General features: G+C 41.7%; 3 protein-coding genes and 1 pseudogene across 4 annotated transcripts; 1 reads left to right on the top strand and 3 right to left on the bottom strand.

The window, feature by feature from the left end:
• Nucleotides 1-11,208: 11,208 nt before the first annotated feature.
• Supv3l1 (Suv3 like RNA helicase) lies at nt 11,209-35,856 on the bottom strand. Its single transcript, XM_048338914.1, has 15 exons — nt 35,548-35,856; nt 30,486-30,563; nt 30,029-30,136; nt 27,788-27,902; nt 26,309-26,477; nt 24,573-24,684; nt 22,962-23,039; nt 20,019-20,110; nt 18,793-18,973; nt 18,034-18,127; nt 16,686-16,905; nt 15,512-15,592; nt 14,220-14,396; nt 12,254-12,402; nt 11,209-11,666 (listed from the first exon to the last, which is right to left on the bottom strand). The coding sequence occupies exons 1-15, from the start codon at nt 35,813-35,815 to the stop codon at nt 11,255-11,257; spliced, it is 2,334 nt and encodes a 777-aa protein (XP_048194871.1). The 5' UTR covers nt 35,816-35,856; the 3' UTR covers nt 11,209-11,254.
• An 841-nt stretch (nt 35,857-36,697) lies between these two features.
• On the top strand, nt 36,698-37,288 carry LOC125343305 (annotated as a pseudogene).
• A 3,260-nt stretch (nt 37,289-40,548) lies between these two features.
• On the bottom strand, nt 40,549-69,198 carry Vps26a (VPS26, retromer complex component A). Of its 2 annotated transcripts, none has more exons than XM_048338910.1 (9): nt 69,091-69,198; nt 61,651-61,800; nt 51,276-51,351; nt 50,045-50,201; nt 48,922-49,086; nt 47,128-47,234; nt 45,030-45,098; nt 44,166-44,308; nt 40,549-42,186 (listed from the first exon to the last, which is right to left on the bottom strand). In XM_048338910.1, the coding sequence occupies exons 1-9, from the start codon at nt 69,091-69,093 to the stop codon at nt 42,073-42,075; spliced, it is 984 nt and encodes a 327-aa protein (XP_048194867.1). In that variant the 5' UTR covers nt 69,094-69,198; the 3' UTR covers nt 40,549-42,072. The 2 variants fall into 2 exon arrangements, with proteins under 2 accessions (XP_048194867.1, XP_048194868.1); XM_048338911.1 differs by lacking the exon at nt 69,091-69,198 and adding an exon at nt 68,763-69,061.
• Nucleotides 69,199-80,784: 11,586 nt separating this feature from the next.
• Srgn (serglycin) lies at nt 80,785-92,074 on the bottom strand. Its single transcript, XM_048335624.1, has 3 exons — nt 91,919-92,074; nt 83,640-83,787; nt 80,785-81,071 (listed from the first exon to the last, which is right to left on the bottom strand). The coding sequence occupies exons 1-3, from the start codon at nt 91,992-91,994 to the stop codon at nt 80,813-80,815; spliced, it is 483 nt and encodes a 160-aa protein (XP_048191581.1). The 5' UTR covers nt 91,995-92,074; the 3' UTR covers nt 80,785-80,812.
• Between the last annotated feature and the right edge of the window lie 21,040 nt (nt 92,075-113,114).

The raw sequence follows: 113,114 nt of genomic DNA, 5'->3' as shown, positions 1-113,114 counted from the left end.
GCACCACTTCCAGCTTTTTTCTGTATATGTGGTGCTGAGGAATCAAACCCAAGACTTCATGCATGCAAGGCAAGCACTTTACCACTAAGCCACCTTCCCAGCCCAGCCTTTGGCATTTTAATCAGCCCGGTGACACCATAAGCTTGTCATCTGGCTTTTTTTTTTTTTTTGCCAGTCCTGGGGCTTGAACTCAGGGCCTGAGTGCTGTCCCTGGCTTCTTTTTGCTCAAGGCTAGCACTCTACCACTTGAGCCACAGCGCCACTTCTGGCTTTTTCTGTTCATGTGGTGCTGAGGAATTTAACTCAGGGCTTCGAGCATGCTAGGCAAGCCCTCTACTGCTAAGCCACATTCCCAGCCCCTATCAGGCCATTTTTAATCTAAGCTCACAACATCTACATTCCAGGTGTGAGTTAGCAGGCTAAACCAAGAAGCTTAATGATTATAAAAGATTACATGCATTTAGACTCATCTAGCCCAGACCCCTCATTTTATAAAATCAAGATAAAATACTTAGGTCACTTTACCATTCCTTATCTGATTATTTCCAATTCAACTCTTGCAACATTTTTTTGCCAGACCTGGGGCTTGAATTCGGGGCCCAAGCACTGTCCCTGGCTTCTTTTTGCTCAAGGCTAGCACTCTGCCACTTGAGCCACAGTGCTACTTCCGGCTTTTTCTGTTTATGTGGTGCTGAGGAATTGAACCCAGGGCTTCATACATGTTAGGCAAGCACTCTACTACTAGGCCACATTCCCAGTCCTTGCAATATTTTTTTAGTAAGTTTTACCAACTCAGGTTTCACTTAAGAACATACATCAGAGTTATTGCTGGGCAAGTGGTTTCAACTAAAGCAGATTATCCATCTGGCTCAGATCTCTCTCTGCCCCCACCTCTCTGTTTTGGTGCCAGTCCTTGGGCTTGAACTCAGAGCCTGCTGGCTTCAAACCATAATCCTTAGATCTCAGCTTCCTGAGTAGCTAGGACTACAGGTATGAGCCAACAATGTCTGGCTTTGCTTTTTTAATTTTTCCTTTGTCAGTACTGGAGTTTGAACTCAGGGCTTCTTACTTGCAGGGCAGGCATTCTGCTTGAGTTATGTCTCCCTATCTGTATCTGCTTGAACAGGGTAGGAGATCCACGAAGTCCAATAGAGTTTTCTGCTGACTCAGCAAACACATGTGCCTCCTTGGTGCTTTACAGTATTAATTCCCCAAATAACTATCATTCTTCCCATTTTAGAGACAGAGCGGTTTAGTCTCAAAGCCCTACGGGTACACGGCAGGATACAGACACCTGGCTCCAGAGTCATGCTGTGCTAGCTCTGACTGCCCTGAAGGAAAGACATGAGGAAGTCAGAGGCTTGAGGTAGAAAAAGCAGCCCAAAGCCCTGGAAATCACATGAACCCTGGGTTCTCACTTTAGCCCTCTGTCCTCTCAGGGATAGGTCAAGTTCACATCTGTAAGGGGTTCATAGCCACCTCAGTGGTCACTCTGACAATGAAGGCAAATGAATGAGGACACACAAGGGAAGGCAGGTGCCACACTGGACATACTAGCCGCAGCTCCTGAATCTAATCACCAGTCCAGGGACCTTTCATCAAACTCCTCTGGCATCTCAGACCATTTGGTCCCTCAGAACAAGAACATGTGCATAGCCCTTTTGGTCCAATCCATCCAACATAACCATAAATCTATTTGGGAGATGATAGGAACATCTAGGAATTTTATAAAAATCCTGCTTCCATTTCTAAACAAAGTAGATCTTGAATTGTGCACAGCATTCTTTTGAATGGGAAGTCCGAAGTTAAGTTGTCCATAAATCAGTGTGACCTATTGGTATTTCACTTGCCACAAAAGAATGAGTGTGTGAGAACCAATGTCCATTAAAAAAAATCAATGTAGAAACTTCCAAACTCTGCCAGTACTTAGTTACTATGGTGTCTCCACGGGAACAGGCACAAATGCAACAGAAATGTTAACTTCAGCAAGTTTCAAAGAAATGCCACTATCCATTTTTTATACATTTATTACCAACCCAGAGAAGGTCACGAATTTACAACACAACCTTTTTTTCCCCAACTGTTTATTAAGAGTTATATTGGCAACATATACATGTCAAGAAAAACAAGCCATACAAGGAAATGCATTTTGTATGGCTTTTAAATATTTCTCAGCAAAATTATAATCTGAAATACACAAAAATAACCACCTTCTAAGAGCAAATGTGATTTCTGGTTAAATATGACATACAACCAAGAGGATGAAGAACCAGGAAATAGTGACCAGTAAAATGGTCTTAATACAACTTTGGAAACAGAAAGCTGATGGAAAAGTTAAGAGCAGTGAATCATCTAAGTGCTTGGCCACTTCCAAGAAGCCTGTCTTGTAAGCCTCTCTTATTTTGAATTGATACCTATAGTTAGTAATAATGTCAAAAGAAATTTCCCAAACAGTTAAACTATGCAGCCTAGTTGATACAGGGTGTTCATTTCTGCAGTGTGGTCAGTTGTGTCTATATCATTGTTGTAATCCATCATATGTTTCCTTGCTCTTAATTTTATGAAAATATACTATGGCCCCCAAAAAGCAAAAAACAAAAAAACAAAAAACGCACATGATGTACTTAAATTATGAAGTGGCAATTTTGGATTTGTTGAAAGGCAGCATGTCTTTAGCAGGAGCCAGACAGGGCTAGGGGAGACTGGATCAAACATCCATAATATTGGAGATAAAGAACAAGAAGAAAGATCTGGTTTTGGGTGAGCAGTATTCATGTAAATAGCAGTGATTTTTGTGACAGTCATGTAGCCCACTCCATGTTGTTTCAAGTTTCGGGTATTCAGACTTACTGTTACACATGGTACTGGTAAATTGAGTAATTGTTAGAAAGCTGAACTCCACATCCTGAGCATTACGGTTTTTCATGCATTAGTCTCCTTGCAAATATAAAACCACAGATTCCAAGAGTCTAGTATACACAAAGAAGCAATTAATCTCCAGGGCCAGCCCCGTTTTACCCCTCCAGGAGACTAGATATTTATTCTCTGAAGACACTGGATCCAGTAGCTCCTGGCATGGGGTCATCAGACACCAGGGAAAGTAGGAGTGAGGCCACAGAATGAAATATGGCAATGAAATGAAACCCTCACATCAAACAATGAGCGCTGAACCAAGCTTTTCCATCCAGCCTCCTCCAGACACCTATCCAAGAGCATCCCTTTCTGTCCTTACTGAGATTTTCACTTTTCCCCTGGTGAAACTTAATGGCCTCCAATAGAAAATGTAGTCTGCTTGTGTGAATAAGGCAAAACTATAGGGACAGCAAGCAGGTCGGTGGTAGCCAGGGGTCTGGAGAGAGCAGAAGGTTAGATAAGCTGGGAAGGTTAGAACCCTGAAATGATTCTGTATACTGGGAAGATGAACACATGCTACACTATAACTGTCAAAAACCACAGAACTTTACAGCACATAGAACACACACATATACACACACAGAAGGAAGGAAGGAAGGAAGGAAGGAAGGAAGGAAGGAAGGAAGGAAGGAAGGAAGGAAGGAAGGAAAGAAGGAAGGAAGGAAGGAAGGGAGAAAAGAAAAAGAATCCACTGGTATTACCAACATATAAAGTAGCCTCACTAATGGGGAAGGGAGAACAGGTGCTGACTTAGCTAACATTTGTGTGGGGTCAGTAAGTCAGAAAGCAAAAGGAGCAATATGTAGCACCATACTTTGGTAAAGTTATTGCAGTTTTTTGTTTTTATTTTTGTTTTATGTGTCTGTGTTAGTACTGGGGCTTGAACTCGGGGCCTCGAACTCTTGCTCAGCCGAGAAAGAGTTGAGCCATGATGAAGCTGTTTGCCACAAGAGTATGACCTACCAGTTCTGAAACCACTAGCTGTGTACACTGACACCGAGTAATCGAGCAAATGGATGATGGTAGGAGGTAGGTTTCGCACTAATGGAATGAGGGAATTCAGACAAGCAAGAGAGAAGGCTGGAATGGGCTGTGTTACTGGATATCAATATAAACTCAGGTTTAGCTTCATATAATATATATAGATGGCTAAGTAGTTGGACCTATATACATAGGTTAATGTATATATTTCCTCAAAGCAAGAAGCACATGCAGTGGCCAGATCATGGCTTTTAATATTCTACAGAAAAACAAAAACCCAAACCATATACATATATGTGTATATGTATGTGTGTATACATGCATATATATACACATATATAATCACTTTGATGTGGAGTCAGGCACCCTGACCTGTTATCATTTTAAATTTAATTTAAATCTGGAAAGCAACATGTGCTGGAAAAAACTTTATTATGATATTCTTTATCTGCCTAAAGGCCAACACATCAAAGGAGCAAACAATTATCTTTTGTCCTTTCCCAGAGTTCTTATCAAGTGAACTCATCTCTGCAAGGAAGAAAGACTAAAGAATGTAACAATAGCTAGACAGATTTTGGTTATAAGCTACTGTCTATTTCCTCAGGCCATTCAATTCCCAGAGAGAATCATTTACTATCATCTGAGCACTTAGGACCACTCATCCACTAAAATCATTTACTACTCCCCCGAACTGTCCCATTCCCCATCTCTCCTCTCATTAAAAAGTGTATCCAAGGGCTGGGGATATGGCCTAGTGGCAAGAGTGCCTGCCTCATGTACATGAGGCCCTGAGTTCGATTCCCCAGCACCACATATACAGAAAATGGCCAGAAGTGGCGCTGTGGCTCAAGCGGCAGAGTGCTAGCCTTGAGCAAAAAGAAGCCAGGGACAGTGCTCAGGCCCTGAGTCCAAGCACCAGGACTGGCCAAAAAAAAAAAAAAAGTGTATCCAAGCATCTGAATATCACTGCATTATTAGATCACCATAGTCCTGTGTGTCCCCATGCACAATAGACATACATCTCCCTCTCCTATTAATCTGTCTACTGTCCCTTCATTCCAGTAAACCATGAGTTTTCCTTTGCTTCTACAGAAATAAGCAAGTGATGAAAGAAACAAAACCCAAAAACGATAGGGACGTCAAAACACAAGAACCAACTGAAAGAGTTCCTAAAAGTTCCTTGGTCAAAATAAAATGCTATTGGATTAGAACTCAAATTATAAACATAGACTTTCCTTAGCCTGCACTGACATAAACAATTGAATAAATTATAGAAACAGGGAGGAAAAGATAAATCTCCCATGTAGAAGAATTCCAAATAATTTAGGGAGAAACTTTAGCTCAAAGAGGTGGAATATAACTAGACGTCTGAGGAGAGGCACCAGGCTTGCTGGTACACATCTATTATCCCAGTTCTCAGGAAGCAGTGGTAGGAGGATCAAGGTTGAAGGCCTGCCTAAGCAAAAGTGTGAGACCCTATCAGAAAACAAACTAAAAGCAAAAAGAACTTGGCAGCATGGTTCAACTGGCAAGCACCTGCTTAGCAAATGCAAGACTCCAAGTCTAATCCCTAGTATTGCAAAAAATCAAAGCCACACTTCTGCACATTCATTTTTAACTTGCATATGTAACCCAAACTATTTTATTTTAGTGTTACAGATTGAATTTAGGGCCTATGCCCGCTATGCAAGCTCTCTACCTCTTCCCTACTGCCTTTGAAACATTTTTATTAAAGGAATACACAAAGAAACACTTTCAGCTGGGCTTTGAAACATTTTTATTAAAGGAATACACAAAGAAACACTTTCAGCTGGGCTTTGAAACATTTTTATTAAAGGAATACACAAAGAAACACTTTCAGCTGGGCTTTGAAACATTTTTATTAAAGGAATACACAAAGAAACACTTTCAGCTGGGCCTGGGTGGTTTATGCCTGTAATCCTAGCTACTCAGGAGGTTTAAGTCTGAGGGCCAGTTTCAAGCCAGCCAGTAGAAAAGACGCTGTAAGTCTCTTATCTCCAATTAACCACTCAAAATAAAACAAAACAAAACAACAACAACAAAAAAAAACAGAAGGGGCACTGTGGCTCAAATGGTAGAATGCTAGACTTGAACACAAAGAATCTCAGAAACACTGTCCAGGCCCTGAGTTCAAGCCCCACAACCTACACTTCAATTCTTACCTCATTGACACTACATAATTTGCATCTCCAATCTCCTAAATCATCATTTTAAGCATTATCTCCTACTATACAAAGTGGAATTTTTTATATTAAAAAAAATACCAGGGGCTTGGAATATGGCCTAGTGGCAAGAGTGCTTGCCTCCTACACATGAAGCTCTCAGTTCGATTCCCCAGCACCACATATATGGAAAATGGCCAGAAGGGGTGCTGTGGCTCAGGTGGCAGAGTGCTAGCTTTGAGCAAAAAGAAGCCAGGGACAGTGCTCAGGCCCTGAGTCCAAGGCCCAGGACTGGCCAAAAAAAATTTTAAAAAAATTACCATGTCTGGGCTGGGAATGTGGCTTAGCAGTAGAGTGCTTGCTTACTATGCATGAAGCCCTGGGTTTGATTCCTCAGCACCACATAAGTAGAAAAAGCTAGAAGTGGCGCTGTGGTTCAAGAGGTAGAGTGCTAGCCTTGAGCAAAAAGACAGGGACAGTGTTCAGGCCCTGGTTTCAAGCCCCAGGACTGGCCAAAAAATACCATGTCTCTATAGGCCAGGCTGGCCTTAAATATCCTTCTGTCTCATCCTCTCTTCAGATGGAATTGTTATGCCAGGCACCAGAGGTTATTTCTATAATCCTAGCTACTAGGAAGAATGAAATAGGAAGAATCAAGGTTCAAGATCAACCCAGGAAAAAAGTTCTCAAAATCCCCTTTTTACCAATAGCTGGATATGGCAGCATGAATCTATCACCCTAACATTATAGGAAATATAGATAGCGTTGTGGTCCAGGCGCATTCCCGTACAGGAAGACCCTATCTCAAAAGTAACTAGTGCAAAAAATGACTGGAGATATGTGGATACAATATTTGCTTTGCAAATGCTAAACTGAGTTCAAACTCCAGTACTGGCCAAAAAACAGAGAAATCCTCTTCTCCCTCCTTTTTTCTTTTGCAATACTAGGAATTGAACTTGGAGCCCTCTGTTTGCTAAGCAAGTACTTGAGCCATACAACCTCAGCTCTTTTTGATTTTTACTAATCCCAGATACTTGGGAGTAGGAAACAGGAGTATTTCAAGTTTGAGGCCAGCCTGGGCAAAGTTGCAAAACCCCGTTTAAAAAAAAAAACACATGGGAATACTATATATGTTCTTGATACATTGTATATTGTATATATGTCTACCTGACCTAGAGAAGGGATAGAAAAACAGGACGTAAGATATCACAAGAAATGTACACACTGCCCTACTATGTAACTGTACCCTTTTTGCACACCTTGTAAAAAAATTTGTGTTCAATTAATAAACAACAGGGCTGGGGATATAGCCTAGTGGCAAGAGTGCCTGCCTCGGATACACGAGGCCCTAGGTTCGATTCCCCAGCACCACATATACAGAAAACGGCCAGAAGCGGCGCTGTGGCTCAAGTGGCAGAGTGCTAGCCTTGAGCGGGAAGAAGCCAGGGACAGTGCTCAGGCCCTGAGTCCAAGGCCCAGGACTGGCCAAACAAAACAAAACAAAACAAAACAAAAACAATTAATAAACAACAACAAAAAAAAAAAACCACATGGGGCTGGGGATATGGCCTAGTGGCAAGAGAGCTTGCCTCGTATACATGAGGCCCTGGGTTCGATTCCCCAGCACCACATATACAGAAAACGGCCAGAAGTGGCGCTGTGGCTCAAGTGGCAGAGTGCTAGCCTTGAGCAAAAAGAAGCCAGGGACAGTGCTCAGGCCCTGAGTCCAAGGCCCAGGACTGGCCAAAAAAAAAAAAAAAAAAAAAAAAAAACACATGCCAAGCATTACTCAGGAGGCTGAGATCTGAGGGTCAAGGTTCAAAGCCAGCCTAGGCAGGAAAGTCCCCGAGACTCTTCTAATTAACCACCAGAAAACTGAAAGTGCACATGGCTCAAAGTGGTAGAATGCTGGCATTTAGCAAAAGAGCTCAGCTCAGGGACAGCACCCAGTCCCCAAGTTCAACTCCCATGACTGAAAAAAAAAAAAAGAACCAACCAAAAGAAAACAGTAGGGGATCCTGAGGTTGCTTTACCAAAAAAAAAAAAAAAAAAAAGCTTTTTTTCCTCTAGCATTATCTTGCCCATAAAGGCAGCTATTGTTTTTCAATTGTGTGTAAAAACTGCCCCACTGTCTTCAATGATGATGCTTAGAGAACAGAAATTTTTATAAACATTATAATCTCTGTTCAGGTTTATTATATTCTAAAGCTCTGAAAGAGGAAGGATATATCAGAATGACTCATCTGCCACTCGCAGGTAACTGCAACTTTGCATTTTATCCTAATAGCTTTGAGTTGGACACACATAGATTGCTGCATTATAATTACAAGTCCTGGTTCTGGGCATTAAACACTCTGATAGTTTGTGATGAGAATTCTGTCCATTGGTGACTCACAGTAAGTCATTTTTCCAAGATCCCAGTGCCAATTTGTAGATTTATACTCTTCCACAGATATAATGAATATACAAAAAATTAAAATCAGTGACTATCACTGCTGGCCAATTATGTTCTACCACATTTCTTTAAATGACCCAAGTCTGTAGTGACAGATCTGAGATGAGCATCCTCAGTCCCGCTTCACACTGAACGACATTCAGCTGATCCACACTCATCCATGAGCTTTCAGGCAGGCATTTCCAAACCTATTAGAAGACCACACTGGGGAGGGAGAAGAGCTGTGCTTCAGAAGAGATGAAAACATTAACTATAATGCAATGTATGCCTGGAAGCAAACCAGCAGAGCCCACCCAAAAGATGACATGTTAAACTTACGCAGATACAGAAGACAAAACTGCTTGCATGGTGACAATTTAAGCTCACTGCTGATATATCCAGGATGACTCCAGTTCCATTTTTCCTATTTGCCTCCCCTGAGGTTATCTTGTTTTTGTCTTTTCTGCTTAACCTCACTGCCCTCCTGCCCCAAAGGGTTAAAGAGCAAACTATTTATATGGCTCAACATTCTTTAGCTACGTGCTCAAGCAGCCTCCCTTTCCAGCTCCTCCATCACCTCCCTTACCAGAGGCTTTACAAAGTTTTAACTTGTCCAAGTTGGTAAGAGCCTTGCTTAAGTCTCTTCTCCCACTTCACCAACTCCTACTCCCAACTGAAGAAAACAGGAGAATTAACAATACTCTAAGTCATGTGTCTTACCACTGAGATATAATGGGACAAAATTTGCTTAGTTCAGTTCATGGGTATTTTATGAGACCACCTGGGCAAGAATGGCTGCCTGTTATTTTGTAAGTCAGAGAGAAAAGCAAGTCCTTTGCTAGGGATCAAACCTAGGTCCTTGCTCATACTAGACAAGCACTTTACCGACAAATCACAGCCTCAGTCTAGCAACTAATTCCAGAAGCCAGAATTGTCTAAATGCAGGGTATCAAAAGAAATACAGCCTCTTTGAACTTCACCATCCTGTTACCCATAACGAAGAGAAACTGTCAGTTCCACCTGTCTAGGCTTTATGCCCACAAAAACAAGGTCTAAAGAATGAAGATTCATCATAGTTAAATGAAATCCTGATTCTGAACTACCAAAGGAAAAATGTTTTAGCAAATCTGATTGTATACGCTGTTCAATTTGATCCAAATCAATTTAATCTCTACTTTGGAGGAGTCAGCCTCAATCTAGCAGTTGCTAGAATGAACTCACGTCTCAGAATGACCTAAGAGTTCATTTCACAGCCAGAATAGACCTAAACTTTCAGGTTCATTTACAAAAGTTTTTGTGGGCCAGGTCATAGATTAAACACAGGATCCTATTTCATCTCCAACAACTGAAGAGACACAAACTGTCTACCTCCAGAGGCAGAGACCAAGCCCAGTGAGGAAAGGGTCATAAGACAGTAGTGTTATAGAAAGGCTGAACCAGCTCTGTCCAACTCCAACGCTGACACCTTTTAACTCATTTCGTGTTTTCCTTAACCAGGGTTCAAACCCTGGTTGGACAAACAGGTCACTATTCATCAGGCTGGCCTTTGGACAGGGATGACTAGGCCATCTAAAATAGCTCACTGTACTACTTACCTCTCTCTCCTTAGTCTACTTCTTTCTACTATTTACCTCTACAATCCTATCCACTCATTCCACCAAGACTCTGTGCTTAGCTATACTCCAGACACTACAGATATAGCAATGAATAAGAGATACCATCCCAATCATTAAGGAGCCACAGTATTTAACTTGTTAACTAGTCTCCCCTACCAAAATATGCACCCCATGCAGGTATCTCTTCAGCTTAGAGCAGCCTGATACATGAGTACGATACACAGCAATGTTTGCTAAAGAATTGCAACCACAGAGCCAGAAATGGATCAAACAACTCACCAAATTGATTTCATTTATAGTACTACCCAGCCTACATGAATAAAATCTCTAAGACAATGCAGTATCTTTTAAAAATATATTTTTTAATTTATTTTTTCCTTGATGAGAAGAATGTCTGCTAGAGCACATTAGTATAATGGGTGATTTCTTCTGGTCTCTGGTCCTTAGATTCCTTTTTTCTTTTTGTGGTGCCAGTCCTAGAGCTTGAACTTAGGACCTGAGCACTGTTTCTGAGCTTTTTTTGCTTAAGGTTAGCATTCTACCAGTTGAGCCACAGCTCCACTTTCAGCCTTTTGATAGTTTATTGGAGATAACAGTCTTCTGGACTTTTCTTTGAAGCCTGCCTGGGCTGGCTTCAAACCACGATCTTCAGATCTCAGCTGGAGTAGCTTGGATTACAGGTATGAGCCACCAGTGCCTTTATCTTTTTCTTGCAGTATCTTTTAAATGTTAGAAGACTAGTTTAGTCACATTTTTCTGAATGTATACTGGGCTTGAACCCAGGGCCTTACGCTCATTTGGCTTTTTTGATACAACTGGAGCTGTACCACTTGAACCAAACCTCCATTTCCAGCTTTTTACTGGTTATTTAGAAATAAAAGTCTTACAGGTTTGTCTGCCCAGGCTAGCTTCAAGCCATGATCCTCACATCTTGGCCTTCAAAGTAGCTAGGATCATAGGTGAGAGCCACTGGTGTCCAGCTCAATTTAGTCATCCTTAAAGGTTCATTTTTCTGTGCAAAAAAAAAATCCAGCATAAAAAGATCACAATACTATAGCAGGCAGTGATTCATATGAGCAAAAAGATTTAAAAGTTTTTTTATTTGTAAAAACTAAAAGACAAAAAGCCTATTCAGAATTGGGTTCCTTCTTCTTCCTTCTTAACCCTTTGGAGATCAGTCCAGTCTCAGTTGTTTCTCTGTTCTGCTCAGTTTGCTGAGTCAGCCACTCTTTCTCAAGCTCCTTCAGTATGTCGGGAGTGATGAGTCCTTGCTGTACTAGTCTGGAAGCCAGGGAAAGCTTGCTGACATTGGGGCTGGGAGGCTCAGCATCTTTGCCTTCTGTGGTTTTGGCACTACGTAATCTTCTTGACTGGCTTCTCAAGGTTCCCGACAAGCCCTCCAAATTCAATAGCTTCCGGGACTCAGAGATTTTAATCAGTTTGGTGATGTTATGCACACCATCTTGGATAATCTCATCTAGTTCTTTCTGGAGGTTGCGAATAACGCTGGCATCTGGAAACATATCCATAAATCGGTAGCTGGGAAAAGTATACAATACATTGTAGTTAGAGCTTTGAATGAACGCAGCAATATGCCTACATTTTGACACTATTAAGATTCCAAATGTTCTCTTTCTGCAAACTCTGTGCAGTGCTTTTGGCTAACCTATATTTCTGCCCTAACACACCTGAGGATTAATTCATAGAGAGTGGGTGAGTGCTCTCTCGGGTAATTGTGATATTCTCTGCAAAGGGGTCATGCCCCTCCTTTAAGAAGCCTCTCCAAAGCACAGCTTCTCAAATTTTAAGGTACAAATGTATACCCTGAGGAGCTTGTTAATGCACAATCTAATTAAGTCTGGGAGGGCCCTTTGAGTCTTCCTTTCTATAAAGTCCCCAAGCGGCAGTGATCCTTTTGGTTTAAGGATCATGCTAAATAGCAAGAGTGGAACTCCTCACCTGGCTACCTGAAAAAGAATCTCAAAGACTCCTGAAGGCTTTTTTGGAATGAGCATAAGTTAGACATGAATACTTTACTTGCAAATATGTACCTAGTTGAAAGAACATAAAATCTTAAGTTTGCCCTACTAGAAAAACGAGGACATAGGAAGAAAAAAGTGTGGTACCTTAGCCACAGGTAAAGATCCAAGACATCATGGACAGCTTCAAGATCCATAAGGTCCTTAATATTTTTAGGTGGAAGTAAAGGCCATTTGATGTATCGACGTAACCATGCAAAGGTCAGTGGTTGATTTCTGCTAAACTGCCTGGCAAACTGAGAGAAAAGCTAGAACTCAGTAGAAGAATCAGAATTCCTTTAAGTCTATGATTAGAAAGGAAAGATGCAGAACATTAATGTTAACTGGGAGAGTATTTCAACAGAAAGGTTACTATCTTGCTTGACACATTTCTAGTTTTTGTTGTTGTGGTTGTTGTGCTACTGGGACTTAAATTCAGCCTCATGCTATCACTTGGCTTTTGCTCACCACTGGTACTTACTCGATCCATGCTTACACATCCAGCTTTTTGTTGGCTAACTGGAGACAATTATTCAATTAATACTTTATAAAGATATATATATATTTTTTTTTTTGGCCAGTCCTGGGGCTTGGACTCAGGGCCTGAGCACTGTCCCTGGCTTCTTTTTGCTCAAGGCTAGCACTCTGCCACTTGAGCCACAGCGCCACTTCTGGCCATTTTCTGTATATGTGGGTGCTGGGGAATCGAACCCAGGGCCTCATTTATATGAGGCAGGCACTCTTGCCACTAGGCCATATCCCCAGCCCCTATAAAGATATTTTTGTTTACAAATGAAAAAAGAATCGCCAGGCCTAGTTAAACATACCTATAATCCTAACATTTTGAAGTCTGAGGGAGGAGGATTCCAAATTTGAGGTCAGTCTGATTCACAGCAAGATCTCCATTTCAATAGAGGGGAAAAAAAACAAACAACTTTCTTCTCTTTACAAAGCCCAAGTAAATAATACGTACATCAGAGGAAGCAAAAAATGCCTGGGTATAATTCTAGCTTCTCAGAGGAAACTGAAAACTAGAGGATTGCAGATTGAGGGAGACTCAAGTAAAAAGTTCGCACGAGTCCATCTCAAGTAACAGCTCAGCACTGTGGCAGTTGCCTGTCATTTCAGCTACTCAGGAGGTCAAGACTGTGAGGACCATGGTTCTAGGCCACTACACAGGCAAAAAAGATTGCTAGACCCCCATCTTACACAATAAAAAATTGGGTGTTGGGGCTGGGAATATGGCTTAGTGGTAGAGTGCTTGCCTCGTATACATGAAGCCCTGGGTTTGATTCCTCAGCACCACATATATAGAAAAGGCCAGAAGTGGCGCTGTCGCTCAAGTGGTAGAGTGCTAGCCTTGAGCCTAAAAAGAAGCCAGGGACAGTGCTCAGGCCCTGAGTCCAAGGCCCAGGATTGGAAAATAAATAAATAAAAATTAAAAAACAATTGTACTCATTTCCTGACTCATGTAACTGTAACCCCTCTGTATATTACTTCCACTACAACAATAATTTTTTTAAATTGGTCATTGTGGTGTCCTCTTAACATCTCAGCTATGTGGAAAGTGCATCATAGTTCAGGAAAGAGCCATCATAGTCTAGGATGGTCAGACAAAAAGCAAGACCCTATTCAAAAAATAATGAAAGCAATAAGGTTACTACTGGTGGCTCATGACTATAAATCCTAGCTACTCAGGAGGCTGAGATCTGAGGATCATAGGTCAAATCCAGCTCAGGCAGAAAAGTCTAAGACTCTTATCTTCAAGTAGCCAGCAAAAAGCCAGAACTAGAGATGTGTATCATTCAAGTGGCAGAGTATCAGCCCTGAGCAAAACAGCTAAGGAACAGCACACAGGCCCTAAGTTCAAGCCTTAGTACTGGCAAAAAAAATCCTTACACACACACATACACACACAATTTCTGTAAGAGAAAGTCCCTTTATATTTAAGTTTTTATGAAGTCTCTCATATTATAGAGTACTCTCCCCAAGTGTTTAATTTTGAATAACAAACTAGTGTTTGGGAAAAATACATCAATCAGGAACCACTCAAAATCAGAAGATCAAGGCTTACCTGTAACAATGAAGAACAGACAAAAGGCTGCTTCTTGTTGATAGGAGCTGTGCAGAACACATACCTCACTCGCAGACTTAATGGAATATGCTGGATCAACTCTGCAGAAAATTTAAAATCATCCATATTGCAGACAAAGTAGTGTCCATCAACTTGTGAAAAGTCTACAAAAATATCCTGGGGGGAAAGGATATATGAGATTACTGGACTGCCTCACTACATGTGAGTAAAGGGCTGAAATCTACAGAAGACAATTTCTTTAATCCACAGTATTCTTCAAGAGGGGACTGCTTTAGTCACTGCCTTTTCAAGTTAAAGAGATTTTCTTCCCATAGTTTTCATGACCGAAACCTGAAATATTCAGATTCCTCAGGACAAAATTCTTAGATTGTATCTTGCTATGTAGCCAACAGTCAAGGCTGGCCTCAAACTCGATCTTGTCGCTACAATATTGAGATTATAACAGCAGATAAAAAAACATGGAAAGGTAATGAACTAAAATGTTAGTTCTAAATATATTATCTTTTATAATGGAAGTTACTGCTTAAGGTAGGCTGAAAATGGCAAATAGTAAATATAGTAATAAATCCCAGTTTTGACAACAGTTTATAAATACAATTTCCTGCTAATGAGAATGCAAATCAGAATGTTTGTAACTTTACAGTATATATCAAAAAGCATGAATTTGAATAATGGAATTAAAAATATTAAGATTATAGGCATGTACCATTATGACCATTATGACTGGCACTCACAGGAAATTCTTTTTTTTTCTTTTTGGCCAGTCCTGGGGCTTGAACTCAGGGCCTGGGCACTGTCCCTGGGCTTCTTTTGCTCAAGGCTAGAGCTCTACCACTGATGCCACAGCACCACCTCTGGTGTTTTCTGTGGTACTGAGGAAATGAACCCAGGGCATCAAGCATGCCAGCCAAGTACTCTACCACTAAGCCACATTCCCAGCCCTCTCAGAAGATTCTGAAAGAATACAAGATACATTTCCACTACAAGACACATTTCACAGGGGCTAGACATGACGTCTGAATCCTGTGTTCCTAACTTCTTGGGAAGCAAAGATCAAAGAGCATCAAAGTTCCAATGAAAACACAATGGCTAGACACAATGGCAAGTATCTGCCATCCCCATTAACATGGAGAAGCATACGTAGGAAGACTAGAGCCATGTCTGGCATGGGCAGAATAGAAAAAAAGGGCTGTGGGTATGGCTTAAGTGGTATTCGAAATGCAAGCCCTGAGTGCAAAACATGACGATTTAAAAAATCAGTTTCCACTTACAATGAGATTAGAAAGTGTTGTATCGGGGAGATGGTAGGCAAACATTTCAATCTGCTCAGCAGTTGGATGAAGACCGGCTGCCTTTAGTGAAAGTAAAGGAAAAAATAATTGTGAATTAATTCTTCTCCCTGTTTTTTGAAAGAAGTTCAGTGAAGTTCTCAGGAAATTAATTCCATGCCAAGAATTTAGATAAAACAGAGAAAAAGACATTACCACTTTACCATTTACTGTCCATTTTAAAAGCTGATGACTTAATAAAAATGACAGATTGTATTCTCTGAATGAAGTCTTTGGCTTATGTGTTAGTCATATTTCTAAAACCTGTTATAAGATGAAATAGGTAAGATATTTTCCAGAACAGAATGATTTTCTAAGTCTCACTTCTCTTTACTGAATAAAAATGAATGAGGAAAACCCAGCTGCTTTGACTAGGGTAATAAAACTTACATACACAGATGACCAAGTGTCTAAATTGGAGGTAACATCTCTTTGTACATATTGCACAGTTAAGAAACACCCACAGGTAACTGTAAGGAATACAGCAAGGGGAGAAAAGAGGAAGCAAGAGATCTCATTTCTAAGGAAAGGAAGATCAATTTAAATATAAGAAGTGAGGACACATGGGCAGGAAATGGTGTCAGTATCAAGTGTACTGTGGCTACTTGTGAAGCTAACCATACTCTTAACAAAAGCTTGTGCAAGTGATTCCCATCAGGGAGTATTTTTCTTATGTTGTCTTTAGTGTTACTGATGAATGAAGTGAATGGAAATAAATGGAAGTGAATGCCCAAGCAATTGTAAATTTAAGGTATTTTTTCAAGTTAGTTTAAAATATGTACACTTCTGATTCAGTAATATTAAGCAAAATATAATATTGTTCTTCCTGGCCCATGCAGGATTGTTCTCTAATCAAGCTCCTGGTTATTTGCTGGTCACAGGAAGAAACTGTATCTTACTCCCACCTGCTGCTACAATCCTAGGAAAAATAAAGGAAAATCAATCTGAACCTCTCACTGGAACACCAATGGGTCTCTATGCCTCTCGAAGACAATGATGAAGCAGGGCTTTATAGGTATGGTTTTTACTATACAAACTTGTGCTCACTTCTAGGTGTCTGACAGAGGAGTCTGGAAAGGAATAACATGGAAGCAGTCATGAATATGCTTCCTCTTACCTTTATTGGATCCACAGGCCTATTCAAAATTTCCTTTAATAAACTGAGGTCTTCTTGATTCATTGTTGTCACTTCTCCTTTTTTAAACTGCGAGCTGAACCTCCCAGCTCTGCCAGCAATCTGCAGAGCTTGTGAGGTAGTGATTGGTTCTATTTCTTTCTCTCCCTTTTCATTGATACTGGGCTTTATAAGGGAGTAAAATATGATTCTTCTTATGCTCCTGAAATAGAAATAAAAGTGACCCCACAGCTTACATTAACCTCTCCACCTGGATCACCACAGAAATGTTCACCCCAGCTTTAATTTAAGCTAACTTGAAACTTGTTGCCATTTAAAATGTAAGGAAAAGTTTGTTGATGATGGTTTTCTTCCCTTCGAACAATATTAACAAAATTATTTACTAAAAATCATGAAACTGTACTATGGGTAAACTGTATGGCATACAAATTATACCTTTAAGCCATATAGAAAATGACTTTTTATTATGAAACAGTGACCCTCTGTATATCACCTTGATGATAACAACTAAAAAATTTAATGATTTTAAAAAAAAAGAAAGAACAGAAAAGTATTTTTTAAAGTTGGGTGCTGGTAGTTCATGCCTGTAATCCTAGCTACTTAGAAGAGTGGCATCTGGGATTGTGTTGTGCTCGAAGCCAGCCCAGGCAGAGAAAGTCCCTGATACTCTTTATCTCCAATAAACTACTCAGACAAAGCCAGAAGTGGCGCTGTGGTTCAAGTGGTAAAGCACTAGCCTTGAGCACAAAGAGGTTCAAGGACAGCACCCAGGCCCAGAGTTAAAGCCCCAGGACCACCCCACCCCCCAAAAAGACTTTTTGAACAACGACCCAAATTAAGCATCTGGCTTTAAAAAATAAGCTTCACCTGGACCAGTTGTATACCACCATGGTCCCAGGTACTCAAGAGGCTGAGACAGGAGGATCTTTTGAGCCCTGAAGTTCAAGGCCAGCAAAAACAAAGTTAGTTAGTTGCTAAGCTGTAAATAATTATTTTGATTCATGAAGGTATAGCTCTTCCATCAGCTAAGGCAGAACATGCAGGCTTAACATTGCTATCACTAAAGAAATGACTACCATGCACGTATTATTGACAAAGAAACCAAAAACAAAGCCTGGTGATAACAGATTGCAGTAGGAAGAAGAACATTTAAAAGTCTTTCTACAATAGTTTTGTTTTTTTGTTTTTTTTGGTTTTTTACTTAATCTTAAGGTATAAGCAAGATCAAATCGCAGTGTTTGGTCATTAATGCCAACTAGAAAACTGAAAACAAAAACAACAGCTATCTAGCCCACTGAATGTCCATGCTTACCACAAACAAATTACTTACAGATTAAGCCCCATGCCAATTGCATCTGTGGCAACCAGGATTTTGCATGGATCATTAGGATCATTAAATTTTTTTGCTTGAGCAAGTTTGGTCCCTAAAATAGAAACAGATTTTTTTTGTTGTTGTTAATTAATGCTCTCCATCTTTTACCACACCATACTGAATGTACCTGTGCTCTTTTCATTTTTATGGGTAAACTTTTACTGTTTCAAACTGTATTTCTTTAATATTCATAGTCTCTTATCCCACTTCCACTGCTTTCAAAGGCCCTACCAGAAGCAGCAGTCCAAGATTCCACAGCATCAGACCCCAACCTTCATGTAAGAGGCCCTCAACACTGGTGTAATAGACCTCAACAACCATGTAGCAACAGTCCCCAACATGCATCTTAACGGTCCCTCAACATCTGCCTATCATTTCTAAGGCAGATTGGTAGATTTCAGGACTGTAACTTGAAAGACTTTACCAGGGCCATAGTTCAATGACATTTCATAAAACATAAATTCAACATTTAAAATGTAGTTTAATAGCAGCAAATGACACGAGCTACAAATTATTAAGATACTCCTATTTCCATTAGGTTAGGTAGAGAAATGTTTAGCTCATATAACCTATACCTAAGCTGTGTGATATATTGGTACTTTGTTATAGGTCACATGAAGTAAACATTTCTTTTACTACATTTTCTATGCATATTTCAACGTAAGTGGCAAACGTGAAGAGATGTCATATCTTTTCATGATGAAAACCAGTAATTACCAGGTGGGAGACTGCCATATATAACAGCTGATTCCAACCCTCGAATTTCAATCTGTCGACTCACAGAATAAATATCAGTTTTGCTAAAACAGACAATGCAGTCTCCAGGCCGAAGGTTATCTAAAGATTCCAGTGCATGGTCCAGAACAGAGATGGGAGTTAGCCTCTCATATCTTTGAACCTAAATAAAGACAGGAAATGGTAGAACAACACACTCAACTTTCTATGTCTACTCACTAAGAAGATTGGAAAAACAAATCAAGGGAAAAACAAAAAATCATTTATTTTGATACTGTATTACTACTATTAGTTCTCACTGGTATTTTTCTTTTTTAGCAAGTTTTAGCAAGGATCTACTTTACTATAATGTGTTCAAAGTAGAAAGAAATAGAAAAAGAGAGAAATACTGCCTGTTCCCTTGTTTAGAAAATATGAGTTAAAGACTCTCTCACTGGGGGCTGGGAATGTGGCTTAGCAGTAGAGTGCCTGCCTAGCATACATGAAGCCTTGGGTTCAATTCCTCAGCACCACATAAACAGAAAAAGCCAGAAGTAGCACTGTGGCTCAAGAAATATTGCTAGCCTTAAGCAAAAAGAAGCAAGGGACTGTGCTCAGGCCCTGAGTCCAAGCCCCAGGACTGGCAAAAAAAAAAAGATTCTCTCACTGGTATTTCTAAATGAGCAGAATGTCACACTATGTTTCAATCCAGAATTTCTTCCCCTGCATTCCTCTCACCCTAAAAGCTGAGCATAAACCTAAAGCAATGGGCCAAATTAAAATTATTTCATCTTAATACCTTTTGTTGTTCAAAGGAAACTAGTAACTTCCTAAATTAGGAATTTGTACATGTGAAACAAACTGTACCTGACACTAATGGACAGCAAAAGCTCCAACAGATAATACACCAGACTTCAGGCTGGATCTCATACTTGAACTGTCCTAATTGGTAAATTCAATTCTAAAGCAATCTGTTAAACCCCAGGTATATAAGGAAAGATGAAGACTCTTCCTTACCTTTGGAAGACCTAAGGGGTCACACATACATTTACTTACACACACACACACACAAACACACACACACACAAACACACACACACACACACACATGCATGTACATATATATGAGAGAGTGAAGTTACAGAGTTCTGATCTGCTGCAGTCTAGGGCCTGTGAAGGTACAGCACAGTGGGCCTGGGTTCTGGAGAATGAAGCACATGATCTAGTACCTCCACCTCCTCCCCGGTTGTATACAGCAGCTCAGTGACCAGGTCGATAGCAGCAGATTCCCCACACAAATGAACCTCTTCAGCACAGAGTCCTGAAAATGCAGTCATTATTATTTTTTTTTTACAATTTTAAAGATTTATAATTAGACATATAACACTTACATAGTAAATTTTCTTTTTACCTAATAATGTTTTGTCAGTCTACCAAATGTTTTCACAAATATTGTCTCTTGGATATAAACCTCAATCAACCACTATCTTCTAATGGTGCAAAAAAAAAACATCCTCATTTGAAAAAAAAAAAAAAGGGTCTGGGAATGTGGCATAGTGGTAGAGTGCTTGCTTAGCATGCATGAAGCCCTAGGTTTGATTCCTTGGCACCAAATAAACAGAAAAGGCCGGAAGTGGCTCTGTGGCTCAAGTGGCAGAGTGCTAGCCTTGAGCAAAAGGAAGCCAGGGATTGTGCTCAGGCTCTGAGTTCAAGCCCCAGGCCTGACCAAAAAAAAAAAAAAAAAAAAAAATCACAAGTCTCTTAAATTACTCAAAGCCAAAGTTCCAAGTCCATTACAGGCTAAAGCCAGCCAGGACTGGACTGTGGCCATCTTGTATTTTTCAAATTAGGCTCCACAGACTCACTGAGGTGTCATCTCAAATGCAATAGTTGGAAGATAAAAGTAACTCTGAGCTTCTTAACCCCTGAGCATATTCACTTTTTTCTAATTTGTAACAGGCTTCAATGTTAACTTGAAGAATGAATTTACGTGTTTTTAAATTTGAAAACATCTGCAGGAATCAATGGCTCATGCCTTTAATCCTAGCTACTCAGGAGGCTGAGAACTGAGGATCATGGTTCAAAGTCAGTCCAGGTGGTAGGAAAGTCTGTGAATTTTTTTTTTTTTTTGGTCAGTCCTAGGACTTGAACTCTGGGCCTGGGCTGGTTCCTGAGCTCTTTAGCTCAAGGCTAGTGCTCTACCACTTTGAACCATTGCGCCACTTCTGGTTTTCTAGTACTCTTTCTCATTTTCTATAGTCTCATGGACTTTCCTGCTCAGGCTGGTTTTGATATGTGATACTCAGATCTCAGCCTCCTAAGAGGCTAGGACTACAGGTATGAGCCACTAGTACCCAGCTATCTGTGAGATTCCTAATCTCCAATTAACCACCAAAAAGTCAGAAGTGGGGCTGTGGCTCAAGTGGGAGAGCACCAGCTTTGAGCAAAAAAGCTGAGGGACAGTACCCAGTCCCTGAATTCAAGTCCCAGTACTGGCACACACACACAAAATACCTGCCTTACAACACACTGGATCAAAATTTCACTCCAGCTGAAGTGACAGTACATTCCTGTAATCCTAGCATTCACAAAGCTAAGGCAAAAGGATCTCAAGTTTAAGGTCTATGAACTACACAGTGAAATTCTATCTCAAAGAAAAAAAAAGAAAAAAATCACTCCAAAAATCAAGCAGTAGACATGTTTATTCATGTTGGTGGATCTGAAGAATCCAATTCTCAAAATCCATCCTAAAGAAATAAACATGGGCTGGGAATGTGGATTAGTGGTAAAGTGCTTCCCTAGCAAACGTGAAGCCCTGGGTTCAATTCCTCAGTACCATACAAACAGATAAGGACAGAAGTGGCTCTGTGGCTCAAGTGGTAAGAGTGCTAGCCTTGAGCAAAAGAAGCTCAGGGACAGTGCTCAGGCCCTGAGTTCAAGTGCCAGGACTGGCAAAGAAAAAAAACACTATGGCCACAGAGATTTTTATTGAACCATTAATAATAAGGAAAACTGGAGCTTGGAATATGGCCTAGTGGCCTTGTATACATTCGATTCCTCAGCACCGCATGTATAGAAAATGGCCAGAAGTGGCAGAGTGCCACCCTTGAGCAAAAGGAAGCCAGGGACAGTTCTCAGGCCCTGAGTTCAAGCCCCAGAACTGGCAAAAGGAAAAAAAATAATAATAGTAATAATAGGGAAAACTATTTAATTCTATGGAACAAGTTTTGTACTGCTCTTCAATGTAGATTATGCAGTCACACTACTATGTAATATGAAAAATGTCTATGAAACTAGAGAACTGAAAAGAACAAAAAGCCAAAGGTAGATACAAATGCCATATTCTTAAAAAGTCAAATGGCTGGGAATATGACTTAGAGTAGAGTGCTCGCCTTGCATGCATGAAGCCCTGGGTTCAATTCCTCAGCACCACATAAACAGAAAAAACCAGAAGTGGCGCTGTGGCTCAAGTGGTAGAGTGCTAGCTTTGAGCAAAAAGGACAGTGCTCAGGCCCTGAGTCTAAGCCCTAGGACTGGCAAAAAATAAAACAAAAAGTCACATGTATAAGAAAAAAGATTGGCCCAAAGCATGCCAAAACAGTAGTAGCAATTGTATAAATACAGTACACTTTCTTTTCTTGAGGTGCTGGCAATTAAAACCAGGACGGGGGGCTGGGAATATAATATGGCCTAGTGGCAAGAGTGCTTGCCTCATATATATGAAGCCCTGGGTTCAATTCCTCAGCACCACATATATAGAAAAGGCCAGAAGGGGCGCTGTGGCTCAAGTGGCAGAGTGCTAGCCTTGAGAAAAAAGAAGCCAGGGACAGTGCTCAGGCCCTGAGTCCAAGCGCCACGACTGGCAAAACAAAAAAACAAAAAAACAAAAAAACAAGACATCTCACAAGCCTGGAGAATGCTCTACCACTAAGCGACATCCTCAGCCAAGAGACTGAACTCTATAACTTGAATTGCATGGTTATGCTAGCTTTATAACAACAAAAAAAAGAATTTACCATTATTAATCATGTAAAAAAAGTCACACTTAATTGGTGTTTTTGATTGACTTTTGTCAATAAGAGAATCTGGAGACTACTAACTCACAAGGGCAGCAGCTAAATCTCAATGGAGGCATCACAAAGCTCAGCTTTTATAAAATTAAAATGACCAACCTAGGAGCGCTCTGGTCCAGGCCCATCCTCTGGCTGGATCTCTAATCATCTGAATTTCATCTATTACAGCCACTTCATCTTAGAACAAAAAAAAATGTCATGAGCAATATACTCTACTTAAACAATTCTATAAACAAATTCCCACCAAAATTTAAGCTTCCATCACATCATCACCAATATCGCTTACTGAGTCTTCTGGCATGCTTATTGTAAGTGATTTATAATTGTATCTCACTAATTCTCACAACAGGGAGTTAAAATATAATCTCATTTTGACAGAAGAATCTGAGGAGACAGAAAACAATGGGAGGAGTGACACTGATCAAGATGTACTTTATTTATGAACTGGCTTGTTGGAGTAAAACCCCTTTGTACGAATACTTAAAAGATAACAAAAATTCTAAACAAATAGAGTAAACTGAGGATAAGAGAAGTTTCTAGCCCAAGGTTAGGCAATAACCATAGGAATAAAAACTGAAACCCAGGCCATGCAGTAATAAATACACTGTTAGCCAATCTACTACACTGTTTCGGAGCTGCGCAGCTCCACTTCTCCGGGTTTCTATAACCTCAGACCCAGGTTATTTCCACAGCAGCAAAGAAGGTAGCAAGGATTTACACTTCTAGGAAAAGGGCAGAGACAGCCCTTCATTCACTGAGGATGCTTCCTCACAAAGGAAAAGCAGGCAGCTCTTAGAACTGAAGTGGAAGGCATGATTGATTCCTCAGGACTCAGCTCTGCTCATTCTTAGGAACTGTAAGCCCACCATAGGAAAATCAGTGCCTCTCTTTATTTAAGAATCATGTGTCAGCACAGTCAATACAGCAAAATTAATAGCTATTCTATATAGGCTGAGCAATGACAGGAAAATAATCTTATTCAGAATAGCCTCCAAAACAATAAAATACCTAAAGAACCTAACCAAGGAAGTGAAAGACCTTTATAATGCAAATTGTAAAACTTTGAAGAAAAAAAATCTGGGGGCTGGGGATATGGCCTAGTGGCAAGAGTATGCATGAGGCCCTGGGTTCTATTCCCCAGCACCACATATACAGAAAATGGCCAGAAGTGGTGCTGTGGCTCAAGTGGTAGAGTGCTAGTCTTGAGCAAAAAGAAGCCAGGGACAGTGCTCAGGCCCTGGGCCAAATAAATAAATAAATAAATAAAAAATTTTTTAAAAAAAAGAAAAGAAAAAAAATCTGGAGATATCAGAAGATAAAAAGACATTCAATGATGGTGGATTGACAGAATTAATACTGTGAAAATAGCTAAACTGCCAAAAGCAATATAAAAATTCAATGCAATACTCATTAAAAAGTCACTTACACGGGCTGGGGATATGGCCTAGTGGCTAGAGTGCCTGCCTCGTATTCATGAGGCCCTGTGTTCAATTCCCCAGCACCACATATACAGAAAATGGCCAGAAGTGGCGCTGTGGCTCAAGTGGCAGAGTGCCAGCCTTGAGCAAAAAGAAGCCAGGGACAGTGCTCAGGCACTGAGTCCAAGCCCCAGGACTGGCCACAAAAAAAAAAAAAAAAAAAAAAAAGTCACTTACAGAATTACAGAAATCAATGCAAAAGTTCATATGGAGGCAAATAGCATATACATACAAGGTGTAGTAACGCTGCACATCTCAACAGTACAGGAAACATGGGCAGCTTGTCTGCCATCAGCCTCCACTGCCACACGCTCTTCACCTGTCACCAAGTCACATGGTATGCCCTAGAATGACAAAAGGGAACTTGGACTTAGCAAAAAGTACTGCTGGATGTTTAGCATAGTATTCTCTCCATTATTAACAGATCTGATAGTTGAAAGAGTATACTCAATGCCTTCTTTTTTATTAAAAAAAAAAAGTGATAGCTACTTCTCTACATAACTTAGGTAAAACTGGAACTATCTCAAATCAGCTAAATCCTCAGGTAAGAATATCATGCAAAACTGCAATATTTTCACTTTTTAAACTTTGTACATTTCTGTACTACTACAAGTTAATAAAATGAACACAAATTGTTTGTATATTAGTAGAACAATACAAATAAAATTTAAGATGTAGTCTGATGTACTTTGGAGCTACGGTATTGTAGGCTGAACAATCATCCCATCTTGCCAAGATGTAGTGAGTCATTTTTGTTTCAAGGAAAAACATTCTCAAAAATTTATGAACAGGGCTGGGAAAGTGGTTTGGTGGTAGAGTGCTAGCCTTGAGCAAAAGAAGCTCAGGGACAGTGCTCAGGCTGAGTTCAAGTCCCAGACTGACAAAAAAAAAAATTACTAATAAAGAGCTACTGTGTACACAAATTACTCAAATTATTCAAAGAAATACAGAATGCAAATTATCTGACCCAAGATGGATAATTATAAAGCCACAATGTAAATTATATCAATAATTTAACATTACATATATAACAATAAAATAATATAACTGGTTTATTATAATCATAATAAAATAGAACCAAATGCAGCTTATTTAGTAAAATTATACCACAGACAACAGGCTGAGTTTTGAAAAGTGTTTTTAGTCTTTTTTCGTTAGTTCCAGTTGACAACATCAAAACTTAATAAAGAGGGAAATAAACATTCCAACAGAGCACCAGTTAACTCTGAGGAGGTAAACAGATCAAGCGGACTTTCAACTCATCAGGAATATTTTCTTTTTTAAAAAGTAAATAAACTAGGTGCTAGTGGCTCAAGCCTGTAATCCTAGCTACTCAGGAGGCTGAGATCTGAGGATCAACGTTTGAAGCCAGCCCAGGCAGGAAAGTCTGTGAGACTTTCATCTCCAATTAACCACCAAAAAGCCACCAGAGAGCTGTAGCTCAAGTGATAAGAGCACAAACACTCAGGGACAGCACCTAAGCCCTGAATTCAAGCTCCTGGACCAGCACCAAAAAAAAAAAAAAAGTAAATAGTAAAAAAGCAAGCTGAGTATGATGGAATATGATCATAATTACTCATGTTATTCTCTGCATTTCTATCTATATGTAAAATATTCTTTGTCAATCATTGTATTGTGTACTTTTTTTGTTGTTTATCCATTTTTTTAAGACAAAGCTCACTATGTAACTCAGGCTGGCCCAACTCAGGACTGCGTCCACCAGCTAAGTGCTGGATATAGTCACATACCACCATGTTCTCCTTTATTTTTCCATGCATCTTAAGTACTGATGGCATGTTAGAGCTCAGCGGGCTTTCCCTTGATTACAACTGCAATAAATTTAGTGCAGTGAAATATGGTCATTTTCATTTAACAGTAACTAACTACTTATGTCTTCCCCCATTTTACCTTTATCACCCAAAGAAAAGTAACAAGAAAAAAAGGCCAAGTATCTCATAATACACTGACAGCAGTATTACTCTTTTCGAAGATCTCATGGGCCAGTAATTTTAAAGGGCCGCAATATACTCCAGACTTGGCTGACAAGTATTTCTGGATCGCATGGTAAGTCTTTCCACTGTTTGTGGGACCCGAATGAAATACTATCTTCCGACGTATGGCTCTGGCTTCTGGGTACCTAAACAATGAGCAAACAGACTAATTTCATTTATCTGAAAATATATTCTGGCAAATATTAACTAAGGGAAATTTAAAAAATAAAGCATGCTTTATCTAAAGTCCAAATGCAAATTAATTTCTTGAGTATTTTCCTTACTATACAACTCTCTTTTCCTCAGGAATTACTAAAAGTGTAACTGCTGTCAGTTAGACAAGTTCATATCATCTACATAGCTCTAAACATGAGACTCTAAAAGCAAGCACTGCTAGGCCTCTGAACTTCCATCTGTACAAACAAAACAAGTGCATCTTTTGCTTCTGGTCAGGAAGGACTAACTGGTGATGGGTAGACTTGCCCAAAAGCAAATACAAAGTCAGACAACTACCTGCATGGATAAAGGCAGTCTGAAATCTCTGGGAAGAAGGAACATGAGTCAAGTTTTTCTGCATTAAACAGGACATGGGGAGGTGGTATACAAAAATACCATGCTGCCACTCAACAAAGCAGCAGAGACCACACTGAGAGCAGCTGAAGCAGCTCGATTCTAAGGGACCATGCTGCCACTCAACAAAGCAGCAGAGGCCACATTGAGAGCAGTTGAAACAGCTCGACTCTAAGGGGCAGCTGTGGAAGAGCAACAGGGTGCAGGGAAGGGAAGCCCTGAAGTCTGTGTGGAGACCTCCTGGGAGTCCTTGAACAAGAGGCTGCACTACAGATGTGCCATGAGGGAACTAGCAAGACCTAGCAAGCAGGGGCTGGGGATATGGCCTAGTGGCTAGAGTGCCTGCCTTGTATTCATGAGGCCCTGGGTTCAATTCCCCAGCACAACATATATAGAAAATGGCCAGAAGTGGCACTGTGGCTCAAGTGGCAGAGTGCTAGCCTTGAGCAAAAAGAAGCCAGGGACAGTGCTCAGGCCCTAAGTTCAAGCCCCAGGACTGGCCAAAAAAAAAAAAAAAAAAAAAGACCTAGCAAGCAGCCAACCAAGTATTTGAGCAGAAAAATCTTGAAGAAGTCTTCCATGGTGGAAAGGACTAATTACGCACAAACATTCCGCTGAGACATAAGGACCAAGACCTCAGGAAAATCCCTGGAAGTAGAGCAACTTCAGATGTGCCCTACTGAAACCTAAATCCAAGCTCAATTAGACTCAGGGACACCCCAATTAACTGCTTGGTTTTTTTCTTCAGGGAAAATAACAAAATCCAAACTCTTTCTAAAAATCTGTTATCTAGCATACAATAATTAATAATAATTATTATAGACAATCATTAGTTTTTTCCAAATTAGAAACTCAACATTGTAAATCCACAGCTGAAGGAACTAACCAGTTAGGTGGTAATCTTAAGTCACTGATTTTACGTAGATCATCCTTACACTCCAACACAGGAAATATTTGTTTGGCATGTCTCAGGAAAAATGGAAATAAGTCATCCACGTGGGCTAGAAAATAAAGCACTACATTAACATGTACAATCCACATGCTATCCACAACTGAAACTTTGATTCGTTCAGACAGTGTCACACTATGGAACCCAGGCCAGGCCCAAACACAGGAACCAGCCTCCACTTTCTGATGCTAGGCAAGCCTCTTCTTAGTGAGGGAGTTACAGAAGCATTGCCAGGATAAAAAGAAAAGTCCTGGAGAGACAATTTCTTTTCATGGGGTCATAGTTTGTATTCCTTTATCCTCTAAATTTCATTTGTATTCTGGGGAAAACAGAAAATTGGCTGCCAACCACTGTGTTCTGTTCCCCTAGTGCAAAACAGGTAAAGATTAACACTGGTGAAAATTACACTAAAAATAAAGAATCTAGGGCTGGGGATATAGCCTAGTGGCAAGAGTGCCTGCCTCGGATACACGAGGCCCTAGGTTCGATTCCCCAGCATCACATATACAGAAAACGGCCAGAAGCGGCGCTGTGGCTCAAGTGGCAGAGTGCTAGCCTTGAGCGGGAAGAAGCCAGGGACAGTGCTCAGGCCCTGAGTCCAAGGCCCAGGACTGGCCAAAAAAAAAATAAATAAATAAATAAAAATAAAAAAATAAAGAATCTAGCCATATACACTAAGAGAAGAGCAGCTTATATAAGGTGAAGAATTTCTCTATTTTTTGTGTGTCAAGGACTGAACCCAGGGCCTTGCACATGCTAAGTACATCCTCTTCTACTGAGCTATTAACCTTCAGCTCAGTGCAAACACTTTGGGACTTCAGGTTTTTTCTTTCCCCTTGCCCATTCTGACACTTGAACTCAGGGCCTGAGCACTGTCCCTGAGGCTCTTTGTGCTCAGGGCTAGAGCTCTACCACTTATGCCACACAGTACGACATCTCACTTTTGAACTTCAAAGACCACAAAGAGCCACTTTCATTATGTAAGCAAACTGATTCTTCAGTAAGTTTCCTACACATTAACAGCTCTAAGAGGAGAGTGAAGCCAGGCACTGGTGGCTCATGCCTATAATCCTAGCTACTCAGGAGGCTGAGATCTGAGGATCACAGTTCAAAGCCAGCCTGGGCAGGAAAAGTCCACGAGACTCTATCTCCAATTAACTACTAGAAAACCAGAAGTAACACTGTGGCTCAAAGTGGTAGAGCACTAGACTTGAATGAAAACATTCAGGAACAGAACTCAGGACCTGACTTCAAGTGCCCATACAAAAAAAAAGGAGGAGAGTAGGACAAGTCCCATTTGCTCTGTATCTAGGTTTTCCCTCCTTGCCAGGTACAAGATCAGGGTTTGAGAGGCATATATTTAAAGAGTATAATCCTAATGGCCTGTAGGTATGGCTCAGCAGTCGAATATCTGCTTAGCAAGTTTGAGACTCTGAGTTCAAAACCCAGTACCAGAAAAAAAAAGTTACAACTTGTTGGGCATTGAAGTGTAGGTTTGTTATCTCAGCATTCAGAAGGTTGAGGCAGCCTAAGGTTCAATCAATGTTAGCTGGAGCTTTCTAATAAGGATCTGCCTCAAAAATTAAAATAAAAAGCTAGACTACCAATGGGAATAGAACGATGATGCTCTGAACTGTATCCTGACAAAGAGGAGAAAGAAGCCAGTAACAGAACTAGACGGAATCACCATGTACTAATTAATGTCATGTGAGAGCTGGTTTCACTATGGCCATTGGTGCTAACACCTAGCAGAGAGCAGAAGATGACTGGTCAAGGGCCCCCCTTCATACATGACTTAGTGACTCACTGAGGAACGAATATAAAAAGCAAGAGTAAGGCTGGGAATATGACCTAGTGGTAGAATTGTATACATGAAGCCCTGGGTTTGATTCCTCAGCACCACATATATAGAAAAGGCCAGAGGTGGCGCTGTGGCTCAAGTGGCAAAGTGCTAGCCTTGAGCAAAAAGAAGCCAGGGACAGTGCTCAGGCCCTGAGTTCAAGCCCCAAGACTGGCAAAAAAAAAAAAAAAAGCAAGAGTAACCAAGCAGGCCTTCCATGAAAGCACTGAATTACTCACAGACCATTCTAAATCAAGTCCTGAGAGGAATAAACATTAAATACAGGGGAAAAATGGAAAGTATATCTAAAGAATTGAAACAATTCTCTCAACACTTGCCTGCACTGAAGCAAATGTCATTCAAAACAATGTGAATGTCCACATCCAGGGAATGAGACTGCATAATGTAATTTCTGAAGCTGATGAAAGCTTGGTGAAAAAGACGAGCTGTGGAAAATATAAATCACAGTATGTAAGGTTTAGTTTTCTTTCAATTCTCATCTTAAAAATCACACATACACATCACACCAAACTCCAAGTGTTTTGTGTGTTATTTTGGCAGTACAGTTGAATCACTATGATCTGAACTAAAGCTGAAATCCTTGTACTATGTGGAACAAGGATGAAGGCCCAGCTCCTCTGATGTACATTTGGGCTCACCAGGTCACCTTTGCCAGGCAAGCTTTGCCTGGATAAGTCTAACACCAAGAACTAGTTTATCTCTAGACCATGAAACACCAGCAAAGTTGTACTTTTAAGAAACAACACAACTCTAGAAAGAAGCTATTGGCCTTACCATCCAGTCCATAATCAACACCCAGTTTTTGAATTTCTTTCCTTTTATAAAACTTGTCTAAGATCTTCTTTACTTCATCTAGAAAACAAAAATTTAACATTTCTTAGTTTAGACAAATATCCAAAAAAGAAAAGAAACCTAAAGTCATTACATTAAATGTTACAAGAGGGCTGGGAATATGGCCTAGTGGCAAGAGTGCTTGCCTCCTACACATGAAGCTCTCGGTTCGATTCCCCAGCACCACATATATGGAAACGGCCAGAAGGGGCGCTGTGGCTCAGGTGGCAGAGTGCTAGCCTTGAGCAGGAAGAAGCCAGGGATGGTGCTCAGGCCCAGGACTGGCCAAAAAAATTAAAAAATGTTACAAGAACCTGAAGGTTTTAGATGATCTCTCTTTATAGGTCAAAATGAGCAACATCTGGAAACTAAAAATCAATGCACCATTCCTGCTATACAACAGAGGAGTGAACGAGTGTGACAGATTCAGAGGGAGCCTCCACTGTTCTTAGGCTTCTGTTTCTCTTACTTATAACTAGTATTCAGTATGCATAGCAAGTAGTCAGCAGCACAAACCCAACCAAAAAGACAAAGACCATATTACCCAGCCTCTAGCAAATGATAAGAAAAATTGAGGTGATCTTTAGTTTATAAATGATTGATTTTACAGCAAACATGCTATTCTTGTTTTGTAGTCAATGGAAATAAGGGAAGATTTCAGTGCAATTTATACAAGAATTTCTGAAGAATCAGAATATCAAAAAGGGGTTGTCCCACAAAAATAAGAGCTCCTTGGGATTGGTGTACTCAAGCAAGGGTTAAGAGCTGAATTTCAAGAGTAATAGCAGAGGAATTTCCATGCTCAAACGAGGTTGAAAGTAGATGTCTGCTGAGCTGACATACCACCATGAACCAACAAATCTATCTATATTTTTTTTAAACTGAGATTGTATGAGGGTTAAATACAATTGTATTATCTGAAGAGATAATGAGTTCCCTCCGCCAGCCACTTATACATTTCTGGGATGAAAAGTCAAAACTGATGGTACAGTCCTGGCTCCTGAAAAGCAAAGAGGCCTGGATACATGTATATCTCCCACAAAGTACTGACCACACTTCAGGTAGCCCCACATGCTGAAAAATTTGGCTTGAATATATAGCATCCTACTAAAATAAACCTTTGTTTTATATAATAAGGAAGTTACAAAGCTGATGGTTCTCACTAGATTTTTTTTTTCCAAAGCTAACTAGAAGACAGACATCCAGTCCTTGGATGATAGGTAGCTGTCAATATTTTTGGGTTGCTGTTATTCGTTTGGTTTCTTTTTGGCCAGTCCTGGGCCTTGGACTCAGGGCCTGAGCACTGTCCCTGGCTTCTTCCCGCTCAAGGCTAGCACTCTGCCACTTGAGCCACAGCGCCGCTTCTGGCCGTTTTCTGTATATGTGGTGCTGGGGAATCGAACCTAGGGCCTCATGTATCCGAGGCAGGCACTCTTGCCACTAGGCTATATCCCCAGCCCCTGCTGTTATTCTTATATCTATGACACACAATAGCTTCTTAGTATCAATAGTGGAAAAGTCAATGACAAAAAGGTCTTGGCTGAGCACTGATGGCTCACGCCTGTAATTCTAGCTATTCAGGAGGCTGAGGTCTGAGGATTGTGGTTAAAAGCCAATTGGGCAGGAAAGTTTGTGAGACTCTTATCTCCAGTTAACTACCAGGAAACCAGAAGTGACACTGTGGCTCAAAGTGGTACAGTACTAACCTTGAGCTGAAGAGCTCAGGGACAGCACCCAGGCCCAGAGTTCAACCCCTTAAATAACAACAACAAAAGAGTCTTGGCAAAAGCACGAGCTATTGCTTGAGAAATTTCGACCAATCTATAAGCTCAATACAAACAAAAGACAAATCCCATTTATTCAGAGTTAGCCTATGTTACAAATAGCTAGGATTATAGGTGTAAGCCAGGCACTTGGCACATTTTACAACTCCAGTGTTGTATAAGAAATCATGTTATTTTATTCAATTTAAAATGATTCAAGCCAGACACCAGTGAATCATGGGACTCTCATCTCCAATTTACCACCAAAAGACCAGAAGTGGAGCTGTGGCTCAAGTATTAAGAGTGCCAGCCTTGGGCAAAAAAGCTAAGGGACAGTGTACCTAGGTCCTAAGTTCAAGCTCTATGAATGGCACAAAATAAACAAAAAAAAGTAAAATTATTTAAAAACATGACATTTCTCATATAAGTAAAAAAAAAATCACAAAAGGCCACATATATGATTTACATGCTATATACTGTGATGGGGTTAGAAATGTTATGGGGTTGGAGGGATGGGATTCCCCGTCCCTCCAAGAGTCCACCACTCAGAGACAGTCTCAAGAAAAAAGACAGATTTGTTGGGGAAGCAAAAAGCAAACTGACCGGCCAGGGACACAGCACAGACTCCGGAGCTGCCACCATGACCCCGAGCAATCCTCAAATTGGGATTTATAAAGGTAAAAGCGTAGCACAGATGTAGGGGCTTGACACAGTGGGTAGAGCAGGCAACAAAGCAAGCATGGCACAGATGTAGGAAGTTGACACAGGGGGTAGAGCAAATAACAAACAAGCTAAGCAAGCCATTTAAAGAAGCAGAATTTTGGGGTCAGGCTGACCTAATAATCAAGATGGAGTCAGCTCTATTCCCCCCAACATTTCCTACCATGTTTCCTTAGTCAAGATGGGAGTCAGCTCTACAACATATACAAAACAGACAAATCTACAGAAACAGAATATGGATATGGTTACTTAGAACAAATAGGAGACTGGAGATTAGAAGATGAAAATGACTGCTAAACCAGGCATGATCACACATGCCTATAATTTCAGAATTCAGAAGGATGAGGAAGAAGAAGGATCACAAATTGAGTCCAGCCTGGACTGTATAGTGACAGTCTGTTTTTCTAAAAAAGAGCAAGGCACAGATGACTGACAGCTGTATCCCAGTTAATGAGGAAGCTGAAACCTGGAGGATGTATGTTTGAAGTCTACTGGGGTGGAAAAGTCTTCAAAACTCCATCTCCAATCAACCACCAAAATGCCGGACTGGAGGTGTGGCTCAAGTGGTAGAGTGCCAGCTGTGAGCAAGAAAGCTGAGCAAGGACTTGAGGCCCTCAGTTCAAAGTCAAGAAAGAAAGAAGGAAAGGAAGGAAAGGAAGGAAAGGAAGGAAGGAAGGAAGGAAGGAAGGAAGGAAGGAAGGAAGGGAGGGAGGAAGGGAGGAAGGGAAAGAAAGGAAAAAGGAAAGAAAAGAGTGAAGAAAGGAGGGGAGGAAGGAAGAAAGAAGACAGGCAAAATATAAGGCAAACAGCCTTATAAATTACATGCTTTCAAATAATACAGAATAGGAAAAATGTTTCGTCTCAATTTTGCAAGATAATGATTTACAATGTGAATGCACATAACTGAACCATACACATGAAAATAGTTAAGATGATCAGGGTATGGGTGAGGGAGCCTCACTGAAAGAATCTGTCCCAGCCATCCATCCCAGGGGACCATGCAGAGATAAGTCACAGACAGGAGAAGGTTTATAAGGAGGTTTATTGGTGGAGCCATATCTCCCACGAGAGAGGGAGCAACATGGTGTCTGGCTGCCACACCTATCGAGGCAGTAGCTAAGTAGGTAGGTGACTGGGAGTGGCCCATTATAGCTCTAGGGCAGGGAGTTTAGGTGTAGGTGGAGCTAAGGAGCTGGGGAGTGGGGGGGGAGGGGGGGGAGGCAGGATGCTAACACTCACACCGCTATTCCTTGCTAGTTGGGAGGATGAGACCAGCAGGACTATGGCAGAAATGTCTGTGAGACTCCATCTCCAAAGTAACCAGAAAAAATACAGACTGCAGGCATGGCTCAAGCAGTAAAGGACTGGCCAAGCAAGCAAGTCAAGAGCCAGAGTTTAGTCCCAATACCAGAAAAAAAAAAAAATGGCTAAGATTAGGAGGAGGACATGGCTCAAGTGGTGGAGGCCCTGAATTCAAACTCCAGTACCATCAGGAAAAAAATTAATGTTAGCATCGTTACTTGTGTTATGTTTTTACAATTCAAAATAAATAATAATGTCAACATAATTACTTTATTGAGGACTTATGAAAGTAATAACTCTAAGTAGAAAAAAAAAACCTTGCTTAAACTGGCAGCAACAAATCAGAGAATATGTCCAATCCTATTTTTAGTACAAGCAATGCGGCTTCTAAAGCTCTGAAAAACAAGATTTGTCCCACAGCACACTAAAATGTGTACACTTTCAAATTACAATAGAAGGCATCGTTTTTGCTGGCTTAAGTGAGCTGTCTGGAGGTAGTTACCAGACAACTAGGGCCTGGAACTGGGCTACAGCATTCCCTCAGCCTCCCAGAATTTCATTTTCTCAATGGAAACCTCTCACCTTCTTTAATTCAGAAGCGAAGGTGCAGCCATAGAATCTGAAGTGCCCCTTGAAAGCATACACACATTTCTGCCAAATCCATCAAAGTAAGACTAGGGTCAAAACCCACAGCCACTCTGTGGCACTAGGCCTTTACTTGCTCTCTGGAGCCTGGTGAAGGTATCTACCACTTTCGGCAAGGACCCCCTTATCAAGTTCTATCTTGCATTACTGCCGACTTATCCACCTATCCCGTGGAGAGGAGGTGGAGTGGAGGCGATGAGGAACCGAGACTCGTTGCTCTTGGCAACCACCACGAGCTAAAAGTGTCAGATTAGTGTCAGGACTGTCAATGACCAGGAACCTGAAAAAAAATAAAAATCTAGCTTTGCACTGCTTTACCTCTTTGCCTCTCCTTAGAAGCAGTTAGTATTAGGGATCCACAGAGGAAAAAAAAGAAGAGTGCAGGGAAAGGCGGTGAACTGCCTGAAGACTAAAAGAGCGAATCACCTCAACACCAGAAACAGAGAGCTGAAAACATTCGAAGAGGGACTGAAAGTAAAAACGCCACTATAGGGCGAGAAGGTATGGATGAACTAGACAACTCACACGCCCACTGTACCCGACACCACCTCGACCGCGGTGGCTCCGGCACTCACTCTTGTCCAGAGGCCTGGTCAGCTCGGCCCCAACGTCGCCATCCGCACTGGGGCCTTGAGGTTTCACAGTCAGGGGCACAAACAAGGACGTGTTTGGGGCTTTGGAACCACCCGACGCCGAGGAGGCGGCGAGGGCAGGAACCCGCCCCAGAGGCCAACGAAAGGGTCCAACGTGGACGCCCAGGGCAGAGCACACGGCCGCCCGCTGGCCCGCCCGTTGCCCCACCGGGAGCCGGGACCATAGCAGGGCACACCGGGGGAAAGACATGGAGGCCACACGCTCTAACCAAGCCTCGAAGGACCAGGGGATACGGCGGTGGGTAGTGACGTAACGCTGCGCCAGCGGTTTAGAAAGACCCAAGGTGATCAGAGATGTGCCTGAGCGAACGCCTGATCACTAGGGGAAAGGTTGCTCTCCCAGGAATAGGGGAGCTCGAGGGAAAGCCTTCCCAGGTGGTTTGTTATCTTCTCTGTCTCTAGCTATTAGGAACAATCCCCCTCCCCCGCTCCCAAAGGAAAGACTAATAAACAGGCATCTCCAGGGATGTCATGGAAGAGAGAAGGGGGGCCTTGCCGGGCTGTCAGGTGATACAAACCGGCCGGCCGCTGTGCTTAGCCGAGGCCACGGAAGTTGCTTGCTGGCCCCTACGTTAAAGGACATTTCCCAGGAGTTTCCTGCATTGTTGACCTCTTTCCTACTAGGGAGAATGGTGGGAACAGAAATGGATCTTCCGCTCACAAGGGTTGTGGGGGGAACTTGGTTTACTGCGGTAGACGCACGCGTAAGTACACTTCACTTAGCTGCTCGTGTGCGTCACCCTAGCAACTGAGAAATCGCAACCACGTGGCTAAAGTGTGTGCGGTGTACTGGGCTAAAGAGTTTCATTGGGAGGGCGTGGGTTTACCGGAATTAAAAAGGACGAATGCTATCCAAGTAGGTCATTTGCTTCTGTGAAATAGAAGGAAACGTATTGAATTTTTTTAGGAATCGGGAGAGTGATCGAAGGGAAGGTTAATTGGACTGCATTATCAATCTGTGTGTTAAGGTAATAACCCTCCCTCCAAACTCATGTATACTTAAAATAAAATAAAAAACTCAAAAAATGTTTTCTCCGCTCGCACCGGCGCGGCTGCCAGCTCCTCCCTGGCCATGGCGTTCACGTTCTCGCCCTTCTGTTCGGTGCTGGCACTGCTGCTCACCGCGGCGCTCCTCTTCTTCGCCATCTGGCATATTACAGCATTTGAGGAACCGAAGACTGATTACAAGAATCCTATATACAAGTGTAATACCGTGAATCCTCTTACACTTCCAGAGTACCTCATCCATGCTTTCTTCTGTGTCGTGTTTCTTTGTGCAGCAGAGTGACTTACACTGGGGCTCAGTATGCCCCTCTTAGCCTGATAGCCTGCCATACCAGTGATGAGTGGACCAGTGCTTCATGACCCTACAATTATCATGAATGCAGATAGTCTAGCATACTGTCAGAAAGGATGGTGCAAATTAGCTTCTACCTTCTAGCGGGTTTTGTGTGTGTGTGTGTGTGTGTGTGTGTGTGTGTGTGTGTGTGTGTGTGTGTGTGTTCTACCTATATGGCATGATCTATGTTTTGGTGAGCTCTTAAAACAACACACAGAAGAAATGGTCCAGTTAAGTGCATGCAAAAAGCCACGAAATGAAAGGATTCTATCCAGCAAGATCCTGTTTCCAAGAGTAGCCCTATGGAAATGATCTGTTTCTTTAAAAAATGACGTTTTAACGTTTCCACATTTTTTTGCTTGTGGAAAGACTTTTCATATGCTGTACTTGGATAAAGAGTTTAAATGGAATTATGTATAAATTAATGTAAAATGATTGCCTCTGGTATTGACGGGTTTGAACTTGTACTCCTTAAGGAGCAACCATAATCCTCCAAATGATTGCATTCATTACGATAGCCCTTGGTCCACTGGAACTTGTAGGGATCATTTGGTTTTATTGAAATGCCATCTAAGGGGCTGGGGATTTAGCTCAGCGGAAGAGCACCTGCCTGGCAAGTGCAAGGCCCCAAGTTCGGTCCTCAGCTCTGGGGAAAACAAACAACTATAAAAGAAATGCCATCTAATAATAAATTAGCTATAGATATCAGGTGCTTCTAATGTGCTGAAAATGTGTATCTGACTTGTGGAAAACTAGGGTTTTCCTCATTTATCTAGTAGATGATTATACAGGGTTACATTTACAAAAATAAGAACAGGATTTTTTCCCCTTTGACCTGAATGTTATCCCTGTACTATACTTGCTTTAATTCTTAAGCATAAGTGAGCATGATAAATACTGAATTGTGAAGAATGCATTTAAAGCTATTTTAAGTGTTTTTATTTGTCAGACATTACTTGTTAAGAATTTGGTTATATTATGCTGTTTTAATCTGGTGGTAAAGGTATTCTTAAGAATTTGTAAGTACTTTAATAGTTCTTCAAAGTGAGAGAGAATTGTGTAAATATCTTGCTGTTCAAAGCTTTAGTGCAATACAGTAAAACACTCAGAAATTAAAGATTCATTTTCAGTGCAGTTTCAAAGATTACACACAGCTATTTCTCACTTGCTCATCCAATAATAAGAGATATTACTGTCCTTAAAACAAAAACAACTCAAAAAACATTTCCATTGATCTTAGATACCATGTCCTCATGAGGCTGCAACACTTTCAAAATAAGTTGGTGTTCCACATCCAAGTTCTTCAGGCTTAGATCTTGCTGTTTAAAGGAATATAGTAATCTGTAACATTGTGTGTTGTCTAATAGGAGTCCATTAAGTCCATTGTTTTATAGATACCAGAGATAGAGCACAGTCCTTATACTCAAGCTCTCATCTGGTTTGTGGTAATTGGCACGTTAAATAACATACATTAGACTAATGACAGTTCAGAAAAAGGAGCAACTTTAGAGCAGTAATATCTGAAAGTATATAGAGAAGTGGTAAGTAAACTAGTCAGGACAAATGATAAAAAGTCCTATGGAAACCAAGTATTGAAATTTTTTCAATACTAGACTTAAGGCAGGTCTATAGTCACATTTTTGTAAAGAGAAATTTAGGAAATGCCGAGGGTACCCTGGAACAAAAATATGCAGAGAAGACAATTTTAGCAATAGCTGTCACCAAAGGTGGAGAATTAGTGTGTTCAAACTATACTAGAATACACGTGTGGAATGGGATTTACAAACGAATCTATACATCCTTTAGTGAGTAAAAATGGTAGGAGATAGCATTAAACAAGAATGTATTACATTTGCAGACTAGGAGGAGGGATAAATCAGATGTTTTGTATGCAGCATCTGTAATTCTGTGTGGTTTTCAAGTCTGTCCATGCTTGACTGACTTAGGTCAGGCACTTATGTGCTTGTGCAACTTGTACAGACAATACCTACCTGATCCTACTTGTGTATAGTTTTCTTTTCAGGAACTATTAACACTTCTAGACAACCTGGCGCATGTCTTTAATGTTAATGCTGAGGTACATACATTCTTATGTATCACTTCATTACATACTAGACCCATATTTTTCCTAAAAGAGGGCATTTTAAATTTTATAGTCCCACTGAGCTCTTTTGGTGTACACTTGTAATATTACCTATTCAGAAGACAGATTCAAGGATCTGGCTTCAAAACCAGCCAGGACAGAAGTCTGTAACTCTCATCTCCAGTTAACTGACAAATGCGAGGCTGGAGATACAGCTCAGTGGTTGAGCACCAGCCATGGGCAAAAAAGCTGAGTGCAAGGCCTGAGTGCATGCTCTGATACCAACGCCGTAAACAAAAGTCTCCAGGAAGACAAAGCTCATTTAAATATTGTGATGAACACAGTATAGCAAAATTCTGAATCCCCAAAAGGCTTATAAGTCGGAAAGTTCTATTAAGTGCAGCCAGTATAGCTCCAAAGGTGTGCACAGCATGTCTTAGAAGTACAAGGGAACATTTCTTTGACTTGGAGGTGAAGACAGTATTATACAAGGTTTGTGAGGACAGTCTTAGAAATTTTTCTTCCCCAACTGTTTTAGAACAAGATACTCTTCATGGAGAAATAACTACTTAAATATTATATATCCATGTCTTTCAACTCTAGGTAGCTCTGGGCCTGGGGTGTCCCTGAGCTTCTTTTGCTCACGGTTAGAGCTCACCCCTGAGACATAGTGCCATTTCTGGCTTTTACTGAGTAGCTTATTGTAGATTAATCTCACAGACTCCTGCCTGGGCTGGCTTCAAACCACAATCCTTAGGGCTCAGCCTCCTCTAAGTAGCTAGGATTACAGACATGAGCTACCAGTGCCCACCATTTGTTTGTTTTGCTGGCCCTGGACTTGGACTCAGGGCCTGGGCTTTGTCCTTGAGCCTCTTTGTCCTTAAGGCTAGGGCTCTACTGCTTGAGCAACTTCCAGCTTTTTCTGTTTACGTGGTACTGAGGAATTCAACCCAGGACTTCATGCAAGGTAGGCAAGCACTCTACCACTAAGCCACATTACAAGCCCAGTAGTTGTTTTTTTTGCCAGTACTAGGGCTTGGACTTAGGGCCTGAGCACTGTCCCTGGCTTCTTTTTGCTCAAGGCTAACACTACTTCTTGAGCTACAGCGCCAGTTACAGCCTTTTGTGTTTATGTGGTGCTGAGGAATCAAACCCAGGGCTTCATGAATGCTAGGCAAGCACTCTACCACTAAGCCACATTCCCAGTCCCAATCCTATCTCTTTTTTTTTTTTTTTTTTTTTTTTTTTTTGCCAGTCCTGGGCCTTGGACTCCGGGCCTGAGCACTGTCCCTGGCTTCTTCCCACTCAAGGCTAGCACTCCGCCACTTGAGCCACAGCGCCGCTTCTGGCCGTTTTCTGTATATGTGGTGCTGGGGAATCGAACCTAGGGCCTCGTGTATCCGAGGCAGGCACTCTTTCCACTAGGCTATATCCCCAGCCCCTCAATCCTATCTCTTAACAATACAACTTAATAAGATTTTATTTTAATCAAATAACAAGGTCAGTTTCTTTTTCAAATTCTTTATTATACATCATGGTTGCACAATTTGAGGCTGGTTAAATACAATTGGTTTTCAAAATCTCTGAATATTTTCTGGATTACTACATGCAAGTGACCATGAAAATATTTGGCATTTTAAAATTTTGAAACTCTGAACAGGCACTTACATGAAAGATAACATTACCATTTATATACGCTCCAGCACATGGTACATGGAACCTTTGGCCAGTAAAGAAGTTGGTTACTGACATATCAAAGTGCCATAGTAGTAAAATAGGATTAAAGAAATGTAATTTGTGTTATTTAGCTTACTCATAAGGTAAGGTTAACCAACAACTTGCACTGAAGTATATTAAAAAATATTGGTACAAAAACCAATGAACTTTATTAAGTGAAAGTAGTTTTCACATAGCAGGCCTCATTTTGATTCCCATAGTCCACACTTAGTGTATCTGCCACCAGACCCCATGCATTTGAACAGATAATTGCAGTCTTCTCTAAAGATACTGAATTTAGTGTTAAAGAAAAACAGGGTGAAGTTTAAATGTGACTTTGAAATAGCCAAAGATCCACATAACACACATAAAATTGTCCAGGTCTAGATAACTATATATGTGTCACAGGACCTGCTGAGTCCACCATCCCCAATTTTCTACTGAAAATAAATCTGTAAAATCAAGAAAATTGTATTTGCATACACAGGGCAAAAAAAATCCTTAAATTAAAAAATATACACGTTTCAAAGAATTTATTAAAAAATTCATAGTTTTAACAAGTTCTAATATGCCAACATATGTCACCTCTACATTGCAACAAATGTGGTACTGCTGGAGAGTAGTGGAATCAATACTTAATATGGGGGGAAAGAGTGCCACAATGACATGCCACATAATCCCTTGGCAAAAAAAAAAAGTATTCATACTGCAGAAGACTCCAAAAGAGATAAAATGCACGAAGCCATGAAATGGTAGGCCCCAAAACACCTAAAGCGAAACATTCCATATATATTTCTGGAATGCAAAAGTACAATTCTCAAAGTATTGAGAAGGCAGGTTTTAAAAATGTAGGATGTAAGGGCCACTCAGATTTTCTAATTGTATTTGAACACAAAATATTAATTTTTTGCATACAGAGAATAAGAGGTAATCATTAACATGAAAAAGGAGTACTTAAAATCAACATTATTCAAAAAGAAAGCAAAAATTACCAATACCAGCCTATTCACGTAGAAATCCTTAAATGTCTATGCTGACACATATCTGAGTGCTTATCAGTGTGCAGTAAAAAAAAAAAGGCAGCTTAAGAAAACTCCAGTGTTTCAAAGAAAGCACTTCTTAAATGTATATAATACATGAATAAACATTTAGTTACACTATAAAATAAACGCAGCACTGTAAGATAAGAGGAAGACTTATATGTGGAATTTTGGCCTTTTTCCTGCTACAAGCTGCAACCATCTTGAACCTGCTCAACTTAAAGGTTACAGTTTTTTGTTGTTCTGGTTTCCTGCTATTCATATTCAGTTCACATTTCAGGCTGCTCAGCAGATGCCTGTGGTTCTGGAGACTCAAATCGCTGGTGAAAGTTTGTTCTCTGTTTCCTCAGTTTTTCAGGAGCTTTTCTCCATAAAATAATTTCCTAGAAAAACAAATGTATGTTTTTAACAGATTAATGTTCTCCATTATGCCTCCAATTTTCATCATGGAAATACTAACTACAACTTAAATTTTATCTTATCTACCCCCAATTGAAATTTTAAAATAAAAGAAACTAAATTCCTCTCTACAAGTATTCATATCTTTGCTGACTGACCCACTTTTTTTTTTTAATTTTTATTATAAAACTGATGTACAGAGAGGTTACAGTTTCATACGTTAGGCACTGGATACATTTCTTGTACTGTTTGTTACCTTGTCCCTCATACCCCCCTCCCCCCTCCCCCTGTCCCCCCCTGAGGTGTTCAGTTCACTTACACCAAACAGTTTTGCAAGTATTGCTTTTGTTGTTGTTTCTCGTATTTTACCCTTTGTCTCTCAATTTTGGTATTCCCTTTGAATTTCCTAATTCTAATACCAGTACACACTGTTTCCCATACACTCAGATAAGATTACAGAGATAGTGTAGATACAATCACAAGAAGGTGATACACGAACATCATCAATAGTAGAAACTACAGATACACATGGGATGTTGAAAGTAGTTACAACTCTCATATAACAATCATTTTCATAAAATGGAGTTCATTTCACTTAGCATCATCTTATGTGATCATAAGGGTATAGCTATTGGGCGCCTGTGATCCTCTGTTGTGACTTGCCTAAACCTGTGCTAATTATTCCCAATAAGGGAGACCATAGAGTCCATGTTTCTTTGGGTGACTGACCCACTTTCTTCCCATTCAGATCTTGAATTGGAAGAGGACCTAGAGTCAAATTATGTTTTATAAAAGGTAGAGTGCGTGTGTGTGTGTGTGTGTGTGTGTGTGTGTGTGTGTGTGTTTGCCAGTCCTCGTGCTTGAACTCAGGGCCTGGGCACTGTCCCTGAGCTTCTTTGCTCAAAGCTAGCACCCTATCACTTGAGTCACAGTGCTACTTCCAGCTATTTCTGAATAGTTTATTGGAGATAAGAGTCTTGTAGCTGGGAATATGGCCTAGTGGCAAGAGCGCTTGCCTCCTAACACATGAAGCTCTCTGTTCGATTCCCCAGCACCACATATATGGAAAACGGCCAGAAGGGGCACTGTGGCTCAGGTGGCAGAGTGCTAGCCTTGAGCGGGAAGAAGCCAGGGATGGTGCTCAGGCCCAGAGTCCAAGGCCCAGGACTGGCCAAAAGAAAAAAGTCTTGATCCTCAGATGTCAGTCTCCTAAGTAGCTAGGATTACAGGCATGAGCCATCAGCGACCAGCTTCCATGAGATTCTTATTTCCAATTAACTAAAAATAAAAAACAATCTGGAAGTGGAGCTGTGGCTTAAGTGACAGAGTGCTGGCCTTGAGCAAAAATGCTCAGGGATAGTGCCCAGGTCCTTGAGTTAAAGTCCTAGGACCATGACCAAAAAAAAAAAGTAACAAATAAAGGTTGGGGATGTAACATGCTCATTCGTAGAATGCTTCCCTAGCAAGTGCCAAACCCTGGGTTTAATCCCCAGCACTATACACACAAAAGAAAAGAAAGCAATGGGGAACCTTGAGGAGGAAACAGGACTATAGAAATCTGTATTTGTTTAGGTAAATAAAGATGGTCAAGACACTAGTAAGAACACCGGAAGAACGGGAAGAATGACATGTATATTACATGTATATTACACAAATATATAAATTTGTTTGGAAAACAAATCACAATGGTGCTAGAATTTTTGTTAGCTTCTGCTTCATTCTTTGTTCTTTATTGCTTGATTTAAAATAAAAAAATTACAAAAGAAAAAAATGTTAAAAACCTTGACAAATTAGCTCATATTAGAGTCCTGCAGAATAATCACAGTGGAACCCATCATAATAGCCACATTTTTATTATACCCTCACTGTGTTAGAAACTCATTTGATGCAATAAAGCAAGAGTGCTGTCTACGTGTTTTTAGACCTGCTGCAGAACCAAAGACCAACGTGGATAGCATCATACCTGCTGCTTGAAGTACCTTCTGTCTTCCTCATCAACAAGCACTAGATTCAAAAAATACCTTACTGAAAATTTTTTATTCACATCTCTCATTGTTGGAGTTGGGTCATATCCTGCTAAAAACAATCTTATTGGAATCGATTCACCTGAAAGAAAAGCAATTTCCATTTAATGTAAATGATGATTTAGTCACCTAAAACCTAGAATTAAGCATTACAGTAAGTATCAATGTTTTGGTTCCTTATGAGATACAGAAAAACAGGGTTTCTCTGTCACTATATAATTCTGGACCAGAAACTCTTTGCTGTTGGGAAGGTCTTATCCATTTATTAGCAGCCTGGCTTCTACCTTCCAGATATAACACTTATCAGTGTGGCATTTCAAAATCTCCACAATGCTAAATGTCCCTTGGGATGAGAACCGCTGCTCTTGAGAGCCTGCCCGGGAAGCTCAAGACCCTGAGTTCAAACCCAGTGTTAGCAGATAAACAACAAAAACTTCATGATAAACACTGTTTCAAGAATTCAAAACTAAGGTGGGAGTCAGTGGCTCACCCCTGTCATCCTAGCTACTCAGGAGGCTGAGATCTGGGGATCACAGTTTAAAGCCAGCCCAGACAGGAAAGTCCATGAGACTCTTTTATCTCCAATAAATTATCAAAAGAGCCAGAAATGGAGCTGTAGCTCATGAAAGAGCACTAGCTTCGAGCAGAAGCAGCTCATGGACAGCACCCAGGCCCTGAGTTCAAGCCCCAGGACTGTCAAAATAATAATAATAATTCAAAACTAGTTTCACATTAAATAGTCACTTAAACTGTCATAAACACTGCCATTGGCACTACACAAAGAAGTAAATATAAGTGGGTACCTTTAACTGGTGCACCATCCATTATTTCATATTTGGCAATTGTTTCTGTTTCTGTTGTGGTACTGGGTCCTAATGCAGTAATGTAAATAATGTTAATTAATTTCCAAAATATTATTCCCAGCCCTACATCTTCATCCTATTTTCCAACACATTAATACATTTTATCTTCCTATTTTGTGAAAATGTTCATTCTTTTCTAATTTTTGATCTACACATAACACCATCACTATTGAATACTTTACCCTTCTTCCCAAAGGTAACATGCAATTCAGGAATCATCTTTGCATGGTTCACTTAACATATTTGCTAAACAGAATTAGCAATACATATCAGAATTAACAATTACATTCAGGTTTTCTCTACAGCTCCAAACTGCCTTCTTGTGCACACAGAACTTTTGCTGTGCAGCTAACTACATATATACATAAATGTTAAGATTCACCTCCTAAGAAATACTTGAGCTCAAAACATCTAGGTGCTGGTGTCTCATGTCTATAATCCTAGCTACTCAGGAGGCTGAGTTCTGAGAGAATCCCAGCTTAAAGCCAGCTAGGCAGGAAAGTCTGTGAAGATAATTATCTTCAATTAACCACCAAAAGCTAGAAGTGGAACCATGGCTCAAGTGGTAAATTTCAGTCTTGAGCAAAAAGAGCTAAGGGATAGTGCCCAGGCCCAGCCCCAGTTCTGGCACAAAATAATTTTTTTTTAATTCAATGTTAATTCATACCAAGGGCTGGGAAATGGGGATAGTTCAGTGGTAGAACACTTGTCTAGTGTACAAGAGAAGGCCCTAAATTCAATCCCTAACACCAGAAAAAAAACAATTACATATTTGTGTGTGTATATATACACATTCATATATGCATGAGCACACACACACTTATTTCAGGCATGTACTACCATACCCAGTTCATGATTTCTTTTTTTTTTTTTTTTTTTTTTTGGCCAGTCCTGGGCCTTGGACTCAGGGCCTGAGCACTGTCCCTGGCTTCTTCCCGCTCAAGGCTAGCACTCCGCCCCTTGAGCCACAGCGCCGCTTCTGGCCGTTTTTCTGTATATGTGGTGCTGGGGAATCGAACCTAGGGCCTCGTGTATCCGAGGCAGGCACTCTTGCCACTAGGCTATCTCCCCAGCCCCCAGTTCATGATTTCTTAATCTCCACTTTTCTACCTGCTAGTAAAAGTTTAAGTGGTTTTAAGGTGTTAAAGCTTTAGCCAGTAGTGACACATTACTGTAATCCCAGTATTGGGGAGGCTGAGACAGGAGGATTATGAGCATGTAGCCAGCTGAGAGGCACACAGTGAGACTTTGTCTCAAGGGGAGAAAAAAAAAGAGAGAGAGATGAAAGTCTCACCATGTCATCCAGGCTGATCTTGAACTCCTCAGCTCAAGTGATTCTCCTGCCTAAACCTCTTTAGTAGCTAGGACTAAAGATGCATCCCACTGCATCTAGCTCATACATATATTGTTTTAAAAAAAAACTTTACTTAGCCATAGTAAATTGCCAAATTAGTAGGTGGATATCAATTTATGTTTAAAGAATATTTTGAGGGGCTGGGAATATGGCCTAGTGGCAAGAGTACTTGCCTCATATACATGAAGCCCTGGGTTCGATTCCCTAGCACTACATATACACAAAAAGGCTGGAAGTGGCACTATGGCTCAAGTGGCAGAGTGCCAGCCTTGAGCAAAAAGAAGCCAGGGACAGTGCTCAGGCCCTGAGTCCAAGGCCCAGAACTGGCAATAAATAAATAAATAAAATTTAGACTTCTAAAGTTTCAGCCAGGCGCTGCAGTGGCTAACACCTGTAATATTAGCTACTCAAGAGGCTGAGATCTGAGGATTACTGTTTGACGCCAGCCCAGGCAGACAAACCTGAGAGAGTCTTATCCCCAATTAACTACCCAAAAAAGCTGGAAGTAGAGCCATGGCTCAAGTGGTAGGGAATGCTAGCCTTGTGCATAATAGCTCAAGAACACTGCCCCAGGCTGAGCTGAACTCAGTTGAACTTAAAGCCCCAAAACAGGCAAAAAAAAAAAAAAAAAAAAGATTTCCAAAGTTTTAACTAACATTTTATTTTAAATATTTCTTAACTTACCTATTCCTGTGATCTCTTTTTTGATCAGTTGTAATTCCATGTGCTGTATTTTTATCCTTACTAATAAGAAGTAAATTTTTCCAACAATCACATCCTTTAAATGATACCTATGGGAAAAATATAGCCCATTGATTATCAGTTTCAAAATCATCAAAAGGAATGAAATATAAGTTGTGAAAGATTTTAATAGGTACCTTTAGGATATTTAAGAATATTACTTGACAACTCATATTGTTTAGTTTCCTTCTTTCTAAAAAAAAGTAACTGCTTCACTATGCAAATAATCAAACCTTTACTTGATCATTAATATATCTCAGCAGGAATAACTAGCTTTATTAATTGTTGTCCTACTTACAACTAAGTTTCCAGAGAAGCTAATAAACACTTAATGGAATATCCTCCCCTTCCTTCCCCCCACCCCAAAGCATGAAGATATTTTCCTATATTAAAAGCTCTACCGGGCTGGGAATATGGCCTAGTGGCAAGAGTGCTTGCCTCATATACATGAAGCCCTGGGTTCGATTCCTCAGTACCACATATATAAAAAACGGTCAGAAGTGGCGCTGTGGCTCAAGTGGCAGAGTGCTAGCCTTGAACAAAAAGAAGCCAGGGACAGTGCTCAGGCCCTGAGTTCAAGGCCCAGGACTGGCAAAAAAAAAAATCTCTACCCAAGAGTTTATTATAGTACTGAAATGCTAAACAGAGCAGCTAAAGTTAGTTATCTGGGCACAAAAAGATTAACAGGGGCAATATCTCCTCCCAGACTGAATTTGCTGCTATAATATCTGGTAACCAAAGACCATTTATAGGAACTTTAAAAGCACCTGGTAGTAAAGTTGGGGATGCTACAATAACCAGAAAGCTTCCTCCCAAGGTTGAATCCCAAAATAACATCCTAAGAATCGATTAATACAATTATGTAAGTCTGAAGGGAAGCTTCAATGACAAATTTTTAGGCCAGAAACTGATAATTTTATCAATATAAGTTTCTAACCAAATTTGTATCAAAGTTTCAGAGATATATATAAATTTGGGAATAACAACTAATAAATCACTTAGTAGAGCAATGTGGAGGATAAAAGGCACACATTGTTTCTTAAAAAAAAAAAAAAAAAAAAAAAAAAAAAAACTTTGCCAGGTGCTGGTAGCTCACACTCAGGAGGCTGAGATCTGAGGAACATGGTTCAAAGCCAGCCCAGGCAGGAAAGTGAGACTCTTATATCCAATTGTGAGACTCTTATATCCAATTAACCACCAAAAACTGGGAATATAGCTGTGGCTCAAAGAGGTAGAGCACTAGTCTTGAGCAAAAAACAGCTCAGAGACAGCGCTCAGGCCCTGAGTTCAAGCCCTACAACTAACAAAACCAAAACAAAACACCACATAAAAAAATACATCCTTCTCTCTACTCCCTCCTGAAGAGGATATTAATAGTGGCGAAATGGTAAAGATTTTAACATTCTTCAAATTGCCAATGAATAAAATGTATTGCTTAAGTAGAGTTAAAAAATAAAAGACTTTATTAATTTTAAAGAGATGCCCAGGACAAAGTGATATCAAGCCAATAAATGATTGCAGATATAATGAGACTGGCTACTTTCTGAGCCGGTGAGATCCTCTACATGAAGTAGAGTCTCAAACTCCTACTAAAGTTTTTTGTTTTTTAGCTCAGATATTTTGTTAGCCTGTTAACATCAGTTAATGTCAATTCTATCCTTACATTGGTCAATTTACAAAGTTATTTAAGGCTTATTTTTAAATTGTCTCCTACATTTATCTGTGAAGGGTACTTACTTTGATTTATTATATTCAAACTCTATATGTAGACAATCTTCAATACCCACTTCCATCTTAATGGAGTTGTTAACATCAGGATAGGTGGCAAGCTGGTGAACAATGAGATCATACTCTTTTACCATATCTGTCAGTCTCCTCACTATTGTCACCTTAAGAAAATACCTGTGAAGTTTAATGAAAAGGGTGATTAAGTAACATACAGTAATTTTAAGTGTTTTAAATAAGGAAACAAACTCCTTGATGGAACTCCTTTGGGATCAACTTACTTCATTTAACTCATAAAGGAGTTAATTTCCGGGGGTGGGGTGGGGGTGGTGATGGGGGTCCTAGAGTTTGAACCCAGGGTCTCATGCAGGGTAATTACAAGTTCTATTACTAAGTTATTCCTCAGTTTTGTGTGTGTGTTTGTGTTTGTGTGTGTGTTTAATATAGTCAACATAGAAAAACACAAAATTCAATTTTAAGAAAACTTTTCAGATGTGTTTGAAGGGCTATCGTCAAGCCTACTAGGGGAAAACTCTTCATATGACTATTTTTTTTGTTTTGGTTTGCTTTGTTTAACCTCTACCTTGTTAAAGCACTACTGTTTGACATTTGAGTTGTCAAACCCAGTATCCAAAAGGATAATGTCATATTCAACAGGAAAAGCAGGCCGTTGGACCTGCTGCCCTTATCTCTTATGTATTCTTGGCTTGCATGAAGACTTGGTGAAGGGAAAGGCCACTGGACTAGAAAATTAGAACTGGTTCCTACTTCAGTCTGTCATTCATTCCTTTTGCAAAAGTTAGTCTCTGGGTTAAGATCAGTTCTTCACCTTATACTGATTAGGATTTGTAAGGTAACCAGTGAATCTGGAGAGTAAATAAGTTCACACAACAAATGAAGTATCTAAGGGATAAATAATTTAAGTAAAACTTCTCATGATGGGTTGGTCTAAATGTATGTTAGAAAGTTCTTACTATTTCAGTTCAACATTAGCCAGATAATACAAAATGTGGCAGAATGGTTTAAAACTTAAGTCTTTCGTTCCAGAATTGTAACTAAAAGCACAAACAAGACGTGGATAGTAGCCACTACTTTCTGATTGACTCTGCTTATAGTTTATAATATACACTCGTACCTCAAGCGGACATTGGCACCAATGTAAGACTCATATGGCTTTTCAACTTGCATAAATTCAAAATCATAACTTCTGCTCTGAGTCAGTTCTCCAGGTAGGGCTAGTTCTTTAACTAGATTTACAAATTCGTGAGTATTACTCTTGTCATTGAAAAGTTCTAAGATTTAAAAAAGCAAAAAGAACAGTTATATTTAACATCCATTTCAATAAACCCAGCCTTCTATCCTAAAGCAAATAATTTTACTAAAAGAATGAAGCTGATATGTCTCTAATAAACTAGAGCTATAATCTGAATTTAACTTCTCTCATTATGCTTCATTTAGGCATAAATTCAAAAAAGCATCACATAATAACGTTTCTGTTAGAAATGAGTTCATTCCTTCAATGTAATTTATCATTAGGCCTTTCTTTCCCAATTGAAGCTGTTTGACACATTACCAGAAATAATTTGAACAATTTTCTTTAAGACAATAATTCTGTTGTCATTTTATTGGTCAGACAAACATACTAGCTTGATCAAACTATAACATACACAAAGGAAAAACCAACTATCAGTTAATTACTGTAACTTTTCCCTCAAGTACGAGTTCATACTAAATAGATATGCCCAGTAAAACTTAAGCTAGATTTTAAACTTGTATTATAAAGACATGCTTTTTTTCCTCTTTTCACCATCTGGGGATCAAAATATTTATATATAATTTTATATATAATTTAACTTCCTACTAAGTCAAGAATGTCTCTGAAATTCATATATGGAAATGTATACAATTGGATCTAAGTAAAAAATAAATTACTCTTTTCCTTTTCATATGGAATTTTCTATTGACTGGTGAGTCTGATTGCAGGCACACACTAGATCAGAAAGACAAATGGCATGAATAATTAGCAAATGAAAGATGAAGGTGATGTTGGTATTGTAAGGTTGATGAAAAATGTATGAAGTTGAGGTTGGTAATTGTAAGGCTGATGAAAAATAATGCAAGTTTCAGGTAGTTTATATAAATCTTTTCGTTTTCAGCAATGAAACCCAATAACAAAGACAGAGTGAGTCAAATATTACTGTATATAATTAAGAGACACATGATTAAATATATTATCTCCTCTTATTACCCAAAATCAACTCCTTCCTTCCATAAGGCTAAGCTCTGATGAAATTATTTAACCACCAGCTCCAACCCTCTTCAAACTCAATTATCAAAGAAAAAATATATACTATTTTAAAACTCACCAATTTGACCTACAAATTCAATTCTAATTCCTTGGTGTTCTAGCCTCTTTCCAGGTTGCTTAAAGGCTAGGTTTACCTGCCAAAACATGAAATTATAAGAGATGTTAACAGTTCTTTAAGTGGGTCTATTAGATTCCTTCCAGATGAAAGCAATACACAGTATTTCAGGTATTAGTTTATGCAGTATAAGACACTACCACATACTTAGATCAGGATCACCTTGTAACACCAAAAGTGGTGTCATTTATTCATACAAAATCACTAATGAACCTATTACTTAAACATACACTTAAAGCATCAACTTTATTAGGAAGGAATCTCTCATCATAGCTGGAGAAGTATAAAAAGACTCAGAGCAGTGAGGTCATGGCATAAGTGGTACAGGGCCTGCCCAGTAAACTCAAGGCCCTAAGTTCAAGCCCTCCTAGTACCACAAAAGAAAAAAAAAAAAAACTCAAGAGGAAAATCCTTCAACTATTCCTGTGTTTTCTGGTCAAATAATAAAACAGTTTTAGGGCTAATAGTAACATTTGAATATGAAATAATCACTAATTCCAAAAAGACCTAAAAGATCATTTTCAGCATTCTGTAGGCAAAAATATATTGCATAATATTTGCATAATAATTGCTGTGATTCCTAACCTTAAAAGCAACACTTAAATTGTCCAAAAAGAAATGTACTCATTACCTGACTTATGCCCTCTATATATCACCCTTACAACAATAAAAAATAAAGGAGCCAGGGCTGGGGATAGAGCCTAGTGGCAAGAGTGCCTGCCTCGGATACACGAGGCCCTAGGTTCGATTCCCCAGCACCACATATACAGAAAACGGCCAGAAGCGGCGCTGTGGCTCAAGTGGCAGAGTGCTAGCCTTGAGCGGGAAGAAGCCAGGGACAGTGCTCAGGCCCTGAGTCCAAGGCCCAGGACTGGCCAAAATAAATAAATAAATAAATAAATAAATAAATAAAAAATAAATAAAGGAGCCAGGCATCAGTGACTCACATCTGTAATCCTAGCTACTCAGGAGGCTGAGATCTGGCCTGGGCAGGAAAGTCCATACAACTCATCTCCAATTAACCACCAGAAAACTGGAAGTGCTGCTGTAGCTCAACATGGTAGAGTGCTAGCATTCAGTTGAAGAGCTCAGGGATAGTGCCCCATGACTGACAAAAAATAAATTGGAAAAAAAAAATTAAGGAAAAGCAACCTTTATTGCTCTGAGTCTGAAACTTATCCTAAAAACATAAAGCTTCAGTCTTAAATTTTAGATATCCTTTGTCTAATATATGTTTGGAATTAATATATATCGTCAGAATCCTTGGATTCATGTACCTGTCAAGTAGAAACCTTAAACTTAAACTTAGATTCTAATTTTAAAAGTACCTTGTAGTGGGGTGTTAGTGGCTCATGCCTACAAATCCTACCTACTCAGAAGGTTGAGATGTGAGGATTTTCTGCTCAGATTTGTCTGTCCAGGCTGGCTTTGAACCATGATCCTCAGATTTCAGCCTCCTGAGTAGCTAGGATTATAGGCGTGAACTACCAGCACATAGCCCTGAGAATCTTATCTGAAATTAACTAGCAAAAAGCTGGAAGTAAAGTGTGTCTTAAGTGGTAGATGATGTGAAAAGAAAAAAACCAGTGTAAGAATCCTGGAGTTCAAGCTCAGGTACCAACCAACATACACACACCTTGGGTTATTAGTGCTGAGAATCAAACCCATGGCATTGTACATGTAGTACACATACCAAGTTACATTTCTGGGCTCCAGGTTTCTTTACTATAACAAATATTGGTAATGTGACTCTGAAAAGCTTTTCTTCAATCTTCTCAAAAGATAGAAACCAAGGATCAATAACAAACTACTTTTGCTAAAGAGATTATCATATATCCCTTTCTATACCCATATCCTATATATAATATGAAGTTATGTGCCTTCAAAATTAACATCTCAAAAATAAATACATGTAGTACATCATACAATGGAATATTAAAAGTTTAAAATAATAGAATGGAAGTTTTTAATGACATGGGAAGATGTATATGGTATGTTACATGAAGAAAGCACAGACTATTGTATACAAGTATAATGCCAATTAAACACTTTGCAACTACACAAGGAAAAAAAATTTTTTTGGTACCAGTCCTGGGGCTTGAACTCAGGGTCTAAATGCTGTCCCTGAGCTTTGGTGCTCAAGGCTAGAACCATCTAAGCAACAACTCTACTTACATCTTTTACATATTTTTGGTAGCTAAGTGAAGATAAGAGTCTCACAGACTTACCTGCTCAGGCTGGCTTTGAATTGAGATCCTTAGATCTCAGCCTCCTGAGTAGCTGGAATTGTAAGTGTGAACTATCAGCACCTGGCTCCAAAGAAGGTACAAAGAAAATACTTAAAATCAATTGTTTCTGGAATGATTATGAGTAATTTTTTTCTCTTCTTTGAAGGTGGATGTGTGTGTTCTTTTAGCCAACCCTTCTATTTGTTGTCTGTGCTTAATGAAAATCAATGCGGTACCATGAGAAGTTAGTATGAATCAACCCATAAATACACAAATAACAATCCAAATAGATGTACAACACTCAGATATGAAGCAAAAGTAGATGTTCATTCATACACATTGTAGCTTCAGATCTGTGTGATCTGGCTTTCTCTGTATAGGTTTCTACAGATAGAAAAAAATGTTTATCAAGACAACTATGGCCACAATCAATTTTTTCTAACATGTTTGTATATCAAGGCAGCTATAAAAAAAAAAAGATTTACTACAGAATCAAACCCATTTTTAGGCCTAGAGACAGGTTCCAACTACCTAAAAGTATTAACTGATAGAAGGTTTCCAAACGCAGCTATTCTAATTCATAGTGCTCTTGACTATTTACAGGAATGTATAAAAGTCTTTTTTTTTTTTTTTTTTTTGCCAGTCCTGGGCCTTGGACTCAGGGCCTGAGCACTGTCCCTGGCTTCTTTTTGCTCAAGGCTAGCACTCTGCCACTTGAGTCACAGCGCCACTTCTGGCCATTTTCTGTATATGTGGTGCTGGGGAATTGAACCCAGGGCTTCATGTATATGAGGCAAGCGCTCTTTCCACTAGGCTATATCCCCAGTCCCTAAAAGTCTTAAATTTAAGGATTTTAAAGAAATCATCAAGTCTTACTTCCCAAATGTATACTTTACAGTTTTGGCTCCTTTACATATTTTCCTTTCTAATTTCAAGATTTATAATTGTATATTCAAAATAGATTATTTTTAAATTGTGAAACTTATCCAACATATACAGAAATCAAAAGCAGCATTTTGAAACTAGTTGAGGCCAATGCAATTCTACTCTTTGGAATCAATTTGGCTAAATGAATCTGGTGCTCTTATAATTAAACAAGTGATGGAAAATTACCCTATAATTACCCTGGCATATCAATACATAAAAGTCAAATATAGTTCAAGCTCCAAGACTACACACACCAAATCTAAAGCCCTACAGGAAGGATTTGTGTGTGTTTGTGTGTGCGCGTGCACACGTACGCACGTGCGCGGGTGCCAGTCCTGGGGCTTGAACTCAGGGCCTGGGCACTATCCTTGGACCACTTTGTGCTCAAGGCTAGAACTCTACCACTTGAGCCAAAGCGCCACTTCTGGCTTTTTTTGAGTAGTTTATTGGAGATAAGAGTCTCATTGGGACTTTTCTGCCTGGACTAGCTTCAAACCACAATCCTCAGATTTCAGCCTCCTGAGTAGTTAGGATTACAGGCATGGGCCACTGGTGCCCAGCTTGAAAAGAAAAAAAAAATTTATGAGGACTGTGATGTCCATGTAAAACTATAACATCTCAAATTAAGTAGAGCAGCAGTGGTTCAGGCCTCTAATCCTACTATTCAAGAGGCTGAAATCTGAGCATCAAGTTTCAAAGCCAGCCTGGGCAGACAAATCTGAGAGACTCTTATCACCAATTAACCACCAAAACGCTACTAGTGGAGCTGTGACTCAAGTGGTAGCGCACTAGCCTTGAGTAAAAAAGCTTAGGGACAATATTGAGGCCCAGAGCTCAAGCCTCAGGATGGATGGACAGACAGTCTCTGTCTCTCTCTCTGTCTCTCTCTGTCTCTCTCTCTCTCTCTCACACACACACACACACACACACATATTAAAAAACACAGATCAGGGCTGGGAATATGGCCTAGTGGTAAAGTGCTCGCCTCATATACATGAAGCCCTGGGTTCGATTCCTCAGCACCACATATATAGAAAAAGCTGGAAGTGGCTCTGTGGCTCAAGTGGTAGTGTGCTAGCCTTGAACAAAAAGAAGCCAGGGACAGGGCTCAGGCCCTGAGTTCAAGCCCCAGGACTGGCAAAAAACAAAACAAAACAAGACCAAAAAAAAAAAAAAACCCACAGATCAATTACTTTGTGGAGTGTCCCTCTAATTTGTGTTTGATATTTTATCATAATTAGAGAACTTTAGCAGGAATATTACAGAAGAAAAGCTGTGTGCTCAGTGCAATATATTATGAAGCACACGATGCTAGTACATATCAGCAATGGTGACATTAACTGTGATCTCTTGTTTAAATAAAGGCCACCTACCGCATGTCTCCTATTTAAAATTACAGCTTTCCCTTTGTTATTATTAATAAGAAATGTATGTGAAGAAATACATATTTATATATGCTTAAAAAGTCGTAAAAACTAAATATAGGGAAAACAAATCTGTATATAAAATTTCTACCCTACAATAAACCAGTCTCAAAGCTCATGCTAGCTAAATATATGTCAATGTACTATCAAGGATTTAGTGTTGTTTAGAGACACTAAAATAGCCTTATACTATCGTTACTCAATACTGTGATTATCTAAGATTATGTTTCCAAGTGTTACTAACATCCATATCAATGAGAGAGTATAAAAATATTCTTCTTAAACAATCAACTAAACAGATGCCTTTGCTCACTTTTGCAACTGAAAACAGACACACAGATTAGTGTGGGTGTCAACATTCATTCCATTTCTTCGCCATATTCCACAGAACGATCTAGCCACTTTCTAAAGAAAAATAAAATAGTAAAAATGTCTACAAATGTAAGTAAGAAACAGTAAAATTTGATCTCTACAGTAATACATCACTTTGAAACAATTACCAACTATCTTGTAATTGCTATCTCATTACCTTAATGTGATCCAGTAAGTGGTTTTGTCATTTCTCCCTCTAGCCATTTATAGAATAAATAATTCTTATAGCAATACCAATCAGTTGACAAGGATTGTTTCATATGCAAAAAATGCTTCACGAGGCTGGGGATATGGCCTAGTGGCAAGAGTGCTTGCCTCGTATACATGAGGCCCTAGGTTCGATTCCCCGGCACCACATATACAGAAAATGGCCAGAAGTGGCGCTGTGTCTCAAATGGCAGAGTGCTAGCCTTGAGCAAGAAGAAGCCAGGGACAGTGCTCAGGCCCTGAGTCCAAGCCCCAGGAATGGCCAAAAAAAAAAAAAATGCTTCACAAAGGCAACAAACAGGTTGTAGCACTTGCCTAAGCACAAGGCCCCAAGTTCAACACTTACAACCACAAAAAACAAAACACAATGGATAAGGAAAAACAATTCCTTTCTAAAGCTAACTGAAAACGGAATAAAAAAGATAAGTCCTCTCGGTTTAAAATCAGTTTTTATTTCCTGTACTTCATTATATGTTTGAAACACAAAGCAAATATGAGGGCCAGGAATGTGGCCTAGTGGTAGAGTGCTTGCCTAGTATGCATGAAGCCCTGGGTTTGATTCCTCAGTACCACGTAAACAGAAAAGGCCAGATGTGGCACTGTGGTTCAAGAGGTAGAGTGCTACCCTTGAGCAAAAGAAGCTCAGGGACAGTGCCCAGGTCCTGAGTTCAAGCCCCAGGACTGGCAGGAAAAAAAAAAAAAAGAATATCAGTTAATCTGTAGGTAAACAAGATTTTTTTTTTTTTGCCAGTCCTGGGGCTTGAACTCAGGGCCTGAGTACTGTCCCTGGCTTCTTTTTGCTCAAGGCTAGCACTCTACCACTTCAGCCATAGTGCCATTTCCAGCTTTTTCTATATATGTGGTGCTGAGAAATCGAACCCAGGGCTTCATGTATACGGAGGCAAGCACTTTACCACTAGGCCATATTCCCAGCCCAAGAATTTTAATGATATTTGTGGGGGTTGTCCTTTTAAAGAATATCCTGGTGAAAGAATTTATGAACCCTTGCCCCCTCAAAAAAAATTCCCAGATAAATCACTAGCTAAAAATATCACAATTTCAAAAACTTTACCTGAATAATTTTTTTTTTTAAGAAAAAAACTAGGCTTGGGGCTGAGAATGTGGCCTAATGGTAGAGTGCTTGCCTAGCATACATGAAGCCCTGAGTTCGATTCCCCCAGCAGCACATATATAGAAAAAGCCAGAAGTGGTGCTGTGGCTCAAGTGGTAGAGTGCTAGCCTTGAGCAAAAAGAAGCCAGGGATAGTGCTTAGGCCCTGAGTTCAAGCCCCAGAACTAGCAAAACAAAAACAAACAAACAAAAAAACTAGGCTTGATTGCGTTATAGCAGTACTGAATTTTTTAACTCAGACATTTTGTTAGGCAGGTGTCCTATCACTATATAAATGTTACCATATTGTATATTTTAAGGTGAATGAAATGCCAAAATTTAAATATATTTTGATACAGTTAAAATTTAAAGGTGGGGGAGGATGAGGACTGGGATGTAGCTCAGTGGCAGAGCAATTGCCTAGTGTCCATTAGACCCTGTACAAGCATAGCACATTTCAGGGTAATTGGGAGATGATGGTTCAAGATCAGCTCAGACAAAAAAAAAAAAAACAACTTCACAAAACCTCATCTCAACCAATAAAAAACCAGGCAGGCTGGTATCCATCATCACACACAGAAAGCATACATAATAGAATCAAAGTCCAGGTCAGCCAGGGCAGAAATGCAAGATCCTATCCCAAAAATAATTGAAGGAAAGGGGCACAAGCATGGCTCAATGGTAGAACGGCTCAAGTGGTAGAATGCCTCTTCAGTGCCTGCCTAGCGATCACAAAGCCCTAAGTTCAAACTAAAAAAAAAAAAGCTTTTTGTTGTTCTTTATAAATTTTAAGGGGTCAAGACATAAAGAATCTTGAAAATCTCTATAGTAGTATACTTATTTCTACATGTCACATGAAACAAAGAGACCATGGAAAAGCTAAGTGTTTTTACATTTCTACATCCTTTTTTTCCCAAATTATTTCCACCAACAACTATTACATTAATACAAAGTACTCATTTTAGAATATGTAAAACAAAATCACAGCTGAGAATTGGAAATCCTAGCTACTTGGAAAACTAAGAATGGGAATATCAACATTGGAGACTAGCCCAGGGAGAAAAATTCACAAGACTCCTCTCTCAAATACACAGCTGAAAGCAGTGGAATACACTTGCCATCTTAAATTACATGAGTGGTTGAGATTGGGAGGATTACAGTTCCAGGTTACCCCCAGCAGCAAAGTCCAGGAGACTCCATAACAACAAAGAGAAGCCGGACATAGTGGTATATGCCTGTCATCCTAGCAATAAGAAGCCTATAATAAGCAGATCAGGGTTCAAGAATACAACAAGGCAGGAAATAAGACCTTATCTCAAAGATAACCAGCAGGGGTAGAGTTATGGCTAAGTAGTAGAGTGCCTGCCTATTAAGCTTGAGGCCCTTAGTACTGTCCAAAAAAAAGAACACAATGAAACTTTTTGAAATATTTTTTACATAGAAGTGAAGACACTGTCCTGTAACCTGTTTTATTCACATCAGCAACGGTATGATCTCAAACAAGTGACTCAACAATGAGCTATTTCCTCATCTATAAAACAAAACACGAGATATGTACAGAATCTACACTCCTCCAAGTTCCAGCTCAGAATCCTGCCTAAGCCTAGGAATTCAAGGTCAGCCTGGAAAACAGCTAAATGTGTCATTTGTAGATAGATCAGATAGTAGATATAGATAGATAGATAGATAGATAGATAGATAGATAGATAGATAGATACAGAGAGAGAGAGAGAGAGAGAGACATCCATACATATACATCAATACCTACATCTCATTAAGTTCTTAAGCTGAAATTGGGGCTGTGGCTCAAGTGCTAGAGCACTAGCATTGGACACAAAGAGGCTCAAGGATAGTGCCCAGGCCCTGGGTTTTGCTTCAAGACTGGTAAAAGAAAGAGAACTTAGATGAATGTCAATGGCTCACACCTATAATCCCAACTCAGGAGGCTGAGGTTAAGGATTGAGGTTCGAAGCCAGCCAGGGCAGACAAACCCAAGAGACTCTTATCTCTAATAAATCAGAAAAAAGCCAGAACTGGAGGAAAGGTTCAAGTGGAAGAGCACCAACCATAAACTAAAAAGCTAAGGAAGACCTCAAGGCCCTGAGTTCAAGCCCTAGTACAGGCACATGCTGTAAACAAGTCTTAGACTAATCTAGTCCTTCAGGAGATGTTTTAGAAGGCTTTGTCATCTATCATATAAAATGACAGCTCCAAGCATGTTGCTGCTCCTTGAAGACATTCCAGTAACACAAAAGATATAGAGGTGAAAGACACTGATACTGATGATGCTGTGTAAGCCTCTGCTAATGTCTGTATATTTGCGTCCTAGTTTTTAACATAAAAGTTTACAGTCAGGTGCTGATAGTTCACCCCTGTAATCCTAGCAACTCATGAGGCTGAGATTTGAGGATGGCAGTTGGAAGCCAGCCTGAGCAGATAAATCTGTGAGACGCTTATCTTCAATTAACTGCCAAAAAAAGCCACCAGTGGAGCCTTGAGCAAAAAAGCTCAGCAATGGTACCCAAGCCCTAAGTTCAAGCCCCAGGACACACAAAAAAATGTTTATACATATTTAACTAGGCTATACCATGTAGCCTGGGTGTACAGAGGCTGTATCACCTAGATCTAAGTATCCTATAATATTCATGCAATGATGAAATTGCCTAATGACATATTTGTCAAAAATGTATCCCAGGACTAGGAATCTGGTTTAGTGGAAGAGTGCTTGCCTAGCATGCATGAAGCAATGAGTTTGATTCCTCAGTACCACATAAACAGAAAAGCCAGAAGTGGTGCTGTGGTTCAAGTGGTAGAGTGCTAACCTTGAGCAAAAAAAAGCCAGGGACAGTGCTCAGGCCCTGAGTTCAAGCCCCAGGACTGGGGAAAAAAGTGAATCCCTACAAAAATGTATCCAGATGTAGAGCGCCTACTTGCCAAATGTGAAGCCCTGAGTTCAAACCCTAGTACTGCCAAAAAAAAAAAAAAAATCACCCAGAAATGTATCCCTGTCCTTAGGTTACATATGACTGCACTTCAAATACACAAAGATTAAGAGACATCCAGATTTTAACAGTAAATTTAATTCCATGATGGGATTCTGATTTACCAAACAGTTTACTACATGTATATAATACTTTAACAGAGAAGAAAAATCGTAGTGTTTCTATTTTAAATGTTTTTGGCTTGTTTTTATGCCATTCCCTAGTATTGAAGGCTGAGTACTGACCACATTCCCTACTGTATAAGAATAATCTTGCACATCACTGGATGAGGAAAAAGAAGTCTTATAGAATATATCCTTAATATATCTGACCAAGCACAGACATATTCCAAAAGTATATGGGCCCTCCATAGAATACCAAGAAATGACACCAAGAGACACAATGGTAGTTCAATAAGGTAACCTACCAAGAATGACAAAGAAATCCTTTGAACGCTTTACCAGAGAATTCCTCCCAATCTCTATAACTCAATTGTTAGGGGAGAAGCAAACTTTGAGGGGATTACAGCCTTACTCTAGAGAAACTCTCCAACACTAGACAGAGGCACAGTCATAAACAGAAAATTTTGTGAAATTTAAACACTCTGCCCCACTTGTGGGATTTGGGGGTCAAGAGGATGAGGGGAAAAGAATGAAGGGAGAAAGTGAAGAATGCAGTCATAATATTCAATACATATCCTATGAAATTAGGAAAATTGAGGGGAGGGATTGGGTTGGGAGGTATAGAGGAGAATGATAAAAGGGTGCTACCAATCAAGATGCACTACATTCACAAACTGATTTGTTGAATGGTACTCCTTTGTACAAACTACTTAAAGATAATAAAAATATAAGAATAATAACAATAAACACTCTGCCCCCTGAATCTCTTTTTGAGTTTTAAAAGTTTCTCGTAAATCTTCTGTCTGATGAATCAAAGATTTTAGCTGACTTTCAGGGGGAAAAAATGTCCAATTCAAATCAAATCATTCAAAGTTAGACACAGTAAAGACCATTTTGATTAATTTTAATATCCTACAACTAGGCAGCGCTGCCAAGCAAAAATTTACCTTTCCTGAAACAGATTCTCCATCATAGAAAAGATAGTGTTTTTCTACTTTGCCATCTTCGGTTTTCATTTCTGCCATTTTCCTGGTTTCCTCATCATTAAGGACAACATCGATCTCACAAATGGGACCAAAAAAGCCTCCAAGAAAACTCTGAAATAAAAGTAAAATATTCATAATTATGTCTAGCTAGTCACTACATTTTATAATTCAAATTTAATTACCTTTGACCTAAAGCCAAGCAGACCACAAATCTGAATTTACAAGGAAATAATATACCATTCTACAACAAATCGAACTGAGTAGAACAACGTGCATATAGTTTACAAGACTGTTGTTACATGTAAACATTTGTTGAAAGTAGATTTCATGTTGTGTTTCACAATTTTAAAAAAACTCTCTAAACAAATGTAAAAACTCAATACTTTCAATCATTCCCATAGGTAACCATTCTAGATAATCACATACTAATATATCAGAAACTTAGGAAGTTAATTCTTCTTTTTCTTTCTTTCTTTCTTTATTTATTTTTTGCCAGTCCTGGGGCTTGAATTCAGGGCCTGGGCACTGTCTCTGAGCTTCTTTTGCCCAAGCTAGCACTCTACCACTTGAGCCACAGCGCCACTTCTGGCTTGTTTTTTGTTGTTGTTTTGGCTTCTGTTTTATGTGGTACTGAGGAATCGAACTCAGGGCTTCATGCATGCTAGACAAGTACTCTACCACTAAGGCACATTCCCAACCTAAATTCTAAATGTGTAAGTTTGAAAACTTACCTTCTGGGCTTCAAGTGTGGCTCAGCAGTATAGTGCCTTTCTAAGCTAACTAAAAGCCCTGAGTTCAAACCTCAATATAACCAAAAGGGAAAAAAAAAAAAAACTTACTTTTCTTTATACTGGTAAGAGGTTCTTTCACCATAAAAGAACTATACAATCCAAATTACTCATTCAAGCCTAAATGAATTACTTCAAAGTGCTACTTAAGCGCTACTTACTATAAAAGTGCTACTTACCACAAATCTACTATGTTAAGTTTGAACAGACTGTGTTACATTATGTAAGCCCTTCATAATGAAGTTTCCATTAGAAGGAAAGTAATGAAATTTCTATAAATTTTTATAAACACTGTTCTATAATTCCTAACTATAATCAAAATATAAAAGACATTACAAAGGGGGAAGGACAAAGAGGTTGAGTAAGAGAGGTGAATCTGATCAAGATATACTGTCTGCATACATAGACATGTCAAAATGAAATTCCCTTGCACAAATAATTGATGCTAAGGAAAATAAGGAAAAATTAATTATACATGCATATAAATTGCTTATCAATACAAAAACACATTACTTGACAATAATCAATTAATAAAAGAATTCATTAGCAATCTAATACTAGTTAAGTTATAAATTTGTTTTTATTATTTTTCTGGCCAGTCCTGGGACTCGAACTCTGGGTTTAGGCACTGTCTCTGACCTCCTTTTTGTTCAAAGCTATAAATGCTCTATCACTTGAACTACAGAGCCTTTTCCAACTTTTTTATGTGATTAATTGGAGATAAGAGTCTCACAGAATTTCCTGCCTGGGCTGGCTTGGAACCACAATCCTCAGATTTTAGTCTCCTGAGTAGCTAGGAATACAAGTGTGAGCCACCAGGGTCCTGTACAGATTATTTTTATCACAGATGTAAATTAGTCTCCAGTTGGGAATATGGCCTAGTGGCAAGAGTGCTTCCCTTGTACACATGAAGCCCTGGGTTCGATTCCTCGGCACCACATATATAGAAAAGGCCAGAAGAGGTGCTGTGGCTCAAGCGGCAGAGTGCTAGCCTTGAGCAAAAAGAAGCCAGGGACAGTGCTCAGGCCCTGAGTCCAAGAACCAGGACTGGCAAAAAAAAGAAAGTCTCATCTTTAAAAAAAAAAAAATTGCACAGGTAACAGTCTCCTATCATGTCATCATTTTTTTTTTTTAATTGCCAGTCCTGGGGCTTGAACTCAGGGCCTGGGCACTGTCCCTGAACTTCTCTTTGCTCAAGACAAGAGCACTCTGTCACTTGAGCCACAGCACCACTTCCAGCTTTTTCTGCTTCGTGATACTGAGGAATCAAACCCATGGCTTCAACCATACTAGGCCAGCACTCTACCACTAAGCCACATTCCCTTCCCTCTCATCATGTCATCTTACATCCTTTTTTGTCTGTTTTTTTTTTTTTTTTTTTTTTTTTTTTTTTTTTTTGAGACAGAGTCCATGTTGCTCAAGCTGGAGGAACTTAAGGGCTCAAGTGATCCTTCCAACTCAGCTGGGACTATATATGCAAACCACTGCATGTATTTCTAAACCTCCTTCTTATTCTTCCCTACAAAAACCCAGAGCAGTGTTTTATAACATTAATTTAGGGGCTGGGAATATGGCCTAGTAGTAGAGTGCTTGCCTCGCATACATGAAACCCTGGGTTCAATCCCTGAGCAACATATATATAGAAAAAAGTCAGAAGTGGCGCTGTGGCTCAAAAGAAAGAAAAGAAGCTCAGGGACAGTGCTCAGGCCCTGAGTCCAAGCCCTAGGACTGGCCAAAACAAAACAACAACAACAAAAAAACATTAATTTGATCATACCATTCGATATCTATATTCTTTCTGCAATAATTCATCAGATTTTCCAATTTCGTCTTGCCCTAGAACCAAAGTACCCTAACTAATTCATTCATCCCAGGAATTTTAGACTGACTTATCTCCCCAGGGCTTTCCCTAATTCAACAATCCAAGATGGAGTCTTCCAACTTGGGTCTCACAGGCTGACTTTACTGTCTTATTCTCCTACTGAACTTAAAACTCCTATGGACAGACACATTTATCCTTTGCTCAGCACTGAAGACACTGTGAAGAGCAGTGTGTGGCATTTAATAGAAGAGACTCAAATACCAGTTGGATGTTAAATTAACTTTTAATACACACATATCGTTCTAATAATAGAAAATAAGTGAATAAAAAAAATAAAGTGCCTGAAATCTGGAATGATGGGTAAAGACTAGTCCTTTAATTAGCATTAACACAGTAGCAAAGTCTAAAGTACCAAACTTGCATTAAGGCTCAGGTCTGTTCTTCAAGGTGGCCTTGTAACAACAAACACACTGAGCCTCTAAGGCTATGTAGGTCATAGGTGATACTACAATCAAGTAAGAGTGTTCCCAAATTCTAGGTTTCTTTGTTTTCATTACTTCAATATTGACAAGTGAGATTATGGTTTCAAGAAAATGACGGAATTAGCACTTTTAACATATTCCAAAGACACAAACTTCCTTCTTTTTGACATGATGCTTTAATGCTTCTGGCAACATTATAAATAATTCTTAATCAGAAGACTAATTTTGCTCAGAAGTATAATGACTATTTTAGAAAAGAGAAGGAAAAATATGAAATATAGGTTATTTGCACTACCCATTTCCAGTTAGCTTTTTTTGAGAGAATGAAAAACATGAAATATAGGTTATTTGCACTACCCATTTCCAGTTAGCTTTTTTTTTTTTAAGGTAGCAACAGTTAAATCCAGGGCCTCATGCATACTAGGCAAGCTTTCTCCCACTATGCTACAACCCCTACCCCTTTTTAAATTTTGAGACAGTGTCTCATTAAGTAGCACAGCCTGGCTCAGCTTCCAAAGTAACTGAGGTTATAAACTGTGCCATCATACCCAGTATCTTAGTTTGCCTTCACTCTTTTCATTTTGTTTTTTGCCATTCCTGGGGCTTGAACACAGGGCCTGAGCACAGTCCCTGGCTTCTTTATGCTCAAGGCTAGCACTCTACCATTTGAGCCACAGTGCCACTTCCGGCTTTTTCTATATATATGGTGCTGAGGAATCGAACCTAGGTCTTCATGTATACAAGGCAAGTACTTTACCACTAGGCCATATTCCCAGCTTGCCTTCACTCTTAAACTCAAAATTTTTCAACAGTACATTCTCTATGTGAGATGCACAGCAACCCAAACCTAATCAATAGATACTTACTAAATATCAACTATGTGCAAAGCACTGAGCCAGAAGGAAGGGAGACTGCTGTGAGAAAATCAATTACAAACAGATGAAAGACAACATTTACAAGGAGCTGCCTATTTTATATGGGGAAGCAAAGTCCAACATATTAAAAGATATCAAGCCAAGCCAGGCCAGGCACTGACATTGTCTAACTATTCAGAAGGCTGAGATCTGAGAAACACAGTTAGCCCAGAGAGGAAAGTCCATGAGACTCCAATTCACCACCATAAAACTAGAAGTGGCACCACAGTTCAAGGTGTTAGTACTCCAAGCAAAAAGAGGTGAGATAGAGCCCAGGCCTGGAGTTCAAGCCCCACAACTGACTCAGAAAAAAAAAAAAAAGATACTGTCAATTATCAGTGGGAATGAGTTATTTTTCCTTGAAGACACGAGTTCATTTCAGTTGCAAAATAAGGGTAGCTTACTTAAAACTCATTTCTTCCTTTAACCTGCTACTTCCACGTACATAGCTCAAACTGACCTCCAACTTCTAAGTGCTGAGATGACAAGCATGCACGAGCCTACCTAGCTTTAGAAAAACACTCTCCACCCAAAGTCTTGCTTTCAAATATTTTATTTCAAGATTGTACATTATCTATCATTTCAAATAAAAAGTTATGAAATTCAATTTTGGGGGCTGGGAATGTGGTTTTATTGGTTGAGTGCTTGCCTAGCATGCATGAAGCCATTCCTCAGTACCACATAAACAGAAAAAGCAGCAGTGGTGCTATGGCTCAAGTAGTAAGAGTGCTAGCCTTGAGCAAAAGAAGTTCAGGGACAGTGCCCAGATCCTGGGTTCAAGCCCCAGGACTGGCACACAAAAAAAAAAGTTTTTCGGGGCTGGGGATATAGCCTAGTGGCAAGAGTGCCTGCCTCGGATACACGAGGCCCTAGGTTCGATTCCCCAGCACCACATATACAGAAAACGGCCAGAAGCGGCGCTGTGGCTCAAGTGGCAGAGTGCTAGCCTTGAGCGGGAAGAAGCCAGGGACAGTGCTCAGGCCCTGAGTCCAAGGCCCAGGACTGGCCAAAAAAAAAAAAAAAGTTTTTCAAAATCAACTTGTACTTATGATATAGTAAATAAGTGAAATATAGGAAAGGAATAAAAATGTAAAGAGGATTAGTATACATTAATGTGAACTGATAATGAAATTAGAGTGATTTTGAGTTCATTTAAGTGAAAGAATACTGCTCAGTTCTTTTGAAAAAGACAGTAGATTTTGTATTGGGGAGGTTAAGGCAGAAGGAGAGTAAGTGTCATGCCAGGCCAACCCAGGAGATCAATGGTGAAGTACTTGCCTAATGTGGAAGGCTCTGGGTTCTAGCCTTAGCACCACCACAACAACAAAATTTTAGTGGCTCACACCTGTAATCCTAGCTACTCAGAAGGCTGAGATCTGAAGATGGCAGCTTGAAGCCAGCCCTGGCAGGAAAGTCCCTGAGAGACTCATCTCCAATAAGCTATTCAGCAAAAGCTGGAAATGGCACTGTAGCTCAAATGGTAGAGCACTAGCCTTGAGCAAAAAAGAAGAGTTCAAGCCCCACAACAGACAAAAAAAAAATTTTTTTTAAATCCAGGAGTAGCCAGTTAACATAAAAGTTGAGGCTCTTAAGTAACTTTTTTTATTTTTTATTTGCCAGTCCTGGGGTTTGGACTCAGGACCGGAGCACTGTCCCTGGCTGCTTTTTGCTCAAGGCTAGCACTCTACCACTTAAGCCATAGCACCACTTCTGGCTTTTTCTATATATGTGGTGCTGAAAAATGGAACCCAGGGCTTCATGTAAGAGGCACTCTATCACTAGGCTATATTCCCAGCCCCCTCTTAAGTAACTTTTAAATAACAACACTAAAATATATATTAACAAAACCTTTTGGTAATTGTTTTTAGTTTTCTGTTAGCCTAATCCTCACATCACTTAAGGGATTTTTTCTTGCAAGTAATTTGTAAACCCTGTACTGAGCATTACCATCTAGCAAAATTATATATTAATACATAATCAAGATTTTTCATTCTAAGAAATTTCACTATGTCCAGTAAATAAAATAAATGAAAGTGGAGGGGAAATGAAATGGAGGTTTCCACAATTTTTCACTTACCCTACACACAATGAAACAGCACATTTTCATACATACATTGCAGATGAGTCCATCTCAATGTTTTAAAGCTTTACAACTTCGTTCATGTGTAAGGAGTTAGTAATTACACATGCCAGCAAACACTAGGAGGACTTTTTAGGCTGTCTTTTCAATCTAATTAAAGAAGTCTTCCCTAACTCCCTGACAGGCAGGTCTCCCGGTTCATTCTTTCTCAGAATTTATCACAATTGTAATTGCACCTTAAATTCGTTTTTACATAAATGATTATCTCTTCCTAGATTGTAAATTATCAAAGAGTAAGTCGTTTTGCTTCACCCAGGTATACACCGAAGTATTTGTTGAATGAAAGGAAAAAAGCTCCAGGAATGAACACATCTTTTTTTTTTTAATGAAATCAATTCGATTTCTGACTTTAATGTATATTCCCAACAGCTAGGGTTTTTCTTTTTTCTTTTTAAATTAACTTGGCTTGGCCTGTAGCCAGAAGTATCCAGCAATTTCTTGAAATGGTGAGCTTTGGGGAAAGGCAGAATAAAGGAGCGCACCCAGTAGGTGTTCGGTGTGAGCGTGCCTCGGGTCCTGAGTTCGGGGCTGAGACCCTCAGGGAAGGGAGACACGCAGCGAAGCTCACATCCAAGGGGCTCCGCCGGGACGCCAGGACGGCTGCGACTCGGGCGTCCCCTCGGTTGCAGTCAACTTAGAAGAAGGGCTCGGCCGCCCCAAACTAGAGTTTGGGGATAAAGTCGATCCCCAAGCCGACACCCTTCTCCTTCTCGTCTCTCCTATTCTACAAGTGTCACCAGCCCGCCTCCGCTGGAGGCCACGAAAGCGCACAATGTCACCCGTCCAGATTAAAAAATACCAGAGTTGATCAAGCTCGTGACAGACAGACAGGAATCAAGTCCCGCCAGAGTCCGGAACTGAGGTGATCCCGGGCCCCCAACCTGCGCGGAAGCGAGGGAAGCAGGAAGCCGCGGAGGGACCCGCTACCTTGGGAGAGGAGGCGGCCGCGAGCCCCCGCGCAGGCGGGGTCCGGGTGCCCAGCCAGGGCCCCCACAGCCGGTCCAGGAAAGTGGGCAGAGGCTCCGACATGGCCCGGAGAGCTCGCCGGCGTCCGCAGGTGCTCGGGCCTGGCCGGAACCGGGAAGAGGTGGCGCCGCCCCGCTCCCCGGCCCCGTAGTAGCCGGACAGGCCTAACCCGCTCCGCGCCCAGCGAGCCCGCCTCTTCCTCCTCCGAACCGGCTCCTGCCGTTGGCCGTCCCGCCGCGCGCACCGAAGCCCAGACAGGAGACGGCCACGCAGGCCGCCGCGCACTCACCATTGTCAAAGCCGCGTCCGCCCCACTTCACTGGGCTTCCTTTAGAACTCCCGACCCGTTCCCTCCACCCGGACGCCCCGTCACGTGACCCCGAGCAGCCCGCCGCACGTGACCACTCCGCTCCTCCCACCCCCCCCTTCCTCCCCAGCACAGGGGACCCCGAGCCTCTTGCCCCGCCCTCCTGGTCAGCCGGGCCCTCCCGTAAGGCCGTTGAGAGGCGGGGCTTCGTGCCCCTCCTTTCGGCGAGAGGGGCGGGGGCCTCTCGGATGACGTGTGTGGGCGTGGCCTTAGGTAAGTCGCTTTCCGCGTGGGGTGGGGCTGGGTTGTGTCACGTGACCAGCAGTGGGTTGTGGGGTTCCGGGGACGCCCAGTTCCTGTACCCCGTGCGAGTTGCGGGTTTGGGCTAGCAAGGAAGTAGGGTCTCTTTCGCTGGACCGCTGGTTTGCAGGGGCGACCCGCGTAGGAGACCTGCTCCCTTCATCGGGTGGGGAGCTTTTTTTCTGCAAGGGCCATGTGGATATTTGTAACGTCGTTTCGAGCCATAGGAAATGGTCAGTTCGCGCAGGTGGCCTGGAACCGTCGAGAAGAATCTGTGTGTCCGTCCATCATGTACCAAGGGGTTTCCGGGACTTAACGAGCAGGACGGTCCGGAGAACGGTCCCCACCCCTCCTGACCGCAGTGCACCGTAATACTGTTCAGGCAGTACATACACCGAACATAACCAAACCAGGGGAAAAATTGCATCATAGCTATCCCATATGACAACAACTACAGCAAATCTGAGAAGCAGCAGGTCTGTAAAGGAAGTCTCAAATTTGGAAGGATTGAAATTAGAGTGTAGGGTTCTACCATAATTTAATTAAACTAGGTATTTAATGACGTCGAAGAGCTAGAAAGTTTCAATAGTTGGAAACATTCTAAAACTCTAGGTCAAAAAGAGATCAGTAGCGGCCTAGGAGTGTGGTGAGGTGTTAGAGCACTTGCTTAGCATGCTGGAAGACTTAGGTTCATTCCCTGCAAAACACACACACACACACACACACACACACACACACACACACACACACCAATGGAGATGTAAATAGTTTGAACTAAAATATATTAATCTGAGCCAGGTGCTGGTGGCTCACATCTGTAATCCTAGCTATTCAGGAGGCTGAGATCTAAGATCACCATTGGAAGCCAGCCAGGGCAGAAAAGTCCCTGTGACACTCTTATCTCCAATTAACCACTCAAAAACCCAGAAGTGGCACTGAGGCTCAAGTGGTAGAGCGCTACCCTTGAGCACAAAGAGGCTCAGGGACAGTGACCAGGCCCTGAGTTCAAGCCCCACAACCAACAAAAATAAATTAGTTTGAACTAACATCAGAGGCTGAGGGCCTAGCCCAAACACTGGCATGGCTTGTGAAGCATGCACAAAGCCCTAGGTTCAATTCTCAGTACTGTAACTAAGAATTCTTATATTTGGAGGGGAAAAAAAGTGTTAAAAACAAATCATCTAAATCTCTATGTTAGGAAGCTTCTGTGTGTGTGTGTGTGTGTGTGTGTGTGTGTGTGTGTGTACTGGAGCTTGAACCCAGGGCCCTCCCCCACAATTCTAAGGAAGTGCTCTAGTATTTGAGCCACAACCTTGTTTGTATTTGTTTGTATTTTGTTTTTCATATGGTGGTCTCATTATGTAGTCCAGGCTGGTCTTAACCTTCCATTTCCTGCCTCAGCCTCCCAAGTATGGGAATTATGGGTAAGTCCCACCTCACTAGGAGACTTTTATTTTGTTTCTTGCCAGTCCTAGGGCTTGAACTCAGGGCCTGAGCACTGTCCCTGGCTTCTTTTTGCTCAAGGCTAGCACTCTATCATTAAGCCATGTGCCACTTCCAGCTTTTCCTATATATGTGGTGCTGAGGAATCGAACCCAGGGCTTCATGTATATGAGGTGAGGACTTTACCACTAGGCCATATTCCCAGCCCTAGGAGACTTAGAAAAAATTGGCTAGCCTCTAGTTTATTTTATTATTGTTTCGTTTTGTGGTGCTGCAGACTGAAGCCAGGGCCTTGGGCATGCTAGGCAAGTGCTCTCACTGAGTTACATGCTTGGCCCACAAGTAAATTTTTTCTTCTTTTTTAGGGGGATGGGGGGAGGAGAGGTATAAAGTGGAGAGCATCAGTTCCAGGGCTTATACTCAGAACCTGGGCACTGTCACTGGGATTTTAGTGATTTTCAAGGCTGGTACTCTGTCACTTGAATCACACCTTCAGGCTTTTTTGTTTGTTTTGTTTTGGCCAGTCCTGGGGCTTGAACTCAGGGCCTGTGCACTGTCCCTGGCTTCTTTTTGCTCAAGGCTAGCACTCTACCACTTGAGCCACAGCACCACTTCCAGCTTTTTCTATATATGTTGTACTGAGGAATCAAACCAAGGGCTTCATGTATACAAGGTGAGTACTTTACCACTAGGCCATATTCCCAGCACTCCTTCAGGCTTTTTTGTTGTTATTGTTAATTGGAGGTAAGAGTTTCTGGGCCTTTTCTGCCCCAGCTGGTTTTGAATCACCTTCCTCAGATCTCAACCTCCTGAGTAGGATCACAAGTGTGAGCCACCAGCACCTGGCTAAGGAAACTTTTTTAAAGGAAATTAACATGTGAATAGAGGAGATCATATAACTCAATTTTGCTGTGAAATTAAAGCTGTGCTTTAAAAACAGCCTGCTTTGTGGTCCTGGAATATGGCCTAGTGGCTTGCCTCACATACATGAAGCCCTGGGTTCGAGTCCTCAGTACCATATAGAGAGAGAAAAAGCTAGAAGTGGCACTGTGGCTCAAGTGGTAGAGTGCTAGCCTTGGGCAAAAAGAAGCCAGGGACAGTGCGCAGGCCCTGAGTTCAAGCCCCAGGACTGGCAAGCAAACAAAAAAACAGCCTGCTTTTTTTTTTTTTTTTTTTTTTTTTTTTTTTTTTTTTGGCCAGTCCTGGGGCTTGGACTCAGGGCCTGAGCACTGTCCCTGGCTTCTTCTTGCTCAAGGCTAGCACTCTGCCACTTGAGCCACAGCGCCCCTTCTGGCCGTTTTTCTGTATATGTGGTGCTGGGGAATCGAACCTAGGGCCTCGTGTATCCGAGGCAGGCACTCTTGCCACTAGGCTATATCCCCAGCCCAACAGCCTGCTTTTTGAAAGCTTTTTTATCAAGTAACTTTGACCACTCAATAACAAAAGGACAGTCTCCTCAAAAAATAGATTGGTGTCAGTAGCTCACACCTATAATCCAGCTATTTAGGAGGGAGAGACCTGAAGGTCATGGTTCAAAGCCAGCTAAAGCAGAAAAGTCCAGGAGAGGGCTGGGGATATGGCCTAGTGGCAAGAGTGCTTGCCTCGTATACATGAGGCCCTGGGTTCGATTCCCCAGCACCACATATACAGAAAAACAGCCAGAAGTGGCGCTGTGGCTCAAGTGGCAGAGTGCTAGCCTTGAGCAAAAAGAAGCCAGGGACAGTGCTCAGGCCCTGAGTCCAAGCCCCAGGACTGGCCAAAAAAAAAAAAAAAGTCCAGGAGAATCTATCTCCAATTAGCCATCAAAATGCCAGATTGGAAGGATGGTTTAAGTGGTAGTATGGCAGCTATGAGCAAGAAAGTCAAGTGAGAGTATGAGACCCTGAGTTCAAGCTCCATGTCAACACACACACACACACACACACACACACACACACACACACTGTATGTTGGTCTTGGTTTGGGGGTTTGTCAGTACTGGGGTCATAACTTAGAGCCTTCTGCTTGCTAGGCAGGTGTTCTACCACTTGAGGCATACCTCAATCCTTTTGGTTTTTAGTTTGTCAGATAGGGCCTCATGCTTTTGCCCATACTGGCCTCACACTTCTATCCTCTACCTCGTCTTTCTTAAGTCGTTGGGATTCCAAGTGTATACTACTGTGCCAGGCCCTATATGTGACTTTTCTTTATTGACTTTGTATCTTGAAGCCTTTCTAAATTTCCCTGATGATTTCCCCCCATCTTTTTCCTCTCTCTTACTGCATCATTTTCATACTGCTGGGAATTGAACTGAGAGCCTCATACATGTTAGTTAAGCATGCTTCAACTGAGTTAAGTCCCCAGCACTCCTCCTTGGTCTTCTGTTAGTCATCTGTTGAACTTCCTGAGTTGATTTTCTTTTCTTATTTTTCTCTCCTATTTCTCATCTACCTGTTTTCTTGTTTTGGTTTTGATACAGGACCTTGCTATTAGCCCAGGCTGGCCTCAAATTTGTTATCCTCCTGCTAAAGCCTTCTAAGTGCTGATATTGCAGGTGTGTGCTATCCAACCTTTTTGTTCTCCCTTCCACATGCTTTCTCCATCTCCTGATGCAACACTAGTAGCGATTTTTTAAAATCACCTTATTATGTAGCCAGTATCTATTATGGCCCTCAAATGATCCTTGCCTTCCAGTATTTGTGCCTTGTAAAATCACTTCTCAAATTCTGTCAAGTTGGGTTTGTGTGACCAACAGAAGTGGCAATGTATGACTTCTGAAACTGCTGCTGACTTGCTTCCCCTTGGATCCCTCAGTCCTGGAGAAGTCAGCTGGCCTCTTGGTCTGCATAGACTTTGAGCCAGCTACGTGAGTGCGCCATCTTGTGTGCTGGTAGTCCTGTTTAATTAATATGTTGTTTTTGTTGAAGACATACAAAACACTATTAACCAACATCAGACATTGAAAAGTATCCATTTGAGCATACCTCACTGCAGCAATTTCTTCCATGACAAAGTATCTGAATGGTTTTAAGAATATATTTCCTACTCAGATGCTACATCATATTCAGCCAAGATAGGAGTATAACTGAATCCAGAAATAACCATTTGGTGCAGTAGCTCTGGGAGTTGGGGGAAGGGGCTACTTAGAGGTGCCTGGAGACCTCCTGGTTGTTAGGGGAGGGTAGATGGTGGAAAACTCATACGTATAAAATCAGAAACTAAACATCTCAATAAATAGAACAGCCCCCCATGACAAAGAAAAAATGTTTAAGAGATCTATAATGATGATGAGGCTGAGAAGCTTTTGCTGCCTGAATGCCTAAATAGAGTTCTAAAGGATCAATCATATGAATATTTTAAACAGTGACTCAAATACTGAAACTGTGAACATGCTGAGAGAACAGAGACCCGGAACTTCTGAGTGATGGATCACCCTCCCCTTAGCTGACTTAGCAACTTCCCTTATAATCATTATGGATTAGAACAACAAAGCACAGCCTCTCTGTTGCCTCCACTATCTTAGGAGTTGTTGGAAATGTTAATTCCTAATGGTTTGGTCCTAAGGAGACTTTTGCTCATCGGAGAATAAGAGACAAGGAAAGTGGCTATGAATGAGAGTCACTCAAAAGTACAAACTAGAAGATCCCAATCCCTCACCCTCCAAAGAAGCCTTAGAATTGGTGCTGATTAATAATAGGTAGAACCCAAAGGTAAAAGAACGAGCATTAGAAAGAACACACACAGGCTATGTGTCAGTTTCCTACATGCTTGCTGACATTTGCTTGTCTGCCTTCTTTTGTGCCTAGCAAGACTGACATACTGCATACACTAGTATTCCATCCCCACTTGGCTCCAAGTTCAAGGACAAAGGCTCTCTCTGCATCCCAAACACCTGAACATAGGTGCAATCTCAGAAATAATCCTATGAAGTAGCTACAACACACGTTCTCCTGATTATTATAATGGTTTGGGGATCACTAGTGCCAAATAGGGAACTAGCCATATCATCTATGTGTGCTGCATCCAATGTTTACAACCCTAAAGGCAAAACCTGCTAATTACAGTACAGATAATGAAAATAACCCATTTATTGACCATTCCCTCAATGGCATTGTTCCCAGCACTTTGTGTACCTTCATTTAGTTATTTGTCTCAACAAACCTATAAGGTAGGTATTAGTATTATTCCCCCTCCCCCCCTTCCCCGCCGGTCCTGGGGCTTGAACTCCTTGAGTTCTTTTGCACAAGGCTATCATTCTATCACTTGAGCCACAGCACCACTTCCAGCTTTTTCCATGATTAATTGGAGATAAGAGTCTGAGGTTGGCTTTGAACTGCAGTCCTCATATCTCAACCTCCTAAGTAGCTAGGATTACAGGTGTGAGCTACCAGTGGCCAGCTTATTCTCATTTTAAAGAGGAAGACACAGACCAGGCATAGAGGCACATACCTCTAAGCTCACACTGGGGAGATGAGAAAGAAAAATTGGAGGTCAACCTGCACTACATTGTGAAACTTTATCTAAAACAATAAATAAATAAACCAACCAAAGAGGAGGGGCTGGGAATATGGCCTAGTGGCAAGAGTGCTTGCCTCCTATACATGAGGCTCTCGGTGATTCCCCAGCACCACATATATAGAAAATGGCCAGAAGTGGCGCTGTGGTTCAAGTGGCAGAGTGCTAGCCTTGAGCAAAAAGAAAGCCAGGGACAGTGCTTAGGCCCTGAGTTCAAGCGCCAGGACTGGCAATAAATAAATAAATAAATAAATAAATAAATAAATAAATAAATAAATAAATAAATAAAAATAAATAAATAAATAAACCAAAGAGGATGTAAGGGCCAAGAGATTAAGTAACTCAGCCAAGACTACCTAGTGAGTAAGTGACAGAGCTTTGAACCTAGATCATGTGGCTCCAGAGTCCACACAATTCATTCTGCTGTGCTGTGTTCCTGAGAAAAGCTGAACTTATGCTCCCAATACAGAGTGAAACTGATGTTTCAGCCAGGATTTGCAACTCTAAAGTGTAAACTCTATCAGAGATAGAGCATTTGATGGACTTACAGCCTTTGTCTCTCATCAAGTAATGCCCTGTGCTGCCTCTGGACCCTGCCAGCAGCAGGCCATCCAGGCACAGCCCCTCAGCCTTCCACCAACACCAAGGGCCAAAACCAATCTTTTTGGAATGTAGATCACAAGAACAACAACAAAAAAAAAAAACCAGAACATTCTGCCTTTCCTTGTGTCACATTGTAGACCTTTTTTATATATCATCAATCTGCTCTTCCTATCTCTCCTTGAAGTGGATAAAACCTAGTACTTTTTTTTTTTTTTTTTGGCCAGTCCTGGGCCTTGGACTCAGGGCCTGAGCACTGTCCCTGGCTTCTTCCCGCTCAAGGCTAGCACTCTGCCACCTGAGCCACAGCGCCCCTTCTGACCGTTTTCCATATATGTGGTGCTGGGAAATCCAACGGAGAGCCTCATGCCACTAGGCCATATTCCCAGCCCAAAACCTAGTACTTTTGAGAAATCAAAGCAACACATCTATTGTCTCATAGACCCAACATGCAGGAATCATCTTTATAACATTTTGCTCTTAGTGATGGTTGTTAAAATATGCCTTGATCTTCCTACTCTGTTGTTATTTAACAGGAACTTAGTGAAAGTTTGTTGTTGTTAGCCAGTCCTGGGGCTTGAACTCAGGGTCTGAGCACTGTCCCTGGCTTCTTTTTGCTCAAGGCTAGCACTCTACCTCTTGAGCCACAGTGCCACTTCCAGCTTTTTCTGTTATGTGGTGCTGAGGAATTGAACCCAGGGCTTTGTGCATGCTAGGCAACCACTCTACCACTAAGCCACATTCCCAGCCCCTTAGTGAAGTTTTTTTTTTTTTTTTTTGCCAGTCCTGGGCCTTGGACTCAGGGCCTGAGCACTGTCCCTGGCTTCTTCCCGCTCAAGGCTAGCACTCTGCCACTTGAGCCACAGCGCCGCTTCTGGCCGTTTTCTGTATATGTGGTGCTGGGGAATCGAACCTAGGGCCTCGTGTATCCGAGGCAGGCACTCTTGCCGCTAGGCTATATCCCCAGCCCCCTTGTTCCTTGTTTCTTGTTTTTTGTTTTTTTGTTTTTTAAACCAATCCTTAGGCTTTGAATTCAGGACTTGGGGCTCTGTACCTGTGCTTTTGTGCTTTTTTGTGCCATGTTGAGCCACAGCACCATTTCTGGTTTTTTAGTAGTTTATTGGAGATGAAAGTCTCATAGATTTTCCTGCCAAAGCTGGCTTTGAACTGCAATCCTCAGATCCCAGCCTTCTGAGGAGCGAGGATTATAGGCATGAACCACTGAAGCCTGGCCTTAGTGAGTTTTTATGCCCAGTGTGTATTACCATCATGAGACCCACTCAGCTCCTGTAACTATTATAGCAGAGAAAGTAACATAACTTTTAGATGACAGATGCGCTGTACACATACTAAATTGCATTCCCCTTATACAACTACTTGAAGATAAATATTGAAAAAGAAAAAACTATTTGTCAGGTTAGTGAATGGTGACCATGTACCTGAAGGTGAGTAATACTGCACTAATGAAGTATGACAGCTAGATAGCACAGCCTATTTAGTAGAGCTACTGTATGACCAAACTTGTGATAATTCATTATGATCATCTGATTTTTTTTTCAAGGTCCAGCTTAAATAGAAACACACTAGAGACTGGTATTCATGTATTCTTCAGTTTTTGTTGTTATTATTTCTGTGCCAGTACTGGCTGGGGCTTGATCTCAGGGCCCTATGCTCTCTTTCAGTTTTTTTGTTCATAGCTGGTACATGACTATTTGAGTCACATTTCCAGTCCAGTTTTGTCTGGTTAATTGGAGACAGATACTCATGGACTTTTCTACCAGGGGTGGCTTTGAACTGTGATCTTCTAGATCTTAGCCTTCTGAGTAACTAAGATTATGGGTGTGAGATATAGTCACCCAGCTAGTTCTTTAGGTTTTTGAAGAAATTAATAAGCTCTAATATTCCCCCCTAAGATACATGTAGAAATGAGCCTCCTCCTTAAAGAATGAGCATTCTAATGTTCAGAGGCCATTTGAGAGACTTGGCAAGCTTGCGCTATTTTTAATATTACTGTTAAGGCAAACAAGTATATGACATGATGACATGAAGCATCACGAGGTGCTAGCAAGGAGTTCATCAAAGAAGCACATGATTAGAAGGAAGTGTGACCCCAATACCAATGTGAAATGCTCCTCAAGTGCTGGGAGGCTGCTTAATGATTCAGTGAGTGCCCTCTCCTTAGAAGAACTTAGTTAAGCATTTCTGTCAGCTCCATAGAAAAATGTCAGCTTAGCTTCTTTTGGGAAAAGATGCTCAGAAAAAAAAGATCATTATTACTATTATTGATGATTCTCTCTCCTATTCCTTTTTTCTTAGAACTGCCTTAAAGACATAAAGGTTGTCTCCAAAGCATCTTGAATATTCTCTTTCTTTCTTTTCTGGGTAAAACCCTTTCTCTCTCTCTTTCTCTCTCTCTCTCTCACACACACACACACACACACACTCACACACACACACATTGATATATGGAAAACTCAATGAGCTATTAGGGTGGCCTTCATCATCACCTACTTTCCCATAAAAGTGACAGAAAGATGTAGTGTTGAGGAATTGAAGGGCAGGTGTCTTGATGTCTGACAAACTTGGTGTTGAATTCCTTGTGGTATAATCTAGAGATAGAACCCTAAACAAGGTGCTGAACTTTTCTGAACAGACACAGTTTCTTGAAAATTTCACAAGGAGATTTGAATGTTAGAAAGAGTACATTTAAATATGTAGTGCTTAGTAGGCACTTGATAAATATAACAATGTGTTGGGGTCTGGACAACCCCTTTCTCCCCCCACAGGGAGAATGGTAACCACAAACTCTATGAAAGAGCACTCGGCCTGGCCCTCCGCCAGCGGAAGGCCAAAGGCGTGCTCACATGGGCAAGCGCTAAGTTGAGGAAAGGTTGCTGAAGCCTCCCCTCCCCCCAGTCCCCTCACATGTTACCAAGGGCGGAGGCAAAAAGGAAGGCATCAGGGACACGCTGCGGTGGTGGGAAGCGTCTCAAAGACTTTAATATGGAAAGGCACTTATATAGAAGTAATGGCGGGAAAGGAAGGGGGCTGGCCAAAGGGCCAGTCATAGGCTAGGGATCACGTTCATCAAGTGACATCACGAAACTTCCCTTTGTGGGCGGGACAACCCCATCATGGTGGCACGCACGTGTTCCCTCCCAATGGGTGGAGGCCAGAAGGTGGGAGGGACTTCCATTGTCCCAAAGCTGGCGGAAGGGCAGCCTTCCCAAGGCCATAATAATCCCCAACAACAATGAAATTAGAACTGACTGTGTACTCTGAAGGTCTCTTCACTCCACTGTTCCTCATAGTAAATAATGGTCCCAGCATATCCCCTAACAGGTGAAATTCTCTAGAAAGAAAACTTTAGCAAATATCAGTGTGGGATTTATTTATGTTTTATTTAATTACTTGGGGGCATTTAATGAAAGAATGAATTATTAAATGAGAACATTGATTATTCCCTGTGTATGGCAAGAAAGAAATTCCCCCCTAAAACAAAATACTGCTTTATGATTTATAAGCAGGTGGAGAAGAGTACAGCTTGCTTCTGGCTGGTCTTCCTAATTGTAATAGCTCTTATTACTATGGTCAAGAAACTGAAGCTGGACATGATGGCACATACCTGTAATCCCAGCCCTCAGAACACTGAAGCAGGAGCATCATTAATTCAAAGCCAGCCTAGACTACCTAATGAGACTCCATCTCAAAACTCCCTTCTCTCCTGCCAAAAGAAGAGAGAGAAAGAGAGAAAAAAGGATGGAAGGGAAGGGAGGGAGGAAAAGAGTGAAAGAAAAATAAAGGAAGGAAGGGAGGGAGGAGGGAAGGAGGAAAGGAATTTAAAACCTAAAGATGTTTGATTATAGGACTATCTTCTAGAGAAAAAGCTGATAAAAAGCACTTATTTCCTGAGCTTAGAACAAGACATCCCAGACAGCTTAATCCTTTGCTATATTTCTACTTTATAGAGTAACACTGGAAAGTAGACATGTTCAGAGAAAAAGGCAAAGCAGTATTAGGTATGAGACCACAGCTATGCTTTAACTGGAGTCTTTGGTTTTTAATTTTAATAATCACACCCCCAGTTAACCAGTGTCCTCTAGCTCTGTGACACCTCGTGCAGTGGTATGGTAAGGCCCTTCACACAGGAAATCCAGTCAAACCCCCACCCCCGCTAGAAACTCCCCATGTTTCCACTTACTTGGTTTTTTGTTTTCAGGTTCTTGAACGTTTTATTATGAAATATCACATAAGCACTTGCTTTTGAAGTTAATGTTTTTTTCAAAACCTCTGTATTTGTTTTCTTTAAAGTGATTATGTGTGTGTGTGTGTGTGTGTGTGTGTGTGTGTGTACACACGCGTGCCAGTACTAGATAAGAGTCTCATGGACTTTTCCTGCCCAAGCTGGCTTTCCACCATGATCCTCAGATTTCAGCCTCTTGAATAGATATGATTACAGGCTGAGCCACTGGCACCCAGAAAAAGTGATTTTTATAGATGCTAGTTCATTTCATAATGATGTTGGTTCGATATGATACAAAAAAAAAAACCCACAGGTATTTTCCAGAGCACCATAAAATATAACAGCATTAAAGCATGATCCTTGAAGAATTAATAAGAAAAAACAAGTGACAGAATTTAGTGTTCATTTTTAGAGGGTTTAAAATGTCTTTTCTTTTTCTTTTTGTCTAAAACCAAGTTCGTTTATTGAGCAAAATGACTGGCTGGGGCTAACTCAGCTCGGGAGTGAGCAGCCTTAAAAATTCTTTAAAACTCTTTTTTTTTCCCCTCAAGACAAATCATTGATCATGGTACACAAAGCATACTGCATACATTGCCTGGTGTTGAGGTGGGGAACCCCTCACTTTTATTCAATCATATAATCGAACCCGTCAGGACGGGAGTCCAGGAATACCTTGGGAGACCTATAGTTATAATTGAAATCATTTTCATCGAAGATCGGGTAGTCCCATTCCACATTAGGTGGGAAGCCACTTCCGGATCCAGATCCAGAGCCTGATCCTGAGCCGGATCCAGAGCCAGATCCAGAACCGGATCCAGAGCCTGATCCAGAATAGTCTTCAGAAAGAGGAAACACGTCATGCAATCTCTGGGTTCTTGTCATTCTGAAATAGGAAAAAAAACTACAGTAAAGTTTGATTCATAAAGACTAGAATTATATATATATATATACATATGTATATATATATATATTTTTTTTTTTTTTGCCAGTCCTGGGCCTTGAACTCAGGGCCTGAGCACCATCCCTGGCTTCTTCCAGCTCAAGGCTAGCACTCTGCCACCTGAGCCACTGCGCCCCTTCTGGCCGTTTTCCATAAATGTGGTGCTAAGGAATCGAACCAAGAGCCTCATGTGTAGGAGGCAAGCACTCTTGCCACTAGGCCATATTCCCAGCCTAGAATTATATTTTTAACAAGGCCATTTAATGACAAATTGAGAGAGTTTAAAGCTTCTGAATTATTTAACATTTTGTATGTGTGTATGTGTACATGCATACCCCCATTCTGGTCTTGAACTCAGGGCCTGGACACTGTCCCTGAGCTTTTTTGCTCAAAGTAGAGCTTTACCACTTGAACCACAGCTCAACAGCTTTTAGTAGTTAATTACAGATAAAAGTCTCATGGACTTTAGTGCCAGGGCTGGCTTCAAACCATAATCCTCAGATCTCCCCTGCTGAGTAGCTATGATTACAGGCAGGAGTCACCAGCACCCAGCTTTACAGGAAAACTTTTAAATGTATTTCATTTTTGCTACATACTATTTAACTTTGATTGTCATCAAGATGAAGGGTTCTACTAGAATTCAAGTTTATTACCTATGAATCCCTATAGGGTCTGTTTCACAAGTTTTAAGCAGTCTTTATTTGATTTGTGTTTGTGTTTGGTTTGTGTTATGACCATTAAGTCTTCCTTTTCCTAATTCCTCTTTTTACTCTCCACTATCTAATTCTAAAGGATTTTTTTTTTTTTTTTTTTTTTTTTTGGCCAGTCCTGGGGCTTGGACTCAGGGCCTGAGCACTGTCCCTGGCTTCTTTTTGCTCAAGGCTAGCACTCTGCCACTTGAGCCACAGCGCCACTTCTGGCCATTTTCTGTATATGTGGTGCTGGGGAATCGAACCCAGGGCCTCATGTATATGAGGCAGGCACTCTTGCCACTAGGCCATATCCCCAGCCCAGGATTTATTTTTATTTTATTTTATTTTATTTTTGGCCAGTCCTGGGCCTTGGACTCAGGGCCTGAGCACCGTCCCTGGCTTCTTCCCGCTCAAGGCTAGCACTCCGCCACTTGAGCCACAGCGCCGCATCTGGCCGTTTTCCGTATATGTGGTGCTGGGGAATCGAGCCTAGGGCCTCGTGTATCCGAGGTAGGCACTCTTGCCACTAGGCTATATCCCCAGCCCCCAGGATTTTTTTTTTAATCACCCCTTCCTTCCACAGAAAACTATAGCTAAATCAAACTGTCACTCTCTAGCCCCAGCCTCTGCTTCTAGGTGTTGCATATTCTGGACAATTCATATCAATGGTATCATAGAATATTAGTTTCTTCCACTTTGCTTAATGTTTTCAAGGTTCACCTACGTATCAGTACTTCTATTTCTTTTGTTTTGTTGTTGAGACAGGGTCCTACCATGTAGCCCACGTTAACCACCAATGTAAGATCCTCCTTCCCTAGCCTCCTGAGTGTTGAGAGGAGAAGCAGCCACACCCAGCTGTAATACATTCTTTTTTAAATAGCCAAATAGGGGCTGGGATGTAGCTCAGTGGCAAAGCACTTGCCTAGCAAGTGCAACATCCTTGGTTCGATCCCCAGTACCAAAAAAGAAAAGAAAAAAATACAGTTAGATAGCCAAATAGTGTTCCATTCTATTGATATACCACATTTCATTTCATTCAATTGGTCAAATCCTCTTGGATCTTGGCATGCAGTATGCTGAATGAATAAAACAATCTTCAGTTATTTTTATTACGTGTTGGAGAAGAGTATTGAATGCTTGTTTCTGCCACCCACGAAAAAGTGACAAAAACATAGATGAATCAGTATATTTGCACATCTCATTGCACATATACATATATGGTACAGTTTTGTCATGTGTTGTGCAACAAAAGCCCAACTGCCAAAGTGACAGCTTCAAGGAAAAATACTCTTTTTGTTTTGCTTTGTTTTTGTCGCCAGTCCTGGGGTGTGGACTCGGCCTGAGCACTGTCCCTGGCTTCTTTTTACTCAAGGCTAGCACTCTACCTCTTGAGCCACAGCTCCACTTCTGGCTTTTTTCTATATAAGTGGTGCTGAGGAATCAAACCCAGGGCTTCATGTATACGAGGCAAGCACTTTGCCACTAGGCCGTATTCCCAGCCCAGAAAAATATTCTTTTTTTTTTTTTTTTTTTTGGCCAGTCCTGGGCCTTGGACTCCGGGCCTGAGCACTGTCCCTGGCTCCTTCCCGCTCAAGGCTAGCACTCCGCCACTTGAGCCACAGCGCCACTTCTGGCCGTTTTCTGTATATGTGGTGCTGGGGAATCGAACCTAGGGCCTCGTGTATCCGAGGCAGGCACTCTTGCCACTAGGCTATATCCCCAGCCTCAGAAAAATATTCTTGACACTGCCTGCACACCAAGATTTTAACAGAGGTTGTTTTATTACAGCCGTAGCAAAGTCACAGAAAAGTCTACTTACGAGTCAGAGTCAGGCCTTGCTGGAAGGATCCTGTTAGTTTCATCAGGCAGCAAATCAAACACTGGGCCCTTTTCATCAATGCAGTTGGCAGAATTGCTGTCCGGACTGCAGCGTACCCACTGGTACCTGGCCCTCCGAGTAGGATACCCTGCAAACAAGGAGCCACAGGGGCAGTGAGGATCTCTTCTACAGCTTCTAATCGCTAAGGCCCTAGGAAGTTTTAATTACATGCTTTCTATCCTTGGCAGAAGGTAAAGTGCAGCCAGCTTTAACATCACAGTGGCACCCACTGTGTACTATACTTTTGTATAAAATGTTGTGATCACAACATTCCTATTAAGTGGTGGAAAGTTAAAGACTGGAATAAGCTTTGGAGTCCGCCATATGGAATGAAATCCATGTTACTATGGAGACTCAAAACTTAGACCTACCTGAAAACACACACACACACACACACACACACACACACACACACACACACACAAATAAGAAAATACATATAAAGAACTTAGCCAGGTTCAGTGGCTCATGCCTATAATTTTCAGCTACTTAGGAGGCTGATATCTAGAGGATTGCAATTCAAAGCAAACCTAGGCAAAAACGTCTGTGAGACTTCTTCTCCAACTAACCAGAAAAATGCTGGTCTGGAGGTGTGGCTCAAGTGGTAGAACATCAGCTATGAGCAAATAAGCTGATTGAGGGAGTGAGGCCCCAAGTTCAAGCTCTGGAACTTTGGGAAGAAAAAAAGCTGGGTACAGTGAAATGCTCCTGTAATCCCAGCTAAGGAGGGTTGAGGTCCATTTCATCTTGGGCAAAATGGACCAAGGCCATGGCTCAAGAGTTTGCCTAGCAGGTATAAGATCCTGAGTTCAAACTCCAGGGCTACTCTCACCCCAAAGATCTTACCATTAGACATATATTACACACTTGATAATAATAACAACTGTTGCTTTGATTTGTGTTTGGAGATAGGGTCACGCTATTAGCCCAGGCTGGCCTAGAACCTACAACCCTCCTACCTCAGTTTACTGAGTACTAAAATTACAGGAGTGTACCATTACACCATGAACTATTATTATTTCTGTATTATTATTTTCAGTTTGCACAAAGAAAACTTTATACAGAAGTCAGGATTCCAGTTGTCTCTATTCATAGAAATGAATCAAATTCCAGTTCAGGAAAGCTGGATACATGGGAGCACCCAAGGCATTAATTACAGAGCCTGGGTCTTAGGACTAACATAGTATTAAGAGTTATTAAGTAACCAGGCAGTAGTGGCTCATGCCTGTATTCCTAGCTATTCACGGGGCTGAGATCTGAGGATCACAGTTTAAAGCCAGCCAAGCATTCAACGGACAAAGGCCTCATATCTAAAATATATGCAGAACTAAAAAAATTACCTTCCTCCAAAACAAAACCGCAAAGAACCAATAGCCCCCTCATCAAGTGGGCTAAAGACTTACAAAGAGACTTCTCTGATGAGGAAATGAGAATGGCCAAGAGACTTATGAAAAAGTGCTCTACATCACTGGCCATAAAAGAAATGCAAATCAAAACAACATTGAGATTCCATCTCACCCCAGTAAGAATGTCATATATCAAGAAAATTAACAATAACAATTGTTGGAGGGGATGTGGCCAAAAGGGAACCCTTCTTCATTGTTGGTGGGAATGTAAACTGGTTCAGCCACTCTGGCAAGCAGTATGGAGATTCCTCAGAAGGCTAAATATAGAACTCCCCTATGACCCAGCAACCCGCTTTTGGGTATCTATCCAAAAAACCACAAACAAAATCAGAGTAAAGCCACCAGCACAACAATGTTCATCGCAGCACAATTTGTCATAGCTAGAATCTGGAACCAACCCAGATGCCCCTCAGTAGACGAATGGATCAGGAAAATGTGGTACATATACACAATGGATTATGCCTCTATCAGAAAGAATGACATTGCCCCATTTGTAAGGAAATGGAAGGACTTGGAAAAAATTATACTAAGTGAAGTGAGCCAGACCCAAAGAAACATGGACTCTATGGTCTCCTTTACTGGGAATAATTAGCACAGGTTTAGGCAAGTCACAGCAGAGGCTCACAAGAGCCCAATAGCTATACCCTTATGATCACATAAGATGATGCTAAGTGAAATGAACTCCATGGTTATGGAAATGATTGTTATATCACAGTTGTAACTACTTTCAACGTCCCATGTGTATCTGTAGCTTCTACTATTGATGATGTTCTTGTATCACCTTCCTGTGATTGTATCTACACTATCTCTGTAATCTTATCTGAGTATATTGGAAACCGTCTATACTGGTATTAGAACTAGGAAATTGAAAGGGAATACCAAAATCGAGAGACACAGGGTAAAAAAAGACAACTACAAAAGCAATACTTCCAAAACTGTTTGGTGTAAGTGAACTGAACACCTCAGGGGGGGAAAGGGAAAGGGAAAGGGGGAGGAGAGAGGGGGAATGAGGGATGAGGTAACAAACAGTACAAGAAATGTATCCAATGCCTAACGTATGAAACTGTAACCTCTCTGTACACCAGTTTGATAATAAAAAATTTGAAAAGAAAACAAAAATAAATAAATAAAGCCAGCCAAGGCAAGAAAATCTATGAGACTCTTATAATCCAGTTAACCATCAAAAAAGCCAGAAGTGGAGCTGTGGCTCAACTAGTAGAGGGACAGCTTTTAGTGAAGCTAGGGGACATGAAGCCCTGAGTTCAAGCCCTAGTGCCAGCACATAGATGCAGATAACACACACACACACACACACACACACACACACACACACACACACACACACACACACAGAGTTAAAAGTAGATCAAAGCTTATTTTCTCTGTATTCAGATTTTACAAGAAAAAGGCTACACTGGGGGCTGGGGATATGGCCTAGTGGCAAGAGTGCCTGCCTCATATACATGAGGCCCTGGGTTCGATTCCCCAGCACCACATATACAGAAAATGGCCAGAAGTGGCGCTGTGGCTCAAGTGGCAGAGTGCTAGCCTTGAGCAAAAAGAAGCCAGGGACAGTGCTCAGGCCCTGAGTCCAAGCCCCAGGACTGGCCAAAAAAAAAAAAGAAAAAGGCTACACTACTTATAGAGGGGTAGAGGGGTTGGATTCTCTTCCTGTTTCTTTGGAATTTTTACTAAAAAGTTTCCAAATCTTGCGGTTTGCAAATTCTGCAGTTACATTGCTGACACTTTACTATTTCATGAAGTACATTCTAAGTGACTCAGTGTAGCAAGGGCAGAGACCTGCTGGTGAGAAATATTGCACCATCCTTCAAATGGCTCACCTCTTCCCTACCTAAGCACATGCTTTATTCAGCAATATAAACATATATTGGGGGGAAACGGAAGAACATATACACAGATGACAATGGTTATAGAATCTTTGGTGTTTTTTTCTCGATTTTAAAACAACTACTATAATAAACAACAGTCCTCTAAAATATAAATATTGAAAAGACCAAAGTAGGGCTGGGAATGTGGCTTAGCATGCACAAAGCCCTGAGTTCAATTTCTCCATACCACATAAACAGAAAGAGCTGGAAGTGGCACTGTGACTCAAGTGGTAGAGTGGTAGCCTTGCACGAAAAGAAGTTCAGGGAGAGCACCAAGGCCCCGAGTTCAAGCCACAGGAGAAGGAAAAGACCATAGTATGCCAGGGTCCAGTGGCTAATAATACCTGTAATCCTAGTTATTCAGGAGGCTGAGATTTGAAGTTTGAGGCTTGAAGCCAGCCGAGACGTGAAAGTCCATGAGGCTCTTACCCCCAAAGGACCCCCTAAAAGCTAGGTTTTCTGTTGAGAAAGATCAGGAGGATGGTCGTGATGTGCTCTGAGAGTAGGCAAGCTTATAGGAAGACTGGAATTTAAATATTCATCTACTGCTTAGAGTCTTATTCTCAATTGATCACATGTCAAATGTGAATAATTCTAAAGCAAAGTTCTTGTTAAAATAGATAAACGTAACAAACAAAAAGAAAGCCTTGGGGCTGGGAATATGGCCTAGTGGTAGAGTGTTTGCCTTGCATACATGAAGCCCTGGGTTCGATTCCTCAGTACCACATCTATAGAAAAAGCCAGAAGGGGCACTGTGGCTCAAGTGGTAGAGTGCTAGCCTTTAGCAAAAGGAAGTCAGGGGCAGTGCTCAGGCCCTGAGTTCAAGCCCCAGGATTGGCAAAAGAAAGAAAGGAAGGAGGAAGGGAGTGAGGGAGGGAGGGAGGGAGGAAGGAAGGAAGGAAGGAAGGAAGGAAGGAAGGAAGGAAGGAAGGAAAGGAAGCCTTTTCATATGCCATGTATTTAATACATCTCTTTTTCTTTTCTGATTCTTTCCTTCATGCCACGTTAGTCTGGCATCCAGTTACTGCTTAGGAGCCTCTTGTAGGTGGGATAATGAGCATCTTGCCCAGCAGAGGGCGATGTCTTCACGCCTCTGAGCTCTAGCCCAATCAGCGCAGTCCTACAGAAATGTCGCTAACTTCACAGGGAGCTTGAAATGTTTTAGAAGCAATATTTCACAAAGTAAAAAGAAACAGGTAACACTTATCTATTTAACTCAGTATATTAAAATTCTGTGGCCAGGCACCGGTGGCTCATGCCTGTAATCCCAGTTACTCATTAGTCAGAGATCTGAGGATAATGGTTCAAAACCTGCCTGGGCAGGAAAGTTTGCAAGACTTTAATCTCCAGCTAGAAATGGAGCTATGGTAGAGTGCCAGCCTTGAGCAAAAAATCTCAGGGACAACACTCAAGCCTTGAGTTCAAGCCCTATTACTGGCACACACACACACACACACACACACACACACACACACAAACACACACGTAGTCTTTAAGCATCTGTGGTTATCTAAACTGGAGTTGCTTCCTACTGGCCTGTCATTTCCACAGAGAGATAAGTTCCCCTCCTTTTGCATGGTTTGAGAAGCTATATAAAGCTCCAGGTTTACTTTCAATTTCTCCCTCAACTCAGTAATAAACAGCAAAAGTCAACAGCAAGGATTTTGTTTTAAATAAGGAAAATGTCTAGGGTTGGAGTAGGAAACCAATTCTAACCTTGAAATCCAGTGACTAGTTCTGTCATGAGCCTCACACAAAAAATCACGGTTGTTTGCAAGCTCAAATGAGAGGACAGAGTTGGGGTTTTTTGTTTTTGTTTTTGTTTTCCCTTCTATCCATTGATGCTGTTTCCTCCTCACAGAGAACAGGATGGTCATGGACAGAGAATGGATGTGAAATCGCTGGACAAACAGCCACTCATGCAGTAGCAACCACATCCACTGAGATCTAGGAGACTGGCAAGTACTCAGGCTAGCCCTGGCCCCTTGGCTACACTTCCTCTCTTTAGGGGCATCTTTGAAAATGAGAGGCACTATGGTGTAGGGCTCACAGGCTTCGTCCACAATTCCCCGGACCTCACCTGAACTAGATCTGCTGCCATCTGTGCACTTCATCATCTACCATTTGTTGCCAAATTCTCACTCCTTTGTACTTAGTAGATACAGTTCAACATCATGTCTAAGTTGGATTGCATTTTTTTAAGTATGCTATAAGTGGAATTATGTCCCTTGTAAGATTCACACATTGGAGCCCTAACCTACAATTTCTTCTAATGTGACATTATTTGTAAACAGGGTCATGGTAGATGTAGTTAATTAAGATGAGGCCATTAGGGTAGCCTCTAATCTGATCTTTACAAGACAAGGATATTAGGCAGGGTGTGACAGTACACACCTATAATCTCAGCACTTGGGCAGCCAAGAAGCAGGATCTTGAGTTGTAGACCTTCCTGGGCTACATAATCAAAACTCTGTCTCAAAGTCCCCTCCTCAAAAAAATAAAATAAAATAAAAGGAGAAAGTGGCATCTATAAGCTAAGGAGAAAGGATTCAGAATGAAAACAGATTTACCAACACCTTGATCTTAGATGCTAGACTCCAGAACTATGAGGAAATACGCTTGTGTAAGTTACCCAGACTGTGGCACTTGGTGAAGTCAGTCCAAGTAAACTAACATAGTAACCTAAGATGGACTGAGCATATTCATGCCGAGGAAAAGCAAGCTAAAAACCCAGTTCGTTTGATCAGCCAAACCAGTGAGATAAGAAAACAATTTCTCTTAAACAATTTTTTTAAGATAAAGGGGAAATTTTCTTGAATCACATCTGGCGTCCCAGAGAGGAATGATGAAACAGTGTCATAGCTCAATGTAGCAGCCTGTCTGTGGTCATTAACATTGGGCCAGGGTTCTAGTTCCCCTCAAGCTCAGATATGAGCACTAGCCTTATGAGCCCAGTGCCCAGAGCCCTTAGAAACACGCTCCTTTTCTAGTTCTTTCATTGTCTCTTTTGTGGTTTCTTTTTTCCAACGAGGAACTGAAATCCATCAGAGGATGACATAAACACTAGTATTTTGTACACCTTCATCAGGCTTCTTGCTCTGTCATTTCTTTCTAACGAATACATATAAAAGGAAAGATTTTTGTTCTCAGTTCTAGTTCTCTTATTCTAGTTTGACCTGTTGCAATAGTCATTGCAGAATGGGACTGTCCTAGGGAATTTTTGAGCTACTAAGACATGCATAGTTCTGGGAGTGTCGGACCAGCATGAAACCGGTCACTCACACAGTGCCACAGAGGGGCAGAGGGGCTTCCCTGCCTCAACCTTGCCCGAATGCGTGGTCATTAGGGAATCATTACATCCCACAGAAGATTGCCCTAATAAAAGCCCAAATAAAAGTGTGTTATTTATGTTTAATACTATTAAAAACAAACAGATGAATGGACACATTTCAGCAATGTTATTTGTTTGTTTTTTTCTCCTCCAATGTTTGCATCCCTAGAAGAAAGTGATTTTTTAAAAATAATTTTCCAAGATGTAAGAGATTTCTATGAGATCATCTGGAAGATTTCAGTGCCACCGGAAGCAAGAAGATGAAGACAGTTAGAAGTCACTTTGAAGAAACAAATCCAGGACATGTGTGACACTGTGACTCAACATTTCCTTTACCATTTGAGGGAGGGGGGAACTTGGTGTTTTTCTACCATATATTCTTGCTGTATAGTTATCAGACCAGACCTTCTTTCTGCCTTAATTAGACACAGTTCCCTTATTACTACAGGAAAAGAAATTATACTTTTCTTAGAAATTGATCATTTCCATTTTCTTGACCATTAAAGGCTTTTAAGCTCTGTCAGTCTGACTAAACAGCCCTAAATGATAAAGAAACATAAGAAGTTATTTCCAAATGTGATGTCCTCAGAATGACAGCTCAAATATTAACATTCTTTTGGCTTTTTCCTTAATATGAGGTTTGTGTTATCTATGTTTGAACAGAACCAAAATTTCAGTAAGAACTAAACTAAAGGGGGGGGCAGCAGAGGGGGAATGCAGGCAATTTTCTCAAGTTAAAAACAATCAGCATCGGGGCTGGGAATATGGCCTAGTGGTAAAAGTGCTTGTCTCGTATACATGAAGCCCTGGGTTCGATTCCTCAGTACCACATATATAGAAAAAGCCAGAGGTGGCGCTGTGGCTCAAGTGGCAGAGTGCTAGCCTTGAGCAAAAAGAGGCCAGGGACAGTGCTCAGGCCCTGAGTTCAAGCCCCATTACTGGCAAAAAAAAAAAAAATCAGCATCTCCCAGAGCTAAAATCCTAATAAGGGGGCTGGGGATATGGCCTAGTGGCAAGAGTGCCTGCCTCATATACATGAGGCCCTGGGTTCGATTCCCCAGCACCACATATACAGAAAATGGCCAGAAGTGGCGCTGTGGCTCAAGTGGCAGAGTGCTAGCCTTGAGCAAAAAGAAGCCAGGGACAGTGCTCAGGCCCTGAGTCCAAGCCCCAGGACTGGCAAAAAAAAAAAAAAAAAAAAATCCTAATAAGTCAAATGTGGGGTTGAGGGAGACTTGCTAAGGAAGGTAGATATTCCAGAATAATCCACAATGCTATCTCCATCAGACACATGGATCATTTTCCTTCTGCCTTTCCTGAGCTCTTTAAGTTGAGAATCCTCCCATTCTTCACCCACAAAATAAACTATGTTTTGATCATTGTGAAACTTACAAAGCCGCACTTGCCTCAGAGTTTAATTTTTCTTGGTACTAAACTCAGCTGAACTCCAACTATAGGATTCAGTCACATTAAATTCTTTTCCTCTGCTCCCACAATAATAATCATGTGGTACCTTCAAGTGGACACAGATATTTGCATAGTCTGTGGGAATTTCAAAGAAGATTACAGGGGAACAAGATTCCCAGGTCTTACCTTGAACCGAAGATTCCAGAGTAAGGGTGAGCAGGAGAGCCAGGACAAGCCTACTGCACTTGAGAATCTTGTGCATCCTGAGCAGCTCAAAGCAGCACACCAGCCCCACGATGAAGAAATACAGCAGGGTGCTTTCTGTCCCTTTTAGACAAGACTCCAAAACCTCAAACCCTGCCCAGAACACACGTCACAATTTCCTGAACAAATAGAAAGAGATCCACATCAACACCCAGCAAGAAAGAAAAGGAAAACAGCAAAAATGACTATTCATAGCCATTATGAAACTGCACTGGACTCTCCCCAGGCCTTGCTTCTTCAAGGTTGTCTGTTTATTTTCTTTTTCCTCTTATCAAAACAGTAGACTCAGCATTCCGCTCACTTCGGTGTTTCCTTTCTTCAGGTAGCAATCTAAACAGGGCCAAGAGGCCTGCTTTACTGATAAGTAATGGGCTCCCTTCATAAGCACACACCTTCAACACAAAATGTTCTCAAATTTTCTTTCTCATCACTGAGTACCAGGATTCCCTGAGCCAAGCTCAAAACAGGAAACTTCCATACTGAGTTGTCCTTTAGCAGAAGAACCTGTCTGATTTCACATGGTAGTATTTTTCTCCTTGAAGTCAATGTTTACATTGGATTATTGGCTCTCCCTCTACCTCAAAAATAATGATGAGGGTTTGGGGTTGGGGAGGGGGAACAAAAAACAGAAGACAGAAAAAAAAATTTACATTCCTCTTGCCTTTTTTTTACACAATCTGTTTCTTCTGATTTGAGTCCATGCATCTTTTCATCTTTTGGCAAAAAAAAAAAAAAAAAAGATCAACTTTTTTGGGGGGGAGAAGTGTCTTCTGGCCTTGAATAAGCAGAAATCAGAACCAAGGGCAGGTTTTCCCCAACACACACACACACACACACACACACACACACACACACACACACACCCTACCACGACGACCACCACCACCACCCACTACAACCACCATCACCACTTCCCACCTCTACAGCATTTTCCCTGGTCCTGGGAAGGGGCAGATTTCTGGAAGGCTCAGCTGCACAGTAGCAGGTGTGCTTCCTAGCCCCTAGCCACAGGCTTAGACTTTCCCTGAACTTCCTTTGAAGCTTCCACTCTGCAATTTGGCCTGCCCTGCCTACAACCTCCCCAGACTTCTGGGAGCACACACCCGCTTTCCATTTCACCTCCCTTTGACAGGAGGGAGGAGTTTTCCTTCCCTTGTTTTGGGCTTCCTGCTGACTCCTTGCCATTTCCTGCAACAATGGGACCTAAGTTTAATGGCTGAGAGCCTCAGTGCATGGATTTTTCTATCCTCAGAATCCACACTGCAACTGGCATGAGGTGGGTCCTACCATTTGGGGGTCATCAGAACCTCCAATTGGCAAGTCAGCAGCGAGCTCTCCCCTCTGGAATGGCAGTTTCAGCTTGGGTCCACTTTCCTCTAAGCCCCCAATATAAAAGCCTGGCACCAAAGCAGCGGTTCCTTGACCAGAGCTTCAACAAATTTCCCGCCAGGCCTTAAGAGTAGGTTAGAACTGGTGCCTGAAAATGGGCATTTAGGGAATAAATCTCATTTGGATACTTCTCCCCCTCAATCCTCAGTCTGGGTCATGGCAATTTCTTAAAATAAAAGATAAAAAAGTTGGGTTTTATAATAAGCATTTTCTCTTCCCCATGACACAAAGAACTAACAATTTCTTTTAGCAAACAGCCTTCCTGCAGTCACAGTCCCCAGGCCTCTCTTCCTGAAATAAAGGGGCAGGACTAGTGCATGAACCAGCAGGAAGCCCTGGGTCTCAGCCTGTTTCCCCCACTTGGCCACTAACCCTCCTGACCACCCCACCTCCCTTTGAGTTCTATAGAACCTATGAGAAGGGTTCTTTGCAACAGACACCAGGAAGAGGGGTTCACAAAATCACCTGGGGCCTGGGAATGTGGCTTAGCGGTAGAGTGCTTGCCTAGCATGCATGAAGCCCTGGGTTTGATTCCTCAGCACCCACATACACAGAAAAATCCAGAAGTGGCGCTGTGGCTCAAGTAGTAGAGTGCTAGCCTTGAGCAAAAAGAAGCCAGAGACAGTGCTCAGGCCCTGAGTTCAAGCCCCAGGACTAGCAAAAACAAAAAAAAAAAAAAAAAACCAACCACCAAAAAACATGTGTGGTACTCTCAATAGGGCTGCATTGGCTGCATCCTTTGCATGTGTTTGCCTGGGGCCAGTCTTAGACATTGATCCTCCTATCTATGCCTCTCTAGCATAAGCTGGAAGCTGGAATGATAAGTACATATACATCAGCATGCCCTTTTTGTTGAGATGAGGTCTCGCTAACTTTGTGTCAGGGCTGGCCTCAAATTACCATCCTCTCAAGTAGCTGGTATTACAAGATACATCAGGCAATTGGAGATAATAATGTCACAGACTTTCCTGCCCAGGCTGGCTTTGAACTGTGATCTTCAGATGTCAGCCTCCTGACTTGTTAGGCTTCCAGGTGTGAGCTGCTGGGACAAAGTCTTTACTTGACATCCTAAATGTTATCTTTTTCCTAAGACACAATATCAATGCTGTTCTATCATTATTTTTGCAAATCTTTAGTTAATTGCCTTTTCTAATTAAAAATTTGCCAGTGATTACTCTAGAAGAGTCAGGAATTGGAAACTTTCAAGGAAAAACTGGGGCGGGGCAAGGGGGAAGAGGCTATATCCCCTGTCATCTCCCATCCAGAGATTACAATGTCCTCCAGTCCTCCAGAAACTCAAAGTGCCACACATCACGCTCTAGCACATGGGTTCCTTTGCATTTCCCTTTGTTGCTTTTATTTCATACACTGCTTTGTGGCACTATGTAGCCCACTGATGTCCCCAAAACTAATTTATCATTGCTTCCCACCAATTCTACAACTCATCCATCAAAATCACCACCTCAGCTGCGCATTGTGATCTGTGCCTAAAATCTCAGCTACTTTCAAGGCAGAGACAGGAAGACTGATCAAAGAAATCCAGGGGGCTGGGAATATGGCCTAGTGGCAAGAGTGCTTGCCTCCTACACATGAAGCTCTCAGTTCGATTCCCCAGCACCACATATATGGAAAATGGCCAGAAGGGGCGCTGTGGCTCAGGTGGCAGAGTGCTAGCCTTGAGCGGGAAGAAGCCAGGGACAGTGCTCAGGCCCTGAGTCCAAGGCCCAGGACTGGCGGGGAAAAAAAACACAAAAAAAAGAGAAATCCAGGGCTAGGCCTGGCAAAGGTATTAAGGCTCCAGCTCAAAAATAAAATACAAACCAAAGAGCTTGAGGGCATGACTTAAGTACCTATAGAGTAATTTCCTAGCAAGGCCCTGGGTTCAACCTCCACCTCCAAAAAAAAAAAGATCATTACCTCAAGTCGCTAAACTTTCCTGGAATAAATAGCCTGCCCAAGTTCCTAAACTCAACAACCAAATTTCTTGGGCTTCAAATCCAACAAGTATCTGAAAGTCATATTCATATACCTGCCATTCTATTTAAGGTTTTCAGTCACTAGGAAAGAGGGAAGTTCCGAAGTTCTTACCCCTTAATGTGTAACCACAAGACATCAGGCATCAGGCAGATAGATCTTCAACGGCCTTTACAGTTCGGTCTCCAGGGGCTGACCACACTAACCAATTAAGTTACTACATTTTAGTGGTTGTTGCTTCTTCTTCCTCTCTCTCTCTCTCTCTCTCTCTCTCTCTCTCTCTCTCTCTCTCTCTCTCTCTCTCTCTCTCTCTTCTCCCTTTCCCCCCTAAAGACAAAATCTTTCTGTGTACTGTACTAAAGGCTAGCCTGGAACTATAACTATATCTTGAGATTCTTCTACCTCTTTCCACAGTTGCTTGGATTATAGGCATGAACTACCATGTTCTTCACATGGTGAGTTTGAACTTACTGAGTCCTTACCAAAGAATGAAAGAATATAAAACCCTCCATTCAAAAGCAAGTCGTCTAGTGCTAGAGAGAGAATTGCTCCTCTTCTGACTTTAACATTTTGTTCTGTACTTTATGACACTTATTTGATGGACTATAGCCCCAAATTGACTGAATACCCAGATTACTTCAGCATACTGGAACTAAGCGGTCTGGGCTGTCAGTGCTCACTGAAGGAAGGCTGGGACCTGAAGCCCTGCTCCCAGGAAGTTCCTATCCCTCCTGCTTTGAAGCAATGCTACTGTGTTTCAGCTTCCCAGCAGAAGCCAGAAAGGCTTTCTTTCCCTGTCCTTACTGCACTTTAATCATCCAGTCTCAGCTGGTAGTCAATACTTGTACCTTTTTCTTTTGTTTATTTCTTGTTATTGTTTTTGAGGCAGGGTTTAAAATGTGGCAGGTCCAATTTACAATGTGTTATATTTGTAAAATAAAACATTGCATTTTCCAGGGGACTACTCAAGAGGCTGAGTCTGAGGTTCGTGATTTGAAGCCAGCCTAGACAGACAAATCCATGAGGCTCTTATTTCCAATTAGTCACTAGAAAGCCAGAAGTGGAGCTGTTGCTCCAAGAGATAAAAAGTGTTAGTCTTGAGCTCAAGGAAAATGCCCAGGCCCTGAGTTCAAGCCCCAGTACTAGCACAAATAAAATAAAATTAAAAAGATTGGATTTTCATATGCAGAGGAAATTGAATGGAAATACTTTGGTCATTTTGTTTTGTCTTCTAGAGATAGTCTTGCTGTATAGCACAGGGTGGTCCTGAACTCTGGATCTTCCTGCCTCCGTTTCCAAAGAACTGGGACTGCATGTGTTTTACCTTTACACCTTACTCTGTAATAATATGATGGGCTGAAATATATAATAAAAATATTTTCTTGTCTTTATGTATTTTAGTTGATATAAAAATGTACCATTTAGGTACATATTGCTTTTGGAGTCATTTGTCTTTTTATCCTATGTCTCTTGATTTTGATATTCCCTTTCCCTTCCCTAGTTCTAATACCAGTATATACAGTATCCAGTGTACTCAGATGAGATACAGTTAGCACAGAGACAACCACAGGCAGGGGATACAAGAGGATCATCAACAAAAAGCTACAGTTTCACATGGCATGTTGAAAGTGATATAACATAGAGTGCTAGCTTTGAGCAAAAAGAAGGCAGAGACAGTGCTCAGGCCCTGAGTTCAATACCCAAGACTGACAAAAAAAAAAAAAGAAAAGAAATATGAAACTCTTGGATTGGAGTGACTCAAAAAACAAAACCACAATTCACCTCATAGGGAATAATTTCTCTGACAAATTAATACACAAAACAAGTACTCCTGGTTCTCCTACTCTGCTTCTTCCTCCCTTACAACAAGGAATATATCTGAAAATCCACAAAATGGAAAAGTGTTGGTCATTATGAACTATTCTAGGAAGTCTCAGAACTTACTAATTGGCCAGGCACCCATGGCACACACCTCTACTTCTATCCAGGAATCTGAGATCTGAGGCCCATGGTTCAAAATCAGTCCAGGTAGGGAAGTCATTGAGATTATTATCTCCAAGACACCACAGAAAATCCTAAAGTGGAGGTTGGCTCAAGTGCTAAAGTACTATTCTTGAGCATAAGAAGCTCAGGGACAGCACATAGTACTTTAGCTCAAGCCCCAGGACCACCACAAAAACAAAACAAAAGACTTTACTGTCTACCAAGAACAATAAATGTAAATAAATATCTAAAGCTCCTGGGCCCAAATAATTCATGTCTGTAAACCTGAGTTCTGAGCATAGAGCTTTGAAGCCATCCTGGGCAGAAATGTCCATAAGACTCAATTATGAAAAATAAAAACAACAGTTGCTGGTGTGGATACAGTGGAAGAGAAACCCTGTTGTGCTGTTGGTGAGAATTTAAACAGGTGAAATCACTCTGGAAGGAAGTTTGGAGATACTTCAAAAAAGGAAACCTAGAACTACACTATGATCCAGCTATAGCACTGTTATGCATTTACCCAAAATATTATAAATCAGGATACAGTGAATTCATATGCATACCTATTTCATTGTTGAACTATTCACCATAGACATGTTATGGAAATGGCCCAAATGCCCTACAATGGAAAAATGGATCAAGGAAATAGAATTTTTTAGGAAATACATATGTCATTTGTAAGGAAATGAGTGAACCTAGGAAAAAAATAGACTGAGGGCCTGGGAATGTGGCTTAGTGGTAGAGTGTTTGCCTAGCATGCATGAAAAACCATTTGTTTCATTCTTCTGTACCACATAAACAGAAAATATCAGAAGTGGTGCTGTGGCTCATGTGGTAGAGTGCTGGCCTTGAATAAAAGAGGCTCAGGGACAGTACCCAGGCCCTGAGTTCAAGCCCCAGGACTGGCAAAAAAAAATTATGTTAAGTTACATCAGTAAGGCTCAGGAAGACAACAACATGTGCACACACACACACACACACACACACACATACACACACACTGACAGAGATACACACAGTATTGTGTGTGCAGGAGAGGATTCCCATTCTGCAACTCCTCTGAACAACAAACAGTTTAACATAATGAAAGCTAGGAAGCTGGAACATTTCTTCTGAGGGGAAGGGACTGAAGTGAAGGGGAGAGGGGCAGACAGAAAATGGTGGGTCAATGAAGTCATAATATTCAGTATATGGATGTGAAAATTGATCTGGTGAATTGGCAGTGGTGTGATTGGGAGAGATGGGGAGAATGATCAAAGGGGTGACATTGATCCAGGTGCACTGTACTCACAAACTGACCTGTGGAATGGAAAGACCTTTCACATAAATGCTTAAAGTTAATAAAAGGAAATACTTTGGGATAAAATGATTTTGGAAGGTAAGTACTGTTCCAGAGGATTTTTTCCTAAACAAAATAAAGATGACTGAGTGCTGATGGCGCTAAAAAAAAAATGTACCATTTAGGACTAGGCACTGGTAGCTCACACCTATAATCCTAGCTACTCAGGAGGTTGAGATCTCAAGAGCGAGGTTCAAAGACATCCTGGGAAAGGAAAGTCCATGAGACTTATCTCCAATTAACCACCAGAAAACCAGAAGTGGCACTAACCTTGTGCTGAGGCGCTCAGGGACAGCCTCCAGGCCCAGAGTTCAAGCCCCACGATGGACAGAAAAAGAAAGTATCATTTAAATTAATTTTACCTGCTGCTTTTATATCTTAAGAAAGTAACTCTTGGGTGCTTATGGCTCATCCTGTCATCCTGGCTGCTCAGGGACAGCACTCAGGCCCTGAGGTCACGCCTTGGGAGTGGCACACACAAATACAAACAAAACTCTTTTATAGCTTTTTTTTTTTGCCAGTCCTGGGCCTTGGACTCAGGGCCTAATCACTGTCCCTGGCTTCCTTTTGCTCAAGGCTAACACTCTGCCACTTGAGTCACAGCGCCACTTCTGGCCATTTTCTGTATATGTGGTGCTGGGGAATCGAACCCAGGGCTTCAAGTATACGAGGCAAGCGCTCTTGCCACTAGGCCATATCCCCAGCCCTATAGCTTTTTTTCTTTTTTTTTTTTTTTTCCCAGAGCAGAGGAACAAGCAAGTGTTCTTCCATGGAGCCAAATCCTTAACTCCCAAACAAACGAAACCCCTGCGGGGTGTAGCAGTACATGCATGCAATCTTAGCATCAACACAGTCCTGGGAAGGGTGAATTAGGAGGGTCATGTGTTAATCAGAGCCACATGGTTAGGCCCTCACAAATAAAAACATATGTAAAGCTACTAAACGTTAGGATTACAAATGACAACCATATGGGAAAAAAAGGAAATTCTGTTTGTAGTGTGCATTATATGTCTACTGGACAATGATCATTAGAAAGTGGTGGTTCTTTTATTTTAAAGTTAAGGAAAATCTTGGTTAGGAAGAAAAGAGATATATCACCTGAAAGTTTACCTATCTTGAAAAAAGAATGTCCCCTGAATATGCTGTCCTGTTCCCACACTCTGGGAGAACACACAGGGCAGCTGTAAGCACCTTCTGAGGACTGTCTGTCACTTGCTCATAACTGCCCTAGATATGTACATGACTGCATGCATACCTATCGTAAACAAGCCCCGAGAGACACAAGGGTGGGATGTGGCTTCTGGCCATCTGACTACAGACCCAGACTACTGGGCATTCGGTGACTCCTCACAGAACCACTTCTTGATTCTACAAGTGGATTTTACTTGTCAGTCTCTTTTCCAGGCAAGCCCATCCTCCCTCTGCCTTTTTCCAATGATAACAATGATAATAATTTTAAAAACTCAACACTCTGCATCCTGAGAAAGGAAAGCTGCTCCCTGGAGTCATGGGCAGAATCTGAGTGGGGGGGTTGGGGATATGGCCTAGTGGCAAGAGTGCCTGCCTCATATACATGAGGCCCTGGGTTCGATTCCCCAGCACCACATATACAGAAAACAGCCAGAAGTGGCGCTGTGGCTCAAGTGGCAGAGTGCTAGCCTTGAGCAAAAAGAAGCCAGGGACAGTGCTCAGGCCCTGAGTCCAAGCCCCAGGACTGGCCAAAAAAAAAAAAAAAAAAAAAAAAAAGAATCTGAGTGGGGACAAAACTGAGGCTGTGCCAGCCTGTTGCTCTCCAGTCACTTCCTCGGTAATCCATGGGATGGTGAACACACAATTTTTTTTTCCATTTCTTAGTCTCAAGGCTAAGATTACTTGGCCACTTTTTTGTTTGTTTGTTAAATTGTGAAAAAACATTTTTTTCCTCACCATGTGAGTAATACTTTCTAAATGTTCCCAACGAGAAGACTGACAGCTGCAGTTTGTGGATTCCCCCTGGAAGAAAGCCCCCAAAACACAGTTCCCAATGCTGCAGAGAGGAAATGGGGGGCCAGTGCTGGGGTCTGAACTCTGAGGCAGGTGGTCCACTTGATATGTTCCCTGTCCTTCCCCGACTTCTTAAAGAGAGGTCAATTAGCAAAGCAAAATTCCCCCTTGATGGGTAAGGCACTCTGGTGGACTGACAGGAAAATATTCTCTTCTTTCACCGCATTTTCTATTTCATCCCAACCAAAGCCATGTTCTGCCTTTTTTTCCCTTAGAAGTCATAGGGTTTTGCTTTTGATATTTAAAAAGATGTAATAAGCTGGGTGCTGGTGGCTCACAGCTGTAATCCTAGCTACTCAAGAGGCTGAGATCTGAGGATCACCATATGAAGCCAGCCCTGGCAGAAAAGTCTATGAGACTCTTATCTCCAATTAACTAGCAAAAAGCTAGAAGTAGAGCTGTGGCACAAGTGAAAAAGTGCCAGCCTCGAGCAAAAAAGCTAAGGGACAGTGTCCAGGCCCTGAGTTTAAGCCCTAGTACCAACACACACACACGCACACACACACACACACACACACACACAAAAAATAATAGAATAGAATAATTAGCTTATTCATCCTGGAAAGATGCTGCAATCGCTATCTTATTGCTAACATTGTTATCACAGTTACAAAGAACTCTCAGGCCCTGCAGTCTTCAGACCAGTGAGTGCACAGATATTAGCTATTTCTTTGTACAGTATGACCACTGGGTCCAGTTTAGAGCAAAGAGCTTACTCAAGGCCATGATCCAATTGCAAAAGAACCTGGGTTACAGTTATTTCCACCAGCCACGTTGATGTGATGTCTGTTAGCCCAGGGGGTTGCACAGAACTGGTCCCCTGTACCCTCAGGATGGCCTACGCAATCACCATGGGCAGGGAGCCTCTCCCTCCCTTCCTTTTCCCATTCACAGACCCCTTATCTTTTGGATGGCCTCTTCCTGCTTGTTTCTGCTGGATTTTGTTTCTTTTAGGCTCTAGCTGTTTTCTCAGCTTAAAGCAGTCTATTCCCACACATTGACAAAGTTCTATTCCTTACCTTCATCAAGTTTTGGCCTAAATCTATCTCACCTTGCTATAAGGCCAAGGCTGACCTCTCAATGTAGTCCCCTAACCCCACCCACAACACACCCTCCCCAGCTCTCCACCCCCACCCTCTTCTCCCAGTGATACTAACTCATTGGCTCCTCCACCAGAATGCAAGCTTCATGGGGCCAGGACCCTGGCCCAATGATGCATCTAAAGACATCTTGTCCCAGTAGCCTCCCTGTAAAAAGGATGGTACCATCTGAGTGCTTGCTGGCCTCATCCAGGGTGAATAAGTTGGTTGTTCTTATTTCTGAGTCCTTTAATATCCAAATCAGATTCACCTGACATCAGTGGTTTCTAAGTAAAAGAAAAGCCATTTGTTGGTGCTCAGCAAATAAGGGCTAAAATGGAAATTGTTCAAAGCTATTGTTTGCTTGTTTATTCTTATGTACTGAGGCTTGAACTCAGGGCCCACATGCTGTCCCTTAGTTATTTTACTGAAAGCTGGCATGCTACCACTTGAGTCACATCTCCACTGTGGGGAACAGAGCCAGCAGCTAATCTCATTCTGACCTCTGGCTGTGTTGTTATCACAAGGATATGCTAAGTGCAAGGACATTTGTCTACAGGTAACTCAGCCCCTACCCGGAATTGCTTTACTATGCCCACTGCAGTCCATTCTTGTTGTGACCTTCAAAGCCCTTTTGTGTTCTTGAATTTTAGCAACCCTATGCTATTCCCTGGTTCCTAAACTGCATATAAGCTGGAAGTTAAGAATAAAAGTGGCTGCAGTCTTGAGTTACAATCTTGAGCTGCAGACCTCCCAGACCCCATCTTTGTGGGCTACTTGGAGATAAGAGTCACAAGGACTTTCCTGCCAGGCTGACTTTGAACTGCAGTCCTCAGATCTCAGCCTCCTGAGTCAGTAGGATTTAGGAATGAGCCTCCACCAGCTTCAGAGCTGCTTTTGATGCTTCCCAAGCCTCAGAGCAAGGATCAGGAGAGTATTCCTGCTATGCCACTGCACAGCTCTGCAGGACCTACAGGCCCTTGGGTTCCAAGTAAACTCTCACTTATATACAAATGTCAGGGAGGGGTCTGGGATGTAGCTCAGTGGTAGAGGTTGCCTGGCATCCGAGAGGCCTTGAGTTTGATCCTCTGTATCATTTAAGTTGGGAAAGGAGAGATGATGAAAAACATTCCTTTTCCTACTTCTTTATACTTTTATTTCATCCTGAAACATTTTGGGATATAAAAATAACACTGTAAACACAAACAAAATTGTGAGTGAGCAAGATGGGGATGCATTATGTTTCACTACTTAGCCAGTGAAAGGTAAGAACCCAGACAATGCTGGTCACTTTTCTCAGGGCCGGGGACAGGAAGCTAGCCTAAAAAAAGGAGCTAGGTCCCTCTAGCTTCAGAGAGAATAAGATCAGACATACTTTGAGATTATTTTCAAGCCTTGAAAGGAACATAGGGATCAGCAGTTTTCCTGCTCTACAGATGATAAGGTAGGAGAAAATAGGCCTATTTTTGAGCACAGAGAGTTTAATGAAAAAATTTTAAGTATGCCCCGTTTAGAAGATTAAGTACTGACAGACTATAACCTGGGGGGGGGGGGGCAGGCACCAATGGCTCATCTCGCCTATAATCCTAACCACCCAGGAGGCTGAGAGCTAAGGATTATGATTCAAAGCCAGGAAGAAAAGTCTGTAAGACTCTTCTCTCCAAGTAACTCCTAAAAAGCCAGACATGGAGCTGTGGTTCAAGTGGTAGAGCACCAGCCTTAAGTGAAAAAAGCTAAGAAACAGTGCCCCACACTTGAGTTAGAGCTAGTAGTAGCACATTAAGGGAAGGGTGTGTGTGTGACATTTTAAACTCTAGAGAGAAAAGTCTCTTGCTGTTAAAAAGAAAAGAGGAAAGGCTGACATTTCTTTCCCAAATTGCTGTGGATTATAAAGATTAGAGTTCAACTGTATGGGAGAGAGTCTGTGGGTTTCAACTCACCACCTGTCACCTGTAATCCTGGGCATGTTATTTACTGTCCAGGAGCCTCTGTTTTCCTCTCTCTGAAATGGGGATAAAAATGACACCATCCACATGTAAACACTGTGTGGATTAAACAAGCACATCCATGTGAAGACTTGGCACAGGCTGACTGCAAACAATGCCAGCCACCATCAGTGCCCAGTAAGTAAGCACAGTCGCCACCGGGGTGTAGAAAGTCAGAAGTCCAGAAAGGCACACATCATTTCCAGAAATGGGTGGGTGAAATAGAGGCCAAGAGCATGACCTTACACAGAAGCTTCAAGACATCTGCTTAGTTAGACAGATCAGGGAGCCAGAGGACAGGAAGCTGACACAAAAGCATGGAAAGTTGGGAAGTTGAGAAGGAAAAGCAGAGGTAAAACTTTCCACAGAAATCTCGAGGCTCTTTTCTTTGACCTTCTTAATTGAAGGATTCTGCCATGTGCCAGGCAGGGAGTAGGCTGTGAGATCTCACCTGGACTTCAGATAGCTCTGCCAAGTTAGCCATCCCATCTCCACTCACTGGTGAGCATTGTGGGGCTCATGGCTGCCTGGTAAAGGGAAGGGAGCAGAAGGGGGCTCAGAGTTCCCTCCATCTTTGTTCAGGAGGCCAGGTGTAATGACCCCACATAAAACAAGGGCAGGAGAAGTAGAGCTGTGGCTTAAGTTGTAGAGCACTAACCTTGAGTCCAAAAGCTTTGTGGATGGTGCCCAGGCCTCGAATTCAAACTCCAGGACAGGCACACATGCGAGCACACACACACACACACACACACACACACACACACACACACACACACACACCCCAAAACCCCAAGGCCAGGGCCTGCTCTAGGCATGGCCTAAAGTGTGTGAAATCATCTTTACAGTCCCTCCCACCCCCGCACACCCCGAAAGCTGAGGTTATCATTTAGTTTTCCAGATGGTAAAGCCAGGAGGGTTGCTCCAATCCAAGGCCACCAGAGCTCCAGCTCCAGTATGGCAGTATCTGCTTAATTGCCCCCAAACCCTCCCCAGACAGGGTAGTCAAACACACTAACCACAAGCAGAAATTCCTATTTAAGCTTCATAATCCTGTCCTCAAAATCTCCTAGGCGTGGCCTCTCCTCTCCTGGCTTCTCCTATCCTAGAGTGCCCACGTGGGAAGCAGAGATAGGAAATCCTATCACACAACCCGTGTGCAACACAAGGCCCCGCAGAGGTCCAAGTCCGGAGATAAGCAGGCCCTCAAGACATCTAGCTGCTTGCTTCAGTCCCCAAAGAGGGCAATCATTACCTCAGGGTAGCTATGCAGGATGAGGTTGGGGTCACCGTTGCTTGCCCATGCCAGGCCACAGAGACTGAAGTCAGGATGGCTTCCTGCTGGGGCCCGCTGACCCCTTCTCCCTTTCCTATCTCTACATAGTTCTGCTGCAACGATGCCAGCATGTGAGCCCCTATGGGACAAGACTGTGCACACAAGGACAACTGTGTGTGTCTGGTACACACATTCATGCTTGAGGCTCACACCAGGCCAGATCCAGCACTAACTATTGACAGCATGGTGATGAAGAGCAAGACAAAGTGAGCTCTTCAGGTCCCCTTGGACTCTGACACCCGCCAGCCAAATGCCTTGTAGAGCTATCCAGCTCTCCTGCACTCCAGTAACGGCACCTGTCCCTATGGGGATGGGTTGAGACAGGGTTTCCTGTCTCAACTTAAAGTGCCCTGACCCCAAAGAGCTCAATGGAGTCAGCTATCAATTCACATGACTATATTTAGCAGGCCTATCAATTATCTGAGCCTCCATTTCTGTTTTTATAAACCAGGGATAGTCCTTCCCTCACAGGGCTGCTAGGAAGCCCGAAAGAGGATGTGGTGTATAAATGTGCTGCTTTCATAAGAGACCAGCAGCCTGTCTCTTGTACCCCATTCTCTCAAGGTGTTACAAGCTAAGACACCATATACCTGTGCAATTAATTACTAGTGATCTAAATAGACTGTTCAGAAAAGGGGATTTGTCTGAGTTGTCCTAGTGAGGAATACTTCATAAAAGGTTCCCAGACACTATTGCCTTCAATGTAATTCCTTAGTTAAATTCCCCAGAGTGAACTGGGCTCCAGTAGTAGCTCATGCCTGTAATCCTAGCTACCCAAGAGGCTGAGATCTGAAGACTAAGGTTCAAAGCCAGCCCAGGCAGGAAAGTTCATATGACTCTTTTCACCAATTGACCAGAAAAAAACAGAAGTGGAGATGTGGCTCAAGTGATAGAGCATCCACTTTGAGCAAAAGAAGCTAGTGCCCAGGCCCCATGTGCCAAGCCCCAGGACTGGCACGAAAACAAATGAACAAAAAACATTCCCCAGGGGCTGGGAATATGGCCTAGTGGCAAGAGTGCTTGCCTCCTACACATGAAGCTCTCGGTTCCATTCCCCAGCACCACATATATGGAAAACGGCCAGAAGGGGCGCTGTGGCTCAGGTGACAGAGTGCTACAGCCTTGAGCCGGAAGAAGCCAGGGAAGGTGCTCAGGCCCTGAGTCCAGGGCCTAGGACTGGCCAAAACAAAAACAAAAAAAAATTCCCCAGAGTTACCTGAGGTTCTTTCTCCAGGGAAGAAATGGTTCGAGAGCCCCATTCTAGGTTTATGCCTCAGCAGAGTTTATAGTTCAGTTCTTAGACTATTGATGCATTTCGGACATGGGTTGAGGCGGGATTGCTTGGAGGGCACACTTTTACTAGCCAGCAAGTGCCACATTAGCCACACTAAACAACATCCTATTTGCTCATCCCAGACAGGCCAAGTTGTCCCAGGTCCTGACACAAAGCCCTGAAGGAGGCCAAAATCACCATGGACACCAGAGATAAAATCACCAGGACCCAGGTAGGAAAAGAGGCAATGAACAGTCCCCCCACGGCCACCCCAACTCCACAGACAGCCATCCCAAGCTGGGAAAGGTCACCCTGTGGTTACTCGTTTTGCTTCAGGATGAAGGGGTCATCAGTTAAGCAGGAGCTCCATCTTCCTGGCAGGGTTTGTTCTGGATTCTGAACCCCAAATGGGGTCCCTTATCTGAAAAAGGCTTTTGTCTCCTCCTGTTATTTTATTTACAAGTGAAAAGGCTTAGAGGTATAAATAAAGAAGTAATGTGGTTACACATAAAAAGCTTAGAAGTATAAACAAGCAAGTAATTGGTTTACACATTTACTATACTACTTCACTAAAAAAACTGACTTATAAGCAACCGAGATGAGAGATTCTTGGGTTCCTGTAATTCTAGTTCTGATGCCAGAAATGACAAAACTATTCTCCTAGTTTTGGATTTTGGATTTTTCCTATTTGGGGGTTTCTTCCCCCTCCTCTTTTTTTTTTTTGTTTGTTTGTTTGCAGGAGGTGTTGGTAGGGATTTTGCAGGCAAGATCTTACTAGATAGCCTAGACTGGTTTTGAACTCATGATTCTTTTACCTCAGCCTCTTGACTGCTGGGATTGTAGATGTGGTTTTGGTTGTTTTTTTCTCTCTGTAAGTGTGGGAAACTGCAGTTTCAGAGACTTAGGAATGCCTCTGTGACATCCTGTGGAGATCACTGTGATTTTAGGACCCAATGGTCAGCCACCCAATGGTGGCTCACAGAATATAAGGTGCCATATTGGGCCTTAAATACAAAAGGAACACTAACAGGCTATTTCTATAAAATATGAAGGTAAGCACCAGAAGCTCATGCCTGTAAGCCTAGCTACTCAGAAGGCTGAGATCTGAGAATTACGGTCTGAAATGAGCCTGGGCAGGAAAGCCTATGAGACTCATATCTCCAATTAACTACCAAAAACACCCTAAGTCGTGCTGTGGCTCAAGTGGTAGAGCACTAGCCTTGAGCAAAAGCTCAGGGACAGCTCCCAGACCCCTAAGTTCAAGTCCCAGGATGGGGACACACAAAAAAAGTGAAAATTCTTTGGAAATCATATAACATGAATCACACCAAAAGGTCCAGAAAGAACAAAAGAGTTATACACCCTTAGAAGAACTGGAATAGAATGGGGGGATTCTGCTCATAAATTGTAGCCACCAGCAAGGCTAAAACTTCTTCCACGTAAGGTTCTATTTCTAAAAGCCAACTCTTTTTTTTTTTTTTTTTTGCCAGTCCTGGGCCTTGGGCTTCATGTATACGAGGCAAGCACGCTTGCCACTAGGCCATATTCCCAGCCTAAAAGCCAAGTCTTTTGATCTCATTGGTGACTGGGTATAAACCACTCACGTTTACTTCAGATGAGCTTTTTTTTTTGCCAGTCCTGGGGCTTGAATTCAGGGTCTAAGCACTGTCCCTGACTTCTTTTTGCTCATGGCTAGCACTCTACCACTTAAGCCATAGCACCACTTCCAGACTTTTCTGTTTATGTGGTGCTAAGGAATCAAACCCAGGGCTTCATGTATATGAGACAAGCACTTTACCACTAGGCCATATTCCCAGCCCCCAGATGAACTTTCTAACCCTACTGACCCTCCAGAAGGTCCCACACCCTCGCCTGACCACAAGGATTGTAAGTTAAATGTTCAGTATGGATTGGATTTCCACCTTGAACAATTTTTCCAGTTTACTTAGAAATAGAAATTAGACTCCAAGTGGGGCACCAGTAGTGCACACCTGTAATACTAGCTACTCAGGAGGCTGCGACATGAGGATGGAGGTTTGGAGCCAGCCTGAACAGGAAACTCCATGAGATTCTTATCTCCAATAAAGACTCAGAAAAAGCCGGAAGTGGCTCAAGTGGGAGAATGCTAGCCTTGAGCCAAAGCAGCTCAGGGACAGTGCCCAGGCCCTGAGTTCAAGTCCCAGGACTGGCAAAAAAAGAACAGAAAAGAAAAGAGAGATTCCATTTTAAAAAACAAAGAAGAAAGAAAGAAACAGGAAGGAAGGAAGGACGGATGGAAGGAAAGAAGGAAGGAAGGAAGGAAGAAAGGAAGGAAGGAAGGAAGGAAGGAAGGAAGGAAGGAAGGAAGGAAGGAAGGAAGGAAGGAAAAATAGGAAGGAAGGAAAAAGAGGAAGAAAGAGAGAGGGAGAGAGACTCTTCAGAGGCTGAGAAAGGAGAATCACAAATTCAAGGTGAACCTGGGTTACATAGCAAAACCAAAGATGCGCAGCTGGAAATTCAGATATCCTAGGATAGGTTTGTGAGTGTGTGGGGCCGGGGGGTGAGGGGGCGAGGGAAGAAGGGCAGATTGTTCTTCTTCTATATTCTTCTATATTCCAAGGTCCCACAGGAGCAGCCATAAGTACAATGGTGTGGGGAAGGGACAGGTGTTTTTTTGGCTGGATTTACCCTTCTGGGAATTTCTACACAGCAAGGCTATCTCCAGTGTTTTGCTGGCCTTGGGGGATTTGCCAGAGCACTTATCACATCAGCTCCCACTGCATTGTGAAGAGCTGTTTACTTAGTCTTAGGAAGCCTGAGTTCTGAGGGAAGGGCCCAGAACACAAACCAAAGCTTAGTCAGTATTCTGGAATCAGTAAATAAGGAGTTCTTTCTGGAAGATACATCTCTTCTGGTCTGGACACAGGATAAAGCACATCCAGCTCCAGTCAGTCCTGATGACGATCAAACACCAACAAGAGGTGCATACTAAGTACATTTGACTCCTTGGGCTGGCATTCTCTGGCAGGTAGCTCAGTGGCAGAGCATGTGTTGGGCATACACAAGGCCCTAGGTTCCATTACCCAGTACTAAAATAGAGCCAAACAAACCATCACAAAACACAAAGCTCCTCTCCCCCCGGACTCAGCTCAAGAGAAGGGGATTCCCACTGGAGCTCAGTAGGTACTGGATAAGTACACATTGTCTTCCTTGCTGGCAAAGCCCAGGGGACAGGCAGGGCATCTGTAGAGAACCCCAGATTACAGCCAGAAAGATCACAGAGGAGAAGCCCCTAAACACTAGCCCCTTGCTTTCCAAACTTGGCTAGGTAATGGGGAACTGAGGACTTTCAGAAGTCCCAGGGGCAGGAGAATGAGGAATGGCTAGGCGTGTGGCAAAGTAAGCATAGTGCAACGTGCATGGTAGAATCACAGTGAGCAGCTGCCCACTGTAGGAATCTGCCCATTCTGTCGTATATGGGAACATTTTCATAATGCCAGCCACCCTGCCAAGAATTGGTGTTTTAATATGCAAATGCCTTACTGTGATTCTGGTATTTGCTGAGTTGGAATCACTGAAGAACTCTGAGGACAGACTAGACAGATTCCAGGATATGGTGGGACCTTCTGAATGAGGTCTTGTTTTTATAATGACCCTGATGATTCTGATGTGAGCCAAGATATGTGCTTAGGACACTTATCAGGCAGTCAGGACTGAGCCCTTGGGTGCTAAGCCTCAGCCAAGGCTGCAGTGTCCTGGAGAGGAGCAGGTTTGGACTTGGTCCTTTGACTCTGCTCTCTCTACTCATCCCCTACTGTGCACGACTCTTTTTGTTCTGATTGGATGGTCTGTGGACACTCTTACTCCAATATTTGGTTCTTTCTCTCTCTGTCACTCATTCTCTCTTCATCCTCAGTGAGAAGAGAGTTCTATGCCTTGTAGGGTCAGGTTTTCTCAATCAAAAGCCAACTTTGCTTATGAATGAAGAGCATTTATGGAATCCAAGCATGAGAAGTGTAGCTCCCTGCTGTACCGCAAGCTTGCCCATGTCCTAGAATTGTTAAGAAATGGCCTACCGAAGCAGTAAACAAAAGTACAGCCTCCTTCTCACTTTCCTTGTCTAAAAAAACTCAGGAAATAATGCCTTGACATATTGCTGTGAAGAACAACTTAAAAGAAGAGAAAGAATGCACTGAATGCTGGTGGCTCACACCTATAATCCTAGTTACTCAGGAGACTGAGATCTGAGGATTGAGTTCAAAGCTAGCCTGGACAGGAAAGTCCATGAGACTTCCATTTTCAATTAACTATCAAAAAATTTGGATGTGGAGCTGTGGATCAAGTTGACATAGTACCAATCTTAAGAGGGGGGCGGAAAAAGGCTAAGGGACAGCACTCAGGCCCAGAGTTCAAGCCTCAGTACTGGCATAAAAAAAAAATGGGCTGAAGGAGGGAGAATGAGGCAGGGCCAATCAGAGGCTCTGGATTTGGGAAATTCCTCAAAATAAGCATTTAGTATTTTACTTTCCTTTGGCCCCAGGGGCCTCCCTTGATAGCAGGTTTCAATGTAAAGGAAAAATGCCTCATTCCAGCCAATGAGACAAAGGACAGTCCCTCCTTCCAGCCAATGATGGACCAATGGACAATCCATCCTCTCAGACCTGTCCCCAAGCTCCTAGGAGAGAGTGAATAACATGCTGGGGCTTCCAGTGGGCCAGGGTCCCCCTCTTACAGGTGCGGAAACTGAGACTCCACACATAGAGCAGGTCACGTACTAGGCTAGGGGAGAGTCAGGATTTGAACAAGGCTCTATCTTTAAAGACTGGCCCCTTCAGCTGAAGGGGCACCAAGCTAAGCTCAGGCCAGGCTTCTAGACTCCAACTCTGGCACTCTTTCCTGATACGGACTATCAGAGAATGCAGAAAGTTCTCACAGTACTGATGACAATCAAAGCCAGAAGGGGAGAAGGCAGTGTAAGTGTGCAGGCTGGAACACAGAAGGGACCATGCTTCTGATGGAAATCTGTGCGCAGCTCCCAGCCTCCCTGTCGTCCCCCAAGCCCTCAGCCTGCCCAGCCTTGAGTCCAGCTCTTCCTTTCTTTACTACTTATTTCCCTCACCCTTAGTCTGGCTTTGTCCTGGCCAAAGTGACAGAGTGCTGCAACAGGAAGACCTGCCTGGTGATCTTTTTCTTTTTAAATTAATGTACTTTATTGTTGTTATAGAGGTGACATACAAAAGGGTAACATTTACATATATCAGGTAATAAGTACATTTCCTTTCATACAGTGTCATCAGTGCCCTTATACTCTCCCATCCCCTCCCTCCCATCTCCACCTGTGACTTGCATAATTCTCTTTCATCAATGTCCAATGTGCCATAGTTCTTTCATCAATGTCCAATGTGCTCCACTGCTGCACTTTTTTCACCCTTCTTCCTCAATTCTGTGACCTCCCCTAACCCTGATTTTTTCCTTAAAAAAGGAGGCGAGGTGGGCTGGGAATGTGACTTAGTGGTAGAGTGCTTGCCTAGCATGCATGAAGCCCTGGGTTCAATTCCTCAGTACCACATAAACAGAAAAAGCCAGCAGTGGAGCCATGACTCAAGGGGTGGAGCACTAGCCTTCAGCAAAAATAGGAACACTATCCAGACCCTGAGTTCAAGCCCCAGGACTGGCAAAATAGATAGATAGATAGATAGATAGATAGATAGATAGATAGATAGATACATACATACATACATACATACATACATACATACATACATACATACATACATAGATAAAAGAACTTACTATGTGTTAAAAAAAAAAGCCCTCCATCCCCCATTTCACAGAGAATCACATGGTCACATCCAGAAAAGGCATGAAAGTACAAACCTCTAGCCACTCACCAGTCTGCCAACTGTACCTGCCCTGCTTGAGGCTGGAGAAGAGGAAGGTCTCAGACCCCTAGGGATCCTGTCTTCCAGGGAAAGAGCTGGGGTACCTGACAAACTCATATAGGGAATGCTTAAGCGTCTTTTTACATACAATAGGATCATTTTCAATCAGCTGACTTTCTGGTCCAACCAAGGGGCTTAGAGATTGCACGTCAATGTCTATCAGACCAGAGTCAGTCCCTGACTGGGATATCCTCCCAGAGGGGAAGGGCTCAGCCACAGATCCAGTGTCCTGGGTTATTTATGGGGCTAGGGTTGACTTTCTGCATTTGGGATTTAGTAAAAAAAAGACTCAGAAGAGCTGGGGGCATAGCTCAGTGATGGTTATTTGTCTTCTTGTTTATTTATTTAGGTCTGAGACTGAGATTCAAACTCAGTACCTAAGGCTTTCACTCATTGACTGGCACTCTACTAGCCTTGTCAGTGGTGGTCAGAGTGCTTGCTTAGCATAAGCAAGGCCCTGGGTTCAATCTTTAGCAACACCCCCAAACACACACACACACACACACCCTACTGGAATTAAATACGGGAGATAGTTAATTTGTTAGGCCACTTACCTGTTTGTGCATTCTTTTCCCTCTCATTCACTTAGTCATTCAATAGACAGCAGTTGAACATCTGTGTGAGCCTAGCATTTCTAGGCTTAGGGGAAATGATAAACTACTTCTTCTCAAAGGAGTTCCTTCAAAGTGCTTTAGCCCCCTAAGACATTATAGAAACCCCCTTTAGGACACAGATGAGGGACTGGAGGGTGCTGCTTAGGGGTCAATTACTTGCCTAGCAGGTGACAGGTCCCTAGCAT

This window comes from Perognathus longimembris, chromosome 2 (genome assembly GCF_023159225.1).
Source record: "Perognathus longimembris pacificus isolate PPM17 chromosome 2, ASM2315922v1, whole genome shotgun sequence".
NCBI lineage: Eukaryota > Metazoa > Chordata > Mammalia > Rodentia > Heteromyidae > Perognathus > Perognathus longimembris.
The sequence above is the reverse complement of the archived record's forward strand: the minus strand, read 5'-3'. Positions and strand labels throughout refer to the sequence as shown.

What these genes read in the sequence shown, in the direction of transcription:
- Supv3l1 (XM_048338914.1), bottom strand. Translation starts at nt 35,815, where the DNA reads ATGTCTTTCCCCCGGTGTGCCCTGCTATGGTCCCGGCTCCCGGTGGGG. An exon ending in GACCAGGCCTCTGGACAAGA is followed by an intron (nt 30,564 to 35,547) that starts GTGAGTGCCGGA and finishes TTTGTTTTCTAG; the next exon opens with ATGAAGTAAAGAAGATCTTA. An exon ending in CTGGACCAGAGCGCTCCTAG is followed by an intron (nt 20,111 to 22,961) that starts GTTGGTCATTTT and finishes CTGCATTTTCAG; the next exon opens with GACTCTGTGCTGAAGAGGTT.
- Vps26a (XM_048338911.1), bottom strand. Translation starts at nt 68,864, where the DNA reads ATGTCGGAGCCTCTGCCCACTTTCCTGGACCGGCTGTGGGGGCCCTGG. An exon ending in CGGCCGCCTCCTCTCCCAAG is followed by an intron (nt 61,801 to 68,762) that starts GTAGCGGGTCCC and finishes CTTTTATTTCAG; the next exon opens with AGTTTTCTTGGAGGCTTTTT. An exon ending in TTTGAATATAATAAATCAAA is followed by an intron (nt 47,235 to 48,921) that starts GTAAGTACCCTT and finishes TTTTTCCCATAG; the next exon opens with GTATCATTTAAAGGATGTGA.
- Srgn (XM_048335624.1), bottom strand. Translation starts at nt 91,994, where the DNA reads ATGCACAAGATTCTCAAGTGCAGTAGGCTTGTCCTGGCTCTCCTGCTC. An exon ending in TCTGGAATCTTCGGTTCAAG is followed by an intron (nt 83,788 to 91,918) that starts GTAAGACCTGGG and finishes CCTTGTTTGCAG; the next exon opens with GGTATCCTACTCGGAGGGCC. An exon ending in GCAAGGCCTGACTCTGACTC is followed by an intron (nt 81,072 to 83,639) that starts GTAAGTAGACTT and finishes TTCCTATTTCAG; the next exon opens with AATGACAAGAACCCAGAGAT.